Below are 142,920 nucleotides of genomic sequence, written 5' to 3'. Positions count from 1 at the left end.
GGAACTACTTTGGTAAGAATAGGAGTGCGGTATATTACTTTATAATGCACACCCAGCAGCCAATCAGAATCGAGAATTCACCCGGACCATGGTATAACAATAAGTTCACAACATCCTTCTAGTGGTTTGTTTCCATAGCAACATCAATGACTTCCTGTATTGTTTTTTTCTCTATTCTTACCAATCAGAGGTCCTTGGTCTTTATGACTGAATCAAAATTAACTGCCCTCATCTCACTGCTAGTGTCTCTGTCTCCCCAATTTTTGCCAACTATCCCAATTTTTATATTCTCAAATTTTAAGGATGGTGAATTTTACTTTCAATTTACCTAATGAGTCTGTAAACAGGAAGTGACCCTTCAAATCCTTTATCCTGCAGACAGCTTCATTTCCGTGTTGATGTACTGAAATGAGTTCTTTCGAGGTTTTAGCATGCCACACATACTGTTAAACCATGTGGCTTTAGGGTATTTTTCGTAGACCACTTTAGGGCGCTATGTGCGCAGGTGAAAAATGACCACAAAATGCATACAGGCAAAGTGCTTTAATACCTTCTTAGAAGGCCCAAAGTGCTTTACAGTCACAGTCCTACGGGACACACATTCACACACTCTGCTGCCGACCTCTGGCACTAATCTGCAACCACCAGGAGCTCTGTGGAGGTCAGTGTCTTGCCCAAGAGGACTTCGATGTAACGTAAGTTTAAAAATCTGGCATTCACTAAAACCTGACTAAAACATGCTTGTACTTTATCAGTTGCATTCACATAATTAGAAATACTTTTACAATATCACAAAAGGCTTTATTTCTTTTTAGAAATACATGCCTCTCCCCTGATGGATACAATATTGTTATCTTTAAGTTTAAGCCGGCACTTTTGAAAGACAAAACAAGGACAGAAAAACTGTTAAATATATATATCCTTCTGAGTCACAAAAGCTGCAATTCACATTTGGTGAAGGGGTGGGGGTGGGGTGGGGGGTATCAACAGGGAACACTGAAAAGCCTCAAATGTTCCCTGTTGATACCAAAAGGGCTTAGTTCACTGTGCAGTGGTTGTGAGACACAGGCTTAAAAATGTCCTAAAAGACAAATTTGCATTGGTGGTAGTTCAGACGATATCATATGATAAATATATAAAATGTGTAAAATGAAATATGATAAAATTATATCAAGAACCGTTAAAACCTTAAGAGTTACAAGCACACAGTAGTACTTTTTTTAAAGCCTTTGTGAAAAAGGAAATGCATGCTCTTCCAGTTTTAAAAACTTAAGACAAAATGTATATTAACAATTTGTTTTGCATGAATAATGAACATGATACATTTTTCAACAAAAGTTTCGCAGTGCATACTTACAGTAAAACAGCCTGCAGAGGGCAGCACCCCCCCCCCCCCCCCAGGCAGAAAGCAGAATGAAGGGAAATGGTAATATTTGTCTACAATTAAAAAATGTGTTAACATTGACAGATTCTTCTTTTAGAAAGATCAATATTTTTTCTTAAAGAGGCTGCAGTTACCAATGTGACTTTAGACTGGGTCATATGTAAAGTTTTTAAGAAGCAGATAAGAACTCTACTTTTAGGAAAGAAACAACACAAATGCTTCTTAAAAAAGAGAAGGCAACAAAAACAAAGGAGGCCACAGCATATTGTTATAAATTTTATTTAAAAGTGATAAATATTGGCAAAAAATAAAACATTAAAGCGACAGACAAACTCATTCTGCTGAAAAAGCTCATTATGAAATAAATAAGTCATTGTGAAAAATATCAATGTGAAATAAAAACAAAGCTACTTTGGAAAATATTGATTTTGAAATCAGAGTTTCTGAAAAAAGCCATAGAATTATAATAAGATTCAACGTGATTAAAAATAAACATTTTAAAATGCTGTTTTAAAATAATGAATAGGATTTTAAAGCAAAATATATATAATAATATTATGGCAGATTTAAAACCTGAAGGTTTTTCACGATTTCCCGATCTTTTCATTTTTTTATGAGGGATTTACTGGTTAATTGTGTGATTGCAAAAGGTCTTTTTTTTATTATGAACATATTGGGGCTCAGGAGAACTTGATATCTGAATCAGAAGTCCTGGCTTTGTGGACGTCATTTTGAGAGGGAAAAAGTGTTCAAATCACAAGCTGCTGTTGTTTATTGCAGCTCATTAAACTTTTTAAAGTTTAATACTTTAAAAATATGAAAATAACAAGAAATGGATTGGAATACATTTTTTAACCTGTAAATTACTATTTGAAAATCCTCCAATTAAAAATAAAAATTATCGTGTAAAAGTCGAACACCCTGTCCCCCCTCCTTTTCACTTTTTGATTGACATTGTTCAGAATAAAAATGTGTAACAAATAACAACATCCTGCTTCAATATGTTGCATCTTTGCAAGGGATAGTAGTAGTTCCCAGATACGTCTCTAGAGGGCAGCATTTCCCCGTCTACATCGTCTTGTCTGAAGTGGCGCTAGGAATCATGGTACTTGAAGTCACTACGGCAGCCAGCCTACGTTGCCTTTTCTATGAATGTATTTCAAATAAACTACATCACCCGTCGTAGCCTTGCAGATTTGAATGCTCTGGGCTCAGATCTTTTTCCAAACGATGATCTCAACTAAAGTTTCCTCCGTCAGCCGCAGGAAGGAGAAGCAGAGAAATGTCTTCGACAATAATCAAACTATTGATTTCTTTGGTTTTTAAGTCGTAATCTGCGGCGGGAAGAAACCGGAAAAACAAACGGTGACTATGCGGTTCAAACAAAGGCGGCCGTGATTTCTTCTTGCTGGTTTTCTGTGGAGCTGCTGCTGCTGCTGCTGCTGCTGCTAGCCAACCAGGGCGGGCTGGGTCCCGTTACAGTCCGGACCGGCGGCTCGCCAACATGTCGGCGGAGGAGCAGGAGTACCCCGAGGCGGTGCTGGTCACCGAAGCTGGGCCGCAGTGGCTCCGAGCTGAGGTGGAGCGTCTGACGCGGGAGCTCCGGGAGACCAGCCAGGAGAAGATCCAGGCGGCGGAGTACGGACTGGCGGTGCTGGAGGAGAAACAGCAGCTCAAGCAGAGGTTCGAGGAGCTGGAGTCCGAATACGAGACGGTCAAGCAGGAGCTGGACCAGCTGAAGGAGGTACTGACAGTGACAGAAAAAGATACACCAACACATGTGGTAGTAACACGACCACAGGGCCCAAGTCACTATTTAAAGCCACAATCAATGATTTAAACACGTTTCGGTTTCTACATGAAGGACTGCACACTTATGAATAACTCATTTTATGACTGGCGTTCTTTTAGTGTCAAAAGACAAATCCAATAGTGTCTCATTCTGAATTTTCCATTGTGTTTATGTTGCTAACAACTAAAAGAAGGAATTTCAGTATGTGATGATAATGCAACCCCCCAGGCTGGATCCAGGTTCTTTATTAACATTTGCAGACGTTTTATTGCAAAAATTCAGCCAAATCAGTTGAGCAGTTTTAACAGTTAACTTGCAGCTGCAAATTTGTTTAAGTAATCAGTATTAAGCATTCAGATTTATAAAGAAAAAAAAATACTCAGCTCTACAAATGCATGTTTTTTTGTTTTGTTTTTGTAAATCTTTTTATGGTCATTCAAAATCTTATAAATAGCTAAGTAGTGTTTTAGCATTTGCTACCAAGTCATGTTTATTAGATGAACTAGAATAATTTCACTGCTGAATTTGAATCCTAAGGGTAAAATTTGGTGGAAAATCCCACAAACTGTGAGTCATGTTTCCACTCAGTCCCTCTGAGAACTGCCTGATTAAAAAAAAAAAAAAGTTTATCTTCTATGTTGAGTTCCTCCAAGATGACCGACAAAAAGGCTTTACAGTCCCACGCAGATCATCTTTTGATTTATTCTGAAAGCGTTCCCAGTGCTTTTCATTATGATCATGCTGTCGTTTTCTAGGACGTAGCTTCTGCAGAGCGGCAGGATTTCTTTTAAAGGTCACCTCTGAGTTGTGGGTCCGACTGTTGCCACAGAGTAAGCCTGCACTGATCTCCCATCATGCCTCTGTTTACACGCTCTCCCGCTAGTCTACAGCCCCTCACACCCCCAACCTAGCATAAAAATGGAGATCCAGATCAGAGCGTACGTAGGAAAACAAAGACGTCCGTGGATCTTGTCATCTGCATGCGGCGCCGTCAGAATGGAGCAGAGCAGGAAGCTCACCGAAGCAGCTTCTGCATCACATCACATTTCTAATCTGTTCACCATTTGAATAAAGAATTTCAGTTTTAATCTTAATTTTCATTATATATGTCTCCCATCATCAGAAAAATACTACAAGAATGTTTTCAAAACACCAAAAACACCATTTTCATCGGAATGGACCTTTAACTAAACTACTGTTATACCATGGTCCGGTTGAATACTCAATTCTGATTGGCTGCTGGGTGTGCATTAAAACCTGATAACCGCATGTTGAAAAAAGAAGTTCCGGTCACCTAGCTTAAATGTTCTGTATCACTGCGCCGGCTTCTTTAAAACAACCTTTAGCTACATCATTTGGACAAAAACAAGCGGTAAGAGGTGAACTTTCTCTCGCTTTATACAACCCAGCGGAAGATCGGCATATATATATATATCGCTGAATCTTGACTGCAGCGGGGGTGCTGCGTGATGCGGACGCCGTGAGAAAAGCGATCCAAATCGGGAAAAAAAACAAGAATTGAGGACCAAAAACTGGTTAATATGTATTGCTTTTGTAAGTGATCATGGTATAAGCGGGTTAATAGCCTTCGAAGTGTGCGTTTATTACTTTTGAACGCACGCCGTGAAAGCCTGAACCGTCCTCCGCTTCGCGTCAGGCGGTTAGTAATCAGGGTTTATGATTGCTAACCGACTCTAAAATCCACTAAATGCAACCACAGGCCTTTCCAACATGCAGGCTGTCGCCTCTGAAGCATTTGCAATAATCAGAGATCTTAAAATGACATCTCAGTGGATTTTTGATCACCAAGAATCAATCCACCGTGGCATTAAACCTTGATTTAGCTGGGGGTGTTTCTTAACCCCCCCCCCCACCCCCCCACCCCCCGGCTTTTGACTGAACAAAATAAACTTGGGATAAGAGTTAGCAAAAATAGATGTAGAATTCTGAAAATATTAATGAGCTGCATTTTTCAAAGGTAAGATGCAAATGCTATTAAAAGCTATGATGGACGTTCTTCGGGAAATGTGTCTGCTTGTGAAAACTGCAGAGAAGGGAAAACCCAAACTTCTGTCTTCAAGCGCTTCCTATTTTTAACCAAAGCAAGGATGCTACTGTTAGCTCCATGACTGAATATGCATTTCTTACACAGTATATCCTGTCATATTTGACCTAAATTAATTACAGATGGATGTAAAATATTTGCATTGGAAGCCAAATTGATTATCAATGTGAGACAAAGTGGAACCAAAAGCATCTGCATTTCCAGAAGAAAATGCAGGGTTGATGCTATATTACTAATGAAAAGGAAGCTTAAAGGGGAATAATTGGCAAAATAAATAAGGAAATGATCAAAGTTGACCATAAATAAAGTGAAAACAGCACAATAACTAAAAAGATATGTTTGTGAAAAATGCCAGAGCCGGGTATCGAACCAGCGAGCTTCTGCACCAAGGATTCTCATGTATTTCAATGGAGGCAAAAATCCTGGTATATCTAGAAAAGTTCAAGGATTTGAAGGACCAAAAGTCATAGCTAGAAAAAGCTGAAAGAGCTGAACATTTGAATAGTTAAATGGTTAAAATAGTTGAACAATTGTAGAAGGAGTTAAGTGGCAAAAAATGGAGGAAGATACAAGAATAAAGAAAGAAAAACAGGAAAACAATATGTTGAATGATTTATACTCAATGAGTCATATCGCTAGAGGAGACATCTAGTGATTCCTCATGGGAGGAGAGCACCGCCATCTTGGTGAGGTCAAGTCACTGCTGCAGTGCATGTATGTGAACACATTTTTGCAAAATGCTGGTTCATTGTGCGGGTGTCAACTGCCAAAATCGGATAAATGAGTCCACGAAGGAGAGAGGGATAACATTTCACAGGTATGTACTATGATTTTCTTTTATTGCTGTAGGGGCTTCATTCAATAGTACACACATTGACATGCATGATGCTGCAAGGCTATTATCAGCTTGCTGCATGATGTACGTATAATTTGCTGCTGACATAAATGTAAACTTTATTTTGTTAAGCCTATGGACAGCATACTAGGACTAGGCTATTATAATAATATAGATTTATACGTTTATGACTCAGAGACTGAACTTTTCTTGCAGGTTTCCATGGATTCAGACTTACGGAAAAAGTGGACCTTAGCTATCAAAAGAGCTAACCCAGATGGATCACGGTGGTTACCAACTAGCAATACACTCTGGACATGTTCAAAACATTTGTGCAACCAGATTTTGATAAGACTGGCCAGACTGTTCGCTTGAAACCCGACACCGTACCATCTGTGTAACAAAAAATTCTTTGTAATTTTTCATTTGTAAGAAGTCCTGCAACTATGCATTTTTCATTAAAGTTTGAGCTTTTAAGGCTGACTGTTTCTCTTATTTAACAACAACAAATGATGTATCTATATATATATTATATACAGTATATATATATATATATATATTATGTAAATGCTACTTAGATGCCACCAAAGGCTATACAAAGCGTTGTCATGTGGGCGCAGACGACCTCACCAAGATGGCGTCGCGCTCTGCCACCGGTGGCCAGACTTTCCAAGCGGCCGTGTCTCCTCTAGCGATATGACTCATTGTTTATAGCAGGGATGTCAAACTCATTTTCACTGAGGGCCACATCAGCATAGCGTCTGTCCTCAAAGAGCCAGATATAACTTATATATATAAAACTAAATGTAATGAAAAATAAATGTAACTAGTCCTTAATGTTAAATAACTCCTTATTTATGTACTATAACTTTTTAAAGTGACAATTACAGTTGCATAGAAACATATGTTTGCTTGTTATTTTAGTATAAATCCTTTTACATTTGATTCTGTCAGGTTAGGTTATATGGACAGTGTTTAAGTCCTAATGTATAGTTGCCCAATCTGATATTTTAAGTCAGATTCCCCCTAGATATGAATAAATATACACCAATTTTTTATTTTATTTTAAGAAATTAAAAACTTTGATGCTCTCGCGGGCCACATAAAATGATATGGAGGGCCACATTTGGCCCGTGGGCCTTGAGTTTGACACATGTGGTTTACAGTATTCAAGCCATTAGAGGAACTCATTAGCCAGAATGGTGGCATTATATGAGTACTTTGCTCTACATGTTAGCATAAAAACATCTACAGTGTAAATTAACCTACTACTGATTCACCATAGTTTTTACAGCTCACATCCAACCGGAGTACATTGAAACAGTGAAACAGCACCCAGTTTAAGTGGAAAAGAGAATTCTGTCTTTATTTATAAGCTGTTTAATAAGTTTTAAATTTGAGTCAGAGAAGTTCATATCTGCTTGTTTTGAATGTAAGAGACAGGAATTTCATTTGCACTAGTTTTTAGTTGCTCAATTTATCTCCCCAGTCATAAAAAAACTCATTTTATAACTTAGAAAATGTGTTTTCTGGTTATAAAAGGAGTAAATCTCGTTGAACTGATTCAAATCTGGGTGTAAATTGAACATAACCTTTATTGTTTTTTTTATTTGATTTGAAATAGTTTATTACAAGCAATCAAAGCAAGAATAATGCACAAAACAATAAAATTCATGCAAAGACGTATCAACTTAGGATGATTAGACATTAGATTGTTTGAAAAGGAGTGGAAGGAAGGGAATTTATATAATCCCACCCGTGTTCTACCGTAACTATTTTCATTACAGGATTTATCATTATCCCGTTCATAACTTTGATCAGAATCCTTTAGTATCAATAAATCCTTGTTCCCTGTTTAGAGTTCATGTCTGTCTTCTGCTTGTCTTTAGGCCTTTGGGCAAGCTCACACCACGCACAGGAAGGTGGCGGCAGATGGGGAAAGCAGAGAAGAATCGCTGATTCTGGAGTCTGCCAGTAAAGAGGCTCTCTACCAGCAGAAGGTTCTGGAGCTGCAGAATGAGCTCCGACAAGCCAAAGCCTCCCTCTCCAGTGCGCAGGCGGAAAACGATCGCTTGGCATCCATCGCTCTCGAGATGAGAGAGGTCAGAGTTAGGAACTGTCAGTCTCTTATTCCCACAGGAGACGGACATTTCTCTTAGATTTAAACATCAAATTCAAAATACATGTGTACAACGTACCAATTTAATACTAAAAAACCCCACAGAATTTATTCTCTCCAAGTTCCTGTGAGTTACAATAAAGTTCTGTTTTGTAAAAGTCTCTTGCTTTTCCGCGTCCACACCTGACACTAAAGAAAGACGCGTCGCTGGTGTTCTTGGATGCTGTGTGCAGAGTTCCGAGCTGGCCGAGCTGCAGCGCTGCCAGCTGCGAGATGACATCAGGGAGTTCAAGGTGCGAGAGGGCAGACTGCTGCAGGACTACAGCGAGCTGGAGGAGGAGAACATCTCCCTCCAGAAGCAGGTGTTAGCGCTGCGGCAGAACCAGGTGAGAAGAACCACGCTGAACCTGAAACGGGTTATCCCTGCGTTGTGTTGTTTGTGTGTGTGTTTGGAGTGGGTAGTGTGTGGGCTTTGGTGTACCCTTCTTAGACGTTCACATCAGTCTCTGGGCTGGTAGATGTTCATGTTGAGGGCTAGGGTGAACCTGCTTTTGGCATTGTCTGCTTAAGCAGGAAAAGTGTGTTTGTTTTTCATGATGATGGGTTCTTCTCATCTCCTCAGTAAAGAAAAAAAATCAAGATTCGGTCATTCAAAGTAAGAATAATTTGTTACAATCTAAAAATATTTGTGCCAAAATTTGATGACATTTCCATGTTTTTTGCTATAATATCATGAATTGTACTTCCAGGTCCAAACCCTAAATCTCTGTATTTAAGACGTTAAAACCACATCGATTACTTCCTGCACCAGTCAATGTTTGGTTTGTTCCATCAGGTGGAATTTGAAGGCCTGAAGCACGAGATCCGGCGTTTGGAGGAAGACTCTCAGTACCTTCACAGTCAGCTGGAAGAAGCCGTGAGACTGAGAGAGATCGCTGAGCGGCAGCTGTCCGAGTCGTTGGAGACCATAAAGACGGAGCGCGAGCAGAAGGCCACGCTGCGCAAAGAGCTCTCGCACTACATGACCATCGGCGGCTCTTTCGGTTCCTCCTTCGATAACTCCAAACTTCACGAGGACTCGGCCGTCATCGAACCCGACAACGACGATCTGATCAGAGGCTTTGAGAACGGTTTAGTCAAAATGAGTGATGGCGATGAAGACAACAGGACTGCCGTGAACAAGCGAGGAGACGCCTACAAGCCAGCTCCAAGCCTGGTGGACGACCTCCTGAGCGAGCTCAACATCTCAGAGATACAGAAACTGAAGCAACAGCTTTCACAGGTATGAAAGCCCACACAGTTACTCACATAAAGGACTTCAGCTCATTAGTGCTAGCCCTTCAGAACTCCTTAGTGAATGACTGCATTGCGTCAGAGAGAAAGCCACAATGACATCCACTCTACAGTTGGTTAAGAAACCTTTAAATCGCCAACGATGACCCAAACCCCAAACAGGCTGGACACAGCTGACGGCTGGCTAATATTCCCCCAGTCAAGTCACAGTCATGCTACTGACTCAACAGTTAACTGTCAATCAAAAGAGCACATCTCCAAAGATAAGTTCAATTCCCTCCCAGCCAGTACTAGCTTCTGGCCCGGTTTTTTCCCTGTCAAATTTAAATCAAGTGGACTTTTCTGTTCTGAAAGTGGCCTTAATTAAGCTACTGTAGTTTAATTCCTGTGGTCTGCCATACAACTATGGCATTTTATATGGTTGAGTGTCACACACACTGTTATTGTTAGAAACACAAATGATTGATGGAGGCTGCTAGAAAGTTCATTTCTACATTAAAAGGCTCACGCCGATCATTTGATCCCAGACGTCTTTCAGTTACGATTGTGCTATTTGTGACCAAAATCGAAAAACTTGTGCCGTTTTCAAGGACGTAGTTTCTGCAGAGCAGAAGGAGTTCCTTTGAAATTCACCTCTGACTTGTGGGCGGGTTCGTTGGTGTGGAGCAACCCCCCCAGCCCGCGCTCCATTTACTTGCTCTCCCACTAGCTTACAGCCCCCTCACACCCCCAGTCTATCGTTACCGGTTCAACATTTATGGCGAGGGATATCGGAGCTTTCCCTCCGTCCGGTTAAGATCCAGATTCCAGTTCAGGCGAGACAAAATGAAGATCTAGTCGTCTACAAGTGGATGCATCAGGATGGGGCGGAGCAAGGAGCTTGTGGCCCTGCCCATTTTCTACGTCACAAATTTGATCCTTTTCCAAAAGGCCATTTTTTTCATCTTATCCTGATTTATAATGATTTGAATGAAGAAATACTCAGAAATGCCCTTTTAAGTTATATTTTCTTTATTCTTGTCCTCCATCAATAGAAAAATGCCACAAGAATGTGTTAAACCCATTTTAATCTGAGTCTTTATGCTCATTAAATAACCTTTAACAGAAATTCATGCTGACGTGTTGGGTGGGAGGGTTAGCTGAATCTCTGTCATGAGTGTTGCACGGCTGGAAAGTCTTAGCTTCCTCAAAAAATGTATTTTTGCTATCATTACATTGAAGGGCGAGGAAGGATGATCTTTGAAAAACAATGATTTGTGGTCCATGTTCTCTTCGTTGTTCACATTTCTTCAAATGTCCTCACTTTCGTGACAGGTTGAGCGTGAGAAAGCGGCCCTGATGAACTCTCTGCAGGAGAGCCAGAAGCAGCTGGACCAGGCTTACGGCACGGTGTCGGAGCAAAAGGAGGCGGTCAACAGGCTGACGGAAAACCTCAGCGCCATGCGGAAGCTGCAAGCCACCAAAGAACGCCAGTCTGCCCTGGACAGCGAGAAAGACCGGGACAGCCACGATGACGGGGATTACTACGAGCTCGACATCAACGGGCCGGAGATTCTGCAGTGCAAATACACCGTGGCCGTGTCCGAAGCTGGAGAGCTGAGGCAGGAGCTGAAGACGTTGAGGGCGCAGTACCAAGAATGCCGAACGCGATATGAGGAGGAGCGAGCACGGCTGGACAGTGATGTCCAAGATTTGAGGTCGAGGCTGTTGTCCTTGGAGAAGATCAGTCAAGCCGACAAGCTGGAGGTGTCTCGACTGGAGAAGGAGCTCCGGATAGCCAGCGAGGCGGCCGGAGAATCCCTCGGCAGCCTCAACGTCGCCCAAGACGAGCTCATCGCTTTTAGCGAGGAGCTGGCCAATCTCTACAACCATGTGTGCATGTGCAACAACGAGACCCCAAACCGAGTCATGCTGGACTACTACAAGGAAGGCAAGGCCATGGTCAGGAAAGGCGAGGAAGCGAACAGCACAGTCACCACGTCTCCGGGCCCCGAGCACCGCCCGGAACCCATGAACGTCTACAACCTGGTAGCCATCATCAGGGATCAGATTCGCCACCTGCAGCAGGCGGTGGACCGCACCACAGAGCTGTCCCGCCAGAGACTGGCCAACCTGGAACTGAGCTCAGTGGCAGACAAGGACAAAGAGGCCTGCATGGAGGAGATCCTCAAACTGAAGTCCCTGCTCAGCACCAAAAGGGAACAGATCGCCACTCTCAGAGCCGTCCTCAAGGCCAACAAACAGGTCAGTATGCGAACGGGAGGCGCACATGCAGGCGGGGTCCTTCACATGAAGTGATCACCTTTTAAGTTTAGCATTTTAAGACATAAATACATTTTCACATACCTGACATGTTTGGACGGACGTCTCAAGACGTCCGTCCAAACATGTCAGGTATGTGAAAAAAACACAACCCCTATCTGATAACAGAAGAACCTAAGAAGCAAGTTATCAACACTTTATTGAACTAATCAATACATTTTTCTCCATTCAGACAGCCGAGGTCGCTCTGGCTAACCTCAAGAGCAAGTATGACAGCGAGAAGGCAATGGTGACGGAGACGATGATGAAGCTCCGGAACGAACTGAAGGCTCTGAAGGAGGACGCAGCTACGTTCTCCTCCCTGCGAGCCATGTTTGCTACGAGGTGAGTTCCGTGTAGGCCTGCACAAGAAAAGCTGTGCAATACGCATATCGCAAAAGACGGCAAAAATCGCAATAAATGGTTACAATAAATATGCTAAAACAATCTTGTGGCAGCTTGAAGTATTGAACGAGTCAAATAAATCTATTTATGCAATTGACCAATTGGACGAAGCCCTTTTATGTTGAATGTTCTATGTAGATGATGGTCCTTTAAGTATAATTTTTAAACTGAAATGGAAATGTTTTTGATTTTTTTGCAGGTACCACAAGTTATATCGACATCGCAATATCCATCACTAATATTGCAGGTCGCGAGTATTCCTCATATCGTGCTGCTCACGTCCCGTGAATAAAGAAAAATAAAAATATAAAATACAGCAAGTTCATGTTTGCAGAACATTGGTCTTAAATTTTAGTTATTTTCTGTAACGTTTTTTATAGGTTGTTCGCCTTCTGATGTACCCGTTAACATCTGTACGTCTCAGTGGGCGCGGATCTGGCATTTTTCAACATTTTTGGTTAATGGGGTCTGGGGGTAACCGCATCACCGCGGTGATGACCATATCACCTGATGACCTTTTATTGCTGTTTTCCTACACTCCCTCTTGCGCTGCACGCGCTCTGTCTTCTTACACACACGGGTGCGGTTTCAGCAGCACATAAACATCCTCATGAAACAGATTCATGATGAAATCACACCAAACTGTAAAAAAAACAAAAAGATTTTTTTGCAGAACAATTTTGGCTAAAATATAAATCCATGTTATTGATAACGAGTGTAACTTTGTGACAAAATACCAAAACCTATTCCAAGAATGTTTCCTTCATGGTTGTTTTTGTTTGTTTCATTCTGTAAAACTGCTTTATTTTTTTAAATTTAAACAAAAATGATGAAAACAAAGAAGAAATGCCGTTCAAAAATAGTAAAAAGGACATCCAGCAGCTGAAGCATTTATGTGAACCAGGCAGTTAGCAGGAACTTCATCCTCCCGTCTGGGGAGGGACGGGAAACTCCACCTGCTGCCATCATTGCTCATCTCTGTTTTTTCTCCTTTTGGTTCGTCTCTCTCAGGTGTGACGAGTACGTGACCCAGTTGGATGACATGCAGAGGCAGCTGGCTGCTGCCGAAGATGAGAAGAAGACTCTGAATTCCCTGCTGCGGATGGCCATCCAACAAAAGCTGGCTTTGACTCAGCGGCTGGAGGATTTGGAGTTCGACCACGAGCAGGCACGTCGCAACACAGCCACCGCCGGGGGAGGCAAGGGCAAGTCGAAGGGCAGGGGAGCGTCCTCCAGCCACCATGTAAGTGAAGATGCTTTGCCAAAGGCACATTTTCCCCTCAAGTTGATTTTTAAGATTGGTAGCTGGATTTTTCACAATCCTTGTAGTTGTTGCTCAGTGTGGAAATTCACTTTTCAGAGTCTTTTTTATTTTTATTTTGCTTTTAGCTGAATAAGGAACAGAATTGAGTTTGGTAAGAAATTTGGTGAATAAAATAAACCTTTTTTTCCCCAAAAAAACACTTGAAAACATAATAGCTTTATTCAAAATTGCTTTTGTACATCTTTTAATGGATTTATAATTGAAAAAGAGTATATTTTATCAAAGAAAACAACAAAATATCCATTATTACAGTGGATTATTAGCCAAGGCTGAGTTGATTGTCTTTTCCTTGCTAAATGTTATCATAATAAACTAAAAATGCAGCTGAAATGGAAATAATTTAGGGTTTTTTTTGTTCTATCCTCATTTTTCCAGTGAACCTATCAAGCCAAGTGTCCTTATGGAAGTCCATCCATCCGCTGCAGCTCCAGGATCAAAATCAAGTCATTACTGAGAACATTTTTGAACAGCTGTTGCCAAGCACTTCTTTAAAATAAAATAAAAATGCAGTGCCAAACAAGTATGTAAAATGTCATCAAGTCGACAGTCTTCCAACACAACGCACCACTAGAGCCGAGACGGAAGGAAGATGCGCCGACTGCTCGTTGCCTGTTAACCTGACTGAGCACTTTTTCTTGTTCTTTTTACTTCTTTGCTTCTCTCTCTTTCATATTTAGTCTAAAAAATGTCTGTTTCAAAGTATTCTTCCGCATCTGGATAAGATGTATTTGCCAGATACTCCATCAGTGTTCCAAGAAAGACAAATGCATTTCAAACCTATTTATACGTTCACCGCAGATGTTAATGTAATGTATGCAGAAACTTTACCCATGACGGTTTTTAACATTTTATACAGTTTTTGAAAACATATATAGTAGTCCTATGTTATCTGTGCCATTTGTGTGTTTTATTTGTGCAAGTGCAATTGAAGCCATGGGTTAAAAAGGTCATGCTGAATGAAACGCCTGCGTGGTGACAGAACATTCAGCAGGTTGTTGGTCTGAATTGATGTTACATGTTGGTTCGTAACGGTCACCACAGTTGTATTTATTTGCCTCAGGGCTGACGGTAGGATTTCTCATCCTTTTTGCTTTATAAGGGAGTTTGGTTACAGTTTCATAGAGGCTCCGGGATGTGACGAACCTGATCGACTCTTGTAAAACGCCTCTGCTAGATTCTGTGTCTACCTGCAGGAATGCCTAACAAGGAGAATAAATCCGTCTAACTGTCACCGTTTGGTGTAGTTTTTAATTTATCTTTTGTTGTTTAGTTTTTCAAAGAACCCTTCGCCAAAACTGGTACACTTTAAATTAATTGTTTTAGTATGCCTGAGTAGAAGTATAGCGAGTATACTACACACCATGTGCGTGTAGTGTAGGAATTATACCAACTGAATACTTCTCCAGACTAAAGTGGTCATAAGGGTTCAATGCAGGCTGAAGGGTCGGCCCTCATAGATTTTCACATCACCACGTCTGGTCCTCTCTGCAAAGGTTTGGATACCTCTGCTCTAAAAGAACTTATTAAAACTTTCAAAATCCAAGTAATTTGACATAAAAATGGGTGTTGGCATTTCAGTGGATGTAAAGGTGAGGTTATGAATAATGTGTTTGGAAAAGTGTTATTTTTTTATAACTTTCATTTAGCCAAAATTAGTCTATTTAAGTGTACTACTAGTACAAATACAAAAAAGTGAGACAGTGTACTTTTTAAATGCTATCTAAATACTTAAAAGGTAACTGCACGGCTGCACGGTGGCGCAGTGGTTAGCACTCTTGCCTCACAGCAAGTCCTGGCTGGGGGACCTGAAAAACACATCAATGGGGACCTTTCTGTGTGAAGTTTGCATGTTCTCCCCGTGCATGCGTGGGTTTTCTCCGGGATCTCTGGCTTCCTCCCACCGTCCAAAAACATGCTACATAGGTTGATTGGCAACTCTAAATTGTCCCTAGGTGTGAGAGTGAATGGATGTGTGATTGAGGATATTCTACCCTGCGACAGACTGGCGACCAGTCCAGGGTATCCCTTGCCTACGCCAAAGTGGCCGGGAGAGGCTCCGGCAACCCCGTGACCCTGAAAGGGACTAAACGGTTAAGAAGATGGATGAATGAATGTAACTATGTAGTCTAAAGAAGTGTTCAGTTACTTGGTCTGTAGTACACTTGCCATCCTTCTACTTAAGTATTGTACACTTAATATAATAAACTTCATGAGTACTACTTTTTAAACCTTTTCAGATAAAAAAATATCGTTTTAATCTTGGCCAAAACATAACAGCTAAGATCTCATGGATCAAGGCGCTACATCATCAGACCATACGTTTATTAACAAGAAGTGCAATGAAGAATGCATCAAAAACGAATTTGAATTCAGTGTAAATGGCAACAACTATTCAATTATATTCTATATTTAACCCCACAGTCAAATATTTTTGTACTATAGAGTAAAGAAAATATTTTTTGCTTTAAGCTACGAAGAAAATCATTATTAGAAACCGCTTTAAAAAGACATTTTCTACTCGGAGGGCAGTCAAGCTAACCGACGTGACTCTGTGCGTGATTACGTCAGAGGGCGGGACCAAACAAAGGACAGAGGGGACTCCGCAATGGGAGGTTTGTGTCTTTCGTTTACTAAAATACAAATTAAAACCTGCTTTCCTGACATTAACCCTACTGTTTAGGTTTCAAACATTCGTTGAAATCTAGATCCGGTTTGTACTGAAGTCTAAATGACTTGAAAGGAGTTTTCGCTCCGCCGCAAACACCTGAACCGGCCAAGTCTTGATGTTTCCCAAAAGTTCTCCAACACGTTTGACAGACAGGCGGATGAAACAAACTTGGCGACGAGAATGATGACGTAGTGTAGTTTCTCCGTCTTGCTTTACGTCCACAATAGATAAGAATATGTAGACAACCCACCCGGCTGTTAGTTCCACGGACCGACGAAGGCTCGAACCCGCAGATCTGCTGCTTTATTCTGCTCCCTTCTTCTCCAGACAGTTTTTGCGAGCAGCTGATGGAGGACGGCGCCTTCCTGAAAGCTGACCGGCGGCTGGACACTGAGCTGGTGGACAAACTCATCCTGCAGCTCAACAGAATCTACCCGCAGATCCTCACCGACAAGGAGGCCACCAGAGTGAGGACATCTAATACGATGCATTCACAACATAATATCAGAAATAGAAAGATTGAAAAAAAAAAAACCCCAGGAAGTTCAAATTTTGAAAAAAATATTTGCAGTAAAGTTACAAAAGTTAACCTGAGACAGAATGGAAACAGCACCTCATCATGTGCAAACACCTTCATCTGAGACTTAAGTTTATTCAAACTAGAAGGAGCTGCATTTCCAGAAATAAATGAAGGGTTGATGCCTGATAGCTGAATGAAAATTAAACTTAAAGGGGAATCATTGGCACAATAAATAAAGAAATGATCAAAGTTGACCATAAATAAAGTGAAAACAGCACAATAACTGAAAAGATGTTTGTGAAAAATGCCAGAGCTGGGTCTCGAACCCGCGAGCTTCTGCACCAAGGATTCTCATGTTTTTCAATGGAGGCAAAAATCCTGGTAAATCTAGAAAAGTTCAAGGATTTGAAGGACCAAAAGTCATAGCTGGAAAAAGCTGAAAGAGCTGAACATTTGAATAGTTAAATGGTTAAAATAGCTGAACAATTGTTGAAGGAGTTAAGTGGCAAAAAGTGGTGGAAGATGCTAGAATAAAGAAAGAAAAACAGGAAAAAATGGGTTGGATGATTTATAGTATTCAACCAATAAAAGTGCACAAATGTCTTCCTAGTTCAGAAACTTGGACGTGCCGACAAATGTTCGTCTAGGTGAGCTCCTGACGCACCTGCAGGGGAAAGGTGAGGAGGCCTGCAGAGAGTTTTACAGAGGCCTGCACCTGCATGTGGAGGAGGTTTACTACAGTTTACCCACACGGCTTCGCCTCAGAGGTCAGCGCCTCGCCGCCAAGAATATCACCTTTCATCGCTTTTACACAGTGTTTCTGTGGATTCTCTCTCCATGCTTGTAATTGTGGATTTCAGTGTTTTTTTACTCTACATTTCAGATTCTTTGGATCCACTAACGTCTCCACCTGTTATCCAGCAGCGTCATGTTCTGAACGACAGAGGTATTAGGAATTTATATATGCCACTCTGTACCTAAAACAGCACGCTTATAACATTTGAAAGTCTGAACTAAATCAATACTGAAACTGTCAACATTTGCAAATATCATAAAGGTTTATATTGTCCCCACATCTACAGAAGGTACAAACATTTTTGGAACTTTTTATTTTCATTCTTTCTTCTAGGTCCCCTCTTCTTTCTGGGAAGTTTCAGCTTTGTTGTGGGAATTGCTTTACTCTACTACTACAGCGGTAAATGGTTTTTGTATTTATCTAAAAAAAAATCTATTAAGACTATAATCCGGGATTAAAACAACTGGCTTGTTTTCTTTTAGAAGCTAAATTGTCTGGGGGAAGTCGAGCCCTTGGGATGGCTGCTCTGGGTTTGAAAAGAAAAGCTCAAGAAGTCCTTGTATGGTACACAGAAGATAGTTTCATATAGTAATTTTTTTCATGTTCTTTCGAGTACCAGTTTGTTTGATGTGAATCACTGTTTTGATATATCCATGAAGTGCCAACCTGCAACCTCCAAGTCACGCCGCAATCGCCTTTTTTATGGACCGTTGCCACCATCTTGTGGACAAAAGGGGAAGTGCATTAGAACAATTGTTTTATGTAAAAGAACGTCCTAGTTTGTTTGTTTTGTTACGTTTTCCCGTTTATCAGAAAAAATCAACAAGAATCTGACATTTTATGTGGATAAGGAGAACTTAACACGCGTTTTATTAGTGATAAAATTGTTTGCGATACTTTTCACCAATGAAAACCTGCTGATCAAACGCAAGGCATTGTGGGTATGGACGTTCCCAAAGAAAATAGTTTAAGAAATGGTTTTATGAGTTGTTAATATGAACTATTAACCACACCAAACGAGTGTCAAGTTGTTTGTGGTTGCAAACGTGTGTCTAAATAAATATTAAAAACATAACCATAAGTTAAATAGATTTACGTGGCGCCCACTATATATACTGCTGTCGCCAGATTGCAAAGTTGTGTTGTATGAAAGGAGAGAAGGTTAGCACTCCCCTTGACAAGGATGGAAATGGCCATTTGGCCTGCAACACACATATGGTTAAGGCATTGCCACCTACTTCGTGGCATCTCTAACCAAGTTTTTCATGGAATAAGCAAAGTTTGTGTATTTTTGTCGATAATGTCACGTCATCGACCTGCTCGAGTCCACAATCCGCTACCAAAAGTGTCTTCACTTTATAACCGCGTTTGCCTTTTTCCAGTGTGTAACCAAGGACCGGAAGTGAGTGGATTTTCCCGTCTGCTCCTCGTTTCCGGTCGGGTGAAGTCATGCAGGAAGAGAAATGATACATTTGTTCTGTTGAATTGCGGACGCTGACGTTAAATCCCCAAACTCTGCGGGATAATAAATGGTTGTTTTAGTGTGAAAATAAAGATTATGTTCGCCTTATTTTAGGTTCAACAGGAATATTTTGTCAACCCAACAAGCTGTATTTGTTGACAAAGCTGTCTAATAAATTTGCATTCGATTTGTACTTAATCAGATAAAATATGAGTGCTTTTTTTAGTGATAAATATGTGAAAAATTAACAACACAATTAAGATACTGTGTGGTTCAACAAACCTATTCTTACAAAGGGAAATACTTTATAGTGGGGAAATGTTGAACAATAAATTACTCTAGGGCAAAATATCTTGGATTTTTTAGTGCTGACATTTTAAAGACCAGAGCAGAGCAGCTCATTCACCATTTAATTGGCGACAGTTAAAGTGTGCTGATTAAAATTTTATTTCAACAATTTTCCATTTCCGTTTACAAACTGTAGAATAGAAAAAAACAATCACCAAAATAGTTATTATAGACTAACTTTTACTTATAAATGAAGTTAATGTGCTGCTCCTAAAAAAAAACCCCACAGAAAACCTGTTTGTAGAAGTTTTCCTTTTCTTTCTTCAGTTTAAAAGTCTCTCTGTCTCCATGGAGATCTCTGCCAGAGACGCGTCTAAATAAATTCCTGGGAATCGTAGTGGTCTATTTAGAAAATGACGCTTAACCGTATTAAAGGAGGCTGCACTTGACGCGCTACCATTAATTCTATTCATTCTTTAGCTGCGGTGTCACATTCTCTGGGTTCACCAGCGCCCCCTTCCCGGAGGCTCTGGTACTGCAGACCCCACCTACTGTATGTCTATTTTTACCGGATAAAAAAGACTAAGTGACTCACCGACTGGCACTAATGTAATTAGACAGTTGACAAGAAATTAAAAAAAGTAATTAATGAGGTAATTAGACCGAATTAATAAAGCGCATGCATCAGCTGCAGCTCCAGTCAGTGTGGGCGGCACCGCTTTCTTGTGTATTTGAACAGGAAACTAGCAAAAACCCACACAGAAAAAAGTAATGATTGAATGACATGTCTAAAAATTTATATTTTATTTTTAATTTAAAAAAGCATATTCATTTTAGTTTACTTATGTCTTTTTTAAGTTATATACAGGGGAAGCCTCACCCGACTGCATGTCACTGCTACACGTACATGGTCTATGGTACACTTGCTATCCCAATACTTATACTCATGTGTACCACTGTGTAATAATTTTTGCTAAGACTTTGTGTAACTGCAAAAAATGTTTTAGAAATAAAGTCAAATAAATGGGATCCATCGCTGGAGTTTGTCTGGATTTATTTATAAACAGCAGCAACAATGCTTCATAAAGTTCTACAAAAAAGATTAAATGATTCCTTTAATATTTTTCATGATAAACACACACAAACAAAAACCATGCTATAAATCACTGTTTAAAGGAAGGAAGACAGCTGATGGCATAAAAGGACATCTAAGGCACTGTAAACGTTTGTGTCCATGGTAACGCTGTGGTTCGTCACCATACTTTGTTCAGAGAAACACAAATCTGAATGTCTTCTGAAAGTTTCCTTTGGTTGTCTCCATATAAAAAAATAGAAATTAAACATGTAACAGCAGACAGTTATAAATGCATATGACTTACACAAAGTTTATTACTTTTAATAAATAAAAATTCTTTATTATTTGCATGAATAATCCATGCTACGTGACAGGTGTCAAACTGGCGAGCAGGGGCTCTTGGTGAAAAAGGCATAATCAAGAACTAGTGCTGGGCCGCTGCACCCCGAAGGCCGTGATGAAGACGTTGACTACCACTATGATGAAGACGAAGGCAGTGGCGGCGTTCTCCATGACGTTCAGCTTGTAGTGTGTACTTTGGTCGTTCAGGTTCCATTTCACTGTCAAAGACAAAGACGGCGTCAGTTGGAGGGACTGCAGCCAGGGGGCGACAAAGAGCCAAGACAGAAGGCTTGTGGCAATCATTAAGCAGCTAACAGCCTCTGAGAGGATTGCCTTTAGGTAAATGATTATCTTCATCAAGGTGTCACACTTCTACATGCAGTTTCTCTTTTAAGTAGAGCAGAAAACAAATCTTTCAAACTAGGTCAAAGTAGAGGCGACTCTGGCTTTTCTTCCTGCAGAGGCTCAACGAGTGACACTGTCTCTGCCAGCACGAGATAAGGATACAGCCAAAGGGGAGGAGACTCCTCCAGCATATGAGGAAAAAACACTTCACACTTCAGCTCCAAACTTCCCCCTTTTTTAAGGAAATGAGCAATTCTGGCAACACACTGAAAACGGTATATGATGACATTTCATATGGGCTGCTGCTGTCCAGCGCAGACAGAGGGGCGATAGACTATTGTCTGAGGCACATGGTTGGGTCAGAACATACCAAGATTCCAGGGAAAAGCACCATAGCTGGCCCATGACTTCCCACTTCTGCATGGAGGACGTGGCCAAGCAACAAGGGTCTACAAACCCTGATTACCCCCCTGCATGTGTGAAGGTGCTTTTTTTCGTTTATAGATACCCGAATATCAGAATCTGAAAGTTAAACATAAACAGATTTTTTTTTCTGACAAAAAAAGAAAACTGATGGTAGACCTACAGCAGATCAGTGGTAAAGCGATTCATCCTTTTTGGTTGTTGTTTTTTTACAATTGTTAATGTTTTGGCGCATTTGCTCGTCACGTCACCTGGACCCCCACAAGATACCACAAGGGTTAACTGCACGTTTCATGCTTCAGCTTTCAAAACACTCCTATTCACGCGTCGCCACGTACATTTTTACGACCGTTTTCAGGCTCTACGTGATAAAGGCGCAGCCATTGAACGCGCGCTGGAAGCTAAGCCGAGTTCAACTTTGACCAGTCGGGGACTCGGACTTGCCGGTGACCTATTGATGGCGTCAATAGTTCACCGAACGTTTGAAAATCCATCATGGAGGTTTGTGTCTGGCCAGAATGATATGACACCAAGTTTTTCATAAATCAGGATGGAGCCGTGAGAGAAAAAATCCTGGAAAAAGACGTGGGAGATTAGCAAGAAAAAGAAGAGGCCCCTCCCTCCTAGTCTAGTGTGAACACTGTGGGCTACACGCATGTTCAAGGACGGCGTTCAGCATGTTCCTGAATGCATCACATCCCCGCTGTGTCGTTGGTTCTTGTATTTGGCCCTCCTCTTCTCGATCTTTCATTTTAATCAATCATTACTGATTCATTATGCGGTCAAATAGAAGTCAGAGATAAATGCGTTTGACCCAAAACCCACACTTCCGGAACACCCTCTCTGCAGTTTTTAGGGAAGCTGACACCGCCAATGACCTCCAGAAGTTCAGAAACAGGAAGTAAAGTTGGCTTTTAATGCATGAGACACTTTGACTCAGAAAATCCACAGAGCTGCAATCATTAACAACTGTTCTGGTCACTGGTTGACGTCCAATGCCGTCAGAAAAGATAGGAATTCATCAGGGTAACGTGTTTTCCCCACTTCTTACTTAATGTGCACTGACATGAATGTTTCATAGCGTAGGCTCCAAAGGTCTTTTCTGTGGCGCTGAACACTTCTGTTTGCACAAATTCCTGGATTCCCTTAACCCTTGTGCTATCCTAGGCACTTTAACATTGGGAGTTGGGTCATTTAGACCCACTAGACAGAGCTCTGAACCTTTTTTCTTCAATGATTTGTGATCTTCACTGGTGTCCATGGATTAAATGAAATCTTTCCACCTTTATCCACCTTTGTCATGGTAGGGAGAACACGTCAGTGTAAGGGTGGGGTCATCTAAGAGCACAAGGGTTACGCTGTGGTCTCTGACCTTCTTCAGGTCACAGCCCGGTTTAATGTCATGAATGAAGTGGACATCTGATCAGTTTATTTGATCTTTTTATTTTTTTCCCTTTAAAATTAAATAAAAATTAAAGCCACAAGCGGCGTTGAATGGCCCGCAGGCGCTACCCGCCCTCGATGCCCACCTCTGCACGCCAACCCCCCTCCCTGCCTGCCTGTACGCACCACTGCCCGGTGGTGTGAAGAGGCAGCACCTTGCTGCCCGGGTCTAGGCCCCAGCGCAACTCTTAACACCCACCTTTGACCCAAACCCACATGCTGAGCAGCCAGTTCTCACGTCTAACTCCTCTTTCTCTTTCTGTACGGCTAACTGAGCTCCGTGTTGCTAAAAGTGCTAGCATTGCGATCAGCACCGTCAACTGACTCGGAAAACACTTTGCTTAAGATAATCATATTGGTAACAGGTGCATGTGATGAGTTGATAGAAAATCCACAAGCTAGTGCGGTTCGGATGGTCGATGTCTTTCAGTGCAGCTTTTCTTTTACCATCATGTTTTTTGGGCTTATACCTGTCCTTTGATGACTTTTTGAACCTTTTTGTGATTTCATTCGTCATTTGTACGATAACAATTTGGACGTTTTCACGGTGGCGTTGTGTGATTTTTGTTGTGTTACAAACGGGTTATGTCATGTTGTGCTTTTGACGACTTTCAACCTCCTCTTTGGGCATTTTGACGTGTTTTTTTTTGACGTTTTGAACCTTTATTTTGAGTGTTTGACCGTCGTTGCAAAAACAATCTGGTCCTTGCAGTCAGTGACTGCTGCTGTAGGCCACAATGACATTAATGACAGGCCGGAGTAGGACGTGTCACCCAAAGCTTTGTTTCTGGTGGGAAGACCTTCAACCATACCTATGAAAATGAGCATAACTCCCACCAGGATCTGCAGGATGAGGGAGATGCTGATGAGCGTGATGAGCGGCACGTAGAAGGTGAAGCCGGGTCCTTGTTCCATCACCGCCTTCAGCTGTGAGGCGTTCGCCATGAGCAGAGCCACGTCCAGCATGCTCTCCGCCGCGCTCTTCTTATTGGCGTAATGGTTCATGTTCAGGGGCCGGGACCGGCCCCTCTGGTTCTCCCGCAGCGGGACCTGAAGTCAAACAGAAACCCTGACTTAGGTAGAAGAACGATGGAGAAAAAAAAAATTGAAAAAAAAGAACAATTTCCACACCCTGACATTGACACAACTCTTTCAAGTGCTTTTAGAGGAACTTCCAAGAAGGGGAACTTCACCAAACCCCTAGAAGCTGACCCAAACAATATTCTGTGTGTGTGCGGGGGGGGGGGTTATGTAATACGGGTAATTCTGTGGGGAAAACTTAACAGAAGTGAAACTGAAAAACAAAACACTAAGCAGGTCACAGAGTTCATGTTTCTCTGACCGAGTCACAAAATGTCACGATGGCTCCAGATCAACGAAAAGCCTCATTTACTGTGACGCAAACACACCAAGACAACAACTAAGCACCAGGTCCTGCTTGGTAAACACACTTTCCCTCCTTCAGATAAACCCCAAAACCCCTTTTCTGGTAAAAACAAAAGCTCAAAGTCGCCGCGGATCAGCGTGCTTTCATGAGCTGAAGGCTGGAGGTCTGAGCAGAGCTAAGCTGTGCAACAATAGAGACCCTGTGCGGTGCACAGGTGTGCACAGGTGTGCAGCAGACGGGAAGCGGTGTAAGTTTACCAAGGTCAAAAGGATCCGTTACACTCCCAGATCGGATCCACCTCAGCCTCCAATTAGGTTCCTCCTCAAAGCGTTTGTGGTGCTTTGTAAAAACACAGAACAGGAGCCGACATGCATTCACATTTCCATCCATCCATCCATCCATCCATCCATCCATCCATCCATCCACATCCATCCATCCATCCATGTATCCATCCATCCATCCATCCATCCATCCATCCATCCATCCATCCATCCATCCATCCATCCATCCATCCATCCATCCATCCATGCATCCATCCATCCATGTATCCATCCATCCATCCATCCATCCATCCATCCATCCATCCATCCATCCATCCATCCATCCATCCATCCACATCCATCCATGCATCCATCCATCCATCCATCCATCCATCCATCCATCACAGCCCTTCAGCCCAAGACCTTGAATGGCATCTCTAAATAATTGACACATTTAAACAATCTTCACATTGAAATAATGAAGGGCTTATTCATCAAATCCATGGATTCATTTAGCCATAAAACTGTAGTTTTTGGTGAAAAACGTGTTAGGATGATACCATCACTGTCAGCAAAGGTTCCAACCTGTCTTCCTTTCATTTTCCAAACAACGTTATTTCTGAGCCACAAGAAGAAATAAACAGCGGATATTTAATATAGTTAAATGAAGTGTGTGGATGTGGGATTCTCTATTCTGACTGAATTCTACCATGTTTCATGTTTTCAAAGTGCTGCCATTTCTGCATGGAGACAGTGGGATGGTGGTAAAAGCAAAGCTGGCTTTAGAAATCCTAAGAATTGAATTAACTTTTGTCCAAACCATCCATTGTTTTATTCGTTCTTGTATTTTCTCAACTCTTCTATTAGCCTTTATTGCAAAAATCCCAGGTTTTAACTTTAATGTTGAGCTTAAATCCCTGGTTTAATATAAACATTTTTTTTGTAAAGAAATCAATATTTATTGATGATAATAAAAAAAACTTAAAAACCTGAGCTTGAAAGTGATCGTTTTTCTTCATTTTAGTTAGTTAGTTAGTTGTAACACATTGATTGCTGGTTCCCCTGAAATGTATGAAAACATCTTTTTGTCTTTGTCGTACAGCTGTAAGGCTGTGGATCATAAAGTGTCTGTGGGTCACCTGAGCGCTTTCTAGTTGTCTTTTACTATATAGCCGGTTGAAATCTGAGCCTCTGGATCAGCGGTCTGCAACCTGAGGTTCCAGAGCCACATGTGGCTCTTTTGTCCCTCCATTGAAAAAAATAAATAAATAAATAAATAACTTCATTCACAAACAGTTGAAGGGAGTCTAACTAACGTAATTTGACAGATTTTTGGCACCGTTTACCACAGAAAATGAACAGGAGGTCACTTAACACAAACAGAATTCAAACTGAAGGCACACCGGAGGCCGATTTTCTCTTTTTAAACAATTTCAAGGATTTAAAATGTGCTTTATGGTTCAAGAAATACAGTGAAGGTTTATGAAATGTGTGATTTTCTGGTTGAGATTCACCACAAACGGGAAAATACATGTTTACACTACATTTGCTGCTTTGACATGATCCCATATGACACGGGGGGGGGGGGGGGGGGGGCGTTCTTTATTTTGAAAGAAGTCATGTAAACCTATGCCAAATAAGTATTTCATACTTTGGAGGGCGGGGGGGGGGTCTCTTTTCTCTTTACGTTTTATATTTCATTTATAATTAATAATTTTTATTAATCATAGCAACAATAAATACAAATCAGTGTCTTGTTTCTCTAAAGGATGAATTCAGATTGTTTGCCTTCTCCAGCGTTGTGGTCAGTGAGAATCGAGCTGGATGGCTGGTTGGCTCTTTGAGCGCTGAAGCTCTGGATCATTAACGCAGAAGGAAACCCGCGATTCCAAACAAACAATAGTAAATAAGATCTGTAGATCCAACGCTAATCCAACTGAGGCATGTGGAGGATGGAAACATGTTCCTCTGCCGCCGGGCGCTTTCTCCGTGGAAATTACGCATGACTTGGCGATGGGGCAAAAACAACCTCGCCGCTTTTCCAGCAGACTCGAACCCCCAGATTCTCTTACCTCCGTCTCTCCAGCATCGCCGTTCATTTCCATGTCCACGGACGCCGCGTCCTGTCTGCGCGTGGACTGAAACGGGACTTCCAACAGGGCGCTGCCCGCGCCAACACAGGCACCGAGGGGACCGAGGCTGTATTATGAGTCCCGGTGATCCGAGCCGAGGTGGGGAGGGGGGGTCCGCTGCCAACACCGACCGGGACTTTAAACAACCACAAGCTGATGGAGGAAGTATTACAAGAGCGGAGCACTCTCAATCGATGCTTCTCACTCCACCACAGCTCACAAAAAGCGCAGATCTACTCCAGCGGGTCGTTAAAACAGGATTTTTCTCTGAACTTCCGTCACACGACGAGCGGCGTGGTTTTGCTGCCATCTAGCGGACAAGCGGCGTTACTGCACGCAGCACAATTCAGCTTTTGTTCCAGCAGGAATTCAGAATCAGAATCAGCTTTATTGGCCGAGTACAGCGCATGTACAGGGAATTTGTCTACAGTTACTTGTGCTCTCGTGCAAACTAGCAAGGTATAGAAAGTGTGAGGTGTAAGACAAACCAAAGGATAAATAATACAAAGAAGGTAGACATAAGGTAGCTGTATAAATAAATAAACATAACTAAATAAAGAAATGAAATGAAATAAAAAATTCATAAATGCAGCAGCAGTAGTTCCAGTTTGACAGTTTCTGTGATTTTTCAGTGTTCTTGAGTGGACCGGAGTCAGGAGTTCATCAGAGCCCTTGTGGGCCCTCTTTTTTCCCCGGGGTTCCCCCCTCCTGGGCGGGGGCGGCGGGCCCCTGCCTCGCTCCTCCCTGGACCGACCGTGGGCCGGGCGGATGGCTGCCTGGAGTGCGGAGCGGGTCTCCCTTGGGGGGTCCTGGCTCGTATCTGGGGTTGGGGCGGGGGGATGCCCGGAACTCCTGGGTGGTGGTGGGGTGCTCGTTTGGGGCTGTGGGCGTCCTTCTCCGGTGGGGCCCTGCATTGGGTTCTCCCGGCGCGGCGGGGGGGCTGCTCTCCTGGTTGGGCTGGGGCGGCGCTCTCTTTCCCTCTGCGCCTCCCTGCTCTCTGGCTCTGGGGGCCTCGCGGCGGCCCTGCTGGCCCTGGCCTGGGTGGCGGTCTTGGTCGCCCAGGCGGCGGTTGTATCCTGCCGGTTCCCGTGTGGCGTTGGGGGGATTCCGGCTGCCGCTGCTGCTGCGGTGGGGGTCTTGGGGTGGGGATGGCTGGGCACTCTCCCTCCTTCTTTTCACGTTCCACCATCCATTTTAGAAGAACATAAACACTCACCTGAGCACTGGTGTTAGCTCACCTTTGCACTAATAGCTTGCATGATTGAATGACTGAAATATTTCACACTAGTTGGTTTTAAGGCATAGGTATGCGTGTGTGAACACTATCTGTATTGTGTACATGTTGACATGTGGACATTTTTGCAGCTAGCAGGTGTGTTTATAACATTTGAGTGTGTGTGTGGACAGGCTCCGCCCCCTTTTTATTTTATTTTATTTTTTTACTACATTTGAACCTTACCATAATGATTAACAACCAGTAAACTTGTTGCTTTATGCTGCTTCATGGTCTTATCCCCCTTCCCCTCCTATTATCACCCCCTACCCCCCCTCTCTCTCACGTCCCTCTCTCTTCTTCCCCTCTTTCCTTTTCCGTCCGGTCCAACACCAAAGATTTTCAGACATGATTGAAATTAATAAAGTTTGGCCTCAATTACAAAAGGGGTTTATTCAGACATACCTTTGGTTTGTCTGAAGATTAATAACCCCTGTTGTTAAGGTAAAATATGTCCAACACAAGAGGCCCTCAGCTCTCATCTGTCTGCCCAGCTGTTGGACAGGACAAGTAAAAAAAAGAAAAAGAAAAAAAGAAAAAAAAGAAAAAAGGAGTTCATCAGAGTGACAGCTTGGGGGAAGAAGCTGTCTTTGTGGTGAGTGGTTTTGGTGCGCATTCAGGTAGAAGTCACAGAAATGACAACAGCCTGAGCTGATGCTCTGTGTGAAGTGATAACTACACAGTTTTCCTGAAAAATCATTATAGAATCAAACTCTAAAATAATACAAACTTTATGACGCACAGAAACTGCAGTTTAAGAGTTTATAACAGTTGTTCACAGATACTCAGACTTTACAGATGGCAACATTTGATCAGACAGTGTGAACATTGCAGTGGAACTTGAAACATGAAATGTTTTTATTGGTTCATCTTTAGGTTAAAAATGTTTTTAAAAAGATTTGTCACTTATTGAGGCCATCACAGAGGAACCAGGGAGCATTTTTCAGAACTCGAAGTGTTTTTCCACCTCTTCTCCGCCATCTTTTGCCAAGTGAAAATCACATTTCTTCTGATTGAAATGTTCTTGCTATGTTAAATTCATCAGGTGTAGTGGTTAGCATCCTTGCCTCATAGCCAGAAGATCCTGATTCAAATCCCAGCTTTCTGTGTGGAGCTTGCATGTTCTTATTATTCATGAGTGGATTTTCTCCGGCTTCCTCCCACAGTCCAAAAACATGCTTCCTTGGTTAACTGATGACTGCCCTCGATGTGCATGTGAGTGTGCGGCTCTGCAACAGTCTGGGGACCTGTTCAGGGTGTAACCTGTCTTCACCCAACAGCTGGGTGGGCTCCAACAACTCCATGACCTTGAAAAGGGATTAAGTGAGTTCTGAAGATGGATAAAATTCATCAGCGCTTTGGACTTTTCCTCTAAAACATCTGTTTTTTCAGGGCATACGGACCCAGGAATTATTAGTATATTTTATGTTCTATGACCTGACAGGACAGAGGGGTTTTTCTTCTTTTTTTTCTGAAACCAAATTCTTACCTGCAAAATAGTTGCATTGGTAATAAGTATGAAAGTAATAAGTACTAAACAACACAGCTTCTCAACTTAATGTAAAATATTTCAAAGTATTTTTCCCTCCCTTTGTTTAACTTCTCCTGAAAGTAGCCTAAAAACACAATATGCATTACAATTCTCAGACAGTACAGTAAAGAATTGCTTAAAAACCAGATTAATTCTACAATTTATAACACTTGAAATTAAGTTGCACATTTTTGGTAATGAACTGTAACTATTAATATTAAAGGAATACAGTCAAGTAAAATCTTACTGAAGATGTACACATTACAAAATGTTTAACAATGTATTTTAAATTGCAACATCACAAACTGGACAATTATTATTGTTGTACTTAATTTTCAACTGTATTTTTAGTGTTATTTATAATCTATTTGCTATTTTTTATATAGCTATGGTAACAAGGTAATTTCCCCTTAGTAGAATAAATAAAGTTCTATCCTATTCTATTGCACTTTTCTATTGTTACAACTGTATCTATTAGAAAAATCATTTGGAAAAGCAACCATTTCATTTAAAAGAAGGACGGAAGCTGAAGTTACTTTTTAGTATCACGTTTTGCCATGTTTTATAGCTTTTAAATTAAATGTGAATTATTAAATCCATTTGGTTTGTATTTGAGTTTCTTTCTGACAATAATGTTTGTACAGTAAATATATCTACACGTGGGTCTCGTGTTGTTTTTATCTCAATCCCCAAATATGTCAATCAATCAATGTCAGTCAGTTTCTCAATCAATCAATCAAGCAAGCAAAATAAAAAACGTGCTTGCGTTTTAAATTGTATAAACCTTCTTGTCAAGCTTCTTGCTCAGATGAAACTTTTTGTGACACATTTTCACCTCAACTTATTTTTTATTTGGTAAAACTTGAATTTTCAGATGTTAGGACACATTTTCTGCAAAAACTACTGGATGAAATTTTGAATATCTGTTTTAAAAGTAAAAACATTAAAGTTTGTGAACTTACCTAAAAAAATCTAATTGGACACATTTTTCATGACTGAAGGCGCTTTGTTTCTTCTTGACCTCTGACCTCCCATCAGATCCTCCAACAATAAGAAAGAAGGATCAAACAGGGTCTATATTTGCGTTTGTCAGCCAACCCCCCCGGGAAGGAAAGAGGATCTCAGGTGGGATTTCGTGCGTCCCCGTGCGGCTGCGCGTCTCCGCGCGTCATGATGACAGCAGCGCGCTCGCGCAGCCTCTGTCAGAGGAGGCAGCCAGAAGCGTACCGAGTTATTGGATGCGTGGTGTTGCTATGGGCGTGGGTTGTGCCACGAGACCGCTTCCAGATTCCCCAAACCTCCTGCAAAGGGATGCAATCTAAGAAGACAGCGGGCGGGTCGGCTGGAGGACGAGCTGCGCGATCGTGAGGGCGCAGTGTGCCGCATTAATCTGATAAGCGTAGCTCTGCGTGCGCGGGAAGGCGCACCGGAGAAGGGAACGTGTGTCATAGAAACGGACGGTTTGGGGAAATCATGCTGAGCTCACACTTCAGGGAGAACTCCTCCGGTGGATTTCGCGAGTCCTGATCGATGAGAAGTGTTCTCTGGGATTGGCTGCAGCGCAGTGCGTCCTGACCGTGGACGATTTTTCAAGAGGAGCTACGCGCTGCGCTGCAGTCAGGTGGGCCGGGGCGCGAGGCGGCAGCAGTGATGACCAGCGCGAGCGCCCTCCGAGATGAGCGCTTTGATTGGACGAGCTCTGACCTAAACAATCTGGGGGTGTTAGGCCATACATCCTGAGCTGGAGAACTGCGTCACTGCGAGTGTTGCAGGTAACTCTCCCCGCGCAATGTCACCGGGAAGGGTTTGACTTTTCTCCAGAGATGAATACAGCGGATATCTGTAGCAAAGACCCGCCTCTGGGATCCACGTTCTCCTCCGCTCCTAATTTAGAGTCTGACATCAACGCGAACGCCTGCAGGCCCGTGTATGAGAACGGGAAAGACCACAATGTCAACCTCCAGAGCGCAGCGCTGCGGGGGGCCAGCGACCCCAGCTCGTACCCCTCCACCGAGTACCAGGGGCTGGCCCGCCGCAGGTTCATCCGCCGGAGTTTGTGGGTGTCGGAGCCAGACGAGCCCGCCGTGGACACCGCCGAGTTCATCAGCAGCAGCCCGGCGCTCAGCATCGACCTGCGCTCCATCGTCGACAGGAGAAGCCGCACCCGCGCGCTGCACGGAACCTGCCTCCTCCTGGAGACCTCCCGCACCGGGAGCCCGGCGGATCCGAAGGGGAGCGCGGAGACCGCGAGCGCAGAGGAAAGGAAATCCGACCGCCAGAGCGAGTCCGAGCAGGAGGCGGCGCCCGCAGATGTTACAGGTAAAGCTGGCAGCGACGAGAACGAAGAGGAGCCAGGGATGAAGGCGGTGTCCACCTCACCCGGAGGGCGCTTCCTCAAGTTCGACATCGAGCTGGGAAGAGGGTCTTTCAAGACGGTCTACAAAGGTCTGGACACCGACACCTGGGTGGAGGTAGCGTGGTGCGAGCTGCAGGTTGGTTGTGGTTCCGGTGTTTGTCTTTTGGAAAAAAGTTTAAGCCTTTATTTTTTCTGTTGATGGTAACAAAAACCTAAAACCAGTCGGCTCCAAAAAGGAGTGATCCGCTTGACCAATCAATAAGGATGTTTTCATCACAAATGTTAGCCATGTGCCACGATGTTGCTGGAGCCTATCCCCGCTTGATGGGGTGGCAGGCAGGGCGACGTGCACAAACGTTCTGGTTAGCGTCCACCTGCCTTCAGCTGGTCCATAAACATCAGATCAGCTAAAGGAGCCTTTTTACCATTCAAACTGAGTCAGCAGGTCATTTTCAAAACACGGTCATGAGCTACAAACTAACTGATCAGCTGTGATGTGTTTTCATTTCCCTTTAGTGTTATTATTATGGCTGACGGCCTGGAATGGACGGAGTAACTCGTGAGTCAAACATTTTCAGACTCCAGCAGCTGAACTGCTTTAGTGCCAGCGTCAGCCTGCTGCATCTGCACCGCTAATCTGTGCGCGTGATAATCTAACGATTAGCGTGGATGCTATTCCATGTGATTCACAGATTAGTCTGCAGACAGCCCGGTAGACACCGGATGCCCTTTCAGAATGTGACGAGCTGCGCCGCACAAATGTGATGAAGCTCCACGGAGATGTAAAGTCCTCAATGAAACTTCAGCAAGTCAATTCAGAAAAAAACACGCGGGCTAAAACACAGAGTCCACAATTTAAAGGATTCCTGTTTGGAGTTTTGTAAATGAGTAAAAAAACGAGGGAAAGTCAAATGTTTGTTAAGCTTGAAGCATTACTTGATGGCACAGCTCCAGACAGGTTGTCTTTGCAGAATCCAGGCTTGCTGCGTCAGGCTCAAGGGAACAACGGACAAAAATGGAAGCCCCTACTAAATCACTTTCCGACTCTGCAGGGTTTAATCAGCATTACGTTTTGTTTGTCTTACGCCTTCAATCAGCAATAGCACAGATTTCCAAACGACAGGAGAATTTCTGGAAAACATCAACCCTTCAAAATAAATCCCACAAAGACTTTATGAGAAACAAAAAAACAACATTTTGACATGTATTTATTTCCTGATTATTGCTCAAAAACTGTTATCTCTAAATTGTAGTAAATTATAGTGTTTTGTCAATTAAAACATCTGGGATTCAGATTTTAAGGTGGAGCATTGCATGAGCTGCCTTTCTGTGGAGTGCAGACTGCTTCTTAAGGCAGATCTAGTCATGATTCAACCGTTCTGTCCCTGAAGATAAGGCCATGCCCTTCACTGTGTCTGTGCGTCTGGCTCACCAAAAAAAAAGCCGCTGTAATGCAAAGGCGGCGACTCTGCTGTCAGCGTGGCCGACTGAGCGCGCCCCTGTGAGGAGGATGAGACAGCAGAAAACATGCTCATCCAGGAATGCAATGTGAAGAGCTTTGGATCATCGGGAAAATTCCTTCCACGTCTGGTTAGCTATTCAGCTGTTGATGATGAGTGAAATTAGTTAAATGAAATTAAGAAGCCATCCATGCAGAATCTCATTTCTGACTGCTGCTTCATCCTTATTTGTCTTGTCTGGTGACTCACTAATTAATATGTAACACAGGCTTTTACCCCTGTGGTAACACCACAGGGGTAAAAGCCTGGAATCTTGCTGATGCGGTCCTCTGCCGCAGGACACAGACCAGAGCGGGAAAGACAGAGTTCAGCTGAGGACAGTGCAAGATGAGCCACTCTTTTTACGAAGAAACAACAAAGCCTTTCTCTTATGACATTGCATATTATGTGAGGCTTATATGTTATGTCAGTACTCTAAATCAGGTTATGCATTGCAAAATGATATCTCAGTGTGGCAGTTTTGAGCTGCACGATATGAGAAAAACTTGCAATATTAGTGATCAATATTGTGATGACGATGTAACTTGGGATACATGAACAAATAGCTAAACACCTAAAAACATAATTTCCATTTTACTGCAACAGTTTAATATCATTAAGAGTCAACGTACCTTAAATTACACTCCAAATGACCCTCATCTACATAGGAGGCAAACATCTAACATCAAAGGAGTCCAACCGATTGGTCAAATGCATACATGGATTTATTTGATTTGTTAAATACTTCAAGCTGCAATACGATGGTTTTAGCACATTTAAGGTAACCATTTATTGCGATTTTCGCCAACTTTTGCGATATGGATATTGCACAGCTTGATATCGCGACAACGATAAATACAATGATAAATAAAGACAGTAGAAATCCTTTTCTTTTGAGTAGAAACAGTAAAACAGAGTGCACATGAAGGTAAGCTGCACCGTTCCAGACTATTATGAAGGTTGCTTAACAGAGACAGGATGTCATCAAATATGTATTAGCCTGTGTCTGAAGTATCTCATGTTAGTCAACAATCAATGCCTTAGTCATACATACGCTTTACTGTAGCTCACAGTAAAAAAGAAAATAAAAGAACTGACCTGCTGTGTTCTTTGACACACAGCAGAAAAGAAAAAAACCCTGGTTGTGACAGTTTTGCTGGATCCTTTTGGTTGTATCTTCTTTGCTGACTGCAGAGAAACAGCAATGTGGCGGTTGTTTGCCGTCACCTTTATTACGTCTTTTTTTACAACAGTCCTTCAGGGAAGCCACAGCCAAAACATTGAACTTGTATGTGCACATTTGCATGATTGTTCTCATGTTAGCTGGTTAATGCTGCTGAGCACGTGTGCGGTAATAAACAAATACCTGTTTTAGTGTGACTCTGGAAAGCAGAGAGTAAAGGGTCCAGAACCCCATGCTTTTCCCTCCTAAAATGCCAAAGCTGTGTTGACTCCAAACATGAGCCTCCAGCAAACTATCAGAACCCAGAAGGCCTGCTGTAGCTTTACTGATACACTTTTAAAAAGGAAAAACTTAAAAAATCACGATCAGCCTGTCACAACCTTTTCAAATATTGATGCTGTCTACTGGAAAAGCTAAAAAATGATCTGTTTTCTTTTTCTTAGGAACGAAAGCTGTCCAAAGTTGAGAGGCAGAGATTCAAGGAGGAGGCCGAAATGCTGAAGGCTCTGCAACACCCCAACATTGTTCGCTTTTATGACTTCTGGGAATCTCCTGTGAAAGGAAAGAAGTGCATTGTTCTGGTGACGGAGTTAATGACCTCAGGGACACTGAAAACGTGAGCATCAGCATTGACTTTTTCACAAAAATATCTATTATTATTGCATTTTATGAACCTAATCCACTTCTTTACTCATTCAAATGTAGAAACAATAGTAAGTTATCTTTTAATATTTATCCTATATGTATAATGCATATTTAGCGAATTGTACTTGGTTCTTCATGACAAAATATAACAAAAACAGTCAAAAAAATGTAGGGACAATGTAATGCTGCTTTTTATTTTAGAGTAAAAAGTAACTATACTTAAAGTCATTGCCAAGGAAGACATGCCTGAATGAACTGGAAGTATCATATTGGTTTTTATTTACTCTGTCCTTAAAGATTTACTCCAAAGAAAAGGAATATTTAGTGTTTTAGATTTTTTCTTGTGCCATTTTTCTGAGGATGATGGACATATGTAAAGAAAATTAAGCTCAGATTTGCATTTCTGAGTATTTCTTTATTCAATTGTGGCGAATCAGGATCAGATGAGACAATGCAAAGGATATAGTGGTTATGGGCAAACTACAATCGACGGGCCACAAGCTCCGTGCTCTGCTCCATTCTGATGCATCCACTTCCAGATTCATGTAAACTTTGTTTTCCTCCTCTAGATAGCTACATTATCTCACCATTTTATGTACACTGGTAGTGTTAAAGAAACTATATCATCCAAAATAAACTCTTTGATCTTTTCAGTGGATTATAATGTTAATTCCTTACAAAACACAACCCCAAAGGGATATTTTGATCCGTTAACACATTTCAGAGTATTCTCTAAAAACCTGCTCTCTGAGCACCAGCCCCTCCCAATCTACAAAACTGAGCGGGTTCTTACAAGCTGACATAGATAAATGAGGGACCGCCCCTTCCAGGAAGAGTCTGCGCTGTCAGCCCCGCCCACAGGCTAACACACACGCCCACTTTCTCCACAGAGCTAGCTGTGATCAGAAAAAACGCTTTCCTTTTATATCCACAACACGCACATCCATCTTTGCAAAAAGTTGGATGTTGTTTATTTTCTTGGGGGAAACCCAGACACGCTGCCGAGGCCGGCTATAGGCTGACGTCATGAAATGGGCGGCACCCAAAAGGAGAGAAAGGTGGAGCCTCAGAGATCGAGTCGTCTTACTTCTTGGCAGGAAAATGAGCTGCAAAAATAACTAAAATTTCATTAAAAAAAGTTCTCTAGTATGCCAAAGGTAATATATGATCACATATACTTAGGAAAAGCAGAATATAGACCTTTTTAGTTTAGTGGGAGGGGTTGTAAGCCAGCAGGAGAGCGCGTAACACAGATAGCTCAGTTATGGGTGACAGGAAGAGGGGACGGGCTTGCTCAGTGCCAACAGTCCTGCCTACAACTCAGAGGAGAATTTCTAACGCTCTGCAGAAACTACATCCTAGAAAATGATGAAGGTTTTGGATTTAGCCTAAAAACGGCATCATCCTAAAGTCCACTGCTTTGAAAAATGAACAAAGATGATCACAGTGGGACTTTAAAGAAACCTCTGCCGGATTGAGGACATTTCAAAAGGATTTTTTCTTTCTTCCTGCAGGTATCTGAAGCGGTTTAAGGTCATGAAGCCCAAAGTTCTCAGGAGCTGGTGCCGGCAGATTCTCAAAGGCCTCCACTTCCTCCACACCAGGACCCCTCCCATCATTCACCGAGACCTGAAGTGTGACAACATCTTCATCACTGGTCCTACGGGTTCTGTCAAAATTGGAGACCTGGGCCTGGCGACACTGAAGAGGGCCTCTTTTGCCAAAAGTGTCATTGGTTAGTGATCAGTTATACATTTGGAGTCTGGTGTGTGTTTCTTCCAAGTCAGAAACCACCAGGTGTGTGCACTGTCATGAATAATGTTGCTTGAATATTGATATGAGCAAAAAAAAAAACAACAACATTTTGGTCTCTTCGTGGATGTTACCATGCAAATCAAAAGCAGGCTCCAGGATGAAATATCTGGCCATTTCCTCTGGGAAAATGTGTTCCTTCTCTTCCAACACAGTGTTTTGCTAGATCCTGCAAAAATCTATTAAGGAGAATAAGACAATAGTTAATTGCTGTCTATGGGGCTGATGAGGGAAGCTGTTCCAGCAAACACATGAATGGGCCCCACACAGTTCATCAGTGGGCTAATGGGTTAACATTGGGGATGGGCTGAAAATAAGACTAAATTTGAGTCCTATGTGAATTCAGTAACATGTTATGAAAGAAGATGGGAGCCATAAGAGATATGATTGAGTAAATTAGCCACATGGCTTCATGGAATTATCCCAGCTGAGCTCCACTTCAGTCACAGAGTCAGACCCACTTTAAAGTCTCAGGTGGGGCTGCCAAGAAACCTGCAGATAAACCATTCCTGAAGCCCAATAGTCAGACTGGATAGAGCTCATATTGACATGCTGGCTGAGATTGAGGTTTTTCTTCATTTGAAATCTTACATTGTTTTGCATTGTTTTCTAAATTTAATTTTGTGCTTTTAACATGGGTTATGAATTTTCTTTAAACATGAGTCTAAAAACCTTTAATAATAATATAATAAAAACCTCAACTACCGGTAGTCTTTGTAAGGAGACTTCAACAATTGGGGAACAGACTTCCACACTCTGGACAGGTGACTGTAAAGTTCATTATTGCTTTCTGTTGCAATTTCTCAGGAACCCCAGAGTTCATGGCCCCAGAGATGTATGAGGAGCACTACGACGAGTCTGTGGATGTCTACGCCTTTGGGATGTGCATGTTAGAAATGGCCACCTCAGAATACCCCTACTCTGAGTGTCAAAACGCTGCTCAAATCTACCGCAAAGTTACCAGCGTAAGTTTGTTTTCGAAGCTGCTGAGAGCTTTTTTTTGATCGGATGTATTTAAAATTACCATTAGAAACTAAAATGAAAAACTTATGATAATTTTTGTTATTGCTTTATTATGCTAGCTAAATTTCTGTTTTTGGTCATTTACACATCATTTACACAGTGCCAAAACACAATAGGTAGGTAAAAATACAAAAAAATTACACAAATTAAGGTAAGATTGTGAATTTCACTGCTACATACTTAGTTACATTTATCTGTAATGCGAAGCACCACTGAGCTCTGTTTCTTAAGAACAAGGTGTTTTTCTGGTTGGTGTCTGCATGTCCTGCATGTACCAGTATGTATGTTTTGTCTAAAACATGTATGTTGGTGTTTTACCAGCCAGTGTGTACATGTGCTCAGTGATGCATTGTCTGGAGAACACTGGATTAATCTCAGTTTGCAGAATAGATTGAGGTTAGAGAACATGGATTTGATGCTAAATGCAACAGTAAAAACAGAAAAAAAAGAAAAATTGCAACATCAAAACACAAACCTCTTTGCACAAACTTCTCCATAACTCTCATTTTTAACATCATATTTAGGGGAAAATAGCTTTAAAAAATGATTGTTTCTTATTAGACTGCATACTTTTTTTTAACCTTTTTGGGGGGGCTTTTGTTGTTGACATGCTGTTGAGCTGAAAAAAAACCCGGCCTTGCGTTTCAGGGGGTGAAACCTGCCAGCTACAGTAAAGTCAGTGACCCAGAAATTAAGGAAATAATTGGGGAGTGCATCTGTCACAGGTGGGAGGAAAGGTAAGTGGAGCACGATCACTTTTGAGGCATTATTTATGCTGACCCTCATATCAGCCAGTTTTTTGTTTGGTTTCACTCCATCCGTGTTAAGCCAACGCCAGCAGTGACCTGTCATCCTTCTGTGTGTCGTACATCAGACGTGTTCACTGCAGTGTAGCTGCTCTTTATGTGTTTCCTGCAGATACTCCATCAAGGACCTCCTAAATCATGCCTACTTTGCAGAGGACACTGGTGTCAGAGTGGAGCTAAACGAAGAAGATGATGGAAAAAAATCCACTATTGCTCTAAAGCTGTGGGTGGAAGATCCTAAAAAGCTGAAGGGGAAATACAAAGAAACCGGAGCCATTGAGTTTACCTTTGACTTGGTGAATGAAGTGCCAGAAGTAGTTGCACAAGAAATGGTAAAAACAAAGCTTTATAGTTTATAATTCTGTTTTTTTTTACACTTTAATGAGTCTGGATGGGTAAAGGTATGAGATTGGGTCAGCAAACTCTTGACCATTGGTATTTTATAAGCCTTCTGCATGTGCTATCCCTGTATTTGCTGTGGGCAGGTTGGATGTCACGGCTCTTTTTGTCCACTGAGCTGTAACCACTGAATACACATTTGTTCTGCGAGTAGCTGTTGAAATGAGTGACTGTCGTGAGTCATCAATATTACTTAACCAGCTCATTTATTAGATCAAATCAGTCAAAAGTACTGTATTAATGATCTACTTCAATCTTAGGATTTTTACTTTCATGCCTTTTAAGAAAATTAAAATGGCTTCATAAGCATTCATATGAAATAAGGTTAAAAATGGGATGATCTTTAAAATGACAAGTATAATTTGACATGTAGAGCCTCTCATCATTCTCCACCATCACCTCTAACCTTCTTGAGTCTGAGCTCACGGCCTTGAACAACCGTGGAGTTATCCTTCCTTTAAAGACCGATTTGAGTGTTTCTGTTTGGTCAAATGTTTGTGAAAGTTAGTCAAGCGTTTGCAACAAACTGCCTATAATGACAAGCTTAAGACATTAACTGTGTTGATTGTATTGAAACCAGAGCATCCAGTTAGTTGATCTTTGCTCTACTGCACAGTCTGATCCAAAAGGGAAAAAAAACAGTTCTTAGTCGTGCAGGAAGACTTTTGACTTGAACGAGGTATTGACTTCCTTCCTGGATTTATTTGAACTGCAGCAACACAATGTTTGTCTGTCTTGTAGATTGAATCGGGATTTTTCCTTGAGTGTGACGTGAAGATTGTTGGGAAGTCCATCAAAGACAGAGTAGCTCTAATCAAATGGAGGAGGGCACGAACCGCTTCAACAAATGGCAACAGCGAGGCAGCTGCAAAGAAGAAGATTCAACCAAGTCTACTGCAGGTGCCCGGCACCATCTTACCCCCGGGGGTCACGTCAACCAATGCAGAGTATGAGGACCAAGAGAGTTTGACCTGCACTGTGCCTGTCGTCGTATCTGCCTCATGTAAGGAAGTTAAAAAAATAACTGAGAGATGTTTTACAATGGTCACATTTTGAGCCTTAGGTTTCTCTTTCACTATAGTTCCAATGACTTGGTACAGAGAGTGAGAAATGCTGATAAATTTCCCACTTTCGTGTGAACGGGTTTCCTTTCTGGCCCTCCTAGGAGCAAATCAAAGACTCGGGTGAAGCAACTGTCCATAAAAACCCTGCTGTTCCAACGGCCGTTCACTGAGGGGCGCTATTGTCAAAAGCAAACTCTGCTTTGAAAGACAAGAGAAGAAATTACAGAAGCGATTCCTCTGACCGTTTTTTATGAAGCAATGGCATTATTAAGGGCTTGCACCTTTAAGCACCTTTGCACTTACGCCTAAAACATTCAGTAATTTGTAATTTGTTTTACTCATAATACATGGCATCCTTTTCCACCTTTGGTCATCTGGATAGTAGGTGGTGTAGTCACATTGATGTTAAAAGCACCAGAGTTCATCTGCAAGTGAGCAGAGACTCACACTTGCGAAAGCCTTTGTCACAGTCTGCAGGCGAAAAATGAGCACAAAATGCCAAAGTTGTAGAACGCTCGGTGAGCCTGTTGAGTGAAAATGTTCATGCACATCTATAGGCATGATGCGGGCGACAGGTCATAGCGAACAGTTATACAACATGTAAGGGTAATAAAGGGTGAAGTTTGTGAGATTGCACGTCGTATAGATTTTTCCTTTTTTGTAACCACCATCAAATCCTGTGCACTGCACAGGAAGCCCATGAGTGGCGTAAAAGTTGTAAGTGCTCGCCCCTTCGGTGCAGCCTGACTGTTAGAATTTAGGTGATTGGATAATCAGAGCCTCGTTCGTGTAGGCATCCTACGGGCATCACATGGGCACTTACGTATGACATGCACACCCTGTGTGCGCAGCATTTGCTCACAGTCAGTAAGGCGCCATTGCTCGCACCTTACTAATGACTAGGATGTTGTATAAAGACACTCTACAATAGCATCCCTCAAACTTGACAAGTGCGAGGAACCTAGATTTGCTTTACGCACGCTGCACAATAAACTTTCTACACGCAAGACAATCATACGTTCCGTTTCCATGACGTCCTTTTAAGGTGTTCGCACAGGAACTGCCACCTACACACACCTCCAATTAAGATGCTGTGACCCTCCACGGGCCTGGACAACCCAAAAACCTGCAGCACCCCTTCGGGTCAACCCTCTGCACTGGTGTGTGTGACTATCACCTAAATGAACAGGACATTTCCTGAAACCGTAAATTGGTGCGCATCAAACCTTTTTGCGTGGTGTAAATATCCGCTAACTGAAAGCATATTCAAACTGCTGACCACTCCATGGTCTTCAGAATGAATGGTCAGCTGACTAAAGGGGAAGTAAACAAAAGATACAGTGCCAGTAGTAAAAAAACAGTCTACTACTAAATTTCCAAGAAATGTAAGTTGAAACCAAATAGGAAAATGTGTCAATGGTCAACAAGACTTGTTTGCTTATTGTTGCTGGTTGTTTTGGGTAATGCACCCTAAAGCAGGCAGGCTTTTTGACTGTGAGTTGTCTCAAGGTGTGCTAGTCCATTCTCAAAAGTGCAGTGTGAAAATATTATACGATTCATTGTTTGAAAGCGCTCTGAAACTGTCAAAAGAGGCATGCGGTCTTAGTGACACCAGTTTTAAAAAATAATTTTGTTTTATCATTTCTGTTAGAGAAACTTGTCTCTAGCTGTCCTTTTTTTCCTCAGAAGATTTATTTGTGAATGACAGTGTTTGTTCCCCAATTGTTCAAGCTGAAAGCGGGATGACCTCTACCATGCAATTGGAGGATCCCAACAATCATCAGAATGGGTCCTACCAGTCGCCTCCAGAACCTCTTTGTGGGGCTCAGATGGTCTGCAGTCCTGCACAGACTGACCCTCTGCAACACCAGGGGCCCTACCAGCAGCTCACAGCACAGGCAACACAGGACAGCTACACGCAACCATCAACCCAGTTGCACCCAGGAGCTTACCAGCAGACCATGGGTCAGCTGCCTCCTGGTGCCTTTTTACAACCATCAACACAACTTCAGCAGGGGCCTTATCAGTGTCAGTCAGTGAGTACATGCTTCCCTTTAGCTTCCAGAACGTCATTTCTCTTCAAGGCATGTCTTTGAACTGTTATGCAGGGTTTTTGTGCCACTAATTTCTTTCTTTGTGCTTTTTTTTTGGATTGACATTCAACCAGCGTCACTATAGCACCCCCTTTATAAGCTACGAGAACCTCCTCATCACAAAGTGTCATAGGCGTGGCAGCACCTCCTTGGTTGAGACGTTACAGTGTAGGACGTGTTCCCTCACTAAGACAGTAAATCAGACTCCTTGCCTCCGCCCTTTACAGGATCTCACTTCTTCAGGCAGCACAGAGAGTAGAGGGCATGCGACAAATTACCTAAACTCCAATGATGCCCAAAATCCTTCATTATCTCCTTTCGTCCCCCTGCATCAACAATCCCCTGATGACTCAGCAAGTCATTCTGATTCACTCCACCCTCCCCTGAATTTTCAATCGCCCTCAATGCAGCGTCTGCATGTCCAGCACAGTCCACAGCCCCACCGCCACCACTGCAAAGCTTGCATGTCTCTCCTTCTCAAGGACAGGAGAAAGGGAGGAGGGTCACTGGGACACACTTTCCCCACTTCCACCCAAATTTCTCCAAGCTCTCCGACATCGCCTCGTCTTTCAAGGTCTCCTTCTGCCAATCTAACGCCCCTTTTACTCTCACATTCTGCCCAAAAACCAGGCAGTCAGGCCACTGCGGTGACTTCACCTCCACGTCTTTCGCCCCCCTCCCAAGTTGCCTTTCCTCCAAATCTGTTTGAAGACGGAGATCTCGGCCTCCTCAACTACTGCCTCCGTCACATTGTCAGTCGCAGAACCAGTTCTCCTACCCTCTCTGACAGAGGGAGTCTTAATCCTCAAATGCACAGTCATGGAGGGAGAACTAAATGCTCAGTGGCTGAGCATACTGATGAGGGCCTGAGCCTGGAAACTCCCTTCAGCTGCACCCCAAATCTGAACAGGAAGCTCCTGTTATCTCCTCTTTACAGCCAAGACAGGCCAGATCCACTGGTATGTTAGACAAGGAAGCTTCCTGTTGGCTAATTGCAGCATAACACCAGTCATCCCTAATGACAACCAGTGCCTGCTTCTGCATTGTCCTTAGTACTAGACAACCTTGTGGTGCAATGTACATTTTAAAAAGCAATAAAGCAAATAGGTGAAACTAGATTTAGTTTTGCAACTGTACCTCATGAATCCCACCCTGCAAATCCTGTTTATGAACAAGATATCTTGATTTGTGGGCTGCACGGTGGCGCAGTGGTTAGCGCTCTTGCCTCACAGCAAGAAGGCCTCCGGTTCAAGTCCCGGCTGGGGGATGTGAAAAACTACATCGACAGGGGGCCTTTCTGTGTGGAGTTTGCATGTTCTCCCCGTGCATGCGTGGGTTCTCTCCAGGGTCTCCGGCTTCCTCCCACCGTCCAAAAACATGCTTCATAGGTTAATTGGCAACTCTAAATTGTCCCTAGGTGTGAGTGTGAGAGTGAATGGATGTGTGATTGAGGATATTCTACCCTGCGACAGACTGGCAACCTGTCCAGGTTGTCCCCTGCCTTCGCCCACAAGTGGCCGGGATAGGCTCCAGCAGCCCTGTGACCCCAAAAGGGAAAAAGCGGTTAAGAAAATGAATGAATGAATATCTTGATTTGTTGGAACACAATCACAGTAAATCCAAGAAGTTGCATTTAATGAACTGGTGTTGCCCTTGTGCTTTTTTCCAGATGGTTTCAGCCCCAGCCCCTCCCGCTCACCAGAGCAGACCGACAGCACAGAGCTTCCCAGCTGCCGCGCCCGCTACGCAGATGCAGCTCGCCGTCCAGCCCGGCCAGGAGCAGGTGCTGCAAGCCGGAGATGCTTACAACATTCACAGAAAAATGAAGAATTAGAAAAAGAAAATTCGCTTTTTTTTTGTTTGACAGTGTTAGAGAAACGGCTAAAAAACAAAATGCAACTGCAACTATATATCTGCCTACATAAGTGCATGAGAATGTTCATTCTGGCATTTGTTTCCCATATCTCTTTACCTGTTTTAGTCCCATCTCCAGCCAGCTCCTGCTTCATCACAGGTAGATTCTTACTCTACAGTCACATAACAACGATCTTATGCCTTAGTCACAACTGCCCCTACAGGTGCGACAGGAAAGGTGTGGACAAAAAGTGGGCAATTCTGTATGGGGCACCTAGGTGACTCACATGAAATTGAACTCAGAAACTACACTTAACACGTAAGGATCAAATAGGTGAAATGCAGGCATGTTGTACAGATTTTTCATCTTTTCAGACAACCATAAACCCTGCGCAGTGTGCAAGGAGTCCCTTAGTGCTGTTAAAGTGGTGTCTGCTTGTTGCGTGGGCCTTGTGCCCGGTCTAATTGTTAGTGGAGCTCGTTATTAAAATAATCCTGCATTTTGTGGTAAAAGTGTCAGATTTGGCGAATATATTAGAATGTAGTGTGTATTGGCATCCTACAGACGTCCTTTGGGCATTTACGCATCAGAGGTACACTCCGTGTCTGTGGCACTTCCTCGTGGTCAGTAAGGAGCCAGGGCACGCATCTCACAAATGGCTTATTCCTTGTGCTATCTTGTGGGGTCCAGATGACCCCACCCTTACATTGACGTGTTCTCCCTACCATGACAAAGGTGGATAAAGGTGGAAAGATTTCATGTAATCCATGGACACCAGTGAAGATCACAAATCATTGAAGAGAAAAGGTTCAGCACACTGTCTAGTGGGGTCCAGATGACCCCACTCCCAACATTAACGTTGCCTTGGAGGCCTTGGAGGCATGTTAATGTTGGGAGTGGGTCATCTGGACCCCACAAGATAGCACAAGGGTTAAAGAGCACCTTAGGACGGCATCATCCTTATATCAAAATTGCATGTTACATACATTATCCTTAAATACTTAGCACACACAATTATGACACGTTCCGTTTTCATGACGTCCCTTAAGGTAGCCACCTGAGCATCAGAAGAACTGCAGAATATACTGTGCTCACCTTAAGATGCAGCCACTGCTCTCCTCTGCGGCACCTCCACGGGCCCGGATAATCCAAAAACCCCCGTACGGGTACATGTGACTAAGGCATAAACTGCATCTGTTTATCGTCAAAGACGTTTAGCTCTTACCATGTTAAAATCTGCTTTTAAATTATTGTTTTTTTCAAAGTGGAACATCCTTACTAACAAAAAAAAGAAAATACAAACGTTCAATTTCCCTCCATAGCTGTTATCTGCTGAGGAGCCAGTATCAACTCTGAGTCCTCCTGATACATCCACCAGTTTTCCACAGTCTGTCTCCAGTGGTCCTCGCCCACTCCTGCCTCTGCAGATCAACACACAGGTGTGTTGTTGTAGCAGTGAAACAAAAATACATCTAAAAAAAGAGTGGTTTTTGAAAACGATGAGGTGACAGCCTCCCCTAACATGTTGATGAGCGTCACATTGCAGGGTTTGGTACAACGGGCCTGTGTGAATGTCATCTCTATCGACTGGCTGACTTTGTTCGTTTTATTTCATTTTTCCCCTTTTCCTTCCCAGTTTACTTCACCATATCCTCTTTTTCAAACTGAGGCTCACATGGCCTCTCCCTTCTCCCCAGCCTCTTTGCCATCTGCCTATAGAACCACCAACCATCCTGTGTGTAGCTCCTACTACACACCTTCACACCAACTTCCATCCCTTCCCCTGACCCCTTACGCTGCCCTCCCATCTGTGCCTTCTTCTCTTGGCACTCCTCAGACTCCTCTGTCTACTCCACAATACATGGCATTCCCTGGTCCACTTCATGCCATGGCCAGGTCCTCTGCTGTGCCTCATCAGCAGCGTGACCTTCCTACACCTCAACAAAACCTCGGTAGCTTCTATACCCCCCATTCCACCTTACCTCTCTCTCAGGTGCAAACCACCCCATTCCCTGCCCCCATCCCTGAGCAGGAACTGGCTGACCAGCCTGTCCAGGTGAATATTTGACTCAGATTTCCCTGTATTGGTTCGGTCTTGAGAGATCTATAAAACTAAGGTGGCAATGTCTCCGTAAAGTCGATGTGCTGCATGCAGAGCATGCAACTAGAAATTTAGACGTAAACAAATTTTCCCCCCAGATTTCTTCATGTGTTGTTTTCTTTCACAGGTTCCTGCCTCGCAGGGGACTCTTAGAGATGATCAGCTTTCAGCTACAGTGGGCCCAGTCTTGCCTGCTGGTCAGTCTCCGGTCAGGGGAGGTGCAGATGAAGAAACGCTGTCCATCAACCTGTCTGTAGCTCCGGCCTCATTTTCCTCCGCAGTCCCTGCACCAGCTACAGTCTCGGCTTCAGCTGCAGCCCAGGTGGGACATCAGGCTCCATCACAACCTCCAACTCTGACACAAGCACAAAACCAACCCCTGAGTCCAGTGTCAGCTCAAGCTGCCACCTGCTCTCAAACTCCAACTTCGACGGCAGTACAAGCTTCGGCAACAGCTCAGGCACGAGTGTCTGAACCCAGTCTTACTATTGAATTAACAATGGTTTCCTCCACAAACTCAGACGCACCATCCACCAGTGGTAAACCTCAAATCCCCGCCCCACCTGCAGTCCCCACCCCTGCCACTCACCCGGTGTCAGTCCAGTCTGCAGCTCCCGTTACAGCTTCAGTCGCACCCAAACCGCAGCCTGCTGGCATCCAGACAGCAATGTCAGCTCCTCAGTCTGCCTCCTTGGCTAACACTCAGCAAAACACAGAGCCAGCTGCTTCAGCCACCTTTCAACAAGACTCTTGTGTCGAGGTATGGATGTCGTCCAAGTGTTTCCATCAGGACTGTTTAAAAAGAAAAATCTCTGGAGAAGGGCCATACTTAAAATTTTAGTTTGGGACAATTGCTTTTATTACCATAATATAAAATAATGTGAATAGGACCCCAGACAAACTGAGCATCTATCATTTTAAAGCGTCACAAAAATTTGTCAAAAACACAAGTCAAAAAGAAAAGATCTAACCCAGTTAGTTTCTGGCATTATCACTGCTTTAAGCTCTTGTGGGTCAACTTTGGCCATTTTCTAACAGTATAATATTAACTGTTGTAGATATCTTTAGTACAGTTTTACTTTATTTTCACCAGATTTAGTATTATTATAGTTTGTGTCTTGCACGGTCATGGTGCCGTGGCTCTAAAGGCTTCAGGAAACAGGAGTTTGGGGTTCATTAACTGTTTAGGGGTATGCTGCTATTGTATTGCAGCAGGTATGCAGCAGATTTAAAATATTTACACAAGAGATTTCATTTTTTTCTCTTTTACCACAAAGTTTGGGATAAATCACAAGTTTATTTTAAGACAGTAATGCATTTTGTTGTCCAAAAAGTAGTTTGTAGGTACGATAATTATTAATTTAAAGAAAAGAATGAAAAAAATGTTAAAATATAAAGTTCAAACTTTGACAAAGTTGAAATAAGTGTTTTACATTTCACATGTTTTCAGGATCTACCTCGTGACAAATCTGTATCACTGTCCAGTTATACCTATGACAGGTGTGCGGACATTTTAAAAATTAAAAATTAATTTTTAAAATGTAAAGCCATTCGGAGGTTAACGATGTATTTAAATGCTTTAGTGTCAACTCTGATGTGGCTTCTGGGAAGGAAACAAGTGATGGGTATGAAAGCTTGGCAGGCGGGAACAAGGGGGATGGAAAGCCAAGAAAACACCATCGCAAGTCTGCACGCACACGTTCAAGGCAGGAAAAGACCAGCAAGCCCAAACTGAGCATGCTCAATGTGAGTCATGTCGTCGTGTTCGAAAAACACAACACAATTTAAATTCAGACTGTTCTACAGAGTGTCTTAATGTTGAGTATAAAAGCTGCCTCCCTTCAAACTCAGGTCTGCAACACAGGCGACAAAATGGTGGAATGCCAGCTGGAGACTCACAATCACAAAATGGTGACGTTTAAATTCGATCTGGATGGAGATGCTCCTGAGGAAATTGCAACTTACATGGTTTGTTTGGACATTCAGACATACTTCCTGAGGTTTTTTTTTTGCCGCGCCCTAAAACCTGACGTTTGCAGGTAGAAAATGGCTTCATCCTGTTGTTAGAGAAGGAGCTTTTTATTGATCAGCTAAAGGACATCGTGGACAAAGCTGAAGACGTGCTGAATGAAGACACTGAGGGGGAAAAAGCCACAGCTTTGAGTTGTAGCCCTCTCCAAAGCCAAATGTCTGAGGGACTCGCCGGCGAGGTACAGGAATCTCTGAAAAACCTTTGAACAATGAGTGCAAATCCGGACAAATTCTAACATTTGTGAATGTCTCCATAGAATTATCAGCCTGGAGCACCTCAGCCGGTTTATCAGCAAAATGGTAAGCCATCAAAAATATCCATATGCTTGGTTATTAAATACTTACATCACTCTTTTGTGGGCGTTTGTGATTCTTCTTGTATTTCTTCATACAGGAAAGAGGTGGTTTATAATTTGTCCAGTGGAGGAGACACCCACGCCCAATTTGGACACACCTTCTGATGGGACAGCGACACAGTCACCTGGGAGCTCTGCCACCACCCAGCCTGGTGACAGCGTCACTGCAAAGCCCTCCACCTCCAGAGGTGAGCTGGTCCTTACATGTATCAGTCAACGTCGGAATGAAGTGTTTAGCCTTGAAGATGAAACTCTCACAAACTGAAGAAGCCGCAGGATTTAATTTGTTCTTTTTGTCTTTGCCTTTGTGCAGAGGACGGATCTTCGTCCACCATGTCTGGGGGAAGTGGAGGATGTTCCTTTGATATTTATGCTTTCTGTAGTCCCCCAATAACATCCAACATGGACCCACTTCTCCTAGCCACTCTGTCTCCTCCCGTGTCTGCACCCCCAACCCTCCTGTCAATGTCGGCAGTGGACTCTGCAGGGAGCTCAGGACATCCCAGCTTCCATCAAGCCCAGCCGTCCAGAGCTCAAACGTTACCTCCATCCCCCCCAAATACATCCCTACCTGGAGAGCATTCCCAGAGATCCCCTCCGGACTCCATCTCGCCTGTTCGTGCGCCTCAGCACATGCCAGATTTGACACTTCCCGTTTCCCTGGCTGACGAGGTGCCCTGCTGCCCGCTCGTCATGCCCCTGTCTTTGGATGTAGGTTCTTCACAGGCAGGTTCTCCTGTCACTCCTCTTCCTTTGCAGGAGCCGAGCTCAGCCAAAGAACCAGCTCCCGTCTGCTATACTCCAGTGGCCCGCGGCGAGCGGGTCGTCCTTCATCAGCCTTTTTCTGCTGTGGGGGGGGCAAAAGTGTCATCACTGCCTCAGAGCCCCGCGCCGTCCCAACACGGCGCAGGGCCCAGCGAGTCGGACAACGAAGGGAGGCTTGGCCGCGGGGGCTTTGTGGACAGCACCATCAAAACTCTGGATGAAAAACTGAGGAATCTGCTCTACCAGGAATACGCCCCCATGTATCCTTCCGGAAGTGCCGCAGAGACTCCGGGGTCTGGGACAGAGTACATCCAGTCTCCTCCTGGTCCGGACAGCGCTGCCGGAGGGTCCGGAAACAGCACCCCCGGGCCCATAGGGGAGGGGCGCTACAGGGCGGGAGAACAGCTGGTAATTGCTTCACACAACTGTGTAAATGTTGAAAAGGATTTCCACTTCTACCGCTAAAAGAACTATTTGGTCCAGTTGCTTACAGACCAGAACCCAGCCAGAGCCACAGTGTTCCACTAACAGTTCAAAAGATATATGTTTTTGTGGCTAACAGAGTTATTATATGTTTCTATGTACCGGTATTGCAATTTTCGTTTAGTTTTGACAGCAGCACCCACGAGTTCCTTTCAAAATCATATGATTTACTTGCAATAATAATTATCATGCAATGCCCATTCACTCTGACTTTTGATCTGGGGTTTTTATACAATAGTCTGAACCAATTCTACAAACTTCTCCCCTAAGCCCATTTCCACTATTGTGCATTCCAGGTATTTCCAATCCACCTGGTCAAAACCTTTTCAGCATCTAAACTGAGAAGCATAGATGGTTGGGATCTTTTTGCCATTAGTGATTGTAGATTGAGAACTGTCCTAACATTGTTTGTTCCTTGACAACCTAGATTAATACCAGTCTGATCTGGATCTCTAAGTTTCTTAATGTATTTCTGTATCCGGGTGGCTGGGATGGATGTTAGTATTTTATAATACCCACACAGAAGACTGATCGGGCGGTAACACTGTGGTGGATCTTTTCCCTCCTTGTGTGAAACCGTAATCATAGCTTCAGACCATGACCCTTGGCGGGCTCGCGGAATCTAAAGCATAGTTATAAAGTTTACATAGTATGGGAGTCAGTTCGTTTATATATATTTTATAGAATTCGCCTGCAAACCCATCTGTTCCAGGTGACTTGTTTTGTTTTAATTTGCCTATTGTTACTCTAATTTCTTCTTCTCCAATTGGTTCTGTCAATCTAGAGGCCTCTTCAAGTGTTAATTTGGTCATTGATATTTTGTCCAAAAACTCCTAGATTTTCTTTTTTTTTTTACCTCTTAAGACTTGGTTTTTATATAGTTGTTCATAATATTTTGCAAACGTTCCCGTGGTCATTTTTTTAAGTATGTAATTTTTAATACTCTATTTTTCCTTTTGCTTTTATAGTCGTCATAATTTCTGAAACAATAAACTTGCCTTAGCTAATTTTGCATGAGAGGTTCTTCCCGCAAGTTTTAACATTGATTCCAGCAGCTTCCACAGGTATTCAGATTATTTAAATCTTTTGGAGGTGCTGGTCTCTCTTTTTAAGCAAACTACCTTGAGGTTTTAAAAAGGATTTCAACCTGGTACAATTTCCTGCTGAAACGCATGTAAATATTTCTGGGTTATTTTGAAATAAATGTAATTTCTAGATACAGGCAATTTTGACAAATCTGCATTTATTCAAAGCTGTGATATGATTTCTATGCAATTGGTAAAACATTTCTTGGATAATTCTTGATCTGAAAAGGATGTTTTGTTTTTTTCTATTTGGTGGATTCATCTCCTTTAGCCTCAAATTCCAGAGAGAATGGATAGTTTGAGCACACTTAGCGACTCAGCTGTGTGTGGTATGTACTGCATGGGCTACTAAGTAATCCACATAAATTCTTTGGAATAATAATAATTAGGTTAAAACATGTTAGTATATCAACACGTTTGTATTTATCCCTGCAGCTTCTCTGTCAAGAAGATACTTTCCTCACTCTGCTTCGTGTTCTGGAGCAAGAGATCGATTTAAGGTACGAAAGATATTTGTGTTTTATCATGAAAGAATATTTCTTTATTTTAAATGTTGAAGTGAGGGGTTAGTTAATCAAAAACAGAGCTGTCTCATGCCATGTGACAACAGTGCCGTTTAATTGTAGTGGTGCTTCTTTGTATTCATACCTTCTGGTAAAACCTCCATCATTTCAGTCAAATCATTTTAAAAGGGTTCATGGTTAAGTAGATAATAAATTAACTTTTTTTTAATTTCCTTTATTTTTTTAATAAACGTTTTATTATTTTGAATATTCGCTTCTAGGTGAATTGTTAAAGTGAAGGGTTTTCTTGTCTGTTTTACTTTGTTCAAGCTTCAGAATTACCATTATGCATTTTTCACAACTACATTTTTTATTTTGGAAGGGTTTAATTTCAAATAGGCAAATAATATGATGCTTATTTTAAAACAGGTTACGTTTAAATCCTAATTAAAAGACCCACTCCTATGAAAAAAATTTTGTTTGTTTGTTTTAACATGTTCTTGTAGCATTTTTCTGATGACGAAGGAAATGTATAAAAAACTGAGCTTAAAATAGCATTTGGGAAGTATTTTTTCATTCAAATTGTTGGAAATAAAGAAATTCTCAACAATTTTTGGTCATTTTCAAACGGCTGAAAATGGCATAACCATAATTAAAAGAGCACTGGAAACGCCTTTGAAATGGATCAAAAGATGATTGGAGTGGGACCTTAAAAAGGACGCAGTTTGTTTTTTTATGGAACTTTAAATCTGTCATGATCTGCTTGGCGGAACAGACCCAGACGCTGGAAACCGTAAAGAAACACAGGAGAGTTAGATGGCGAATAAAGGAATTTATTTTCCTGGACGAGGATCCGAGGGTGAGTATATTGGAGATTGTCCGACAGCGACAATCTCCAATATACTTATGGCTTGGAGTTGTGGCGTGGCTTGAGGATCTTGACTTGGCTGGAGTTGTGGCTGGAGGCTAGGATAGCAGGTGAGGATCAGACTTCTATTGAGGAGGAAAGACCTAGCACTCGTGGTAATTAGTCCTGTAGATGAGGCAGAGAAGCAAGGTTAACATAAAACTTGAGTACGAGAGCATAGACTCAAAACAAATGACCAGGCTAAGCACCATAAGGGGCAACGAACTGGCGATGAATGCTGGAGCTGGATCTCCTTGATAAGGCTGGCAGGTGATGAGATGAGTGCCCACAGCTGGGTCCTATCAGGAAAGCATAGCAGAGAGGGGAGGGGGAGGACAGACTGCCAGAGGCATAATAACAGTACCCCCCCTCAACGACCGCCGCTGGGTGGTCCAGGGCAGCGATTGGGATGAGGCTGGTAGAAGTCCTCGATGAGGGCAGGATCCAGGATGAGGGAACGGGAGCCAAGACCGTTCCTCAGGACTGTAACCCTCCCAGTCCACCAAGAAATGGAAACCCCGACCCCAGCGCCGAACATCCAACACCCGGCTGACAGTGAAGGCCGGGGCAGGGTCGATGATACAGGCGAGAGGAGAGGAAGCGGACGATGGGCAAAGAGGACTTTCCTGAACAGGTTTGATCTGGGAAATGTGGAATGACGGGTATATCTTGAGGGCAGCCGGTAGCCGTAGGCGGACACAGGAGGGATTGATTATCCTCTCGATGACGTACGGTCCGATGAATCAAGGAGCGAGTTTACGGAAGGCAGCCTGGACAGGGATGTTCCGTGACGAGAGCCAAACCCTCTGACCAAGCTGGTAAGCGGGCCCCACCACACTGTGACGATTTGCAATGCGGCCGTTGCTCTCCTTGGTGCGCAGGAGACATGCCCTGAGGACCGTGGTCAGATACAATATCCGCAGGAATGCCATGGTGGTGGAAAACGTGATGGATCAGAATATCAGCTTTTCCCGTGGCTGTGGGTAACTGAGGAAGTGGTATGAAACGAGCTGATTTAGAAAACCGGTCGATGACTGTGAGTATAACTGTGTTGCCTTGAGAGGGAGGTAGCCCAGCGAAGAAATCTATGGCAATGTGGGACCAAGGTCGACTAGGTATGGGCAGTGGGTATAGTAGTCCAGAAGGTAGAGAGTTTGAAGATTTGGAACGGGCGCAGATGGTGCAGGCAGAGACATACTTCCTGACATCCTTTCCCATAGATGGCCAAAAGAAATGTCGCCGCAGGAGACTTAAGGTTCTGTGAACTCCGGCGTGACAGAAGATGCGTGAAGTGCGTCCCCAAGTGAGTACGTCAGATCTGAGGGACTATGGTACAAACAGAGTTCCATTAAGGCAAGGAGGATGATTAGGTTCCTCACCTTGAGCTTGCTGAACTCTGGTCTCGATGTCCCACGTGAGATTACCCACAATGCAGGTGGGTGAAATGATGGTGGAAGTGGTAGGAGTTTAACTGGAACTGAATTTGCAAGAGAAAGTACCTGGTTTAATGTTACGGCTACCAGGTCTATAGGTGATGGTGAAATTGAATCGATCAAAAAAGAGACACCAGCGTGCTTGACGGGAGTTGAGTTGTTTGTCAGTGTGGAGATAGGCCAGGTCTTTATGGTCAGTCCAAACAATGAATGGTTGTTCCGTCCCCTCCAGCCAGTGGCGCCACTCCTCCAAGACAAGCTTGATAGCCAGTAACTCCCGGTTACCCAAGTCGTAGTTACATTCTGCAGGAGAGAGTTTACTGGAGAAAAAGGCACAAGGCGAGAGGACCGCTCCCACTCCAGAATCGGAGGCGTCCACTTCCACAATGAACTGGCATGTAGGGTCCGACTGGGTAAATATGGGGGCAGTGACAAGGAGTTTTTTTTAGCTATTCAAAGGCAGATTGAGGTTCAGAACTTCATTTGAAGGGTCTGATGCTAGAAGTGAGTTGAGTTAGAGGTGATGCAATGCTGCTGTAATTTCTAATAAAGCGTTGGTAAAAGTTGGCAAAACCCTCTATCTTGGCGGAATCAGATCGAATGCTACCAACCTCAAAAATGGAACCCAGGAAGGGGATCGTGGTTACATGGAATTCACATTTTTCGGCTTTAAAATATAGTGGATTTTCTAGCAATCTTTCAAGTACAAGGCGGACGTGGTTCATGTGTTGAACAGGAGTTTGGGAATAAACGAGAATGTCGCCCAAGTAAACGAACACGAATCGGTTGAGAAAATCTCTAAGGACGTTGTTGACTAGTCGTTGAAAGACAGCGGGAGCGTTAGTAAGGCCAAAGGGCATCACTAAATATTCAAAATTGCCCAAAGGTGTATTGAAGGCAGTCATCCATTCAAGACCCTCCTTAATACTGACAAGATGATAGGCATTACGGAGGTCTAATTTTGAGAAAGTTTGAGCTTCCAGGACGGAATCGAAAATAGAGCTAATCAGAAGGAATGAATATTTGTCCTTGACAGTTATCTGATTTAGTTTGCGATAATCAATACATGGGCGGAGGGTTTTGTCATTCTTCTCATCAAAAAACCCCCCCGCATCAACAGGAGAAGAGGATCGATGGATGTGTCTAGAGGAAAGTGCCATGTAACTCTCCATAGCTGCTTTCTCGGGACCTGACAAATTAAATAGTCTGCCTTTGGGCAGAGTAGCACAGTTTAGCAGTTCTATGAAGCAGTCATATGGTCTATGAGGTGGTAACACCCCAGCCTTAATTTTACTGAAAACAGTCTTTAAATCATGGTAGCTGGAGGGAACTCTAGAAAGGTCAATTTCTTCAGAAGTATTATTAACAGGAAGAGTGACTGATGGAATGGCCGACTGGAGGCAATTAGCCACACAAAAGGAAATCCAGTTAGTGATGCGTTGGTTAATCCAGTCAAACTGTGCATTATGAGCACAGAGCCAAGGTAATCCCAAAATTATGGGTGTCTGACGAGTCTGAGTGATGAAAAATTGTAGGTGCTCTCTGTGGTTACCAGAGGTAATAAGAATAACGGGTTTGGTGCGGTGTGTGATCCGTGAGAGCGGATGACTACCTAATCCAGCAGCCTCGACAGGGGGGTCCAGAGGTTCTGTGGACAGATGCAGTTTAGTAACAAGGTGATGGTCAATAAAACTTTGTTCTGCACCGGAATCAAAGCTTGGAAATTGAAAACCTCAGTTTGAGGACAAAGCTTGACAGGAATATATAAAAAGTTCTTTTCAGTAGATAGTACTGAACTACCCGCCCGCGGCCTGTCTTCTAACGGGGGGTTCTGCCGTTTAAACACAGCTGGCATTGTGAAACTAGGTGAACATGGTTACCACAATAAAAGCAAGTCCCTTCTTCCTTGCGTCTTTTACGTTCTTCTGGAGTTAACATAGAGTGACCAATCTGCATGGGTTCTTCCATAAATTTACCTGTGGAGTCTTGTAATAATTGAGGGGGCGGTTTCAGAGTAGAGATATGTTGAGTTGTGTTAGATAGTTGCTTGTGATTTTGGTGGTTCCGTTCCACCTGCCGTTCCCTGAGGTGAACATCTAAGCACAGAGCTGCGGAGACAAGGTCTTCAAAGATATGAGTTTCAGGTTGGGAGCATAAGTTATCCTTGATGGTTTAATTCAGGGACTGATAGAAAACGTCCTATATCAGGCCAACTGGCTTCTACCACCAAAATACGGAAGTCGATCACATGGTCACTAACGGAATGATTGCGTTGCTTGAGGCTCAGCAAACGACGTGTGGCTTCTTCCTCCTTGCGAGGTTGGTTGAAAACTAACCTGAATTCTCTAATGAAATGATCAAAAGGCAGATGGGAGATGGGGTTGGAAGAGAGAAATGCTTGGGCCCATTGCAAAGCCTTATTTCTGAGAGAATTTACGATTAAAGTGAGTTTACTCTGATCTGTCTGATAGTAACTGGGTGCCTGTTGGAAAATTATTTGACACTGAAGGAGGAAATCTCTGCAAGCATCTACATCACCGTTAAAGGGTTCTGGCTGAAGCCGGAGGTTTTCCTGTGAAGTAGCGGAAGTGGGAGTGGTCATGTTGCTGGAGGTGGAAAGTGAAGCCGTAGCTGTGGAATAAGCAGAGAATTGTCCGGTTATTTCCATCAGGGTTTGTGAAATCCCATCAAGACGTCGAAACAGGTTCTGATGAGCAGAAGCCATCTGAGATAAAGCATTGGGTCTGGAGTTTGGCCAGTTCGTTCTGTCATGATCTTCTTGGCGGAACAGACCCAGACACTGGAACCCGGAAAAAAACACAGGAGAGTTAGATGGCAAATAAAGGAATTTATTTTCCTGGATGAGGATCCGAGGGTGAGTATATGGGAGATTGTCCGATGACGAGATGATACTGGGGTGGCGACCGGGAGTTATGGCTTGGAGTTTTGGCGTGGCTTGAGATCTTGGCGTGGCATGGCTTGAGATCATGGTGTGGCTTGAGGATCTTGACTTGGCTGGAGTCGTGGCGTGGCTGGAGGCTAGGATAGCAGGTGAGTATCAGACTGCTCTTGAGGAGGAAGAACCCAGGTGGACACTCTGGGTAATTAGTCCTGTAGATGAGCAGATGAGTACGAGAGCATAGACTCAAAACAAATGACCAGGCTAAGCACCATAAGGGGCATCGAACTGGTGATGAATGCTGGAGCTGGATCTCCTTAAGGCTGGCAGGTGATGAGATGAGTGTCCACAGCTGGGTCCAATCAGGAAAGCAGAGCAGAGAGGGTAGGGGGAGGAGAGACTGCCAGAGGCACCATGACAAAATATATGCATTTCGAGTTTCTGTGTCTTAGTGTATTTTTGAATGTGTAAAAATTCTGATAAAAAATAATAATGCTTATCAGTTTTTACTGATATTTGAAAGCTTCTTTCGTGCTAAAAACGAGTCCAATGTGCCAAACTGACAACATTATTGAAGACAAACATCTCCCTGTAGAGAAAACAGAAAAGTTGTTTAAACTAAAGCATGGGCTGTGTTTCTGTGAAAACAGTTTTTGTTAGGGGCGATGGTAAATCTGGTTGCAAACTGAGATTTTCTTCCCCCCAAGATAGTAACACTATTTTAAAATTTTCATCATATGGATTTACTTCACTTTTCTGATTTTGTTGAGTTGACATTTTCTTATGTGATTTTTTCTTCTTAAGTAGGGGTTGCTGGTTCACATCTTTCATTATACTACAGGAGATCTCAGTCTCTTGCTCCCTTGTTTGACAGATGATCTCTGTTCCTCCGGAAGTCGCCAACAAACGAGACGTGAAGCAAAGGAGCTGGAGCAGTGTCGCCTCACCCGCTCACCCCCTTGGTTACAGCAGGGAGCACTTCCAGGCAGAGGCCATGGCCACGCACACCACCATCGGCCGCTTCTCTGTGGTGAGCACAGAAGATGATGTCACACAGAGGACACGTTGCAGCCGCTATTCTGCCCCTCCTGACTTTTACCTGGACACGCCACCCTCCTTGACCAAGGGGGAATTCCTTCCTCGTGCTGTGACATCAAACTCGGTTCCTGTGGATGTCACTGTCCACGCTCGCTTCCTGTCCTCGGACTCGGGGGCAGAGAGCAGCCCCGCCAAGCTGGCTCCTTCTACGCAGTCTCAGCAGCCTCGTTCTGAGCGCAGAGGAAGCGACTTGATGAGGAGGGCCATGGCCTTCCTCCGCCGCACCGGTCGCAGCAGCAGCGTGCAGAGTTCCGACTCACCCAGCAGGCATGGAGGCATCCCAGGCTCGGCCTATGCCAGCAGCGATAATGACTCAGAGATGGAGGATTCTGACATCAAGAGGGAATTACAGAGACTAAGGGAAAAGTGAGAATATTCCACTGACTCAAAAAGTTTGTTTTAAATGTAACAACATTTATGTTGTCTTGTATACATTTTCATTGATCCTTTCAGACACCTGAGAGAGATCTCAGAGCTGCAGGCACATCAGAGAGGGGAAGTGGAGCTGCTGTATCGCAGACTTGGCAAAGCTCCTCCTTCGGGTCTTGGTCTCTCACATGTGGCACCGCCTGCAAACCGTAGAAAGAGGTCCAGCAGGCACAGACTAAAGCCTGGAAAACTTCTCAGCCCTCTAGTTCAACAGTTTCGCAATGTCACAACAAAAACCAGCGACTCCAGCAAGTCCAGTGAGCTTCCTAACACCAATTTGACTTTTTAAAAACCAACTATTGCCCACGTCATTCTGATATATGTTGATGTGATCAGGTGTGGTTCCAGCTGCAGGTGAGCCCACGGTGACTTCGAACGGCTCTCCGGCCAAAACAGCTTTCTTCAGTCAAAGCAGGCCGCGGTCATGCACCAGCCACCTCCCCAGCTCGAGCTCGGAGCCCGTGCAGACCCAACAGCCCTGTTCCCTCAAAGGCTCGCTGTCCTCTGACAATATTTACGCTGGACAGCATGGAGATGGCACGGGCACACAACATCCAGCTGGACAAGGTGCAACACACAGCAGCGCTCCTTCCATTAGTCTTTTGATTTTGATGTTCGTGCCTGCTCTCCTTACACTGGCATCTCCTTTCCTTGATTATGCTCTTCTGCAGGATGGTCTAATTATCCTCAACCATCAGAGAGAACGACCTATAAATCCAGTAGCAAGCCACGCGCTAGATTTCTCAGTGGGCCTGTGTCTTTGTCTATCTGTTTGTATCTCCTCTTCCCGCTTACCTTCACTATTTGTTTTTTTATTTTATTCTTAGATTTTTTTCTGTTTCTATTCGCATAATTTTTTTTAATATTGTGTTAAATAGCAAGTTTCTGCTTTGCGTCATCTGCATTACCTCACTTCTAACAAAGTTCTACTTTGCTAGACCCGAGTAGCTTTTTTCTCTGGAAGATGCATTGGGTTAAACATGTTGATAAAAACACAGCCTGACAAAGTCGGTCTAGAAGCTACGCCTAAAACAAGCAGAGCGTTGCCTCATAGTGGCACAGAACCTGAAAATACAAACACATCAAGTGAAATGCTATCATCTTTTACCTAATTTGTCTTTCATGAAGAAAAAGTACTTAAAAGTAAGCAACAAAAATACATTTTTACAGACTAATACTCCTTTAATCAAACCTGCAAGTGGATTTTTTTCTGAAACTATTTTTTGAAAATGTTTGGATTGTTATTAGATTTTGAGGTTTGAATAACCTGATGTGAATATAATCACCGAGCAAAACTTTTGTGCTTTGCCCACTTTGTAACATGAACATGCATGGCAAATACAGCGGAGGAAATATGTTTTTGATTGAGCTGAATTTGTAGGTTTGCCCACTGTAATGAGGGGTGATGGACTTAGGCCCTTAACAACAGAGATGAGTTGAACAGTTTATTGAAAAGGAATTGCAGATCTTAGAGTTGAGCAGGGCTGGATCCGAGAACAGGGTCAAAGCTGTTACCAGAGAGCTGGGGCAGAGCAGAAGCAGAAGATCATCTGGCAGAGGAGTCAACGTTCACTCGTAGGCTGAAACGACCCAATTCTGATTTTTTTCCCCCAATACAACCTGTATCTGATCTTTTCATGACAGTCTGAACGACACAGATCCGAACTTTTTCAAACGCGACCTCCGTCTGAACGGCCAGGCCACATGTATCCTACCCGTACGTCATTGAAACGCTACAAACGTCATTATTCTGCGTTGAAGTAGGCGGAAAAGAGAACATCAACCAATGCAGACGATGCTGCTGAGACCAGTCAGTGGAAGGGAAGCAAGGTCACTGATTTGATTAATATTTGGGGTGACAGCTCTATTCAGGCCAAACCGGGGGGCTCTTATCGCAACTGGGCGGTTTTTGAAAACATTTCCAGCAAAATGGCTGATCTTGGTGTTGAACCTTTCCCGCGATTTTTTTTTTCTTCCACTCCTGTGGTCAGAAGCGCGGGGGACGGAAAGCGGATCCTCCTTCGGGGTTCACTTCCCCGTTCGAACCCTCAGATTCTCCAGAGTGGGACAATAAAGAGTCAGTAGCACTTCTTCTGGGGGAAGCTTTCTTTTATTATCGTTCTCCTTCCTCCCTAACACACAACATGACTGCCCCCGTCTCACTCCCTCCTGCGCTGCACGCGCTCTCTCCTCTCTCTTACACACACACTCGCGCGGCCCCAGCACATACACATCCCCATTCCACAACAGCGGGTGCAGAGGATCCCGGGTCCGATGCCTTCTTAAAATGAGAAGATTGTAATTGTCCTGGCTCCTTTGTGAAAATAAATGTAATAATGCAAAAAGAGCTCTGCTGTTGACATCACTGTTGTTGACATCCATAGTTAACGTTAGCTACTTCCGCAAACAACGCGTGACGTTTTTCGCCGTTGAGTACTCTTCTGCACATGCGGGTCACTTCTGGGTCATTTCACGGTCACACGGGAGATGACAAAAGTTCGCATTTAATTGGAAATGTGAACAGCCTTGCAAAAAAATCGAATTTTTTCAAAAAATCAGAATTGAGCATTAACCCCTGCAGTGTGAACGCAGCCTTGTGGATCTTGGCTGCTTTTATGCTGGACTGAATATGATGAGCTGCAGGTGTGAGGACTGAAATGGAGAAGGGAGGAAAACCTGGGCTGGAATCCGGACGTGACACTCACTTAAAAATAAATTGGCAGTCTGTCATCCTAATAGACCTAGGTCCTGAAGGCAAAACCCTTATTAGCAGCACAGAGGTTAGACATGTTCTATAGTTCATGAGCAGCTTTCTGTACATATTAAGAGGCATTTTGGTCCACTATTCTTCGCAAATAACTTCTAAACCATTAAGATTTAGCAACGGAGCTTCAGCTCTCTCCATAGGTTTTCTATAGGACTGAGGTCCAGAGACTGGCTGGACCACTCCGTGACCTGATATGCGTGTACCTCGTCTCTGCTCCTGCTCCTACACTTGGTTGTGGACTATGCCTCTGACTCGTCTTGGGCCCCCAGCCGTCCCCCAACTCATCTGGATGAAGTCCAACTGCTGGACTATTTAAACATGTAGTTGTAGGGTTAGATGAGCTAATTCTTCTCTAAGATTTCTGATACCCCTGTGACAGACTAGCAAACTGTCCAGGGTGTACCCTGCCTTTTCCCACAAGTGGCCGGGATAGGCTCCGGCAGCCCTGTGACCCCGAAAGGGATAAAACGGCAGAAGATGAATGAATGAATGAATGAATGAATGAATGAATGAATGAATGAATGAATGAATGAGTCAATGAGTCAATGAGTCAATGAGTGAGTTCTGATACATCGCCTGTCAGTCCTGGGGGAGGATCATGTGGACACCCCTGAGGTTTCTTTTTTTTTCCAGAATCTGTTTTTTAGGAGGTTTTCTTTGTTGTTTTAGGCTGATTTCTCTCTGTTCTCATGATCATGGAAACCCCTCCAGGTCAGATCTGGTTAGGAGCTCCACACCTACAGCTGGATCGATGGTCATGTTGTATTTTGGCACAATTGCACCAACAGTTGTCCCCTTAACCTCCAACTTCTTGCTGATGGTTTTATAGTCCATCCTGGTCTTGTGCAGGTCTACAATCTTCTCCCTTAAATCCACTTTAGTCTTTCCATGTTGGAGAGTTTGGAGTCTGACTGATGGAGTGATTCTGTGGTCCGGTGTCTTTTCTACAGATGATTAGGTCAAACAGGTGTCTTCAGTTCAGGTGACAGGTTGATTAGGAGAGTCTAACTGGTCTGTGTGAACCAGAACTCTTAATGGCTACTAGGGGATCAAATACTTATCTCCCTCGATGAAATGCAAATGAATTTAAATTAATTCTTTAAAAGTCGATTTCTTGATTTTGTTTGTGATTCTTTCTGGGTGGGTGGAGTGTTCCTGCCCCAGGTGGAGGAGTTTAAATATCTTGGGATCTTGTTCTCAAGTGAGGGAAGATTGGAGCGCTAGATCCACAGGCAGATTGAAGCAGCGTCCGTGGTTATGCGGTTGCTGTACCGGTTTGTTGTGGTGAAGAGAGAGCTGAGTCAGAAAGCAAAGCTCTCAATTTGGTCTTTGGATCTTTGTTCCAATATTCATCTATGGTCATGAGCTCTGGGTCATGACCCAAAGAACGAGGTCCTGGATACAATCGGCTGAAATGAGATACCTCCGTAGGGTGGCTGAGCGCTCCCTGATAGGGAGAGGAGCTCGGTCACCCGGAGGGAGCTCGGAGTAAAGCCCCATCTTCTCCACGTCCAGAGGAACCTGTTGAGGTGGCTCGGGCATCTAGTCCAGATACCTCCTGGACCGGGAAAGAGCCAGAACACGCTGGAGAGACTACATCTCTCGGCTGGCCTGGGAACACCTCTGGGCCCCCCCCAGAGGAGCTGGAGGAAGTGACCGGGGCGAGGGAAGTCTGGGCATCTTTTCTTAGACTGCTGCCCCCTTGACCCGGCCTCGGATAAACTGGATGGATGGATTTTCTATGTCTCACTATTCAAATAAATCTACCATTAGGGTGACAGACTGTCTATGTTGGCAAATATACAAAGTCAGCAAGATATCAAATACTTTTTCCCTCCACTGTAGATCACCACAAACTTTTTTTGTTTTCATTGTCGCTGCTATTTATTACATTATTTTAGAGTAACCCTAAAATAACTTTCCTTCCATAAATCTTGTGTTGTGCTCAAGTAGTGCAATTGTTCTTGACATTTTTTTTGCTTCATTTTCATTTATCAGCAGTAATCAATTGTATTATTTTGCATCGCATCTCACTCTTTATATTAATGCAAATGAATGAAGAAGTAGGAAAGCGGTTAGCATTCAATCTTCTTTTGTCTAACAGGGTCGACACTGAAGCGCCTGTGTCTTGGGAAAGAGCGAGGCAGCAGTACGTAGAACTGTTTAAAAACAAAATCACGTGGCTCTTATCAATGAAGTGGCATAATAAAAAACTGTGTTTGTTTAGGATATGGAGCTTCAGCATCAGGAGCTTTTAATCAACCACAACAAACGACCAGTGGTGTCACTCCTCCTCCCCATCAGCCTGTGATGGGCCTCGCCCAGGCTCAGGCCAACAACAGCAACAACAAAACAGGGACATACGGAGGCACAACCACAAGTTCCAAAGAACACAACCTGCCTGAAGACTTGCAACGGCTGATGGACGACTGGGCCAAGGAGGTTCTGATTGTTACTCACCGGCCACGTACCAGCTCTCTGAGTGTTGGTGGACCGCAATTCAGGGACCCTGTTGTGCCTCAAGCCCTTCATCAGCCTGCTGGTACTTTGGATGTAAGTTTCATGCTGTTTGGTTGGTTAGAATTTCAAACCTTGTTTTCAGCAAGTTCGCCTTTGTGACAATAGGTTACAATTGGATTAACCTCAATTAAAATGATTTAATTTTAGAAAAATCAGCAACATAGAATAAACATTCATCTTCTTAACCCGTTTTGTCCCTTTCGGGGTCACGGGGCTGCTGGAGTCCATCCCGGCTAATCATGGGTAAGGGCAGGGGACATCTTGGGCAGGTTGCCAATCTATCACAATCACACACCCATGCACACTCACATTCTTTTTTTTTTTTTTTTTTTTTTTTTTAACTTGTCCTGTCCAACAGCTAGGCAAACAGATGAGAGCTGAGGGCCTCTTGTGTTGGACATATTTTATTTTAACAAGAGGGGTTATTCATCTTCAGACAAACCAAAGGTATGTCTGAATAAACCCCTTTTGCAATTGAGGCCAAACTTTATTAATTTCAATCATGTTTGAAAACCTTTGGTGTTGGACCGGACGGAAAAGGAAAGAGGGGAAGAAGAGAGAGGGACGTTAGAGAGAGGGGGGGGGGTAGGAGGGTGATAATAGGAGGGGAAGGGGGGTAAGACCATGAAGCAGCATAGAGCAGACAGGTTTACTGGTTGTTTATCATTACGGTACGGTTCAAATGTAGTACAAAAAGGGCGGGGCCTGTTCACACACACTCAAATATTATCAACACACCTGCTAGCTGCAAAAATGTCCACATGTCAACATGTACACAAAACAGATAGTGTTCACGAACGCATACCTATGCCTTTAAACCAACTAGTGTGAAATCTTTCATTCATTCAATCATGCAAACTATTGGTGCAAAGGTGAGCTAACACCTGTGCTCAAGTGAGTGTTTATGTTCTTCTAAAATGGAGGGTGGAATGTGAAAAGAAGGAGGAGGAGCGCCCAGCCTCCCCCATACGCAGACCCCTGCCGCAGCAGCAGCGGCAGCCGGAATTCCCCCAACGCCACATGGGAACAGGCAGGGAACAACCGCCCCCCGGGCGACACAGACCGCCACCCAGGCCAGGGCCAGCAGGACCGCCGCGAGGCCCCCAGAGCCAGAGAGCAGGGAGGCGCGGAGGGAAAGAGAGCGCCGCCCCAGCCCAGCCAGGAAAGCAGCCCCCCCGCCGCGCCGGAAGAGCCCAACGCAGGGCCCCACCGGAGAGGGACGCCCACAGCCCCAGACGAGCACCCCACCACCACCCAGGAGTTCCGGGCATCCCCCCGCCCCGACCCCAGGTACGAGCCAGGACCCCCCAAGGGAGACCCGCTCCGCACTCCAGGCAGCCACCCACCCGGCCCACGGTTGGTCCAGGTAGGAGCAAGGCAGGGGCCCGCCGCCCCCGCCCAGGAGGGGGGAACCCCGGGGAAAAAAGGGCGGCCCACAATGGGTGTTATAAATATGGCCCGACCAGGCTCGGCCATGTTGGAAGTTTGGCGGGGCACAGCGCCCAGGGGCAAGGACCAGGACCCACCCCCCAGGGACACGAACACCCCCGGCTCAGGTGTAATATGAACCCCCCCACCGCGCGGAGAGAGCACCGCCGGGCCCAGGGAGCCGGCACCCAAGGGACACGGCCGCCATCGCCAAGGGGCCCGCACCCCCCACCAGGGAAGGGGTAGGGGACAGATGGACCCAGGTCCCACCTTCCTTGTAAAATGTGTGTGCGTGTATGGGTGTTTGTGTGCATGTGTGTGTGTGTTTATGTTTGAATGTATATATTGAAGGGGGAGGGGTGTGTGTACTAAGGGGGGTGCAGTTAAAATTGGCGAGTAGGGCACTAAGGGGACATCTCCTGATTACTCACAGTGATGTCCCCTCACCCTCCACACCAAGGGGCCCTAAATGTCTAAGGTGCGGTTAAAATTGGCGGGTAGGGTGCCAGGAGGACATCTGCTGCTTGCTTGCAGTGATGTCCAAGCACCCCCCCTACCAAGGACCCTACATGTCTAAGGTGCAAATAAAACCGAAAGAGGGGGGGCCCACTCCATACGGCAACCATAGGAGGGGGGCCACTCCCAAGTAGCCCCCCCCCAAGGCGCATCGCAGGCTAGACCCCCCACCCCCTCACCCTAATATGAGGTTATATGAGGAAGGGGGTAAGTTGGGGACAGCTGGTAGACTGTCCCCCGGTGGTCAAACAGCTGTCCCCCAGCCCACCCCCAGCAAAGGGGCCAGGGCCACCCAGCCCAGGGGCCCCACCCCCGGAGGCGCCGACACCCCAGGCCCGGCACCACCCACCCCACACAGAGAGAGAGGAGCCAGAAAGCGTCGCCCCCCCCGGAGCCCAGGCCCCCACCCCCAGCCCCCAGACGCCGGCCCTAGAGGAGCTCTGGTCAGGCCTCGAAGGGACCGAGGAGGCCAACTGGCCGAGGCAACCACTGATTGCCTCAGCGGAGACCCCGACCCGTTAGCCCCCCCGACCCGTACCAATAATGGGCCCCCCCTCCCCCCCTGAACGCCCCCCCACAGGACAGGGCCGACAAGCCCCCCACCCCACCCCACCCCAGACCCCGCAGCCAAAGCGGGTGACACCCAGAGCGACCGGGGGCCCCGAGAGGGCTGTCCCGTCCCGTCCCAGAGCCAGGGAAGGGCCGATCCCAGCCCCAGGTGCAGATGGGCAGTCCATCCGGCGCCGCTACCCCCCCCCCGAGCAGGGCCCCCCGCCAACCCCCCCCCAGCACAGGCAAAGGGACCACCCCCCCAGCCAGCCAAGCCAGACCACCACCCCACCCCCCCACCACGCACCCCCACACCCAAGCCCAGAGGACTTGCACACTCACATTCACAATTTAAAGTAACCAATGAACCTGTGAAGCATGTTTTTGGACGGTGGTAGGAAGTTAAGGAAACCCACGCATGAACACGCATGATAAGAACATGCAAACTCCAAATAGAGAGGCCCCCATTGGCCCATTGGTACCCCAGGCGGTTCTTGCTGTGAGGCAAGAGCGCTAACCACTGCGCAACCGTGCAGCTTAGATTAAAAATAGATTTTTTTTTAATCTATGTTAAAAAAAATGGATTGAACATAGATTAAAAAAACAATCAATTTTGAACAATACACAAAGTGATCTTTTAGTTAAATAACTGCAATCTACAAATGTCAAATTTAGAGTCTGTGCGGGTCACCGATAGTGTGAGAGCTTTTAATTCAAATACAATTTTGCTTTTGCCCAAATATATGGAAGCTTTAAATCACAAGAAACCATATTTAATTAACATAGATCCTAATGTGCTTATTTCACATTTGATCTAAATAGTTAGGAAAATTGTTTTTTTTACGTTGTAACCATGCTGTGGTGATAGTGCAGCAGGTGCTTTTTATTGCCCTACTAAAAAATAAGATTTACCATCAAAAAAATGACATTTTAGGGGAATTTCCACATTCATACTTCCTCCAGAACAGAAGAGCAGCCCACACAGAATAAAGTTATGCACCCCAGAAATAATGGTTATTCAGCTGAAAGCTGACAATATGCTGGTTTCCCTTTTGTTTGTTTTTTCCTCGAAGACCACAAGTATTTTGTTACCAACAAGAACAGAGTCCCTTTCCACACTGATACACTGTGACTCAATCTCTTTTAAAGTTCTTTATTTTGGTTACTGTAGGCTGTAACCAACGCCATACAGCTTGCCCAAAAACTGTCCCCAACTTTAATTCGGGCACCAAGCCCTCCCATTTTTTTTATTCGGCCAATAGCTGAACTCTGTTAGCCCAAACCCCCGAAGACAAGCTGAGCGACAGAACTGAGGGCCAACCAGCATTTCTGTCTGATGTGTTCAATGAAGCGCTTCCAGGGCTGAGGTAAATGAAGAGCTGTGGACCAGGACGTCATCTAGATACACTACACACTCTGGGGAATGTTTATCAAAACCTTTTCTATCAGTCTTTCAAATGTGGCTAAGGTGTTGCAGAGGCCAAAAGCGAAAGCCTTGAACAGCCAGGGGTCCCCACCAGTAACAAAGGCGGTTTTTGGTTTTGCTTTGGAGAGGACAACCAAGATGATGCTGCTACTGCATCCAGAATCTCATCGATGCGTTGGAGAGGGTACAGGTCTTTCCTGGTCCCTTTGATAAGAGCTCTAGAGTCCACACAGAAACACCATTAATTTTTGTTTTTCTTTGGCACCACAACGACTGCTGAAGCCCATGGACTCATGGAGGGCTCAATAAGGCCCGTCTGTTGCATCTCCAGCAGGGCTTTTCCTGCAGCAGACTGTAGCTTAAGGAAGCCTCTAGCAGAAGACTCCATGGCAGCTCTTGCAGGTGACAGACCTTCACAGTTCCTCTTCCATACATCCCTCACCGCTTTTCTGTGTCTGCAGGTGTTCTATTCGCAAATGGCTCAGATGACTCACCTGTATATATAATAGGGACAGAGCTCTTTCCTTCCCCTGAATCAGACTTGGTTTTGTCGTTGTGGTCAGGATGTGAATCACATGGAACCCCGATCTAGTGGAAATCCGGATCATCTGGATAACATGTTCATCAGAAAATTCAAGGGTTCCTCTTCTGGTATCAATAACACAGCTTTGGACCCGCAAAAACTCAAGGCCTAGTATGCATTCTACCAAGTCAGCAACCCACACAGGCCAATTCAATCCACTATTCCCCACCTCCAGAGTCACTACAGCCTCCCCCTTCATAGAAATCCGTTCTCCAGTAACAGTCTGTGGCTTAACATTGGTAGGAAGGGTGGCTTTATTATTCCTCACCACAGCAGGGGTAACCAATGTTGCAGATGATCCCGTGTCCACTAAGGGCTAAGCATGATGCTCCATTTAAACTCATCGTTATGAACGAGTAGTCACAGACCCAGGTTCGGCCCAAAGTCACAAGTCTCTCAGATTGGTCATCTTTGCCCCAGACATGGTCAGCATTCCTTTTCTGCAGCCCCAATCGGGATGTTGTACCGCATTGTCCCGCTTATGCGGGCCTCTTGTTCCCGTTTTCCTGGTTGTGAAGGCAGTCACGAATTTCTGAGGTTTCCCACAACCCCAGCAGGTTCCAGATTAGCTCCAGTCACTTTGGCGGTGGGTCGTGGAGGCCTGTTCTTCCTCAGGCTCACAGCTCTCACTAGTTGAAGTCAGCTCCTCTGCCCATGCAGGCCCCCTGGTGTTAGCCTCTGATACACTTGCAGCTCTAACCTCCAGAGGGGCCTCAGAATCTACTCTGGAGGAGGGCGTCCGTAGCATCTCTCTCTCTCTGGCCAGCTCCAGGGCCTCCTGCAGTGACTTAGGTTGTGTTAGTTGGGTTTGAACACAAAGGTTCTTAGCTCTTTCTGAATGGCTGGGGGCATGTAAGCATAGGTCTGGTAAACTAATATAAGATTTTGAAACCAACTCCAATGGATATCTAAAAACTGCTTTTTATAGAATAATTTAATAATTTCAAGACTCTATGATTACCCCTTTTAATTGCAGGTCATCCCAGAGACCTGATAACAATTGAGTAAATCAGGGGTCTTGATTGCTTACCGACCACAACCCAGCAGCAGCAGTTACAAAATTTTGTTTCACTCATTAGAAAAAAAAGACATAGACTTGTATTCATGCTATTTTAACTAATATGATAAATATAAATTAATTTTTTTTGCTTGAATAAAGCAAGAGTATAAAGAAAAAATAGCCATTTTTAAAAAAAGAAATTGTTTATAACTTTTGACAGTGCTTTACATTACTTCTTACCGTATCGAACCATCTCAATGCAGAAATTATAGTAGTAGTGTGATTTTAACAGTGATAAAAATAACTATACAGTTTATTTTACCGGAAGTGTTGCATCTCAGCCAGAAATTCATAAATGTAACTGAAATTGATTTAAAGCTAATCAAGTGACCATAGTCGTTTTTTTTGAGCACAAGTCACACTTAAAAACCTTGAATTTCTTTAAAAAAAATAGTTGATCTGCTTTATAATCTATTCTAGTGTGCCTTAAATGTGGATTAATGTTTTAACTACTGACCTACAATTGATTTTTAATGTTACATGACGCTTAAAATCTGTCAAAATGTTTTAGGACGACTTTGGTAAACGATGAGGCATTATGGGTACCATATTCGGGAGCCTTGCAGATTTCCCTCAATTGTTTGTGAATACGTTGAATAAGGTTTGTCTTATCTGACTGTTTAGTTCAAAATATGGGACTTTTTAAATGTAAAAACGTTTTGTTTTTCTTAAACCAGAGAGCCACAATAGAGGGGTAAAAGAACCACATGTGGCTCCAAAGCTCCAGGTTGCAGACCCCTGAACTCAATTATTAGTTATTACTACCAGGTGAATTTTTTTTTTTAATTATTTGCTCTTTTTAGCCCCTTGTTGTCCCAGTACCAACTTTTTTAAGATCTACATGAGAGGTGAAATTAAGCCTCTCACGAGCCTACTTAATACATTATTTAAATATGTTTACATTAAGAATATAAAATAGGTTTTTAAAATGAAATATGGACTTTTTGGTGAAGTAATCTGCAACACATTGGCATTGTTTTTCATGATAGTTCCCTGACTGTGGAGTCTTGAAGTGTGATCAAAAGAGCAGAGCATTGTGTCAACAAGAAAACTAGCAAAAGAGCAGACACAGCTGCACCAATATTTCTCTGACGAACTTTACACTACAAAGTTCTGTTTTCCCATTGGTCGATGTGAATAAACATGTTACAGCAGATGTTTGCACAAGCCAGAAAAATTAGACATCCTGCTGACAAAATTTGGATTGAAATAGTTTTTCATGAACTGTTGACTTTAAATGTTGTGTAAAACTCTGTTTTTACATGAAATCTTTGCCTTTTAGATGTCACCATGGACCTCTCTGCAAGCAGGAACCTACAGTGTGCCACAGCCATGGTCCGACAGCCCAGGGTCTGCAGTGATGACCATCCCCTCCCCAGGACCGCACCACATTTTTCATCCACAGTCTCCTGCTCCATTCATGGCCTCTCCTTTGTCTTTCAACCAGTGGTCTGGCTTCAACTTTCCTAATCCTTCCGAGGTCTTTACCTTTCCTGCAATGCCCTTAGGTCACGATGCCTGCTGCCCTAATCCAGCTTCCCTGCAGTCTCTAACTGACCCCAAGGCGAGGACTCTCTAGTCTGAACAGTGCCGTGTCTTCCACTCTGTTTCCAAAAATGTACTTAAAGCTTTGGTCAGAACCATGTGGATATAGTGTATATATGTAGCCAGCATGTAAGTTACCATGTGTACATAATTCATACATATTGCATTATTAATATGATCATTTTCATCATTTTTTTGATTTTAGTCAACATACCTCATCCTCATAATATAGGAAATACTCTGGTGAAATCTAATGCTATTAACAGTTATAGTTAGCTCATTCAGACTTGAAAATCTACAGTTCTGTTCTTTGGGCTTATACATTACCAGTTAATGAATGTACATAGTGTATCATTGATTACTATGTTTAGTTTGTTCCTCTTTTCCTTCACTGATAATGCCCTTTGTACATAGAAATGGATATTAGTTTGTAAATAGCCTTGTGTATTTGTAACACTAGTTAATTCATAGACCGGTGCTGCAGCTATGTGTCTTAAAGCAACACCTTATGAATCATGCCATCACTGTGAAGACTTGACCTCATGGTCATTAGGACCCGTTGCGTTCGTCTGCTCTCTCATGTCAATCAAGGATAGGTTTGGTTCTTCTCTGATGAAATGCTTCCAGCACAAATGCTTGAATTATCTTTTGAGGAATTTGAATGAACTTGAATTTTATCTTCCGGTGCAAAAATGCCTTTGTGAGTGCCTTGATCTGCAATTTTGGTTATTTGAAGAAAAGCATTTAGACCTAAAGCAGACACTGGATGTTCTACATACGGAGCGATGAGTCCACAATAAGGACCATTGTTTCATGCAAAAACAAAACATGATTTAAACCTAATACTAAAAAACTAAATCAAAGATTGTAAAGGACCTCATGCGCTTGGTCTAAGGTTTTTCCTTTGCTCACTAAAGTCATTGGGAGTTGCACTGCCACCTGCATCACAGCCTGCATAACACAACACGAATAATCTGAATGTTCACAGGTGGATGTGATTTTCATGTAAGGACTAAAGACCCACAACACCAATCGAAATTCTAAAACTCTCACACGAGTAATCTGTAGCTTTATTTATGGTTGCCTTTATGTGATTTTGAGAGATTGTTGGATGGCTGACTGTGAAGGTTGTGGAGTAATTTAAAGCTGTAAATAACATCATTGTACTTTCTTTAAGTATGCTATACACTTTTAAATCAGGAATATTTATTTCTTATCACAAGAATCTGGCCCTTGAACAGTTTGCATTCCCCATCAAGAATTTGATATCTCAATATATTTAGAGAAGCAACAATTTTTAATTGTTTTAAATTTGGCAGTTTGGTAATTTAGTTTTAGAAGCTAAAACAATTAGAAACATGTTTCAAATTGTTTCACCATGAAAAGAAAAATAAGCCATAATATCCACATTTTGAATTTATGTTCTAAGGTAGACCAGCTTAACTGACCATTAGGTTTTAGAATTGATAAAGTTTGTTATCAAGCTACAAAATAACCTTTTTTTTTAAATAGGTCAAATTGAAATAACAATGTTCCATGAGTGCAGTGAGAAAATGTTCTTTTGTTATTGTGATATGGATAGAGTTTATTTTAGGATAAAGGATTTTTAGTTTGCACATCTCCTATGCAGTTATTTTTTAGCGTTACAGCACAGCTTTTGTCTTAATCTCTTTTGCATTTGCAATAAAAGCTAAATGTATTATTGTTTTGGCCTGCTGCATCATCTGTTCTATGGGCCCTCGCCTGACCTTTAAAAGATCAGATAAAGCTGTACATACCTGAAGATATAAAAATAAATTTTTGCTTGACAACAAAAATATGGCTGTGCTGGTTTTTCTTGAGATTTTTACACTTCTGCTGTTTTTGTTTGAGGGAAAGTTGTGGGTGCCAAAGTTCTGGTACATTATTCAAGTTACACAATCAATGTCATGTCAACAGTTCGGCACAGAGAGAGCTGATTTACGGGAAAGTGTTCAGTTTGTTTGTGGACTTTATTTTAATACTTCTTAGGAGCATAATCGGTTTAAAAGATAATCTCTACAGAACCTATTTCCCTCAATTGTGACACTTAATTCGTCACTATGCAGAGGAATGCATTTTCCCAAATCTGGTTTTAGCTGCAGACATTTTTGTGTGTGAAGGGGTGGGTAATGCGGGGGTGGGATGTTTAAAGAGAGAGAGAGGTTTGACTTTGGTCCTCGAAGATACTGGTCAGGTGTTTAAAGTCCAGCTGCAGCTGCCTGGGTCTCACTAGGCTCTGAAGCATCATGGGGAGAGCGGTGGTGGGACTCACCGTCTTTGGGCTGCTGCTGGCTTCTGCTGTCACACAACCGAACCAGGTATGACCAGGCTTTAGATAGGATACATAGAAACATACATGTTTTATAATGATCTGTTAAAAAATTAGATTTCTCGATGGTTAACTCTGTGTTTGAAATGAAAAATACAAAGGCAAAAATGAAAACGCAAATTGCTCACGTCACAGGATTACTCAAATTAAACTTGTACATAGACTCCATTGGTCTAAAGCAAAACTTACAAAATTCATTCCAGATATTAATCCAGTTTGTGATCGATGTTAACAATCAACGGCCACCACCTCACATATGTTTTGGTCGTTTGTAAAATTAAGTTGCTTCTGGCAGTCAATATTTAAAGTATTTTCAGATGTTTTACAAAGGCCTATAAAACCTTCTCTAATTTCTGCAATATTTGGTGTAATCCCACTGGATCTTAATCTCAACCACAAAGCACAAATCATAATTAAAGCTACAAGTAGCATTTAGCGGGCCCGAGCATGTGCGACCGCATGGCACGAGCGACCGCCCCGTGAGCAACGCCCTGCTCGAGCCATTCTCGTCGTTTTTTCTTGTCCATTCTGGAGCTCCAAGCAATTGTTATTACGACAGCAGCCTGGGGGGGGGCTGTAATTTTTTATAAATCATCTGTTACACTTTTAAGTCTGAAAAAAATATGGAAGGCAGCAAACACAGATCCCTACCGTTTTTAATTTTTTTGTGTTGATATTTCAAAGATAAGTTATGCAAAAAAATAGGTGTTTGCAGTTTTGCCTAAAAAGACGTTTTCGGACCTTTTTGGATGAAATGCTGTCTAAAAGTTCACCTGTAACTTCAATCATTCTGAATTTTTTTAGGAAGCAGTAGCACATAAATGCCTATGAAAGTTGAATTCTTGGTGCTGATAACCTAAACAGAATTTATGCTAAAAATCTTTGTTCAGTCCAAAATTGCATAGGAAAAACACCGGTATGAAGTTTCTCGTAGACCCTATAGTGCTATCTATCAAAGTTGGAGATTTGTAAGAGGCATCTAACTCTGAAATCTCAGCTTCCTGAGACAAACGGCTGATTTGCTATGAAGCTTTGTTTTATGAGTAAGTGCAATTGACCACTTCCTGTTTGGGGGGGCCTTATGAAGGCACAGTCAGATGTACACCCATGAAATTTTAGATGATGAGAGAGGACCTTTCTGAGTATCTCCAGTTTTAATTTCATGCACGTCGGACGAAGCGCAGAGAAAAGATAGGTCAGAATGTGACATAAAATGTATTTGTCAATATCTAGGTGGCGCTGTGGAGTTCGTCCAAGATTGTCATATCCATTGGTTCAGAATGGAAGCCTCATTACCTCCATTGAATTTCAGTGAGATTGGACAAGGAATGTGCACGTGAGAGCAACTTTTGTGTGCACAGCGAGACGCCCAACTTCGCCGCTCTGTCACGACCACACCCCTGCGTTCAAAGTTATGGCTTTTTATCAGAGTAAACTTCAATGGCTTTTCAACAGATGGACATCATTTTGAGGTGTGTCGGCTCATCCTACTTGGAGCAGTGATGCTCCAAGTCAAACATGTCATTTCCTGCTGCCAGCAGGTGGCGCTACACTTGTTCCAGATTCTTCCACTGCAGATGTGTTCAGAGTCAGACTACAATCATGCATATCAACTTTGGATCAGATTGGATTTTGCATGGCTGAGTAATGGCCATTTTTCTTTTCATGGCGTGTTTTCAAAATGACCTCCAAGTTCGACGCGCCGCCACGGTCACAAACATCCGTAATACCTTTAAAGCTTCGCAATTTAACATCGGACATGGGTCTAGTTTACAAAACCAAAGTTTGGAGTCATTATTCATAAATCTCTAGGAGGAGTTCGTTCTAGAAGGAGGCCTACAAATGTCCAAAATAGAGCAAAAATGACATATTGACACCAATATAGCAGACTTCCTGTGCGACTGACAGCTTGGTACCAAGAGACTTTTTTGTAGGTTTCCATCTGATGAACATGTCCTGAAAAAATCAAGCTTGTATGTCAAAGCATATGCGGGGGCTCGGGACAAATGTCACTGTAGGTGGCGCTGTCGAGCCGTTTTTGTGCGCCCATGCCAATCTCCTGTAAAATACGAAATTTTTCGCGACTCCTGATGTGTGTGCCAAATTTGGTGAGTTTTGGGGTATGTTAAAGGCCTCAAAAAGGCGACTCTTCCGTCGGAAGAAAAAGAATAATAATTAAAGCTACAAGTAGCATTTAGCGGGCCCGAGCACGTGCGACCGCATGGCACGAGCGACCGCCCCGTGAGCAACGCCCTGCTCGAGCCATTCTCGTCGTTTTTTCTTGTCCATTCTGGAGCTCCAAGCTATTGTTAATACGACAGCAGCCTGGGGGGGGGCTGTAATCTGTTGCTTTAAGGGACAAAGACTTTTGCATATAGCATGAAAAAAATTCAAGCAATGATGATAATTGCTATCACTGTCCCTAAGGATGAGAACAATAGAACTCATTCAATTTCCACTACAATGTCTAGATGAGTGTCAGCTATGTCTGATAACTTGGCCAATTAGCTGGACCGGGATCTTGCAAAGTGCAGGTGGTTAACGTCCAGTGTGATGAGTCTGTGGACGGCAACAGTACAGCATAGCTTTTGGTTTCCACAAGAGAAGAACTCCTGACACATCTGCCCTAACAGACAACTACAAGAGGAGTTGAAATGTATAACACGGTGAAGGAGTTTTTGTGCAGAAAAAGGTACAATTCGAAAAGCTGGTAGCAGTGACTGCAGATGGGACTCCTGCTATGATCAATAGACAAACAGGTTTCATCACTCACTGTAAAGCTGACCCAGACTTTCCAAAATGTCTGCATTACTGCTGCTTCATTCACCAGCACGCCTTATGTGCAGAAGTGATTGGCTCTGGACATATAATGACTCTTATTCTGAAAATCGTAGACAACCTCAGCTGCAAAGCAAAACAGCACAGGATTTTTAAGGTGCTATTGGAGGAGATGTCTGTTGAATATGGTGAATATGAACATTGTGAATCTGAACTTGCATTCTTGACTGACATTACTGGAAAACTAAACCACTTGATCTGCGAGCTGCAAGACAATGGCAAAACTATTTTTTTTTGACCAGCCTGCCTGAGCCAGTGTTTTTCTTGTGGGGATCTTTTCTGCCAGGGCTTGTCAGCTTGGTCAGTGGATGTTGCTGCAGTTGTCTCCCTTGCTGGGACAGCTGGAGTTAAACACAGCAGCTCACGGCTCTGAAGTGGACCCCGTTGCTGTCCCAGTCTGGATGGGCACTGTGGCGATGTTCCAATGGCCAGGCTGGCTCCTGGTATAAAGAGATTCCCAAATACCATTTCCTAACCGCAGAGCCAAGGATGTGTTTACATGTTTAGGTCAAAAATGTGATGGACAGCTTCATGTTGTCTATTGATGTAAGTTTAAACCTAAACATGCCACCCTGTTATTAATCCAGTTGATATGGTTCTCCATCTGTGTCTAGGTGATAGAAAAGCATTTTTTTTTATATTTAGAGCTCTAAGCAAACAAACAGTTGTCTATATAAAAGAGCTTTTACAATTGTGCACTTTTAGCAGGTCTCTGAGTTCATGTGACCAATGTATGGTGGATTTTCACAGACCTTGTTTAAAACTGAAGGTGAGAGAGACTTAGAGAAATGGCTTCATTGTTCTGGAGTTCTTTGTTTCATCCACAGAAGAGTAGAATTGGTGATTGATTTTGAAAAGCTGCTGAAAAAAGTATCTTTTTCAAATTGCAATTTCTAACTTGGGTTTTACATTTTGTGTTCCATTTTTTGTGCTTTATTTGGGAAGCATTTGTTATTTGTTTGGTGTTTTTAAGGTTCTGCAAATATACACATCATTTTTTAGAGACATTTGTTATCAGTTGTGTTTGTTGATTTGTAGTTTAATTTCATTGGATGTATAGATGTCGTGTGGGGGGGAGGCTCGAGAGCAGGTAGGACCCAGGCGCAGAGACGGGAGGCAAACGGGTTCAGGGCAAGTGGGTTTATTTAACTAACAAAAAGCGCTGCAGAGCAGGATGACAAAACTAAAAACAAAAACTTACTGTGGCATGGCAAGGGACATGGACGCCAGACAAGAAGACGTGATCAACATGAGCAGAAGTTAATGGACCAGCACAGGAGGAAGGCAGAGACAAGACTTATATACAGACAGGGCAGACAAGACACAGGTGAACACGATTAGGGCAGATGGGGACCAAAGGAAGTAAAACTCAAGAAACATGACAAGACAGGAAACCTTTCAAAATAAAACAGGAAACAGAACCAAACAAGACAGAACAAGAACTAAAGCGAAAAACAAGACAACAAACTGAAACCATGACAATAGAAAGGAAAAGAAGTTCAAACATTGATTATAAAAAAGGATATAAGAGATAAAAAAAAAGAAAAAGGAAAAGAAAAAAGATAAAATATTGATTTAATTGCATTTTGAATGAATAAAAAACAATGATTAATAGAATCAGAAATCAGAAAAAGTTTTATTGCCAGGTTCAGTAGAGCGCACTTTACAAAACGAGGAATTTGACTTGGTGTATAGTGCAATTAAGAATAAGTTAAAAATTAAGTTAACAACAACAACACACTATATACAGTAGAGTAAGGTGAATTAAAGTGGGAGCACAGATGGGCTGGGATGGTGGGGCCTGTAAGTGGCACCGACAGTCCTTTGGTGGGCGGGGGGGGGGGGTCACCTGGGGGAGTTGGGGTTCTGTTCAGCAGGCTGGCTGCAGTGGGGAAGAAGCTGTTCTTGTGGCGCGAGGTCCTGGTCCTGATGGACCGGAGCCTCTTGCCAGAAGGGAGGGGCCGAAAGAGATTATATCCTGGATGAGAGGGGTTGGCTACAATCCTGGCTGCCCGCCTCCAGGTCCTGGAGATGTGCAGCTGTTTCCAAAAATGTACTTAAAGCTTTGGTCAGAACCATGTGGATATAGTGTATATATGTAGCCAGCATGTAAGTTACCATGTGTACATAATTCATACATATTGCATTATTAATATGATCATTTTCATCATTTTTTTGATTTTAGTCAACATACCTCATCCTCATAATATAGGAAATACTCTGGTGAAATCTAATGCTATTAACAGTTATAGTTAGCTCATTCAGACTTGAAAATCTACAGTTCTGTTCTTTGGGCTTATACATTACCAGTTAATGAATGTACATAGTGTATCATTGATTACTATGTTTAGTTTGTTCCTCTTTTCCTTCACTGATAATGCCCTTTGTACATAGAAATGGATATTAGTTTGTAAATAGCCTTGTGTATTTGTAACACTAGTTAATTCATAGACCGGTGCTGCAGCTATGTGTCTTAAAGCAACACCTTATGAATCATGCCATCACTGTGAAGACTTGACCTCATGGTCATTAGGACCCGTTGCGTTCGTCTGCTCTCTCATGTCAATCAAGGATAGGTTTGGTTCTTCTCTGATGAAATGCTTCCAGCACAAATGCTTGAATTATCTTTTGAGGAATTTGAATGAACTTGAATTTTATCTTCCGGTGCAAAAATGCCTTTGTGAGTGCCTTGATCTGCAATTTTGGTTATTTGAAGAAAAGCATTTAGACCTAAAGCAGACACTGGATGTTCTACATACGGAGCGATGAGTCCACAATAAGGACCATTGTTTCATGCAAAAACAAAACATGATTTAAACCTAATACTAAAAAACTAAATCAAAGATTGTAAAGGACCTCATGCGCTTGGTCTAAGGTTTTTCCTTTGCTCACTAAAGTCATTGGGAGTTGCACTGCCACCTGCATCACAGCCTGCATAACACAACACGAATAATCTGAATGTTCACAGGTGGATGTGATTTTCATGTAAGGACTAAAGACCCACAACACCAATCGAAATTCTAAAACTCTCACACGAGTAATCTGTAGCTTTATTTATGGTTGCCTTTATGTGATTTTGAGAGATTGTTGGATGGCTGACTGTGAAGGTTGTGGAGTAATTTAAAGCTGTAAATAACATCATTGTACTTTCTTTAAGTATGCTATACACTTTTAAATCAGGAATATTTATTTCTTATCACAAGAATCTGGCCCTTGAACAGTTTGCATTCCCCATCAAGAATTTGATATCTCAATATATTTAGAGAAGCAACAATTTTTAATTGTTTTAAATTTGGCAGTTTGGTAATTTAGTTTTAGAAGCTAAAACAATTAGAAACATGTTTCAAATTGTTTCACCATGAAAAGAAAAATAAGCCATAATATCCACATTTTGAATTTATGTTCTAAGGTAGACCAGCTTAACTGACCATTAGGTTTTAGAATTGATAAAGTTTGTTATCAAGCTACAAAATAACCTTTTTTTTTAAATAGGTCAAATTGAAATAACAATGTTCCATGAGTGCAGTGAGAAAATGTTCTTTTGTTATTGTGATATGGATAGAGTTTATTTTAGGATAAAGGATTTTTAGTTTGCACATCTCCTATGCAGTTATTTTTTAGCGTTACAGCGCAGCTTTTGTCTTAATCTCTTTTGCATTTGCAATAAAAGCTAAATGTATTATTGTTTTGGCCTGCTGCATCATCTGTTCTATGGGCCCTCGCCTGACCTTTAAAAGATCAGATAAAGCTGTACATACCTGAAGATATAAAAATAAATTTTTGCTTGACAACAAAAATATGGCTGTGCTGGTTTTTCTTGAGATTTTTACACTTCTGCTGTTTTTGTTTGAGGGAAAGTTGTGGGTGCCAAAGTTCTGGTACATTATTCAAGTTACACAATCAATGTCATGTCAACAGTTCGGCACAGAGAGAGCTGATTTACGGGAAAGTGTTCAGTTTGTTTGTGGACTTTATTTTAATACTTCTTAGGAGCATAATCGGTTTAAAAGATAATCTCTACAGAACCTATTTCCCTCAATTGTGACACTTAATTCGTCACTATGCAGAGGAATGCATTTTCCCAAATCTGGTTTTAGCTGCAGACATTTTTGTGTGTGAAGGGGTGGGTAATGCGGGGGTGGGATGTTTAAAGAGAGAGAGAGGTTTGACTTTGGTCCTCGAAGATACTGGTCAGGTGTTTAAAGTCCAGCTGCAGCTGCCTGGGTCTCACTAGGCTCTGAAGCATCATGGGGAGAGCGGTGGTGGGACTCACCGTCTTTGGGCTGCTGCTGGCTTCTGCTGTCACACAACCGAACCAGGTATGACCAGGCTTTAGATAGGATACATAGAAACATACATGTTTTATAATGATCTGTTAAAAAATTAGATTTCTCGATGGTTAACTCTGTGTTTGAAATGAAAAATACAAAGGCAAAAATGAAAACGCAAATTGCTCACGTCACAGGATTACTCAAATTAAACTTGTACATAGACTCCATTGGTCTAAAGCAAAACTTACAAAATTCATTCCAGATATTAATCCAGTTTGTGATCGATGTTAACAATCAACGGCCACCACCTCACATATGTTTTGGTCGTTTGTAAAATTAAGTTGCTTCTGGCAGTCAATATTTAAAGTATTTTCAGATGTTTTACAAAGGCCTATAAAACCTTCTCTAATTTCTGCAATATTTGGTGTAATCCCACTGGATCTTAATCTCAACCACAAAGCACAAATCATAATTAAAGCTACAAGTAGCATTTAGCGGGCCCGAGCATGTGCGACCGCATGGCACGAGCGACCGCCCCGTGAGCAACGCCCTGCTCGAGCCATTCTCGTCGTTTTTTCTTGTCCATTCTGGAGCTCCAAGCAATTGTTATTACGACAGCAGCCTGGGGGGGGGGCTGTAATTTTTTATAAATCATCTGTTACACTTTTAAGTCTGAAAAAAATATGGAAGGCAGCAAACACAGATCCCTACCGTTTTTAATTTTTTTGTGTTGATATTTCAAAGATAAGTTATGCAAAAAAATAGGTGTTTGCAGTTTTGCCTAAAAAGACGTTTTCGGACCTTTTTGGATGAAATGCTGTCTAAAAGTTCACCTGTAACTTCAATCATTCTGAATTTTTTTAGGAAGCAGTAGCACATAAATGCCTATGAAAGTTGAATTCTTGGTGCTGATAACCTAAACAGAATTTATGCTAAAAATCTTTGTTCAGTCCAAAATTGCATAGGAAAAACACCGGTATGAAGTTTCTCGTAGACCCTATAGTGCTATCTATCAAAGTTGGAGATTTGTAAGAGGCATCTAACTCTGAAATCTCAGCTTCCTGAGACAAACGGCTGATTTGCTATGAAGCTTTGTTTTATGAGTAAGTGCAATTGACCACTTCCTGTTTGGGGGGGCCTTATGAAGGCACAGTCAGATGTACACCCATGAAATTTTAGATGATGAGAGAGGACCTTTCTGAGTATCTCCAGTTTTAATTTCATGCACGTCGGACGAAGCGCAGAGAAAAGATAGGTCAGAATGTGACATAAAATGTATTTGTCAATATCTAGGTGGCGCTGTGGAGTTCGTCCAAGATTGTCATATCCATTGGTTCAGAATGGAAGCCTCATTACCTCCATTGAATTTCAGTGAGATTGGACAAGGAATGTGCACGTGAGAGCAACTTTTGTGTGCACAGCGAGACGCCCAACTTCGCCGCTCTGTCACGACCACACCCCTGCGTTCAAAGTTATGGCTTTTTATCAGAGTAAACTTCAATGGCTTTTCAACAGATGGACATCATTTTGAGGTGTGTCGGCTCATCCTACTTGGAGCAGTGATGCTCCAAGTCAAACATGTCATTTCCTGCTGCCAGCAGGTGGCGCTACACTTGTTCCAGATTCTTCCACTGCAGATGTGTTCAGAGTCAGACTACAATCATGCATATCAACTTTGGATCAGATTGGATTTTGCATGGCTGAGTAATGGCCATTTTTCTTTTCATGGCGTGTTTTCAAAATGACCTCCAAGTTCGACGCGCCGCCACGGTCACAAACATCCGTAATACCTTTAAAGCTTCGCAATTTAACATCGGACATGGGTCTAGTTTACAAAACCAAAGTTTGGAGTCATTATTCATAAATCTCTAGGAGGAGTTCGTTCTAGAAGGAGGCCTACAAATGTCCAAAATAGAGCAAAAATGACATATTGACACCAATATAGCAGACTTCCTGTGCGACTGACAGCTTGGTACCAAGAGACTTTTTTGTAGGTTTCCATCTGATGAACATGTCCTGAAAAAATCAAGCTTGTATGTCAAAGCATATGCGGGGGCTCGGGACAAATGTCACTGTAGGTGGCGCTGTCGAGCCGTTTTTGTGCGCCCATGCCAATCTCCTGTAAAATACGAAATTTTTCGCGACTCCTGATGTGTGTGCCAAATTTGGTGAGTTTTGGGGTATGTTAAAGGCCTCAAAAAGGCGACTCTTCCGTCGGAAGAAAAAGAATAATAATTAAAGCTACAAGTAGCATTTAGCGGGCCCGAGCACGTGCGACCGCATGGCACGAGCGACCGCCCCGTGAGCAACGCCCTGCTCGAGCCATTCTCGTCGTTTTTTCTTGTCCATTCTGGAGCTCCAAGCTATTGTTAATACGACAGCAGCCTGGGGGGGGGCTGTAATCTGTTGCTTTAAGGGACAAAGACTTTTGCATATAGCATGAAAAAAATTCAAGCAATGATGATAATTGCTATCACTGTCCCTAAGGATGAGAACAATAGAACTCATTCAATTTCCACTACAATGTCTAGATGAGTGTCAGCTATGTCTGATAACTTGGCCAATTAGCTGGACCGGGATCTTGCAAAGTGCAGGTGGTTAACGTCCAGTGTGATGAGTCTGTGGACGGCAACAGTACAGCATAGCTTTTGGTTTCCACAAGAGAAGAACTCCTGACACATCTGCCCTAACAGACAACTACAAGAGGAGTTGAAATGTATAACACGGTGAAGGAGTTTTTGTGCAGAAAAAGGTACAATTCGAAAAGCTGGTAGCAGTGACTGCAGATGGGACTCCTGCTATGATCAATAGACAAACAGGTTTCATCACTCACTGTAAAGCTGACCCAGACTTTCCAAAATGTCTGCATTACTGCTGCTTCATTCACCAGCACGCCTTATGTGCAGAAGTGATTGGCTCTGGACATATAATGACTCTTATTCTGAAAATCGTAGACAACCTCAGCTGCAAAGCAAAACAGCACAGGATTTTTAAGGTGCTATTGGAGGAGATGTCTGTTGAATATGGTGAATATGAACATTGTGAATCTGAACTTGCATTCTTGACTGACATTACTGGAAAACTAAACCACTTGATCTGCGAGCTGCAAGACAATGGCAAAACTATTTTTTTTTGACCAGCCTGCCTGAGCCAGTGTTTTTCTTGTGGGGATCTTTTCTGCCAGGGCTTGTCAGCTTGGTCAGTGGATGTTGCTGCAGTTGTCTCCCTTGCTGGGACAGCTGGAGTTAAACACAGCAGCTCACGGCTCTGAAGTGGACCCCGTTGCTGTCCCAGTCTGGATGGGCACTGTGGCGATGTTCCAATGGCCAGGCTGGCTCCTGGTATAAAGAGATTCCCAAATACCATTTCCTAACCGCAGAGCCAAGGATGTGTTTACATGTTTAGGTCAAAAATGTGATGGACAGCTTCATGTTGTCTATTGATGTAAGTTTAAACCTAAACATGCCACCCTGTTATTAATCCAGTTGATATGGTTCTCCATCTGTGTCTAGGTGATAGAAAAGCATTTTTTTTTTATATTTAGAGCTCTAAGCAAACAAACAGTTGTCTATATAAAAGAGCTTTTACAATTGTGCACTTTTAGCAGGTCTCTGAGTTCATGTGACCAATGTATGGTGGATTTTCACAGACCTTGTTTAAAACTGAAGGTGAGAGAGACTTAGAGAAATGGCTTCATTGTTCTGGAGTTCTTTGTTTCATCCACAGAAGAGTAGAATTGGTGATTGATTTTGAAAAGCTGCTGAAAAAAGTATCTTTTTCAAATTGCAATTTCTAACTTGGGTTTTACATTTTGTGTTCCATTTTTTGTGCTTTATTTGGGAAGCATTTGTTATTTGTTTGGTGTTTTTAAGGTTCTGCAAATATACACATCATTTTTTAGAGACATTTGTTATCAGTTGTGTTTGTTGATTTGTAGTTTAATTTCATTGGATGTATAGATGTCGTGTGGGGGGGAGGCTCGAGAGCAGGTAGGACCCAGGCGCAGAGACGGGAGGCAAACGGGTTCAGGGCAAGTGGGTTTATTTAACTAACAAAAAGCGCTGCAGAGCAGGATGACAAAACTAAAAACAAAAACTTACTGTGGCATGGCAAGGGACATGGACGCCAGACAAGAAGACGTGATCAACATGAGCAGAAGTTAATGGACCAGCACAGGAGGAAGGCAGAGACAAGACTTATATACAGACAGGGCAGACAAGACACAGGTGAACACGATTAGGGCAGATGGGGACCAAAGGAAGTAAAACTCAAGAAACATGACAAGACAGGAAACCTTTCAAAATAAAACAGGAAACAGAACCAAACAAGACAGAACAAGAACTAAAGCGAAAAACAAGACAACAAACTGAAACCATGACAATAGAAAGGAAAAGAAGTTCAAACATTGATTATAAAAAAGGATATAAGAGATAAAAAAAAAGAAAAAGGAAAAGAAAAAAGATAAAATATTGATTTAATTGCATTTTGAATGAATAAAAAACAATGATTAATAGAATCAGAAATCAGAAAAAGTTTTATTGCCAGGTTCAGTAGAGCGCACTTTACAAAACGAGGAATTTGACTTGGTGTATAGTGCAATTAAGAATAAGTTAAAAATTAAGTTAACAACAACAACACACTATATACAGTAGAGTAAGGTGAATTAAAGTGGGAGCACAGATGGGCTGGGATGGTGGGGCCTGTAAGTGGCACCGACAGTCCTTTGGTGGGCGGGGGGGGGGGGGTCACCTGGGGGAGTTGGGGTTCTGTTCAGCAGGCTGGCTGCAGTGGGGAAGAAGCTGTTCTTGTGGCGCGAGGTCCTGGTCCTGATGGACCGGAGCCTCTTGCCAGAAGGGAGGGGCCGAAAGAGATTATATCCTGGATGAGAGGGGTTGGCTACAATCCTGGCTGCCCGCCTCCAGGTCCTGGAGATGTGCAGCTCCTGGAGAGACGGGAGGTGGCAGCCGATCACCTTCTCTGCTGAGTGGATGACGCGTTGCAGCTTGGCCTTGTCTCTGGCCGTGGCCGCAGCGAACCAGACTGTGATGGAGGACGTGAGGGTGGATTCGATGATGGCGGTGTAAAAGTCTACCAGCATCTTTTCAGGGAGGTGAAACTTCTTCAGCTGCCTCAGGAAGTACATCCTCTGCTGGACCTTCTTAGTGATGGAGCTGATGTTCTGCTCCCACTTGAGGTCCTGGCTGATGATGGTTCCCAGGAAGCAGAAGGACTCCACAGAGGTCACCGGGGAGTCACAGAGGATGACAGGGGGGAGGGGGGCTGGGGCCTTCCTGAAGTCCACTGTCATCTCCACTGTCTTCAGAGCATTAAGCTCCAGGTTGTTAGCGCTGCACTATGACACCAGCCTGGCTATTTCACTCCTGTAGGCCGACTCATCTCCGTCAGAGATGAGGCCGATGAGTGTGGTGTCGTCAGCAAACTTCAGGAGTTTGACAGACAGGTGACCAGCTGTGCAGCTGTTTGTGTACAGGGAGAGTAACAGGGGTGAAAGGACACAGCCCTGGGGGGATCCGGTGCTTGTGGTCCGAGTATCTGAGACGAGCTTCCCCAGCCTCACATACTGCTGTCTGTCCGTCAGGAAGTCTGTGATCCACCTGCAGGTGGAGTCAGGCACATTCATCTTGGAGAGTTTTTAATACTAAAGATGTATGAAAGACATACCGAAAAAATATGTCTTTCAGTGTTTAACTGGCTGTCTTTGGATTATGCATGCCTGAGTAATGGCCATTCTTACTCCTCATCTCTCTGTTCACTGCTTGCTAATTTACATAGCAGGGGTCCCAGCAGGAGGGGGCGGGGTTGTAACACGACTCCTTCAGCAGAGCCAGGCTGAGAGAGGCTTTGACATGTAAGATGTTAGATGTTAGAATGCTACATGTTAGAATGACCAGTTCATTTTATATCTATGAAAATATTCAGGGAGCTATGGGACATGTTCAGCTATAGGTGTGTGAAAATTGGTGTCGATTGTTGAAACATAAGTTACCATAAAAAAATGTTTGTTTGGAGTCTAGACAGATTTAACACAGGTTTTTGGATGAAAAAGGATTTTTTATAAATCATCTGTTACACTTTTAAGTCTGAAAAAAATATGGAAGGCAGCAAACACAGATCCCTACCGTTTTTAATTTTTTTGTGCTGATATTTGAAAGATAAGTTATGCAAAAAAATAGGTGTTTGCAGTTTTGCCTAAAAAGACGTTTTCGGACCATTTTGGATCAAATGTTGTCTAAAAGTTCACCTGTAACTTCAATCATTCTGAATTTTTTTAGGAAAACTAAACCACTTCAACTGTGATCTGCAAGGCAATGGTAAAACTATATTTTTTATGGAACAGCCTGCAGTGTTTCTTGTGGGGATCTTTTCTGCCAGGGCTTGCCGGCTTGGTCGGTGGTTGTTGCTGTTACCAATCCAGTTGATATGGTTCTCCATCTGTGTCTAAGTGATATAATCAGAATCAGAATCGTTTATTGTCATTGTACATGGGGATACAATGAAATTGCAGCAGCCTTGGAGTGAAGGAGTTACATAAAATAAAAATAAAAATAGAATAGAAAAAGAAATACTGTATTTACAACTCTTAACAAAAAATGAACAATATGGACAGAAACTGTTAAATATTAAATATTTGTGAATAAAATAGAATGGAATTACATGAGTTGCTGTGAGCACAGCTTAATAAATATCAAGTTATTGCACAGTGACCCGGTTAGACAGCCAGGATATTGCACGCATTGTAGTAAAATTAGAGTGAGGTGTGGTTGGTGGACGTATGTGCATTCCGTATGATAATTGCCTATGGAATAAAGCTGTTTCTTAGTCTGTTTGTCCTGGTTCTGATGGACCTGTACCTCCTTCCAGAGGGCAGCAGTTCAAACAGAGGGAAAGCAGAATGGGTGGAGTTAGTGGTGATGCTAGTCACTCTGCTGATGCAGCGAGACTGGTAAATGTCCTTCAGTGAGGGGAGGGGGCAGCCGATGATCCTCTGCGCTGTCTTTACCACTCTCTGGAGACTCTGCCGTTCTGCTTCAGTGCAGTGGGAAAACCACACTGTGATGCCATAGGACAGAATGCTCTCAATGGTTGAGCGGTAGAACGTTACCAGCAGCTCCTGGCTGACGTCGTTCCTCCTAAGTTTTCTCAGGAAGTGCAGGCGTTGCTGGGCCTTCCTGATGACAGTCATGGTGTTGTTAGACCACGTGAGGTCAGCAGAGATGGTGGTGCCCAGGAGGGTGAAGCTGTGGACCCTCTCCACACAGTTTCCATCGATGTAGAGTGGGGGTGGATCTGTTCTGTTTTTTCTGAAGTCCAGGATGATCTCCTTGGTCTTGGTGGTGTTCAGGATGAGGTTATTAGCCTGACACCACCTTGAGAGTTTCAGGACTTCGTCTCTGTAGGCCGTCTCGTCGTCCCCAGAGATCAGCCCCACCACAGTAGTGTCGTCTGCAAACTTCACCACGGTGTTGCTGAAGTGGGCTGGTCTGCAGTCTGCTGTGTACAGTGTGTACAGCAGAGGACTCAGCACACATCCCTGTGTGGAGCCTGTGCTCAGCGTCCGGGTGGAGGAGAGGTGGGGGTCAAGTTTGACTGTCTGTGGTCTGTTTGTCAGGAAGTCCTTGATCCATGTGCAGGTGAGTGGGTGGAGTCCTAGTTCAGACAGTTTGTTGACCAGAATGTCAGGAATGATTGTGTTAAAGGCTGAGCTATAGTCCACAAAGAGCATCCTGGCGTAGGTGTCTCTGTGTTCCAGGTGGCTCAGCGCAGTGTGGAGGGTGATGGAAATGGCATCATCCGTTGATCTGTTTGCTTTATAAGCAAACTGGTGGGGGACGAAGATTGGAGGGAGGGAGTCTTTGATGTGTCCCAGGAGCAGCCGCTCCAGACACTTTGTGATGACAGCAGTGAGTGCAACTGGGCGGAAGTCCGTGAGGAAGGCTGTGGATGAGGACTTTTTGGGTATCGGGATGATAGTGGATGACTTCAGGCAAGCAGGGATGAAAGCCTGAGCTAGCGACAGGTTGAAGATTTTTGTGAAGACCTGGGAGAGTTGATCGGCGCAGGCCCGCAGAACCTTTCCGGGAACTCCATCAGGTCCCGCCGCTTTCCTGGGGTTTACCCTGCTGAACATCCGTGCCATCCGTGCCACGTCCATAAAGGCATTGTTTTTATATTTAGAGCTCTAAGCAACCAAACAGTTGTCTATATAAAAGAGCTTTTACAATTGTGCACTTTTAGCAGGCTGAAAAAATTATCTTTTTAAAATTTCCATTTCAAATTTGGGTTTTAAATTTTGTGTTCCATTTTTCTGTGCTTGTATTGGAAGGATTTGTTATTATTTTGTTTAAAAGTGCTACATATTGTATATACACATAATTTATTTAGAGAAATTTGCTATAGGTTGTGTTTTTTGGTTTTGTAGTTTAATTTCATTGCATTTATATTAAGGAAAAGAAGTTGCAGCATTGATTAAAAAAGGATAAAAGAGACATTTACTGTCTAAGTCTTATGTTACATCTGTAGAACTGTACTGAGAGTTGGGTTTTGTTTTGGAGCACATTCATATGTTTTGTTTGTAAAAAAAAAAGATAAAATATTAAGTTAATTGCATTTTACATGACTAGAAAAGCAATGATTATTCATAAAAATCTATGAAAGACATACAAAACAAATGAAAAAGCAGTCTGCCCTCCCTCTTGTGTCTAAACTATTGTCACCTCACTTCTGGGTTAGTTAGCATATGAACAGGCAGCTGGTGTGTGTGTGTGGGGGGGGGGGGGGTGAAATTTGACTCCAGCAACAGGGCAGATTGAGGAGCAGGCTGCAGCATGAGGAAAAGACTGAAGCATGTAAGAGGAAATGACATCCTACAGTTGACCAGTTCATTTTATATCTGTAAAGAATATTCAAGAAGCATTTAAACATGTTCAGCTATATGCGTGTGAAACTTGGTGTGGATATTTGAAGCATAAGTAATTTTAAAACGCACTTGTTTGGAGTCCAGACGGAAAAAGCACAGGTTTTGGGATGAATCAGGATTTTTTTAAAATCATCTGTTTCACCTGGACTTCTGAAAAAAATATGGAAGGCAGCAAACACAGATCCCTACATTTAAAAAAATAAATGGTGTTGATATATGATGATTAAGTTATGAAAAAAAATAGGTGTTTGTAGTTTTGCCTAAAAAGACGTTTTCGGACCTTTTTGGATGAAATGTTGTCTAAAAGTTCACCTGTAACTTCAATCATTCTGAATTTTTTTAGGAAGCAGTAGCACATAAATGCCTATGAAAGTTGAATTCTTGGTGCTGATAACCTAAACAGAATTTATGCTAAAAATCTTTGTTCAGTCCAAAATTGCATAGGAAAAAAAGAGGTATGAAGTTTCTCATAGACCCTATTGTGTTACATATCAAAGCTGGAGGTTATTAAAGGCATCTAATTCTGAAATCTCAGCTTCCTGAGACAAACGGCTGATTTATAATAAATTTCTATTATTTGGGTGCACATAATCGACCACTTCCTGTTACGCAGGCACCGTCAGGTGTACACCCATGAAACTTCAGATTATGAGAGAGGACCCTTCAGAGTATCTCCAGTTTTAATTTCATGCACATCGGACAAAGCAAAGAGAAAATACAGGGCAGAATGTGCCCAATGCAATAACTAGGTGGCGCTATAGAGCTCGTCCAAGATTGTCATATCCATGGGTTCAGAATAGAAGCTTCATCATATCCATTGAATTTCAGTGAGATTGGACAAGGAATGTGCACGTGAGAGCAACTTTTGTGTGCATGGCGAGATGCCCAACTTTGCCGCTCTGTCACGACCACACCCCCGCATTGAAAGTTATGGTTTTTTGTCAGAGTAAACTTCAATGGCTTTTCAACAGGTGGATGTCATTTTCAGGTGTGTCGGCTCATCCTACTTGGAGCAGTGATGCTCCAAGTAAAACATGTCATTTCATCTTGCCAGCAGGTGGCGCTACACTTTTTCCGGATTCTTTCACTGCAGATGTGTTCAGAGTCAGACTACAATCATGCATATCAATTTTGGATCAGATTGGATTATGCATGGCTGAGTTATGGCCATTTTTTTTTTTTTTTTTTTTTTTTTTTTTTTTTTTTTTTTTTTTTTTTTTTTTTTTTTTTTTTACCTTGTCCTGTCCAACAGCTGGGCAAACAGATGAGAGCTGAGGGCCTCTTGTGTTGGACATATTTTACTTTAACAAGAGGGGTTATTAATCTTCAGACAAACCAAAGGTATGTCTGAATAAACCCCTTTTGTAATTGAGGCCAAACTTTATTAATTTCAAACATGTTTGAAGATCTTTGGTGTTGGACCGGACGGAAAAGGAAAGAGGGGAAGAAGAGAGAGGGACGTTAGAAAGAGGGGGGGAAGGAGGGTGACAGTAGGAGGGGAAGGGGGATAAGACCATGAAGCAGCATAGAGCAACAAGCTTACTGGTTGTCAATCACCACGGTAAGGCTCAAATGCAGTACAAAAAGGGCGGAGCCTGTCCACACACACACCCAAGTGTCAAACACACCTGCTAGTTGCAAAAATGTACACCTGTCGACATGTGCACAAAACAGATAGTGCTCACACGCATACCTATGCCTTAAAACCAACTAGTGTGAAACATTTCAGTCATTCAGTCACGCAAACCGCCAGTGCAAAGGTGAGCCAACACCCGCGCCCAGGCGAGTGCTCATGTTCCATTTTGGCCATTTTTCTTTTCATGGCGTGTTTTCGAAACAACGTCGAATTTCTACGCGCCGCCACGGTCACAAACAACCGTAAAAACTTAAAAGCTTCGCAATTTAACATTGGAAATGTGTTTAGTTTACAAAACCAAAGTTTGGAGTCATTACTCACAAATCTCTAGGAGGAGTTCGTTCTAGAAGGAGGCCTGCAAATGTCCAAAATAGAGCAAAAATGACATATTGACCTCAATATAGCAGACTTCCTGTGCGACTGACAGGTGGGTCCTTTCAGACTTTTTTGTAGGTCTCCATCTGAAGAACATGCCCTGAAAAAATCAAGCTTGTAAATTAAAGCATATGCGGGGCGTCGGGACAAAAGTCAGTGTAGGTGGCGCTGTGGAGCCTTTTTTGCGCACCCATGCCAATTTCCAATAAAATACGAAATTTTTCGCGACTCCTGATGTGTGTGCCAAATTTGGTGAGTTTTGGGGTATGTTAAAGGCCTCAAAAATGCGATTCTTCCGGCGGAAGAAAAATAATAATAATTAAAGCTACAAGTAGCATTTAGCGGGCCCGAGCACGTGCGACCGCCTGGCATGAGCGACCGCCCCGTGAGCAAAGCCCTGCTCGAGCCATTCTCGTCGTTCTTTCTTGTCCATTCTGGAGCTCCAAGCTAATGTTAATATGAAAGCAGCCTGTGGGGGGTGGGGGGGGACTGTAATCTGTTGCCTTAAGGGACAAAGACTTTTGCATATAGCATGAACGAATGAGTGAATCAGCAACGCCCTGCTCGAGCCGTTTTGTGTCGTTCTTCCTTCTGCATTCTGGAGCTGCAAGCTACATTTAACATGACAGCAGCCTGTCGGCGGAAGGTGGGGGTGGGGGGGGACTGTAATCTGTTTCGTTTAAGGACTGATATTTTTTCATATATTGTGAAAAAAAATTTCAAACAAAGCTTTGTTTAGTCCTGCTCATTTTCTCATCCAGAAGGCCTTTTCAGATTAAAAAGTTGTCAATCAAGCAATGATGATAATCACTAACACTGTACCTAAAGATGTGAAAAATAGAAGTGATCTAATTTCCACTACAATGTCTATACAAGTGTCAGCTATGTTTGATAACTTGGCCGATCAGGTGGACCGGGATCTTGCAAAGCGCATGTGTTTTTGCATCCAGTTTGAAGATTCTCTAGACAGCAACAGTGCAGCGCAGCTGTGTGTTTGTTTGTTTTTTTGTTTTTCTTTACATCAAGAGAAGAACTCTTGACAGAACTGCCCTTACAAACAAATATAGGAGGAGTTGAAATGTATAACACGGTAAAGAAGTTTTTGTGCAGAAAAAGATACCATTAGAAAAGCTGGTAGCAGTGACTGCAGACGGGACTCCTGCTATGATCAATAGACAAACAGGTTTCATCACTCACTGTAAAGCTGACCCAGACTTTCCAAAATGTCTGCATTACTGCTGCTTCATTCACCAGTAGGCCTTAAGTGTAAAAGTGATTGGCTCTGGACACTAAGTTGGAGATATGTAGGAGGCATCTCATTCTGAAATCTCAGCCTCGTGATACAAACGGCTGATTTTTTATGAATTTTTAATTATCCAACTGCAACGCAATCAACCACTTCCTGTTTGGCGGTGGCTTGCGCAGGCACCGTCAGGTGTACACCCATGAAACTTTAAACGATGAGAGAACACCCTTGTTAGTATCTTCTGTTGTAATTTTATGAACATCGGACAAAGCACAGAAAAAATACAGGAATGTGCCCCATGCAATATTTAGGTGGCGCTATAGAGCTCGTCCAAAGTTGGCATATCCATGGGTTCAGAATGGAAGCTTTATCATATCCATTGAATTTCAGTGTGCACGTGAGAGCAACTTTTGTACATGGCAAGACGCCCAACTTCGCCGCTCTGTCACGACCACACCCCCGCTTTGAAAGTTATGGTTTTTTATCAGAGTAAACTTCAATGGTTTTTCAACAGGTGGACGTCATTTTGAGGTGTGTTTGCTCATCCTACTTGGAGCAGTGATGCTCCAAGTAAAACATGTAATTTCCTGTTGACAGCAGGTGGCGCTACACTTTTCCTGGATTCTTTCACTGAAGATGTGTTCAGAGTCAGACTGCAATCATGAACATCAATTTTAGATCAGATTAGATTATGTATGGCTGAGTAATGGCCATTTTTCTTTTCATGGCGTGTTTTCGAAACGACCTCCAATTTTGACGTGCCGCCACGGTCACAAACAACCGTAAAAACTTAAAAGCTTCGCAATTTAACATCGAACATGTGTTTAGTTTACAAAACCAAAGTTTGGAGTCATTATTCATAAATCTCTAGGAGGAGTTCGTTCTAGAAGGAGGCCTGCAAATGACCAAAATGAAGCAAAAATGACATATTGACACCAATATAGCAGACTTCCTGTGCAACTGACAGCTTGGTCCCAAGGGACTTTTTTGTAGGTTTTCATCTGATGAACATATCCTGTAAATATCAAGCTTGTATGTTAAAGAACATGGCGGGGCTCGCTAAAACAAACATGGTAGGTGGTGCTATTGAGCCGTTTTTGTGCACTTATGCAAGTGCTGTATATATAAGTTGGAGATATGTAAGAGGCCTCTCATTCTGAAATCTCAGCCTAAAGAGACAAACGGCTGATTTTTTATGAATTTCTAATTATCTGACTGACATGCCATCAACGACTTCATGTTTGGCGGTGGCTTGCGCAGGCACCGTCAGGTGTACACCCATGAAACTTTAAACGATGAGAGAAAACCCTTCTGAGTATCTCCTGTTGTAATTTTATGAACATCGGACAAAGCACAGAGAAAATACAGGGCAGAATGTGCCCCATGCAATAACTAGGTGGCGCTATAGAGCTCGTCCAAAGTTTTCATATCCATGGGTTCAGAATGGAAGCTTTATCATATCCATTGAATTTCAGTGAGATCGGACAAGGAATGTGCACGTGAGAGCAACTTTTGTACATGGCGAGACGCCCAACTTTGCCGCTCTGTCACGACCACACCCCCGCATTGAAAGTTATGGTTTTTTGTCAGAGTAAACTTCAATGGTTTTTCAACAGGTGGACGTCATTTTGAGGTGTGTTTGCTCATCCTACTTGGAGCAGTGATGCTCCAAGTCAAACATGTCATTTCCTTTTGCCAGCAGGTGGCGCTACACTTTTTCCGGATTCTTTCACTGCAGACGTGTTCAGAGTCAGACTACAATTATGAACATCAATTTTGGATCAGATTGGATTATGCATGGCTGAGTAATGGCCATTTTTCTTTTCATGGCGTGTTTTCGAAATGACATCCATTTTCGACCCGCCGCCACGGTTACAAACAACCGTAAAAACTTAAAAGCTTCGCAATTTAACATCGGACATGTGTTTAGTTTACAAAACCAAAGTTTGGAGTAATTATTCACAAAGCTCTAGGAGGAGTTCGTTCTAGAACGAGGCCTGCGAATGACCAAAATACACCAAAAATGACATATTGACACCAATATAGCAGACTTCCTGTGCAACTGACAGCTTGGTCCCAAGGGACTTTTTTGTAGGTTTTCATCTGATGAACATGTCCTGTAAAAATCAAGCTTGTATGTTAAAGAACATGGCGGGGCTCTCAAAAACAAACATGGTAGGTGGCGCTATTGAGCCGTTTTTGTTCACCCATACAAGTGCTGTATATCTAAGTTGGAGATATGTAAGAGGCATCTCATTCTGAAATCTCAGCCTTGTGATACAAACGGCTGATTTTTTATGAATTTTTAATTATCTGACTGCAACGCAATCAACCACTTCCTGTTTGGTGGTGGCTTGCGCAGGCACCGTCAGGTGTACACCCATGAAACTTTAGACGATGAGAGAAGACCCTTATGAGTATCTCCTGTTGTAATTTTATGAACATCGGACAAAACACAGAGAAAACATAGGTCAGAATGTGACATAAAATGTATTTGTCAATATCTAGGTGGCGCTATGGAGCTCGTCCAAGATTGTCATATCCATTGGTTCAGAATGGAAGCCTCATCACCTCCATTGAATTTCAGTGAGATTGGACAAGGAATGTGCACGTGAGAGCAACTTTTGTGTGCATGGCGAGACGCCCAACTTCGCCGCTCTGTCACGACCACACCCCCGCATTGAAAGTTATGGCTTTTTATCAGAGCAAACTTCAATGGCTTTTCAACAGGTGGACATCATTTTGAGGTGTGTCGGCTCATCCTACTTGGAGCAGTGATGCTCCAAGTAAAACATGTCATTTCATGTTGCCAGCAGGTGGCGCTACACATGTTCTGGATTTTTCCACCTCTGATGTGTTCAGAGTCAGACTACAATCATGCATATCAATTTTGGATCAGATTGGATTTTGCATGGCTGAGTAATGGCCATTTTTCTTTTCATGGCGTGTTTTCAAAATGACCTCCATTTTCGACGCGCCGCCACGGTCACAAACAACCGTAAAAACTTAAAAGCTTCGCAATTTAACATCGGACATGTGTTTAGTTTACAAAACCAAAGTTTGGAGTCATTACTCCAAAATCTCTAGGAGGAGTTCGTTCTAGAGCGAGGCCTGCAAATGTCCAAAATGAAGCAAAAATGACATATTGACCTCAATATATCAGACTTCCTGTGCGAGTGACGGGTGGGTCCTTTCAGACTTTTTTGTAGGTCTCCATCTGAAGAACATGCCCTGTAAAAATCAAGCTTGTACGTTAAAGCGTATGCGGGGCGTCGGGACAAAAGTCACTGTAGGTGGCGCTATCGAGCCGTTTTTCTGCGCCCATGCCAATCTCCTATAAAATACAAAATTTTTCGCGACTCCTGATGTGTGTGCCAAATTTGGTGAGTTTTGGGGTATGTTAAAGGCCTCAAAAAGGCGACTCTTCCGGTAGAATAATAATAATAATAATAATTAAAGCTACAAGTAGCATTTAGCGGGCCCGAGCACGTGCGACCGCATGGCACGAGCGACCGCCCCGTGAGCAACGCCCTGCTCGAGCCATTCTCGTCGTTTTTTCTTGTCCATTCTGGAGCTCCAAGCTATTGTTAATACGACAGCAGCCTGGGGGGGGGGGGGGGGGGCTGTAATCTGTTGCCTTAAGGGACAAAGACTTTTGCATATAGCATGAAAAAAATTCAAGCAATGATGATAATTGCTATCACTGTCCCTAAGGATGAGAACAATAGAACTCATTCAATTTCCACTACAATGTCTAGATGAGTGTCAGCTATGTCTGATAACTTGGCCAATTAGCTGGACCGGGATCTTGCAAAGTGCAGGTGGTTAACGTCCAGTGTGATGAGTCTGTGGACGGCAACAGTACAGCATAGCTTTTGGTTTCCACAAGAGAAGAACTCCTGACACATCTGCCCTAACAGACAACTACAAGAGGAGTTGAAATGTATAACACAGTGAAGGAGTTTTTGTGCAGAAAAAGGTACAATTAGAAAAGCTGGTAACAGTGACTGCAGATGGGACTCCTGCTATGATCAATAGACAAACAGGTTTCATCACTCACTGTAAAGCTGACCCAGACTTTCCAAAATGTCTGCATTACTGCTGCGTCATTCACCAGCAGGCCTTATGTGCAGAAGTGATTGGCTCTTGACATATAATGACTCTTATTCTGAAAATCGTAAACAACCTCAGCTGCAAAGCAAAACAGCACAGGATTTTTAAGGTGCTATTGGAGGAGATGTCTGTTGAATATGGTGAATATGAACATTGTGAATCTGAACTTGCATTCTTGACTGACATTACTGGAAAACTAAACCACTTGATCTGCGAGCTGCAAGACAATGGCAAAACTTTTTTTTTTTTTTGACCAGCCTGCCTGAGCCAGTGTTTTTCTTGTGGGGATCTTTTCTGCCAGGGCTTGTCAGCTTGGTCAGTGGATGTTGCTGCAGTTGTCTCCCTTGCTGGGACAGCTGGAGTTAAACACAGCAGCTCACGGCTCTGAAGTGGACCCCGTTGCTGTCCCAGTCTGGATGGGCACTGTGGCGATGTTCCAATGGCCAGGCTGGCTCCTGGTATAAATAGATTCCCAAATACCATTTCCTAACCGCAGAGCCAAGGATGTGTTTACATGTTTAGGTCAAAAATGTGATGGACAGCTTCATGTTGTCTAAACATGCCACCCTGTTATTAATCCAGTTGATATGGTTCTCCATCTGTGTCTAGGTGATAGAAAAGCATTTTTTTTATATTTAGAGCTCTAAGCAAACAAACAGTTGTCTATATAAAAGAGCTTTTACAATTGTGCACTTTTAGCAGGTCTCTGAGTTCATGTGACCAATGTATGGTGGATTTTCACAGACCTTGTTTAAAACTGAAGGTGAGAGAGACTTAGAGAAATGGCTTCATTGTTCTGGAGTTCTTTGTTTCATCCACAGAAGAGTAGAATTGGTGATTGATTTTGAAAAGCTGCTGAAAAAAGTATCTTTTTCAAATTGCAATTTCTAACTTGGGTTTTACATTTTGTGTTCCATTTTTTGTGCTTTAATTGGGAAGCATTTGTTATTTGTTTGGTGTTTTTAAGGTTCTGCAAATATACACATCATTTTTTAGAGACATTTGTTATCAGTTGTGTTTGTTGATTTGTAGTTTAATTTCATTGGATGTATAGATGTCGTGTGGGGGGGAGGCTCGAGAGCAGGTAGGACCCAGGCGCAGAGACGGGAGGCAAACGGGTTCAGGGCAAGTGGGTTTATTTAACTAACAAAAAGCGCTGCAGAGCAGGATGACAAAACTAAAAACAAAAACTTACTGTGGCTTGGCAAGGGACATGGACGCCAGACAAGAAGACGTGATCAACATGAGCAGAAGTTAATGGACCAGCACAGGAGGAAGGCAGAGACAAGACTTATATACAGACAGGGCAGACAAGACACAGGTGAACACGATTAGGGCAGATGGGGACCAAAGGAAGTAAAACTCAAGAAACATGACAAGACAGGAAACCTTTCAAAATAAAACAGAACCAAACAAGACAGAACAAGAACTAAAGCGAAAAAAAAGACAACAAACTGAAACCATGACAATAGAAAGGAAAAGAAGTTCAAACATTGATTATAAAAAAGGATATAAGAGATAAAAAAAAAAGAAAAAGGAAAAGAAAAAAGATAAAATATTGATTTAATTGCATTTTGAATGAATAAAAAACAATGATTAATAGAATCAGAATCAGAATCAGAAATCAGAAAAAGTTTTATTGCCAGGTTCAGTAGAGCGCACTTTACAAAACGAGGAATTTGACTTGGTGTATAGTGCAATTAAGAATAAGTTAAAAATTAAGTTAACAACAACAACACACTATATACAGTAGAGTAAGGTGAATTAAAGTGGGAGCACAGATGGGCTGGGATGGTGGGGCCTGTAAGTGGCACCGACAGTCCTTTGGTGGGCGGGGGGGGAGGGGGGGTCACCTGGGGGAGTTGGGGTACTGTTCAGCAGGCTGACTGCAGTGGGGAAGAAGCTGTTCTTGTGGCGCGAGGTCCTGATGGACCGGAGCCTCTTGCCAGAAGGGAGGGGCCGAAAGAGATTATGTCCTGGATGAGAGGGGTTGGCTACAATCCTGGCTGCCCGCCTCCAGGTCCTGGAGATGTGCAGCTCCTGGAGAGACGGGAGGTGGCAGCCGATCACCTTCTCTGCTGAGTGGATGACGCGTTGCAGCTTGGCCTTGTCTCTGGCCGTGGCCGCAGCGAACCAGACTGTGATGGAGGACGTGAGGGTGGATTCGATGATGGCGGTGTAAAAGTCTACCAGCATCTTTTCAGGGAGGTGAAACTTCTTCAGCTGCCTCAGGAAGTACATCCTCTGCTGGACCTTCTTAGTGATGGAGCTGATGTTCTGCTCCCACTTGAGGTCCTGGCTGATGATGGTTCCCAGGAAGCAGAAGGACTCCACAGAGGTCACCGGGGAGTCACAGAGGATGACAGGGGGGAGGGGGGCTGGGGCCTTCCTGAAGTCCACTGTCATCTCCACTGTCTTCAGAGCATTAAGCTCCAGGTTGTTAGCGCTGCACTATGACACCAGCCTGGCTATTTCACTCCTGTAGGCCGACTCATCTCCGTCAGAGATGAGGCCGATGAGTGTGGTGTCGTCAGCAAACTTCAGGAGTTTGACAGACAGGTGACCAGCTGTGCAGCTGTTTGTGTACAGGGAGAGTAACAGGGGTGAAAGGACACAGCCCTGGGGGGATCCGGTGCTTGTGGTCCGAGTATCTGAGACGAGCTTCCCCAGCCTCACATACTGCTGTCTGTCCGTCAGGAAGTCTGTGATCCACCTGCAGGTGGAGTCAGGCACATTCATCTTGGAGAGTTTTTAATACTAAAGATGTATGAAAGACATACCGAAAAAATATGTCTTTCAGTGTTTAACTGGCTGTCTTTGGATTATGCATGCCTGAATAATGGTCATTCTTACTCCTCATCTCTCTGTTCACTGCTTGCTAATTTACATAGCAGGGGTCCCAGCAGGAGGGGGCGGGGTTGTAACACGACTCCTTCAGCAGAGCCAGGCTGAGAGAGGCTTTGACATGTAAGATGTTAGATGTTAGAATGCCAGATGTTAGAATGACCAGTTCATTTTATATCTATGAAAATATTCAGGTAGCTATGGGACATGTTTAGCTATAGGTCTGTGAAAATTGGTGTCGATTGTTGAAACATAAGTTACCATAAAAAAATGTTTGTTTGGAGTCTAGACAGATTTAACACAGGTTTTTGGATGAAAAAGGATTTTTTATAAATCATCTGTTACACTTTTAAGTCTGAAAAAAATATGGAAGGCAGCAAACACAGATCCCTACCGTTTTTAATTTTTTTGTGCTGATATTTGAAAGATAAGTTATGCAAAAAAATAGGTGTTTGCAGTTTTGCCTAAAAAGACGTTTTCGGACCTTTTTGGATCAAATGTTGTCTAAAAGTTCACCTGTAACTTCAATCATTCTGAATTTTTTTAGGAAAACTAAACCACTTCAACTGTGATCTGCAAGGCAATGGTAAAACTATATTTTTTATGGAACAGCCTGCAGTGTTTCTTGTGGGGATCTTTTCTGCCAGGGCTTGCCGGCTTGGTCGGTGGTTGTTGCTGTTACCAATCCAGTTGATATGGTTCTCCATCTGTGTCTAAGTGATAAAATCAGAATCAGAATCGTTTATTGTCATTGTACATGGGGATACAATGAAATTGCAGCAGCCTTGGAGTGAAGGAGTTACATAAAATAAAAATAAAAATAGAATAGAAAAAGAAATACTGTATTTACAACTCTTAACAAAAAATGAACAATATGGACAGAAACTGTTAAATATTAAATATTTGTGAATAAAATAGAATGGAATTACATGAGTTGCTGTGAGCACAGCTTAATAAATATCAAGTTATTGCACAGTGACCCGGTTAGACAGTCAGGATATTGCACGCATTGTAGTAAAATTAGAGTGAGGTGTGGTTGGTGGACGTATGTGCATTCCGTATGATAATTGCCTGTGGAAAAAAGCTGTTTCTTAGTCTGTTTGTCCTGGTTCAGATGGACCTGTACCTCCTTCCAGAGGGCAGCAGTTCAAACAGAGGGAAAGCAGAATGGGTGGAGTTAGTGGTGATGCTAGTCACTCTGCTGAGGCAGCGAGACTGGTAAATGTCCTTCAGTGAGGGGAGGGGGCAGCCGATGATCCTCTGCGCTGTCTTTACCATTCTCTGGAGACTCTGCCGTTCTGCTTCAGTGCAGTGGGAAAACCACACTGTGATGCCATAGGACAGAATGCTCTCAATGGTTGAGCGGTAGAACGTTACCAGCAGCTCCTGGCTGACGTCGTTCCTCCTAAGTTTTCTCAGGAAGTGCAGGCGTTGCTGGGCCTTCCTGATGACAGTCATGGTGTTGTTAGACCATGTGAGGTCAGCAGAGATGGTGGTGCCCAGGAGGGTGAAGCTGTGGACCCTCTCCACACAGTTTCCATCGATGTAGAGTGGGGGTGGATCTGTTCTGTTTTTTCTGAAGTCCAGGATGATCTCCTTGGTCTTGGTGGTGTTCAGGATGAGGTTATTAGCCTGACACCACCTTGAGAGTTTCAGGACTTCGTCTCTGTAGGCCGTCTCGTCGTCCCCAGAGATCAGCCCCACCACAGTAGTGTCGTCTGCAAACTTCACCACGGTGTTGCTGGTGTGGGCTGGTCTGCAGTCTGCTGTGTACAGTGTGTACAGCAGAGGACTCAGCACACATCCCTGTGTGGAGCCTGTGCTCAGCGTCCGGGTGGAGGAGAGGTGGGGGTCAAGTTTGACTGTCTGTGGTCTGTTTGTCAGGAAGTCCTTGATCCACGAGCAGGTGAGTGGGTGGAGTCCTAGTTCAGACAGTTTGTTGACCAGAATGTCAGGAATGATTGTGTTAAAGGCTGAGCTATAGTCCACAAAGAGCATCCTGGCGTAGGTGTCTCTGTGTTCCAGGTGGCTCAGCGCAGTGTGGAGGGTGATGGAAATGGCATCATCCGTTGATCTGTTTGGTTTGTAAGCAAACTGGTGGGGGACGAAGATTGGAGGGAGGGAGTCTTTGATGTGTCCCAGGAGCAGCCGCTCCAGACACTTTGTGATGACAGCAGTGAGTGCAACTGGGCGGAAGTCCGTGAGGAAGGCTGTGGATGAGGACTTTTTGGGTATCGGGATGATAGTGGATGACTTCAGGCAAGCAGGGATGAAAGCCTGAGCTAGCGACAGGTTGAAGATTTTTGTGAAGACCTGGGAGAGTTGATCGGCGCAGGCCCGCAGAACCTTTCCGGGAACTCCATCAGGTCCCGCCGCTTTCCTGGGGTTTACCCTGCTGAACATCCGTGCCATCCGTGCCACGTCCATAAAGGCATTGTTTTTATATTTAGAGCTCTAAGCAACCAAACAGTTGTCTATATAAAAGAGCTTTTACAATTGTGCACTTTTAGCAGGCTGAAAAAATTATCTTTTTAAAATTGCCATTTCAAATTTGGGTTTTAAATTTTGTGTTCCATTTTTCTGTGCTTGTATTGGAAGGATTTGTTATTATTTTGTTTAAAAGTGCTACATATTGTATATACACATAATTTATTTAGAGAAATTTGCTATACGTTGTGTTTTTTGGTTTTGTAGTTTAATTTCATTGGATTTATATTAAGGAAAAGAAGTTGCAGCATTGATTAAAAAAGGATAAAAGAGACATTTACTGTCTAAGTCTTATGTTACATCTGTAGAACTGTACTGAGAGTTGGGTTTTGTTTTGGAGCACATTCATATGTTTTGTTTGTAAAAAAAAAAAGATAAAATATTAAGTTAATTGCATTTTACATGACTAGAAAAGCAATGATTATTCATAAAAATCTATGAAAGACATACAAAACAAATGAAAAAGCAGTCTGCCCTCCCTCTTGTGTCTAAACTATTGTCACCTCACTTCTGGGTTAGTTAGCATATAAACAGGCAGCTGGTGTGTGTGTGTGTGTGTGTGTGTGTGGGGGGGGGTGAAATTTGACTCCAGCAACAGAGCAGGCTGAGGAACAAGCTGCAGCATGAGGAAAAGACTGAAGCATGTAAGAGGAAATGACATCCTACAGTTGACCAGTTCATTTTATATCTGTAAAGAATATTCAATAAGCATTTAGACATGTTCAGCTATATGCGTGTGAAACTTGGTGTGGATATTTGAAGCATAAGTAATTTTAAAACACACTTGTTTGGAGTCCAGACGGAAAAAGCACAGGTTTTGGGATGAATCAGGATTTTTTTAAAATCATCTGTTTCACCTGGACTTCTGAAAAAAATATGGAAGGCAGCAAACACAGATCCCTACATTTAAAAAAATAAATGGTGTTGATATATGATGATTAAGTTATGAAAAAAAATAGGTGTTTGTAGTTTTGCCTAAAAAGACGTTTTTGGACCTTTTTGGATGAAATGTTGAATAAAAGTTCACCTGTAACTTCAATCATTCTGAATTTTTTTAGGAAGCAGTAGCACATAAATGCCTATGAAAGTTGAATTCTTGGTGCTGATAACCTAAACAGAATTTATGCTAAAAATCTTTGTTCAGTCCAAAATTTCATTAAAAAAATCAAGTGATGAAGTTTCTCGTAGACCCTATAGTGTTACATATCAAAGCTGGAGGTTATTAAAGGCATCTAATTCTGAAATCTCAGCTTCCTGAGACAAACGGCTGATTTATAATAAATTTCTATTATTTGGGTGCACATAATCGACCACTTCCTGTTACGCAGGCACCGTCAGGTGTACACCCATGAAACTTTACATGATGAGAGAGGACCCTTCTGAGTATCTCCAGTTTTAATTTCATGCACATCGGACAAAGCAAAGAGAAAATACAGGGCAGAATGTGCCCAATGCAATAACTAGGTGGCGCTATAGAGCTCGTCCAAGATTGTCATATCCATGGGTTCAGAATAGAAGCTTCATCATATCCATTGAATTTCAGTGAGATTGGACAAGGAATGTGCACGTGAGAGCAACTTTTGTGTGCATAGCGAGATGCCCAACTTTGCCGCTCTGTCACGACCACACCCCCGCATTGAAAGTTATGGTTTTTTGTCAGAGTAAACTTCAATGGCTTTTCAACAGGTGGACGTCATTTTCAGGTGTGTCGGCTCATCCTACTCGGAGTAGTGATGCTCCAAGTAAAACATGTCATTTCCTCTTGCCAGCAGGTGGCGCTACACTTTTTCCAGATTTTTTCACTGCAGATGTGTTCAGAGTCAGACTACAATCATGCACATCAATTTTGGATCAGATTGGATTATGCATGGCTGAGTAATGGCCATTTTTCTTTTCATGGCGTGTTTTCGAAACGACCTCCAATTTTGACGCGCCGCCATGGTCACAAACATCCATAAAAACTTAAAAGCTTTGCAATTTAACATCGGACATGTGTCTAGTTTACAAAACCAAAGTTTGGAGTCATTACTCTCAAATCTCTAGGAGGAGTTCGTTCTAGAGCGAGGCGTGCGAATGACCAAAATACAGCAAAAATGACATATTGTCATCAAAATATCAGACTTCCTGTGCGACTGACAGCTTGGTCCCAAGAGACTTTTTTGTAGGTTTCTATCCGATGAACATGCCCTGTTAAAATCAGGTTTGTACTATAAAGCATATGGAGGTGCTCGCGAAAACAAATTTTGCAGGTGGCGCTATCGAGCCATTTTTGTTTACCTATGCCGTTCTCCTATAAAATATGAAATTTTTCGCGACTCCTGATGTGTATACAAAATTTGGTGAGTTTTGGGGTATGTTAAAGGCCTCAAAAAGGCGACTCTTCCGTCGGAAGAAAAAGAATAATAATAATTAAAGCTACAAGTAGCATTTAGCGGGCCCGAGCACGTGCGACCGCATGGCACGAGCGACCGCCCCGTGAGCAACGCCCTGCTCGAGCCATTCTCGTCGTTTTTTCTTGTCCATTCTGGAGCTCCAAGCTATTGTTAATACGACAGCAGCCTGGGGGGGGGGGGGGGGGCTGTAATCTGTTGCCTTAAGGGACAAAGACTTTTGCATATAGCATGAAAAAAATTCAAGCAATGATGATAATTGCTATCACTGTCCCTAAGGATGAGAACAATAGAACTCATTCAATTTCCACTACAATGTCTAGATGAGTGTCAGCTATGTCTGATAACTTGGCCAATTAGCTGGACCGGGATCTTGCAAAGTGCAGGTGGTTAACGTCCAGTGTGATGAGTCTGTGGACGGCAACAGTACAGCATAGCTTTTGGTTTCCACAAGAGAAGAACTCCTGACACATCTGCCCTAACAGACAACTACAAGAGGAGTTGAAATGTATAACACGATGAAGGAGTTTTTGTGCAGAAAAAGGTACAATTAGAAAAGCTGGTAGCAGTGACTGCAGATGGGACTCCTGCTATGATCAATAGACAAACAGGTTTCATCACTCACTGTAAAGCTGACCCAGACTTTCCAAAATGTCTGCATTACTGCTGCGTCATTCACCAGCAGGCCTTATGTGCAGAAGTGATTGGCTCTGGACATATAATGACTCTTATTCTGAAAATCGTAAACAACCTCAGCTGCAAAGCAAAACAGCACAGGATTTTTAAGGTGCTATTGGAGGAGATGTCTGTTGAATATGGTGAATATGAATATGGTGAATCTGAACTTGCATTCTTGACTGACATTACTGGAAAACTAAACCACTTGATCTGCGAGCTGCAAGACAATGGCAAAACTATTTTTTTTTGACCAGCCTGCCTGAGCCAGTGTTTTTCTTGTGGGGATCTTTTCTGCCAGGGCTTGTCAGCTTGGTCAGTGGATGTTGCTGCAGTTGTCTCCCTTGCTGGGACAGCTGGAGTTAAACACAGCAGCTCACGGCTCTGAAGTGGACCCCGTTGCTGTCCCAGTCTGGATGGGCACTGTGGCGATGTTCCAATGGCCAGGCTGGCTCCTGGTATAAAGAGATTCCCAAATACCATTTCCTAACCGCAGAGCCAAGGATGTGTTTACATGTTTAGGTCAAAAATGTGATGGACAGCTTCATGTTGTCTATTGATGTAAGTTTAAACCTAAACATGCCACCCTGTTATTAATCCAGTTGATATGGTTCTCCATCTGTGTCTAGGTGATAGAAAAGCATTTTTTTTTTATATTTAGAGCTCTAAGCAAACAAACAGTTGTCTATATAAAAGAGCTTTTACAATTGTGCACTTTTAGCAGGTCTCTGAGTTCATGTGACCAATGTATGGTGGATTTTCACAGACCTTGTTTAAAACTGAAGGTGAGAGAGACTTAGAGAAATGGCTTCATTGTTCTGGAGTTCTTTGTTTCATCCACAGAAGAGTAGAATTGGTGATTGATTTTGAAAAGCTGCTGAAAAAAGTATCTTTTTCAAATTGCAATTTCTAACTTGGGTTTTACATTTTGTGTTCCATTTTTTGTGCTTTAATTGGGAAGCATTTGTTATTTGTTTGGTGTTTTTAAGGTTCTGCAAATATACACATCATTTTTTAGAGACATTTGTTATCAGTTGTGTTTGTTGATTTGTAGTTTAATTTCATTGGATGTATAGATGTCGTGTGGGGGGGAGGCTCGAGAGCAGGTAGGACCCAGGCGCAGAGACGGGAGGCAAACGGGTTCAGGGCAAGTGGGTTTATTTAACTAACAAAAAGCGCTGCAGAGCAGGATGACAAAACTAAAAACAAAAACCTACTGTGGCATGGCAAGGGACATGGACGCCAGACAAGAAGACGTGATCAACATGAGCAGAAGTTAATGGACCAGCACAGGAGGAAGGCAGAGACAAGACTTATATACAGACAGGGCAGACAAGACACAGGTGAACACGATTAGGGCAGATGGGGACCAAAGGAAGTAAAACTCAAGAAACATGACAAGACAGGAAACCTTTCAAAATAAAACAGGAAACAGAACCAAACAAGACAGAACAAGAACTAAAGCGAAAAAAAAGACAACAAACTGAAACCATGACAATAGAAAGGAAAAGAAGTTCAAACATTGATTATAAAAAAGGATATAAGAGATAAGAAAAAAGAAAAAGGAAAAGAAAAAAGATAAAATATTGATTTAATTGCATTTTGAATGAATAAAAAACAATGATTAATAGAATCAGAATCAGAAATCAGAAAAAGTTTTATTGCCAGGTTCAGTAGAGCGCACTTTACAAAACGAGGAATTTGACTTGGTGTATAGTGCAATTAAGAATAAGTTAAAAATTAAGTTAACAACAACAACACACTATATACAGTAGAGTAAGGTGAATTAAAGTGGGAGCACAGATGGGCTGGGATGGTGGGGCCTGTAAGTGGCACCGACAGTCCTTTGGTGGGCGGGGCGGGGGGGGGGGGTCACCTGGGGGAGTTGGGGTACTGTTCAGCAGGCTGACTGCAGTGGGGAAGAAGCTGTTCTTGTGGCGCGAGGTCCTGGTCCTGATGGACCGGAGCCTCTTGCCAGAAGGGAGGGGCCAAAAGAGATTATGTCCTGGATGAGAGGGGTTGGCTACAATCCTGGCTGCCCACCTCCAGGTCCTGGAGATGTGCAGCTCCTGGAGAGACGGGAGGTGGCAGCCGATCACCTTATCTGCTGAGTGGATGACGCGTTGCAGCTTGGCCTTGTCTCTGGCCGTAGCCGCAGCGAACCAGACTGTGATGGAGAACGTGAGGGTGGATTCGATGATGGCGGTGTAAAAGTCTACCAGCATCTTTTCAGGGAGGTGAAACTTCTTCAGCTGCCTCAGGAAGTACATCCTCTGCTGGACCTTCTTAGTGATGGAGCTGATGTTCTGCTCCCACTTGAGGTCCTGGCTGATGATGGTTCCCAGGAAGCAGAAGGACTCCACAGAGGTCACCGGGGAGTCACAGAGGATGACAGGGGGGAGGGGGGCTGGGGCCTTCCTGAAGTCCACTGTCATCTCCACTGTCTTCAGAGCATTAAGCTCCAGGTTGTTAGCGCTGCACTATGACACCAGCCTGGCTATTTCACTCCTGTAGGCCGACTCATCTCCGTCAGAGATGAGGCCGATGAGTGTGGTGTCGTCAGCAAACTTCAGGAGTTTGACAGACAGGTGACCAGCTGTGCAGCTGTTTGTGTACAGGGAGAGTAACAGGGGTGAAAGGACACAGCCCTGGGGGGATCCGGTGCTTGTGGTCCGAGTATCTGAGACGAGCTTCCCCAGCCTCACATACTGCTGTCTGTCCGTCAGGAAGTCTGTGATCCACCTGCAGGTGGAGTAAAATTAGAGTGAGGTGTGGTTGGTGGACGTATGTGCATTCCGTATGATAATTGCCTGTGGAAAAAAGCTGTTTCTTAGTCTGTTTGTCCTGGTTCTGATGGACCTGTACCTCCTTCCAGAGGGCAGCAGTTCAAACAGATGGAAAGCAGAATGGGTGGAGTTAGTGGTGATGCTAGTCACTCTGCTGAGGCAGCGAGACTGGTAAATGTCCTTCAGTGAGGGGAGGGGGCAGCCGATGATCCTCTGCGCTGTCTTTACCACTCTCTGGAGACTCTGCCGTTCTGCTTCAGTGCAGTGGGAAAACCACACTGTGATGCCATAGGACAGAATGCTCTCAATGGTTGAGCGGTAGAACGTTACCAGCAGCTCCTGGCTGACGTCGTTCCTCCTAAGTTTTCTCAGGAAGTGCAGGCGTTGCTGGGCCTTCCTGATGACAGTCATGGTGTTGTTAGACCATGTGAGGTCAGCAGAGATGGTGGTGCCCAGGAGGGTGAAGCTGTGGACCCTCTCCACACAGTTTCCATCGATGTAGAGTGGGGGTGGATCTGTTCTGTTTTTTCTGAAGTCCAGGATGATCTCCTTGGTCTTGGTGGTGTTCAGGATAAGGTTATTAGCCTGACACCACCTTGAGAGTTTCAGGACTTCGTCTCTGTAGGCCGTCTCGTCGTCCCCAGAGATCAGCCCCACCACAGTAGTGTCGTCTGCAAACTTCACCACGGTGTTGCTGGTGTGGGCTGGTCTGCAGTCTGCTGTGTACAGTGTGTACAGCAGAGGACTCAGCACACATCCCTGTGTGGAGCCTGTGCTCAGCGTCCGGGTGGAGGAGAGGTGGGGGTCAAGTTTGACTGTCTGTGGTCTGTTTGTCAGGAAGTCCTTGATCCACGAGCAGGTGAGTGGGTGGAGTCCTAGTTCAGACAGTTTGTTGACCAGAATGTCAGGAATGATTGTGTTAAAGGCTGAGCTATAGTCCACAAAGAGCATCCTGGCGTAGGTGTCTCTGTGTTCCAGGTGGCTCAGCGCAGTGTGGAGGGTGATGGAAATGGCATCATCCGTTGATCTGTTTGGTTTGTAAGCAAACTGGTGGGGGACGAAGATTGGAGGGAGGGAGTCTTTGATGTGTCCCAGGAGCAGCCGCTCCAGACACTTTGTGATGACAGCAGTGAGTGCAACTGGGCGGAAGTCCGTGAGGAAGGCTGTGGATGAGGACTTTTTGGGTATCGGGATGATAGTGGATGACTTCAGGCAAGCAGGGATGAAAGCCTGAGCTAGCGACAGGTTGAAGATTTTTGTGAAGACCTGGGAGAGTTGATCGGCGCAGGCCCGCAGAACCTTTCCGGGAACTCCATCAGGTCCCGCCGCTTTCCTGGGGTTTACCCTGCTGAACATCCGTGCCATCCGTGCCACGTCCATAAAGGCATTGTTTTTATATTTAGAGCTCTAAGCAACCAAACAGTTGTCTATATAAAAGAGCTTTTACAATTGTGCACTTTTAGCAGGCTGAAAAAATTATCTTTTTAAAATTGCCATTTCAAATTTGGGTTTTAAATTTTGTGTTCCATTTTTCTGTGCTTGTATTGGAAGGATTTGTTATTATTTTGTTTAAAAGTGCTACATATTGTATATACACATAATTTATTTAGAGAAATTTGCTATAGGTTGTGTTTTTTGGTTTTGTAGTTTAATTTCATTGGATTTATATTAAGGAAAAGAAGTTGCAGCATTGATTAAAAAAGGATAAAAGAGACATTTACTGTCTAAGTCTTATGTTACATCTGTAGAACTGTACTGAGAGTTGGGTTTTGTTTTGGAGCACATTCATATGTTTTGTTTGTAAAAAAAAAAGATAAAATATTAAGTTAATTGCATTTTACATGACTAGAAAAGCAATGATTATTCATAAAAATCTATGAAAGACATACAAAACAAATGAAAAAGCAGTCTGCCCTCCCTCTTGTGTCTAAACTATTGTCACCTCACTTCTGGGTTAGTTAGCATATGAATAGGCAGCTGGTGTGTGTGTGTGTTGGGGGGGGGGGGGGGGGGGGGTGAAATTTGACTCCAGCAACAGAGCAGATTGAGGAGCAGGCTGCAGCATGAGGAAAAGACTGAACCATGTAAGAGGAAATGACATCCTACAGTTGACCAGTTCATTTTATATCTGTAAAGAATATTCAAGAAGCATTTAGACATGTTCAGCTATATGCGTGTGAAACTTGGTGTGGATATTTGAAGCATAAGTAATTTTAAAACACACTTGTTTGGAGTCCAGACGGAAAAAGCACAGGTTTTGGGATGAATCAGGATTTTTTAAAAATCATCTGTTTCACCTGGACTTCTGAAAAAAATATCAAAAGGCAGCAAACACAGATCCCTACATTTAAAAAAATAAATGGTGTTGATATATGATGATTAAGTTATGAAAAATGATAGGTGTTTGTAGTTTTGCCTAAAAAGACGTTTTCGGACCTTTTTGGATGAAATGTTGAATAAAAGTTCACCTGTAACTTCAATCATTCTGAATTTTTTTAGGAAGCAGTAGCACATAAATGCCTATTAAAGTGTAGTCGTTGGTGCTGATAACCTAAACAGAATTTATGCTAAAAATCTTTGTTCAGTCCAAAATTGCATAGGAAAAAAAGAGGTATGAAGTTTCTCATAGACCCTATTGTGTTACATATCAAAGCTGGAGGTTATTAAAGGCATCTAATTCTGAAATCTCAGCTTCCTGAGACAAACGGCTGATTTATAATAAATTTCTATTATTTGGGTGCACATAATCGACCACTTCCTGTTACGCAGGCACCGTCAGGTGTACACCCATGAAACTTCAGATTATGAGAGAGGACCCTTCTGAGTATCTCCAGTTTTAATTTCATGCACATCGGACAAAGCAAAGAGAAAATACAGGGCAGAATGTGCCCAATGCAATAACTAGGTGGCGCTATAGAGCTCGTCCAAGATTGTCATATCCATGGGTTCAGAATAGAAGCTTCATCATATCCATTGAATTTCAGTGAGATTGGACAAGGAATGTGCACGTGAGAGCAACTTTTGTGTGCATGGCGAGATGCCCAACTTTGCCGCTCTGTTACGACCACACCCCCGCATTGAAAGTTATGGTTTTTTGTCAGAGTAAACTTCAATGGCTTTTCAACAGGTGGATGTCATTTTCAGGTGTGTCGGCTCATCCTACTCAGAGCAGTGATGCTCCAAGTAAAACATGTCATTTCATCTTGCCAGCAGGTGGCGCTACACTTTTTCCGGATTCTTTCACTGCAGATGTGTTCAGAGTCAGACTACAATCATGCATATCAATTTTGGATCAGATTGGATTATTTATGGCTGAGTAATGGCCATTTTTCTTTTCATGGCGTGTTTTCGAAACGACCTCCAATTTTGACGCGCCGCCATGGTCACAAACATCCATAAAAACTTAAAAGCTTTGCAATTTAAGATCGGACATGTGTCTAGTTTACAAAACCAAAGTTTGGAGTCATTACTCTCAAATCTCTAGGAGGAGTTCGTTCTAGAGCGAGGCCTGCAAATGTCCAAAATAGAGCAAAAATGACATATTGACCTCAATATATCAGACTTCCTGTGCGAGTGACAGGTGGGTCCTCACAGACTTTTTTGTAGGTCTCCATCTGAAGAACATGCCCTGTAAAAATCAAGCTTGTACGTTAAAGCGTATGCGGGGCGTCGGGACAAAAGTCACTGTAGGTGGCGCTGTCGAGCCATTTTTGCGCACCCATGCCAATTTCCCATAAAATACGAAATTTTTCGCGACTCCTGATGTGTGTGCCAAATTTGGTGAGTTTTGGGGTATGTTAAAGGCCTCAAAAATGCGATTCTTCCGGCGGAAGAAAAATAATAATAATAAACCTAACAGATACAATAGGGTCCTTGCACTCCGTGCTCGGGCCCTAATAATAATAATAACTCTAACAGATACAATAGGGTCCTTGCACTCCGTGCTCGGGCCCTAATAATAATAAACATTCGAATTACAATAGGGTCCTTGCACTCCGTGCTCGGGCCCTAATAAACCTAACAGATACAATAGGGTCCTTGCACTCCGTGCTCGGGCCCTAATAATAACTCTTACAGATACAATAGGGTCCTTGCACTCCGTGCTCGGGCCCTAATAAACATTCGAATTACAATAGGGTCCTTGCACTCCGTGCTCGGGCCCTAATAATAATAAACCTAACAGATACAATAGGGTCCTTGCACTCCGTGCTCGGGCCCTAATAATAACTCTTACAGATACAATAGGGTCCTTGCACTCCGTGCTCGGGCCCTAATTATCTTTGGGACCTTAATTGCTCGGAGACTTATTCTTCTCAAATGGAAGGATCATTTTCCTCCAACATTAAAGATGTGGATAAATGATCTCTAACATAATTTGGCTTTGGAGAAAATTCGCCTCTCTGCTAGAAGTTGTACACAAGATTTTGATACTACTTGGTATCCCTTCTTAAATTATATGAAGAATTTAGATGTCACTGCTGTTAGAATATTTAATGATTGACTCTGTATTTTGGAAATGTGCAATTGGGAGGTTTATTTTCTTTTGAAAATTTATATTTTACAAAATATTTGTAGTTTGAAAGAATGTTGCAGTAAGGGGAGGGAGGGGAGGGTGTGTGGGGGATATGTAATCAGTTTTGTATACTTTGTCAAACTTGAATCCTTGTACCCTCTGTTTAAATTTGAAATACCAATAAAAAATACTTGATGTAAAATAAATTAAATAAATAAATAAAAAGGCATTAAATAATAACCAAGAAGTTTTTTTCTAGGATTTCTTTCTCTCAGCCACTACTCACTGGACGAGTGCAGACACATGAATATCAGTAACATGTAAGGCCACTGGGTGGATGGATGTAATTTTCATTGTAAACTGCAAAATTCCCTTTTTATATTGAGAGGACAACATTGTGTAATTTGCTGACCCATCAGGTTAAATAAACAGAGTGGGTGTATCTCATTCTACTTGGTCTAAGGACAAGGTTACAACCTTATTTTCTAAGTTTTACTGTCAAGTTTAGTTGAAAACAAAAATTATTATTCACAGTGTAAACATTTGCACCTTTGTTAAGGTCAGAAAATCCATGCACAGAAATCAATATTGATTTAAAAAAATCCTGCATAAGGACCACAGTTTGCATTGTTATTGAGTTTTTAATCGTCTCAACTAACGCTTGCTGAATTCCTGAACTGACCTTGATTTCAATTCAAATACAAAGACTGCCCCCCAGTGTTCTCTCGAAAGAAGTGTACTAAAATAATCAGTGATACCAATGTAGGAAACAAGACATTTTTAACTTTTCTCAAACCTTCTATCTGTTAGCATTTCATTGTGATGGTCCAAAGATCCCTGGTTTCGGTTGGCATGTTTTGGTGGAGATGGCAAAGCTTGTTGCTGTGGAGGATGCAGAGTAGGGCTGTGCGGAGAAAACGATATATTGTGCTTTTTTATTTGGCAATACTTGTATCAATTCAAAATGCTGTCAGGAAGATATTTATCCATCCATCCATCCATCCATATTCCTCTGCTTATGTGGAACCAGGTCATGGGGCAGCAGTCGAAGCAAAGATGCCAAGACTTCCTTCGCCCCGGCCACTTCCTCCAGCTCCTCTGGGGGGACCCCGAGGCGTTCCCAGGCCAGCCGAGAGATGTTCTCCCCCCAGCGTGTTCTCGGGTCTTCCCCGAGCCTCCGCCCAGTGGGACATGCCCGGAACCCCTCCCCAGGGAGGCGTCAGGACTAGATACCCAAGCCACCTCAACTGGCTCTCTCGTGGAGAAGAAGTGGTTCAACTCCGAGCTCTCAGCAGATGACCGAGCTTCTCCCCCTATCTCTAACCCTTGTGCTATCTTAGATGACCCCACCCTTACATTGACGTGTTCTCCCTACCATGACAAAGGTGGATAAAGGTGGAAAGATTTCATGTAATCCATGGACACCAGTGAAGATCACAAATCATTGAAGAAAAAAGGTTTAGTGCACTGTCTAGTGGGTCTAGATGACCCAACTCCCAATGGTAAAGTGCATAGGACAGCACAAGGGTTACGGGAGCTCTCAGCCACCCCACGGAGGAAGCTCATTTCAGCCGCTTGTATTCGGGACCTCATTCTTTGGGTCATGACCCAGAGCTCATGACCATAGGTGAATATTGGAAAAAAGATCTACCGGTAAATTGAGAGCTTTGCTTTTTGGCTCAGCTCGCTCTTCACCACAACGGACCGATACAGCGACCGCATAACTACGGACGATCCTCCTGTCAATCTCACGCTCTGGTCTTCCGTCACTCGTGAACAAGACCCCAAGATACTTAAACTCCTCCACCTGGGGCAGGAACACTCCACCCACAGAGATGGCAAACTACCTTTCTCCGGTGGGGAACCATGGCCTCAGATTTAGCGGTGCTGACCCTCATCCCAGTCGCTTCACACTTGGCCGTAAACTGCCCCAATGCACGCAGGAGGTCCTGGCTTGATGAACCCAACAGGACAACATCATCTCCAAAGAACAGAGAGGAAATCCTGTGGTCTTCAAACCAGACCTCCTTTGGCCCCTGGCTGTGCCTAGAAATTCTGTCTAAAAAAACTGTGACCAGAACCAAGATAAAAGGCAACCCTGCCAGAGTCCAACATGCACCAGGAACAGGTCTGACTTACTGCCGGCTATGCGAACAGAGACCGGACAGCCTTCAGTAAGGCATCTTCCAGAGCCCCCTCCACAGGATACCACAGGGGACGCAGTCGAATGCCTTCTCCAAATCCACAAAGACTTCCCTGATGAAGAGCTCAGCCAGACGTTCCCAGCAGACCCTCTGTACCTGTTTGAAGCTGGTCCACCAGGTCAGCTCTAAACATGGGGACAGGACCCTGTCGCCCTGCAGGAGACGACGATGATGATGATGATGATGATGACCCCACCAGCGACTGCACCTTTGACCATTTTGACTGCATTAAGAGAAATCTTGCAAACAAAAAGTCAAGCCCAGTTAAAATGTGTGTCATTACAGATACAGCAGCAGAAACAGCACTCATTTGATGAGGCCAATCAGACATAAAGAGTTTTTTTCCGTGTCTGTTGTGAAATATCTCCCCTGTTTTCACAGAATGACTGGGACATTTACAGCTTTCACATCAACTCAACTGTGAGCAACCGTTATGCCACTACTGTCATCACAAGCCGCGTGGCCAATCGCATGGGGGAGTCGAAGGAAATCGAGTTTCACGTCCAGATTCCCAAGAATGCCTTCATCAGTAAATTCATAATGTGTGTTAATGAAACCTTTTCTATTGAACTGCTTAAAAATGTAGAAAAGAGTATTTTACAATCATAGCTATTGGTTTTATTCATTAGAATTGGCTTATTCGAGAAATCAAAACAAGCAAACGACAACAACAACAAAAGCTAAAGAAGTCAAACAAAAGAAATATATCTAAACATAGATTTATCAAACACTGTCAGGTTAATTAGTCATCAACTGATTGGAAAAAATAAAAATAATTTCAATTCTTCAACACAATTCTAATTCATGTTGGGAAATATTTCTGGGTTACTTCTTGGAGCAATACTAATATTTTAGGTTACATTGGTTTTGTTTTAACCAAAATTATATATTTTTTCCTGATTTGAAATAACCCAGCAAAACGTTGGTCCCTTTTTAATTGACATTATAAAGTATTCAACCCATTGTTTTCCTGCTTTTCTTTCCTTATTATAGTATCTTCCTCTATTTTTTCCCGCTTAACTCCTTCTTCAATTTTTCAGCTATTTTAACTTTTTCAACTTTTCAAATGTTCAGCTCTTTCATCTTTTTCCAGCTATGACTTTTGGTCCTTCAAATCCTTGAACTTTTAAAGATAATCCTGGATTTCCAGGATTTTTGGCTCCATTGAAACCCATGGGGAATCCTTGGAGCAGAAGCTCGCTGGTTCAATAACCGGCTCTGGTATTTTTCACAAAAACATTTTTTTTGTAATTGTGCTGTTTTCACTTTATTTATGGTCAACTTTGATCATTTCTTTCTTTCTTGTTTTTTTTTTCTTTTTTTTTTGCCAATCATTACCCTTCAAGTTTTATTTTCATTCAGTAATATAGCATCAACCCTGCATTTTCTTTTGGAAATGCAGCTCCTTCTGGTTTTAATTGCTCTCAATGATAAATTTACATATTTGCACTTATACATACAGTATGTAACACATTAAATGTATTTAATATTAATTTTTCAAGCCTAGTTTTATTAATTACATGAAAGGAATTAAAGTTACTATTGTTTAACTGTCTTCTTTAGGTATATAGATGGACAAGCATATGATGGTGTTGTGAAAACAAAGGAAAAAGCTCAGCAGCAGTACACACAAGCTGTGTCTCGGGGTCAAAGTGCTGGAATTGTCAGGTATGTAAAATACTGACATCTGATGCTGAGGATTTCGTTTTTTTCTTCTCTCATAACTTTATCATCAGAATTCACAATCCATGCCCAGTCTGAAGTGGTCTAAGTCAAAACATGTTTTGCTGCAGTTCTGTTGGCAGGACCCTGGAGGAGTTTAGGACATCGGTCACTGTTGCTGCTAACAAAAAGGTCACCTTTGAGCTCACCTATGAGGAACTCATGAGACGCAAGCATGGCAAGTATGAGCTGAAAATCCACGCTCGACCCATGCAGCCAGTCAGAGATTTTAAGGTATTTTGTGCATCTAGAGAAACAAAAATGGGATAAAAACTGCTCTGTTAGTTTTTTTTTCCAGTTGATGTTTTTTCGTGTTCCCATCAGGTTGACGTGTACATGCACGAAAAAGCAGGGATCACTTTTGTTGACATAAAAGGGGGACTGAGCGTCAAAGAACTGGCTAATGCCATTACTAAGACACAAGAAGACAAACAGGTGATATTTCACTTCATATATACGTTCTGTATCAACTCTGCCAAAGATTTCCTTTTAACCGTGAATGTGTGCATGCTTGGGTGAATAGATCTCTGGCTGTAAACCCCTATGGGCCAACAAGTAAGGTAGAAAATGCAAACCATTTTAAAACAGCTTGAATCTGCTCCTAATCTACGAGCCTTACTCCCTTTCTCTCTGGTCTCTTGAACACAGAATATTTTCCTTTCTTATTTCCATCATGTTGGCCATTCTTCTAGTTTCCTTGTCAAAGTCCCTACACTGCAAAATAGTCCCGTTAGAAATAAGTCAGAAATTCTTACCACATTGATATGTCTTTATTTAAATACACAAAAAATATCTTCCAAGAACAATGGTCTCACCAAGAATGTTTTAGGAAAACACGTGTTCTCAAACTAAGACAATTTTGCTTTTAAAAACCTTGACTAGATTTTTTTTTTGCAAGACAGATTAAAAGACATTTTTTCTTCACACTATAGTTTTTTAAACATTCTTAAGATTCAGTTTTTGAGGCACATTCAATACTGTAAGACTTACTCTCCTGTCTTTCCTTTCTGTTTGCGTATACACATACACCTTCGTCTTCTCCCTCTTTTACAACAGCTGACCCTTTCAGGCGACCCAATGTGGGTTGTTGCTGCTCGTTTTGAACAGATTTGGTATGAAAGTTCTGTTAATGATTCACACGATTGATTTGGTTTTTGGATTACATTACACATTTCTACATCCTGTATTGGGCCTGGTTGTGGCTGCCTTTACCCACCTTTATTCTAGTATATTGGCGATTGTTTTATGTACAAAGGTAAAAATTAAATAATGTCTTACATAGTGGAATTAACATAATTACATCCTATTATTGTGGTTTCCAGGCTTGGGTGCATTTCTATCCCACTGTGAAACAACAACAGACGTGTGATGGCTGTGGAGAGCAAGGTCTGAATGGAGATTTAATTATTAGTTATGACGTCCAAAGAGAGAACGAATTTGGTGACATCCAGGTAAAACCTTACTTTTTACAGGATGTTGTTTAACACTGGAGATGTTAAGGCATAATAAAACACTTTAATGCATTTCAAACAAAAAACTTGATTTTTTTTCCTGCCCCTCAGAAAGGAGATGGCTACTTTGTGCATCACTTTGCTCCGTCCAGACTTCCCCTAATCCCAAAGAATGTGGTCTTTGTTATTGACCGAAGTGGCTCAATGAGTGGCACAAAAATAGAACAGGTAAAGTGGTAAAACTGTTCTTTTTCTCAGTGCTTAACAGTTGATTGCAACATAATTCAATTTGATAACGAATTAATCCATTTTTTTTGTGCCATTGGTTTTTAGACTCGAACAGCTCTGCTGCAGATATTGAGTGACCTTGCTGAGCAGGATTTTTTTAGTTTGATCACCTTTGACAGTGAAATTTTTTACTGGAAAAAAGAGCTTGTTCCGGCAACCAGTGATAATGTGGAAAAAGCCAAGGTTTTTACCCGAAATATTCGTGACAGAGGAGGTAGGGGTTTAAGGGAATTTTTTTTTTTGCATTTGGATACCAATTTCTTTGGCGTAAGGATGTCTCTGTAATATTTTATAAAAACTGATTCTCAGCCACAGATATTAATGCAGCATTGTTAGAAGGAGCCAAAATGCTGACAAAATATCCACGAGAAGGTTCAGCATCTATTCTGATACTGCTAACGGATGGAGACCCAACATCAGGTAATGCCTCCAGACACACAGACCACATGAATGATGAAACCACTTGGATGAGTGGCTCAATGTCTTCAAAGAGAAAAGACAATGACCAAAGCCCTGAGAATGATTACAATTATGCCCAGAAAAAATTATTTTTTTTTTATTAATTACAGTCTTGAAATTAGCATTTGGGCGACCAGTTAGAGAAGAAGTATAAAAGTATTCAAAGAAATTATTACTTCATTCAAAAATTGGATTAAACAAACAAAATAAGTATATTATACTGCTTTACTCTTTAGACTGTTATGTACTCTCATAAACAATAAAATAATAAATCGAGGATGCAAAAAATTAGCTTCTGTTCTTTTAAAATAATGACGGTCTTTGTTAAATCACTTTTTTTTAATATCTTGATAGTGTATTGCATCATTTTTTGTGTTTACTTAAACTTTTTTTCCCCCTCAATATTAAATTGATATATTTTTTGATTCATGTAATTCTCATCCCTTCAAACTCCTCAGGAGGATAATGCTAATACAGGCAGCACAGCATCTGTGATGAAAATGTTTGCCCCCTTGTTGATGAAGATGCTGCCATCAAAACATGTTTGAAAAAAGTTGTTGTGTTTTGATAATGGTACAATAAACTCTGATGCTGCTGATACAGCTGAAGGTTATTGAAGTTTGCTGAATACTTTAATTTTTTGTGGTTTTAACAGTCTAATTAGACAAAGAATTTAAGAAACAAATTAAATTGTTTCATGGGTTCTGCATTACACGTTTTGGTGCAAATTCTGAGATAAATCAATAAGGTTCATATTGGGGGTGCTGTAAAAGTCATCTCTTGGTGGCATCCAGGCTAACAACAGTAGCAGCTCTTGGGCAATAAGGATGGAGATTTTTGCTAAGACAAACCAAGAGAATAAGAATGAAGGGGTTCAAACTCAGTCTCGGAAGATCTGTTGTACTTATTACTTCAGTATTAGCTACATATACAGAATGCCAAGGAGAAAAACATTTAACTTTACCAAGTTTCTGCTGTAAGAAAAATCTGATGTACTTAGCTCAGGTAGGAATGTTTCCTCTTTTTCCAGGTGTTACAAATAGAGAAACAATACAAGCAAATGTGAGACGAGCCATCGCAGGCAAGTTCCCACTGTACTGTCTTGGCTTTGGTTTTGATGTCAGTTTCGAGTTCCTTCAAAAATTGTCGCTAACGAACAACGGTGTGGCAAGACGCATTTATGAAGATGCTGATGCAGATTTACAGTTGAAGGTATTTCCTACAAAACTTTCCATTCTATTGTTTTAAAATCGACCCTCTGGAGAAGATGGTTCACTATGAAAAAGATGCATACTGTGTCATTTTCTTTACTTTACCAGGGATTCTATGAAGAGGTTGCTACTCCACTGCTGACAGATGTTACAATGATCTATGAAGGTGGCACCAACTTGACTCAAACTAATTTCAGTCAATACTATAACGGCTCTGAGATTGTGGTGGCCGGACAGATTCTTGACAATGAAGTTGACAACTTTATTCCTCAAGTTGTGGCCATTTCAGTAAGTATTTACAACACAAAATCAGCTGTTATTTTCACAGATACATCTTTTTACATTTCCTTTTTTTCCTCTTATGACAGCTCAGGAATAATGTAACCTTTTCAAAAGCCAGCACCCATCCAGACCCCATTGAAAACGTTCCTGACAGCGTTCTAGAGAGAGTTTGGGCCTACCTGACAGTCAAACAGCTGCTGGAAAAAGAGTGAGTGCAAAACCTGTACTGCCTGTTTCATCTTTTTGCAAATCAGTGAGTTATTCTAGGGAAGCTACACTGAACAAAAATATAATTGCAACCCTTATGTTTTTGCTTCCATTTGTGATGAGTTGAACTCAAAGATCTGAAACCTTTTTCTACAAAATAAAATAAAAATTTCTCTTAAAGATTGTTCACAAATCTGTCTACATTTGTGACAGTGAGCACTTCTCCTTTGCAGAGATGATCCATCCCATTTCACAGGTGCGCCATATCAAGATGCTGATTAGACAGCATCATTATTGCACAGGCAACAATAAAAGGCCACTTGGAAATGTTCAGTTGTTCTCCTAGTTGAGTTGTTGGAGGTTCTTTGGTAGCCATAACTTTATGTCTAAAATGTAGGGATGGGAATAGAAGCCCCATGAAGTTTTCCTAGGGGTTCATGTAATTGTGCCGGAAAAATGGGCTTCAGGGCTTTGAAACCACACAGAACAGCGGCATCTGGTGGCGGACTGGACGTATATCATATGCTTTAACTAAACTCCTTGTAGCACTTCAATGTGGAAATGACACATTAATTTTATGATCATTAACAATGTTGTTAACAACTTCAAAGTAGCACACTTGTGATTTGCGCCAGCTGATTTGAGCACACGCAGAAGCACATTTGAGCAGTTGTAATCACAGATCTGAAGTTGTAACTCTAAATGAACACATGCAAATGGAAATTTGTCAGTTCCCAGCAGAAGATTTTTACACACAGATGCAGATTTTTGATGCACAAGTTCTCACATTCTATATTACAAGTTCTAAATTCAAATCTACAAGTGCGTTCTTTTTGGAGCATTTTTACCTTCATACATTTGGCGCTTCATACGTCATCAACCACGTGATCTGCGCTAGTTGACACACGCCCAAAACATTGTGCCGAACCACTCTGTTTCATCAAGGTGACACATGCGCCGGAATGTCCGTGTCAAACGGGCCATCCCTACTAAAATGCAGTTTAAAAGTATGTCGACTGAATCTTTGCCATCAGAAAAAAAGCAATGTAAAGTTGTGTGTCATCAGCATATAAAAGGACACACCACGCTTCTTAATGACTTCCCCAAGTCGCAGCACATATACAGTACAATAAAAAGTAGTGGGCCTAAAATGGATCCTTGGGGAACCCCCCACAATTGATTTCATGGATTCTTAAAGTGAATATACTTATACTTACAATATTGCCCCATCCAGATCCAGTGATTGTTTTAAGATTAATTATATCAGAAGACTCCATAGCAAGCTAAAGTGACATTCCTAAACACACTTATTGTGCGTTTTGTGCACTGCTTTGATTGGTATTTCAGGGGGAAATACTTTTATACTAAATTGAATTGTATTTTTTTCAGTTTTGAAATGTTCTCCGTTTCATAAAGTGCAGTTTGCCCAGCAGAGTCTGTGCAAATTATCAACATGCAAAACTGCATTAAAAATATACATTTTCTAACTCTTGAATTGCAATGCAGGCTGCTGGTGTCTGGGAGTGAAAAAGAAAATGTGAAGAAAAGGGCTTTGGAGCTGTCACTGAAGTACAGCTTTGTGACCCCCCTGACATCCATGGTGGTCACTAAACCACAAGAGGAGGACATAGAAGTTCTTCACAAACCTCAGGAGGGAAATCCAAAACAAGACCACCTGCGATATGGATTACAAAGTGAGCAAACACAAATCCACGACAAAGGACAAAATTAGTTTTACATTTCTCTTAGTACTTTAACTTTTTTATTTAATAAAAAAAACAACAACAACAGAACACTAAAAATGTTAGGTTTTGCGGTTTATCTCTATAAAATGTGGTTAATGTTTGTTTTTGTCATAACAACAGGCAGACTACTGGTTCCTAATGCAGCAGGCTTATTAGCACAGCTAAAACTCCACAAAGGTAAATCAGGGTCAGGCAGGCTGGGGTCAATAACAACCATGGGAGCATCAGAGAAACAGAGTAATCAGGATCCAGGCGAGATTCGGGGCAGGCAGCAGGCAAACGGAGTCAAATACAACACAGGGTCAGGAACTCAGGTCAGGTTATAATGCTTCATAATGTAGTCAGAGTGGCACAAACAACACTTCATACTGACTGAGGCTCAGTGCAGAGCTTAAGTGTTTAGTGAGTGATTGCAAAATGAGTGTCAGGTATGTGGCATCCAGGCGCTGTGAGCTGGGGTTGCTGGGAGATGAAGTGCATTCAGAACTCTGGAGACGCCTTGCGCCGGTGACCAGAGGGGGAGACAGAGTTCTGACTTCTGACAGTTTTGATGACAAAATAAATGAATGAATTAATGGTGAAAATAATAAATAATAGAGTTCTATAACATACATAACTTTTTATTTAAACAGATTTAAAACTATTACAGTCATTGACCTTAGAAAGTGCAATTAAAGTGCAAAAATGTACTCTTTTTTTCAGTAAAATTAATCCCCTACTGGATGAAGTTAGAGGAAAAATTCAATAAATGTTTTTTTTTTTTTTTTTTTACTATGGGTTTAGTTTTATTGAATAAAAACAAGTTTCCGTCAAACAAAACAAACAATAAAAGGCAGGGTCACAAAATCGATACTCAAACAAGATGCTGCAAAAACATCAGGCAGAAATAATAATAATACCCATTTTGCAAAATAGGAAAATGAAGAGGACTTTAATCTAATGTCCAATGTGCCAACTAATATTTTTGGCACAACCTCTTTTGATTCTTAATTTTCTTTAACGTGTTTACAAGACAAAATCCTGTTGCTTTATGTAAAAAAATATACTTCAAATCGGCGCTTGTATCCCCCACTTTCTCCACCTCTCTTCCTTTTATTCTGTTCTACCCCCCCCCCCCCCCACACACACACACACACTTTTCCCCTCTCCCTCTCCACACCAGCAAATGTAACAAATAAATAATAAATAATAAATACAAAAACAAAAATACAACTTTACACTCTGGTTTTCCAAAGATATATAACCTCTTTTTGTGATAGTAAAACATGTCCAACACAAAAGGCCTTCAGCCCTCATCTTTTTGCTCAGTTGTTGGACAGAACAAGTTAGAAGAAAGATAAAATAAAATGATAAAACAGTCTCACGCTGAAAGTGTTTGTTTTCACAGTGATGTTTGTTTTAACTTCAAAGCTGAAGTTTTAACTTTCTTTCTAAATTTGACTGAAATTACATGTTCCATCTCTTTAAAAAGTCAGACTTTGTCATCAATAATTTAGTTTCTTCTCAAATCCTGTGATTTTAGTTCTTCAAAAGTATTTTTTTTAGGTCGAACAAGTTATGATACTCATTTTTGTGTCAAAAAAATCAAATTAATTTATTTGAAACCTGTCTCCCTTAGGCACAGAAACATCTTTCAGACTCATTCTTTTTATGTTTCTTTATACTAAAACTAAAGCAAATTTCCCAACATTTCTGAATCCCTTTTCTCGTCTTGTAACAGTTAATTGTAGTAATTATTTGGTGATTCCAATTTAGGAACAAAACTGTATATAGTTAAATAATGGGGAGATTAAATTTCAATTCATTTTTATTTTTATAGCCCAATATTTACAACAATAGTCATCTCAATGGGCCTCAAACTGGTAATTGTGTAATAAACATGAATCATAAAGAACATAAAGTCATAGTTAAGCAGGTAATGACTAAACAGACTAAAATACACTGGGCATCCCTGTTTAGGCTGGGCATTCCATCTCCATCTTCGCTGGAGATGGGAGAGTTAAAGACAGATATGCAGAAAGACTCTTCTGTTTGTCTGATCATAAATGTTCCTTCATCCTAAAGGTGCGTCGTCATTTAGTGTATCGGGACACCCAGTATCCTCAGGTAAATTTCCAGACATTTCTGGATCACTTTTCTCGTCATAACAGTTCATTGTAGTATTTATTTGGTGATTGAATTTTAGGAACAAAGCTGTATCTTGTTAAAAAATGGGGAGATGAGAAAGCTAAAGAGAGATGTGCAGAAAGTCTCCTCTGTTTGAGTCTTGGTTTGATTATTAACAACAGCTGCAAAATTAGGTTGTGTTTGGATATGGACAGTAAGAGAGAGAAGCAACAGCAAATAAAAGAACAGAGGGGCAATCCATATTTATTTTGTTCCTATTTTTTATTGTGTATGTTATTCAGCTCTGAATAGCCTCGCTCCTTCAAACCTGAATGAAGCCAGTCAGATCATAAAATTTTAAACTGTATTTTGCAGTTATGAAAAAAAAAAGTAAAAAGTAAAAATTTCTCATTATAAATGTTCTTTTATCCTACAGGTGGGTCATCATCTAGACTAATGGGACAGCGAGGACTCCCAGGTAAATATGTTAACATCTCTGGGTCATTTTTCTCTTTATTTAAAGTTAATTATATTCTGTCAGATTGTTCACTTTTTCTGCATTTTTCAATAATGGCATTATTGATTAATGCTTCATTTTGATCAGTTGAAATGCTAAAGTGTCTATGTAGCACTGAAGTAACTAATGGGTCGGATTTGTTTTGTTTTGTTAGAATATTGTTTTTATATATAAATCTTTGTTTGCAAAATGATTTGTATGAGATTTAACCGTAGTTTATATCTTTTTGCTTTTAACCCTTGTGCTATCCTTGGCATTTTATCATTGGGAGTTGTGTAATCTTAACCCTCAAGACAGTGCTCTGAACCTTTTTTCTTCAATGATTTGTGATCTTAACTGGTGTCCATGGATTACATGAAATCTTTCCACCTTTATCCACCTTTGTCATGTTAGGGAGAACACGTCAATGGTCATCTTGACCCCATAGGATAGCACAAGGGTTAATCAAGGCTAGGAGTCGTGTCAGATCCCCTTTCTTTTTTGTTTTTATTTCTAGAATATTGTTTTTTTTTCTAAAATGTAATGCTGTTTTTGTTTATATCTGCTTTCCCTTTTGAAATTGTCGTGATCGTTAAAACATTTTTGTGTCCAGTGATTTGTTGATGGGATTTACACTTCAGGGCCGCCGTAGAAATCACACTTTTGTTCAAACTGTGTCTATTAGTCTGCAGTGACCCCTTTATTCTTTCCAACAACATTCCTAAATATTTTTTACTTATAAATGCATATTTAAAACCTCTAAAGTATCTTTATTTATTATATTTCTTCATCCTAAAACTAAAGGTGTTCTGCATTCCTAAAGCACATTTCTTATCATTTCTGGATCACTTTTCTCGTCATGTAACAGTTCATTGTAGTAATTATTTGGTGATTGTATCTTAGGAACAAAGCTGTCTCTTGTTAAAAAATGGGGAGATGACACAGTTAAAGAGAAATGTGCAGAAAGTCTCCTCTGTTTGTGTCTTGCTTTGATTTTTAACAACAGCTGCAAAATTAGGCATTACCCAACTGATTAGTCACATCACCTAGTAGGGGTGGGATGGGATATTTTTTTATTTTCTTTCTTTCTTGTCTTCTTGTTTTTTCTGGGGGGGTTGACTGGGAGGGGGGCGTACTGCTAGTCCCTCAGGTCAGGGGCATGAGTTGTGGGGCTGGACCTCCTGCCGGGCCCCTTCCTAGCTGACTGTCTCTCTGCGCTGGCTCTACCTCTGTCTGCGGCCGGCTGGCCGCCCTCTGGTTTCCCGGTCGCCCTGGGAGGTGGGGCGCCTACTCCGGCTGGCTGGGGCGCCAGTCTCTCGTGGGGAGCCTTCTTCCGTCGGTTGTGCCCATCCGCCTGCTCCTTCCCACTCCCACCCAAACAAATTTTGCTCACATGCAAAAAGGGCTCAGGGAGTTGGACGGGTGGGATATGCTGGCGGGGCTGACCGCGGGTGAATCTCGGGGGCTTCGTCACCACCCGCCCTCCGTTACACTTTTACTCGCATATTAAATACCTTGATTCATCTAGGGTCTTGTGGGGATGGTCTGGTGGAGGGGGGCATAGTGAAAAATCCGGGCTCATCTCTCACCGGTCCGTCCCCCAATTTTAACTCTCACTTTAGACACCAGACACTGCATGTTGGCACCACACACACGACGCATACACACAAAACACAGAGAGACCCCGGGGTGGGGGGGGCTCTGCTGCTCGGCAGCAGCTGGGCCCGCCACCCCACTGAAGACCTTCCATTTTACCTGCAGCACACTCATCGCACACCCACACCACAATACACAGATGGGATTGGGGAGGGGCGGCCGGTCTTCACCCGCCTGGTCCTCTCAGGGCGGCCTGGCATGTGGGGACCCTGTTAGCTGAGGCGGTGGCTGGGCGTGTGATGCCAGGGGGTCGGTGGGCTGGAGGGGGTTACTGTGTAGCGACGGGGGCAACCAGAAAAAAATCTCCACGTGTGTGAGAGTGCATGGGTGGGGACAGGCCTGGGGGCTACCTCACCAGTAGCCGCTGGGGGTAACAATCCCTTTTCCAGAGTGGTAAGGGCAGGGGAATAAGGGAGGAGGGGTTGAGGGAGGTATTGGGTGAGGGGGCCTGTAGCGGGCAGTGTAGTGTGGGGGAAAGTAGGGGTGGAGTTGTGGTTGGGTCGTATATTTTGGGTTGCTTGGGTCGGGCACCGGGGCTGGCCTGCAGTGACGAGGCTCCGGCTGGGTGGTGGGGGCTCCTCTGGGCCCTGGCCTCCTCCTTGGCCCGCGTCTCTGTGTTCAGCGTCTGGTAGCCCCCATGGCTGCCGCCCCGGTACGGCTGAGCGCGCCTGCCCTGTGGCTTGGGGTCCTGACGCCGGGCTCGCCTATGCCTCCTGGTGTCGGAGGGGCCCCTGTAGGGGGGCCTCCTCTGCACCTGGCTGCGTGGGTCCCGTCGCTGGGGACGCTCCTGGTCCGGGGGTCTCCCCCTCTCTCCCTCCTATTCGGGCTGGGGAGGATCTTGTTCCTCCCATGATCACATGATTTACTTTGGCAGCATACATGTATCTGCACCCCCACGTGCACACTGCCACACTGCTCCCTGTCTGCTTTATCCCTCCTCCTTACCCACAGTGCATCGATGGACAGATGTCTTCCGCTTTTCTTAGTGTCAGAATTTCCATTTTGGATGTAATATTTGTCTTTCTGCAGATCTAGCATAATTGTTTCAAAGCTTAAAATCATAACATATCCAAATTGGCAACTCTGCACTTGTATCCCTTCACTTTCTCCCCTTACTTCTTTATTTTCCCCATTTTTCTTCACCCCGCACTCACACACACACACCCCCACACTCACACACACACACCCTCACACGCACACACACACACTTTCCCCCTCTCCTATGAAGTCCCAAACTGTTCATAATTAAATAAATATATACATGACCTTGTGCAAATACACAATCAACCAAAAAATATCTCATAGATATGTAAAAAGATCATGAAATTGTGAAAAACCTGCACACTGATTTTAAATTAGCCATTATATTATTAAAAAATATATCAGTTTGCTTTAAAAACCTATTTATTATTTTAAAACAGGATTTTAAAATATTCATTTTTAATCATGTTGAATGTTATTAGAATTCTTTTTTTTCAGAACCTCAGATTTCAAAATCAATATTTTCCAAAGTAGCTTTGTTTTTATTTCATGTTGCTGTTTTTCAGAATGACTTATTTATTTCATAATGAGCTTTTTCAGCAGAATGAGTCTGTCTGTCAATCAGTGAAAGTGGGTGGGACCTGCATGCATTTTGGCTGATCCCTTGAAATTGACTCGTATTCCTAGATACCCGCTCTGTGGTGTACCAGTCAGAGAGATATTTCTGCAACATCCACACGGCTTTGCTGACCTAAGAGGATCAAATAGAGACAGAGGAATTATTTTTTAAGCGCTGGTCGTCCACGTCTTGAAGTACCCGTTGAAATACTCCAGACTCTCGTTCTCTGTGCAGGATTGCCAGATAGTGTCCCGGTTTTCCAGCCCAAAAGTCATCTTAAAACCGTCAGACCCAACAAAAAACTGCCCGATCCTTCTATGACCGCGGACCATGGTGGGTCATAAATGAAAATGCAAAATGTTTTTTTGCATTGGAACTTGCATGGGTTTTATCCTAAAATCCTCACGCAATTCTCCAGGATCTTTTGTCAGCTCTGTAGCTGACAAAATAAAGAGAAAAGAGAGGGGGAAAAAAATTATAATACTCAACATGATTAAAAAGCTGTTTTCAAATAATGAACAGGTTTTTAAGGATAAATGAAATATATTCAATAATATAATGGCTCATTTAAAATCACTGTGCAGGTTTTTCACAATTTTATGATGTTTTTATTTATTTATAAGAGATTTATTGGTTGATTGTTTGATTGCACAAGGCCATATTTATTTATTTAACTATGAACAGTTTGGGAGTCCATACCCTCCATCCCCTTTAATAAAAAGAATATGTATATATACTTAAAACACAAAATGTCCAAATAAATAAGAAATAATAAAAAACAGAAAGAGGTTTATACAAATTTAAAACCTGTTTATCCGAACATTCATAACCTCTTTTTGTAATACCTGTAAACCTGTCCAACACAAAAGGCCTTCATCTGTTTGCTCAATTGTTGGACAGAACGGTTTAAAAATACAAAAAAAAAATGGTCCGCTGCCACATAACAGTTGGGGACTGCTGCTTTAGATGACTCAGCTCATGCTAATAATGTCATTCTTTATTAACTATTGTAGACATTTTTATGACGTGTCTTTATTTATTTTCCATAATAATGTATTTTTTACGTCTGCCTGACGTTTAGTTGGTGTTATAAATTATTTGACATAAAGACATCAGGTAATACAGGAAAACAGCAGCGCTTTAAGAGATCATAAATAAACAATCCATCATTTGTTTACAAAGTCTTGAGATTTTTTGGAGGATTTCTACTGCTGGTGTTGCACAAAATTAGGAAAAGCCAAATATATTTGGAGTAATGTGATGAGTTCTATGGTTTACTGTTTAATGTTTATAAGACCTAAACATGATATTCACAATAACAGGGTTTTAAAAATCAAACCCAGCTGATCCATTTCACAAAGACACAAAGACACACACACAGGACGTCACACACCAAGCAGAAATGAACTTATAGCTAAAAAAAATGATGCCAGAAGTCCAGCTCTAAAAAAAGTAAAGAAGAGCAAAAAAGAAAAGGAATTTATTTGATTTGTTATTTCTTATTATTATTTCCAGGCTCATGCATGCTCATATTTGTATAATTTATGGAAAAAATATTTTATTTATTTGAGGTTTAATTTGAATTATTCTGGATTAATATTGCTGTTTTTGTTCATATCTATGTTATGTAAGTTTTAAAAGTTTAAAAGTTTAGCTGTGTTAGTTTAGTGTGTTTTGGATTTAGGGCCCCTGTGCGACTGACTTTGACCCCCTTGTAGTACGAGTTTATAAAATCTGTGCATTTTTTTTGTCTAAAGTGGGCAAATATAAACAGGGAACATAAAAGGATGTCGCGGAATTGTGTGTGTTTTGAGGCAGAGGTCGCTGGGGGGGGGGGGGGGGGGGGGGGGGGGGGGGGGGTTACTCGCCCAGGGAATAGGTTAGTGTAGAACCGCTACTGTGTTTGGATATGGACAGTAAGAGAGAGAAGCAACAGCAAATAAAATAAGAGAGGGGCAATCCATATTTATTTTGTTCCTATTTTTTATTGTGTATGTTATTCAGCACTGAATAGCCTCGCTCCTTCAAACCTGAATGAAGCCAGTCAGATCGTAAACATTTTTTCAATTATGTAAAAAAAAAAGCAAAAGTAAAAATTTCTCATTATAAATGTTCTTTTATCCTTCAGGTGTGTCAAATTCTCGACAAATGGGACAGCAAGGATTCCCAGGTAAATATGTTAACATCTCTGAGTCATTTTTCTCTTTATTTAAAGTTAATTATATTCTGTCAGATTGTTCACTTTTTCTGCATTTTTCAATAATGGCATTACTGATTAATGCTTCATTTTGATCAGTTGAACTGCTCAAGTGTCTATGTAGCACTGAAGTAACTAATGTGTCAGATTTGTTTTGTGTCTTTAAAATATTGTTGTCTTATTTATATCTTTGTTTGCAAAATTATTTGTATGAAATTTAACCGTAGTTTATATCTTTTTGCTTTTAAGCAAGGCTAGGAGTCGTGTCAGATCCCCTTTCGTTTCAGTTTTTATGTTTTAATTTCTGGAATATTGTTTTGTTTCCCAAAATGTAATACTGTTTTTGTAAATATCTGGTGTCCTTTTTTGATCGTCGTGATCGTTAAAATGTTTTTGTGTCCAGTGATTTGTTGATGTGATTTACACTTCAGGGCCACCGTAGAAATCACAGTTTTGTTCCAACTGTGTCAATTAGTCTGCAATGATCCTTTATACTTTGTATACAACAACATTCCTAACATAATTTTTAATTTATAAATGCATATTTAGAAACTCTGAAGTATCTTTATTTATTATATATATTTCTTTATCCTAAAACTAAAGGTGTTCTGCATTCGTTAAGCACATTTCTTATCATTTCTGGATCACTTTTCTCATCATGTAACAGTTCATTGTAGTAATTATTTGGTGATTATATTTGAGGAACAAAGCTGTATCTTGTTAAAAAATGGGGAGATGAGAAAGTTAAAGAGAAATGTGCTGAAAGTCTCCTCTGTTTGTGTCTTGTGACTTTTTTTGCATTTTTGAGGACCCCCTTGAAAACCAGATGACACATCTCAAGGGGCTTATCCTTCAAACAAATAAATTGAAATTTTTCAATAATGGCATTACTGATTTATGCTTAATTTTGATCAGTTGAACTGCTAAAATGTCTCTGTAGCTCTAAAAAAACTGATGTGTCTTAGATTTGTTTTGTGTTGTTAGAATATTGTTGTTATATATAAATCTTTGTTTGCAAAATGATTTGTTTGAGATTTAACCGTGGTTTATATCTTTTTGCTTTCAAGCAAGGAGCGTTTCCGATGATGTCTCGTATTACGGTAAGTACTGGTATCTGAGCTGCTTTGTTCACTATAGTAAGGATGTGTTGTAATTCTGAGGCGTAACGGCCCAAACAGAGTATTCTGGCCCCAAACCGTTGAGTGGTTTACACGTATTCTCTGCAGAAACGGAGGTCTTATGGAACCCACACTTTTTGCTCTTTGGCATACAGGTGATGCTGGATCAGCCGCTGTAACACATGCTGAACACGTGCTGAACACGTGCAACGTGCTCCTCAAGCGTGTCAGAGTAGACCAGGATGTCGTAGATTATAATGACAACAAAGCGTTGCAATATGTCACAGAAGTCACTGACGAAAGCCTGGAACACAGAGTGGTGTTACAAAGACCACTATGTTATTCAGCTCTGATGGTGCCTCGCTCCTTCAAACCTGAATGAAGACTTGCAGATTGTAACATTTTGAGCTGTATTTTTTATTATGTAAAAAAAAAGAAGAAAAAAAGGTAAAAATGCCTCATTATAAATGGTCTTTTATCCTAAAGGTTTGTTGTTTTCTGGACGACAGAGACACCCAGGATACCTAGATAAATATTTGAACATTCCTCAGCCACTTTTCTCATTATTTAAAGTTAATTAACCTTCAAATCGTTCACTTTTTTGCATTTTTGAGGACCCCCTTGAAAACCAGATGACACATCTCAAGGGGCTTATCCTTCAAACAAATAAATTGAAATTTTTCAATAATGGCATTACTGATTTATGCTTAATTTTGATCAGTTGAACTGCTAAAATGTCTCTGTAGCACTAAAAAACTGATGTGTCTTAGATTTGTTTTGGGTTGTTAGAATATTGTTGTTATATATAAATCTTTGTTTGCAAAATGATTTGTTTGAGATTTAACCGTGGTTAATATCTTTTTGCTTTCAAGCAAGGAGCGTTTCCGATGATGTCTCGTATTACGGTAAGTACTGGTATCTGAGCTGCTTTGTTCACTGTAGTAAGGATGTGTTGTAATTCTGAGGCGTAACGACCGTACACGGCCCAAACAGAGGATTCTGGCCCCAAACCGTTGAGTGGTTTACACGTATTCTCTGCAGCACTTGAAAACTAATTCTAAGCAGATGTCTTGAGTATAAATAGTGGAAAACCACAAAATGTGTACTAGAAATTTATACTATGTTGTAGTTATTCCTAACCACAGAGCTTTTGGCTTAAGCTAAAATTAATAACTCCTTGCAAGATCATGATTGTTCTCACTAAATTGTGCGTTTTCTAATTTGTTTGTTCGTGCTTTTAAAATATATTTGGTCTGAAGATTATTTTAATATGGAATTTTTTTCTGTTTTTCAGATTTGGTAGAGGACTACGGTAAATATCTGAGCTTTTGTTTTTTTAATGATCTGTTATGATTACGGTTTCTTTTAATTTGAAAATTTTTATAATTGGGAAAACGTTTATGTTGAAGCTTGAAAACGACTTTTACAAAAACAACAGCAAACAAGCAGAAATCAGAACCCAGCAAAGTTATTGTAGAGAAGAAATTGTTACAACCTCCATCAGGTAAATGTGTAGCACTGACAGTCTTTTTATCTAAAAAGGTCAGATGTGTGCTTTCCTTTAATACATAGTACAACAAAAATGTGTCCATAACACAATAAAATCCACTTTGCATTTCATTTGATTATAATGCTCAGATTGGCTGCAGGGTGGCGCAGTGGTTAGCACTCTTGCCTCACAGCAAGAAAGCCCCTGGTTCAAGTCCTGGCTGGGGGACATGAAACAGAGCAACCATGGGGGACCTTTCTGTGTGGAGTTTGCATGTTCTCTCCGTACATTCGTGGGTTTTCTCCGGGGACTCCGGCTTCCTCCCACCGTCCAAAATATCCTCCATAGGTTAATCGGTCACTCCAAATTGTCCATATATGTGCATAGGTGTGTGATATAGGTGACCCTGCGACAGACTTATGACTTGTCCAGGGTGTCCCCTGCCTTTGCCCATTAGTGGTCGGGATAGGCTCCAGCAGCCCTGTGACTCCGAAAGAGATAAACGCAAGAAGATGAAGGAAATAATTTTTAGAAGTTTTTAACCTAATCATAGTCCTAATTTAGGAGGTTTTCGTTTGCCCATTGAGGTGAGTGATAGTCAATGGAGCCTGATGTCATAGGTTAATAACAAAACTGGTTCTACAATCAGTTGCATTTCACTCCTTACACCCTTTTGCCTCTTACATAAATGGGACAAAAATGTGTTGAAGTTTGAAACCAAGATTGATTTGTCACAGATGAGGATTTTCAACAGCTAAAAGACAGGAAAAAAATCAAATGTAGACCATCTTCACAGAACTGCTGCTGACAGTCTGCTTGTGTTTGTAATATTGGGAAGAAAGAAATCAAGTAAAAATGTTTTTATTCCAACCCCTTAGTCATGTGCATAAAAAAAAATATTTTGCAGTCATAAAGATTAATGTATGTGTTGTGTATAACAGTCATTACCATAAAAGCGTAATTTCTAATTATATATGTCACCTTAAGCCCCGCTCTGATTAAATATTGTGTTTTTGACATGTTTTTGTGGCTTTCTTTGATGTAAAACATAATATTTATTCAATTTGTTGTGAAGCAGGAGCAGACAGAAAAATGCGACTGGAAAAAAAGCTTATTTGTGACGTAGAAAATAGGCTAGGTAGGCTACGAGCTTCCTGCTCCTAACTCTCAGCAACGGGGAGAGTGGGACTTTATGCAGTGATTTAAGATTTTATTATTGGAAAATAATTGAAAACATATTGTTGAATAATTTTATTTATGTGCAAAAAATACAGAACATTTTGTTTCTTGAAATGTTTGTCTTTACAGATTTCACAGAGCCAGGTATTATTCTGCTTCTTTGCTTTTCGTCTGTCCCTTTTGCACACACAGCTACTCAGTCTTGGCTTTCCCACAATGGTGCAATAAATGCTTCAGTATTATTAGTTTTAAATCTGGATAAAGTTTAGAATATTAGCTCAAATTTAATTTGTTTGCTAGTTCTCTGTTGATATGTATAGAAGAGAGACTGAACAGTCAGAAAATTCTGTCACTGTCTCAAAAAGAATTATGTTAAAGTAAAACATATTTTTAAATGCTTTATTTTGTGAAACATCTTTGATTTTGGTTTTCTTTTTTTAGTTGGAGGTTTTACAGAACAACTTCCAACAACAGCTTCAGATTTAACCACCATGGGTAAGTACTTCAAAGTTACATTCATAGTTTGTACTTGTTCATTTAACCTTTTTTTTCTCTTTCTCTATATCCTCCAGACATAATAGATGGCAAAAAAAGACATCTGCAGAAAAGTGTGCAGTTAAATATTTACATATGGAATCACATTTACTCAGAAACTATAGCAGCCGGATTTGCTGGAATCTTTTTTTTTTTTTGAATTGTGAGATATTCTTTTATATAAGAACCCAGATTGGTCTGTCAGTTCATGAGTGAGTTCATTTTCAGGGTTGGCAGCACAGACTCTTCCTGGAAGGGGCTGTTCCTCACTTTGTGATGTCACAATGTGAGACCCTGCTCGTTTTTGTGGATTGGGAGTGGCTGGTACTCAGAGAGCAGGTTTTAAGAGGAAAGCTTATAAATTAATGGAGCAAAATACCACTTTGGGATTTTTTTGTGTGGGTAATTAACCTTATAATACACCAGTCTGCAAAATGCTTGTAAAAAGAAAAATAACCTCCATGAAAAACTCTTAAAAGAAAGGTCAAAAGAAACTGAAGAAAGATATAAGTCATACAAGAATAAACTAACTGAAATAACATGGCACAGTAAAAAGTGTACTTCAGTAATCAACTGAATGAAAATAAAAAACAATGTAAAGCAAGTTTGTGAAATATTAAATAGAATCATTAAAAATGGGACAAAAAAGCGAAAATACCCAGATTACTCTACAGATGAAAAGGGTCAAAGCTATAACATTAATAAAGCAGCAAACAGCCTCAATAACTATTTTGTTAACGGGGGTCCAGAGTTGGCAGCAGAAATTGCAAAATGCAAAACCAGCAAAGACAATAATCCACCATGGAAAGAATCCCACACTCAATCCTTATCTCTGATGTGGACGAATATGAGCTGATATCTATTGTAAATAAATTCAAGAGTAAAAACTGAAAAGATTGTAGGATATAGATATGACAGTGGTGAAATCAAATTCTCAGGGGTTGTTATTGATAAACTAAGTTGGTGGCCACACAACAGACACACACTAAAGTCTCAAAAAGTGTCTCAATCATCAATAAATCTAAAAACATATTAGAATATAACAGTAAATATTTATTGTACTGCTCCTTAATATTACCATATTTCAACTACTGTACAACAATTTGGTGGAATACTTATAAGAGCACACTACATTCTCTCTTTTTACTTCAAAAATTAGCCATCATAATTGTACATCTTGATCATACAAACAATTTATTTAATCAACCCAGACTTTTCAAACTTTATGACCTTGTTGATTTTTACTCCGCACAACTTCTATACAGAGTCAGTGGGAAATCGTTACCATTTAATATCCAGAAACAGTTCTTAGAAAATAGGCTACAAAGTGTGGGGATGTAGGAATTTCAACATCCAACTGATAAGAAACACAAAGAAAAGTTTCTGTGTGTGGCACTAAACTTTGGAACAAGTTCAGTAAAGAAATCAAAAAATGTTCTGATATCCAAATGTTCAAGAAAAGGTATAAAGATACTCTGATTTCACAAGATAAGAGGAGTTAAGGATCAACAGCTGTTTGAATAATTCTAAATCCATGTTTGAACTTGATTGGGGTGAAATAATCAAAGCTCTTTTAATTACAACCAATAAGGATTTCACTGTAATGTGTTATAATGATTACTGAAATGTTTGAATTACAATCAATAAGCTATTTATTTTCTTTACTTGATCTGCAATGTGTAGCAATAATTACTGGTTTAATGTGATAATGTGTTCTAATAATAATTAATGTTTATGACATAACGGTTACCATTACTGTTTACTGAAATCATGAATGAATGTTTTCTGAAGATCATCTATCATTTCTAGGCACTGGATTTTGTTAATTGAAAAAATCTGCACTTGATCTTATCAGAACCAGATTATGAAAACTATGCAAAACTATGAAATGAATTAACTCAGAAAGATTCACCTCTTCCCCCTCCTTTTCAAGTAAAAAATCAAGCTCTGCTTGACTTCAGTTTTATTTAATTAATCAAATGTGACTTAAGTATGTCCTTTTTTATTTATGCATTTCATCATTTCAGTCATGAGTTTTTCTCGTATTGTCTACAATTAACGCTTGAAACTAACCAATTTTAAAAAGTTGATTTTGCATGATGTAGGCCAATTAACACTCTCTCTTTGTTGTTTACCATTTTTTAGGCTCCTGTTGTATCTCCTGTATCTTACTTTCACAACGTCTGTCCGTCATGCACAGCAAGAATAAAGCAAAGACAATGAAGAAAACAAACAGTTTATATACTGACATAAACAGAGCAGCACTTGTTTAAAAAATGTTGATTTATTTCACTTTATTGAGTTTAGGTTAGAAGGTTTTATGCATACTTAGCCAGTGTTGTTAGGATTCCAGCTGTAGCATTGCGTACGTAACCCTTGTGCTATCTTAGATGACCCCACCCTTACATTGATGTGTTCTCCCTACCATGACAAAGATGGATAAAGGTGGAAAGATTTCATGTAATCCATTGACACCAGTGAAGATCACAAATCATTGAAGAAAAAAGGTTTAGTGCACTGTCTAGTGGGTCTAGACCAGGGGTCGGGAACCTATGGCTCGCGAGCCATATATGGCTCTTTTGATGGTCACATGTGGCTCGCAGACAAATCTTTAATTATAGTTTTTTTTTTCCATTAGACCAGTCCTTCTCGGGCGCGATGCGATGCCAGAGGCGCGCAGTAGTAGCAGTGCTTAGAGAGAGAAATCTGCGCCAGCGCTATCAGTTACTATTATCTATTATTTCACAGAGTTTGTACCAGCTGGAAACCTGTGAATTGCCGTGCCTAAAACTGCGCGCTCCCGTCTCTGAGAAAGAGCGCGCAGATGCGGGGACGGGATGTGTGAGGGAGAAAGCAGAGGGTGGGGCTGAGGTGTTGTGGGGACAGGCAGCAGGTGAATCGCGCAGGGATTGTAAAAACGTAAAACCCGCTTCAGGTCACTCACTGCAGCGTGTGAGTGTGTGTTTGTCTCTGCGTCTGCATGTGAGCAGTCAGTCTCACATTTACAGAACATTCAGACCTAAGATCACGTTTAAAGTCTCAACGCCTGCATGAAGCAGAGACTCACCACGTATCAACCAGACTAGACCATCAGCAAAACTACCACGAGAAATACTCATCATTTATTAGCAACAGAATAACAATGTTATTAAAAATAATCCACAGACTTATTTTACTTTAAAAATGTTGAAATTAAATCAAATGCACACATTCATTTGTATATTTAGTTTTAAACATATTGTCGCGGACTGAGTTGGATGGCTGTTGGGCCGCGTTAAAAGTTCTGGAGTTCATTGAACGCGTCAAGCAGAGATCTGATTGGCCCTCAGTTCTGTCGCTCAGCCTGTTGTTAGGTAGTTTGGACCAATGGGGTTCAGCTATGGGCCGAATAAGGGAAATGGGAGGGCTGACGCGGGAGCAGGGGAATATAAAGTTGGGAGAAGCGCTCTCGTCTCGGCGGGAGAGATTCAGGAGTTGCTGAATTAATTGAAGGGCGTTTGTTGCGGTCTGCAGTAATCGGAATAAAGAACTTTAAAAGAGGTTAAGTCTCCGTGCCTCAGTGTGGGGAAGGGACACTACATTATTGTATGGCTCTTTCGAAATTACATTTCAAAATATGTAGCATTTATGGCTCTCTTGGCCAAAAAGGTTCCCGACCCCTGGTCTAGATGACCCCACTCCCAATGTTAAAGTGCCTCCTTCCAACTGTGGCCGAGCCTGGTCGGGCCATATCTACAACACCCCTTGTGGGCCCCCTTTTTTCCCCGGGGTTCCCCCCTCCTGTGTGGGGGCGGTGGGCCCCTGCCTTGCTCCTCCCTGGACCAACCGTGGGCCGGGTGGGTGGCTGCCTGGAGTGTGGAGCGGGTCTCCCTTGGGGGGTCCTGGCTCGTACCTGGGGTTGGGGCGGGGGGATGCCCGGAACTCCTGGGTAGTGATGGGGTGCTCGTTTGGGGCTGTGGGCGTCCTTTTCCGGTGGGGCCCTGCGTTGGGCTCTCCCGGCGTGGCGGGGGGGCTGCTCTCCTGGCTGGGCTGGGGCGGCGCTCTCTTTCCTTCCGTGCTTCCCTGCTCTCTGGCCCTGGGGGCCTCGCGGTAGTCCTGCTGGTCCTGGCCTGGGTGGCGGTCTTGGTCGTCCGGGGGGCGCTGGTTCCCTGCCTGTTCCCATGTGGCGTTGGGGACATTTTTGCAGCTAACTGATGTGTTGATAACATTTGAGTGTGTGTAAGGACAGGCCCCGCCCTTTCTGTACTACATTTGAACCTTACCGTAATGATAAACAACCAGTTAAGTTGTTGCTTTATGCTGCTGCATGGTCTTATCCCCCCTCCCCTCCTATTATCACCCTCCTACCCCTGTCTCTCTCTAACATCCTCCCTTTTCTTCCCTTCTTTCCTTTTCCATCCGGTCCAACACCCAAGATTTTCAAACATGGTTGAAATTAATAAAGTTTGGCCTCAATTACAAAAGGGGTTTATTCAGACATATATGTCTGAATAAACAAACAAACCAAAGGTATACCTTTGGTTTGTCTGAAGATTAATAACCCCTCTTGTTAAAGTAAAATATGTCCAACACAAGAGGCCCTCAGCTCTCATCTGCCTGCCTAGCTGTTGGACAGGACAAGTTAAAAAAAAAGTGCCTAGGATGGCACAAGGGTTTAAAACATTCATCATCAAACTTGTTTTGATGCAGCCTTACTGTGCTGTTAAAGTGATATTAGTTGATTTGTGTTATAGATTTTTTTTCAGTTGTGCATGACAGCGGGTCTCTTTGTCTCCAGCTCTGGTTACCCACAGATTTTGGCTCAAATCAGATTTCCCATCTCGACCACTGTGCTTTGATATATCTGGAACTGTCCTCCTTAAACTTCTTCATCATCCCAGCAGGGGTCAGTAGTGAGACTTCCTCAGTCAAAAACAAACACTGTGATATATGACATATCATCATTATGCCTACATAACTTTTGTTGCTTTTTTGTTTGTTTCTATCAGAGCTTTATATAAACGGAGAACTGGATTCAGTAACGAATGGAGGCTTCAGTAAGATTGTCATCCGTGTGGGGAGTGATCAGCGGCTTGAGGTTGACGCTGAAGGGATCACTGTCCAGCAGGGACAGAATGTGTCCCGCCATGTGGGACTGGATCCTATCAGATCTGGAAGGTGGCTTTGCTTGGTTAAATAATCTACCACCATGTTTGAAACTAATGCAAAGTTGTGCGTATTTGTCTAGTTCAACGATTATCAGGACGGAAAAAGAAATAGACATTGAAGCTGAGGACATCCGTCTGATCATCTACATTCATCAGAAGGACAGAGAGCATCTTCTGTGGCCAGCTTTAAGACAGATTCCATCGGAGAGTAACATGGACGGACTTTTAGGTGACTGGCTGGAGTGATTGTGTTCATTTGGAACTTAAACCTGGGTTTTAAAAAAGTGCTGCATAACCTGCTATTACTGAGATACTCTACTCAAATCTAAATGCAGCAACTTTGAAAAAGGTTTTCCAAAAACTTGGCATTGTTGACTGTTATTGTTTCTCAATGGCAAAGAGATTATGAGAGACGCTGTAGTATGATCATTGTAATGTACTGGTTATTCTAATGCAATAGCTGCTAAATTGCAGATTTGTAAGGACTATTATTATTTGTGTTTTTAATATGCTATTCTTTTTATTGTTATTTTACCAATGATACGTAGGTTATGTTTTAATCAGTTTACGTATTTTATTTTTTAATTACTAAAATTGTTAAATCTCATTTTATTTTTCATCTTTTATCTATTTTTATTGTTGTTATTTTATGATAATTTTTATTTTGATGTTTTTAACTCCAGCGGTTCCTCTTGGGGATCCATTTTTCTGGGGCACCACCAGCTTAACCTGTAGGGGGTGCTGTTGCTGCAGTGCCCGTTCTCGTTGGGCGGGCTGGGGTCCCGCTCTGTGGTCTAATAGTTGTAGAGTGGGCCCTGGGCTGCTCTGTGCTGCGCGGGCACTGTGGTAGTGATCCCTGTGGTCGGGCTGGGCCTTGGAATAAAGGGATCCCCATCATATCAGACCTTCTTTAAGCTGCAGTTCTTTGTTTCTGTTCAGGGTTCTACTGGGGGAACTGGGTAGGTGGGGTGTGGGTGGGTGGAGGGGTGAGGGAGGGGTCCAATCTTTGTGTGATTGTCCTTTGTTTGCTGTTTTTAACAAATTTCGGTTTTTATGACTGTTTTATCTGCTTTTATGTGAAGCGCTTTGTGTTTTTAACTGAAATGAAAGGCGCTATATAAAAAAATAAAGTTTGAGTTTGAGTTTAAATAAAATCTAGTTACTTCAGCCCTATAGTTGAATGTGAATCAAATGAATGTTGCATCAAAATGACAGTGAAAAACACATCAACACAATTTTTTAAGCAGTTATAACTCAGTGTTGTTATATTTGTTCTGACGCTCTATATTGTTTTTTTTTCTGTAGCTTTGAAGTCTGTAGTCTATGAGATATCCCAGCAAAGCCCTCTCATCAAAGTGAAGATCAATGAATCAGAAGTTGAAGTCACAAGGTAAATGTTTTTATAAGCAATTATTTGCTCTTTTTTTTTTTTTTGGTTTAACGAGACAAAAGTTTCTCCTTTCTCTTTTCTGTTGTAGTGCCACTACAACTGACTACGGTCTTGGCTCTCCAAGGTTCATGGAGTGCTTTCACGCCTCAGCTGATCACATCCTTCCAAGGCCTCTCAGCAATTTTCTCGTGAAGCAGCTTTAAACTGGAATAATTTTCAATTCAAGTCTTTTGATGCACACAAACTATGTTAAGGATTCAATTGACAATAAAGCTCATACTTTGTAGACATCCTCCTGATTAAACAGAGTAAAGGAGTTTGCAGCATTTCAGTTTTTTTCCACACAGATTCCTCATTAGATCAGGGATAGGCAAAGTACGGCCGGGGGGGGGCCACATATGGCCCGTCAAACTATTTAATCTGGCCCGCCACACTGTAATCAATTATATTGATGTGTCTTATTGACTAATTTTGCCTGTAATTCTGGTGTCTCCCCATAGATGACACTTTACAAATAAAGTGACTTTTGTTTAGGTGGAGAAACTCCTCATGCATTGGTGTTGTGTTAGAAGATTGGTTGTTTTTCTAATGTTTAGTTGTGTCTTCCATTTCTCTGATTATTCCACCAGCACATGAATGCAGCATTTTTTCTAAGTTTGCTTCTTTCCATGAAGGACATCAAGCCTTTAGTGCAACTGGCCTTAAGACTGAGATCAAAAGTCACAGTTTTGTGATGAGAACACCAGAATGTTCAGCTTTAAAATATGCATAATCATTTTCAATCAAAGATAAAACACGTTTTTATTCAGATTCTATAATATTTCTTTCTCTTTGGAGGCGGATTGCCAAATCACGGCGCACATCCGCTCCGGCCCTTCTGTCCAATTTTAGAACCCTTTGTGGCCCACGAGTCAGAACGTTTGCCCACCCATGCATTAGACTACATAGTTGCACAGAGGGAGATCTTGACTTCTCAGAGATTTTATGATCTTTTATACACTGTTTTAATTAAATACAACAGACAGTGTATGCTTACTTTGTTCTCATTACATTTCTGTAAAAAGAACAACAGTTGCTGAAGTCTCCAGTGACCTATGACCCTGAATGGAAAAAAGTGGGTTAAACCCTTAGATGACACCACCCTTACTTTGGAGTGTCATTCCTACCATGACAAAGGTGGATAAAGGTGGAAAGATTTCACGTAATCCATGGACACCAGTGAAGATCACAAATCATTGAAGAAAAAAGGTTCAGCGGAAAAATAAACCTTTGGAAAACAGCATTTTTAGGGATTGGTTTTATTTTGTACTTGTGCGTTTGTGTGGATTCAGCAATACTCTCACTTTGTTGGGTTCACACAGACTTAGCTCCAGTTGATGTGCCCGTCCTAATCACATTAGAGACTTTTAGCCAATGAGGAATTAGTTTATGAGCTATTATATTAGCTATTATTATTATTATTATTATTATTATTTATTAGTCTATGAGGCATCCTTTAATGACGGATGGGCTGGAGGCAAAGACATAAGACTGATAGATCTACAGTTACGTGTATTTGATCCACTTCTACAATTTCCAGTACTACCACTAATAATAACAATGTCAAAAGTAATACTAACAATACAAAATAAAAAAGGGCCTAAAGTTGCAGCTTCAAATAAACACAAAAAAGCACTGCCTTGTTTTTTTCTTCTCCTGAAGCAACCCATAGCTGTTTAGAGTCCCACTCCAATCGTCTTCTGATCTATTGTAAAAGCATTCCCAGTGTCTTTTAGTTATGATTATACCGTTTTTAGCCCAAATCCCATCACCAGTTTGTTTACTTGCTGTCGTGCTAGCTTACAGCCTCACACCCTCACACTAACATTACTGGTGCAACAACAATGATGAGTAATTTTGGAGCTAAATCCACCCGTACAGTTCTGAGTCAGATTCCAGCTAAGACGAGGAAAACCATGATGTCCATGGGTCTTTGTCTACAGGTGAATCCATCTGAATGGAGCAGAGCACAGACCCTGTGGCCCACCGAGAGTATTTTCAACATAACAAATGAGCTCTTTTTCAAACAACATTTTCTCATCTGCTCCTGATTGAATTTCAATAAAAAATACACAAATATGCCGTTTGAGCTTCATTTTCTTTACAAATATCCTCCATCATCAGAAAAATGCCATGAGAACATGTTAAAAACACCCAAAACACCATTTTCATCAGAGTGGGTCTTTAAGTGTGTAACTTATACCTGAAAAGGTGGCTCAGTCAGCAAAGTAAACAGAAGTAAGAAGACAGTTTTAG

The 142,920-nt window shown here is 42.2% G+C and overlaps 5 protein-coding genes and 1 non-coding gene across 27 annotated transcripts; 5 read left to right on the top strand and 1 right to left on the bottom strand.

The window, feature by feature from the left end:
* The first annotated feature begins 2,487 nt into the window (after nt 1-2,487).
* Nucleotides 2,488-14,749, top strand: bicd2b (BICD cargo adaptor 2b). The gene is made up of 8 exons (XM_004068521.5): nt 2,488-3,128; nt 7,966-8,178; nt 8,429-8,581; nt 9,031-9,477; nt 10,803-11,732; nt 11,983-12,134; nt 13,206-13,437; nt 13,894-14,749. The coding sequence occupies exons 1-8, from the start codon at nt 2,889-2,891 to the stop codon at nt 13,894-13,896; spliced, it is 2,370 nt and encodes a 789-aa protein (XP_004068569.1). The 5' UTR covers nt 2,488-2,888; the 3' UTR covers nt 13,897-14,749.
* A 1,244-nt stretch (nt 14,750-15,993) lies between these two features.
* On the top strand, nt 15,994-20,281 carry card19 (caspase recruitment domain family, member 19). 2 transcript variants are annotated; one of them, XM_004068520.5, is made up of 6 exons: nt 15,994-16,130; nt 16,514-16,653; nt 17,317-17,473; nt 17,590-17,652; nt 17,836-17,901; nt 17,985-20,281. In XM_004068520.5, exons 1-6 carry the CDS (start codon nt 16,124-16,126, stop codon nt 18,089-18,091), a joined length of 540 nt encoding a protein of 179 aa, XP_004068568.1. In that variant the 5' UTR covers nt 15,994-16,123; the 3' UTR covers nt 18,092-20,281. The 2 variants fall into 2 exon arrangements, with proteins under 2 accessions (XP_004068568.1, XP_020558734.1); XM_020703075.3 differs by having other exon boundaries at nt 16,059-16,130; nt 16,518-16,653.
* On the top strand, nt 18,642-18,768 carry LOC111947485 (U6atac minor spliceosomal RNA). Its single transcript, XR_002873340.1, has one exon. It is a non-coding gene; the product is annotated as a U6atac minor spliceosomal RNA (small nuclear RNA).
* An 8-nt stretch (nt 20,282-20,289) lies between the features above and the next one.
* On the bottom strand, nt 20,290-26,950 carry ninj1 (ninjurin 1). Its single transcript, XM_023954778.2, has 3 exons — nt 26,600-26,950; nt 23,693-23,930; nt 20,290-20,887 (listed from the first exon to the last, which is right to left on the bottom strand). The coding sequence occupies exons 1-3, from the start codon at nt 26,630-26,632 to the stop codon at nt 20,745-20,747; spliced, it is 414 nt and encodes a 137-aa protein (XP_023810546.1). The 5' UTR covers nt 26,633-26,950; the 3' UTR covers nt 20,290-20,744.
* Nucleotides 26,951-30,667: 3,717 nt separating this feature from the next.
* Nucleotides 30,668-72,499, top strand: wnk2 (WNK lysine deficient protein kinase 2). 14 transcript variants are annotated; one of them, XM_078946937.1, is made up of 31 exons: nt 30,668-31,955; nt 34,945-35,117; nt 36,661-36,881; nt 37,766-37,923; nt 38,630-38,718; nt 38,900-39,119; nt 39,928-40,189; nt 41,982-42,286; nt 42,418-43,302; nt 44,013-44,126; nt 44,325-44,357; nt 45,521-45,637; nt 45,835-46,254; nt 46,427-46,496; nt 46,581-47,059; nt 47,750-47,799; nt 47,883-48,045; nt 48,151-48,267; nt 48,339-48,509; nt 48,588-48,630; nt 48,725-48,874; nt 49,000-49,859; nt 51,291-51,348; nt 51,455-51,519; nt 57,636-58,225; nt 58,313-58,545; nt 58,625-58,855; nt 58,960-59,058; nt 63,160-63,204; nt 63,283-63,608; nt 70,420-72,499. In XM_078946937.1, exons 1-31 carry the CDS (start codon nt 31,287-31,289, stop codon nt 70,714-70,716), a joined length of 7,713 nt encoding a protein of 2,570 aa, XP_078803063.1. In that variant the 5' UTR covers nt 30,668-31,286; the 3' UTR covers nt 70,717-72,499. The 14 variants fall into 14 exon arrangements, with proteins under 14 accessions (XP_078803063.1, XP_078803064.1, XP_078803068.1 ...); XM_078946938.1 differs by having other exon boundaries at nt 46,427-47,059; nt 49,000-49,358; nt 49,446-49,859; XM_078946942.1 differs by lacking the exon at nt 45,835-46,254.
* A 7,531-nt stretch (nt 72,500-80,030) lies between these two features.
* Nucleotides 80,031-140,942, top strand: LOC144992115 (inter-alpha-trypsin inhibitor heavy chain H3-like). 8 transcript variants are annotated; one of them, XM_078946924.1, is made up of 26 exons: nt 80,031-80,189; nt 114,730-114,890; nt 115,912-116,016; nt 116,142-116,304; nt 116,395-116,505; nt 117,393-117,521; nt 117,633-117,749; nt 117,855-118,023; nt 118,119-118,229; nt 119,299-119,480; nt 119,588-119,767; nt 119,848-119,969; nt 121,475-121,662; nt 123,778-123,819; nt 124,256-124,297; nt 129,700-129,741; nt 130,836-130,868; nt 131,759-131,791; nt 132,181-132,198; nt 133,684-133,698; nt 133,996-134,049; nt 138,866-138,973; nt 139,077-139,245; nt 139,316-139,464; nt 140,541-140,625; nt 140,714-140,942. In XM_078946924.1, exons 1-26 carry the CDS (start codon nt 80,118-80,120, stop codon nt 140,826-140,828), a joined length of 2,715 nt encoding a protein of 904 aa, XP_078803050.1. In that variant the 5' UTR covers nt 80,031-80,117; the 3' UTR covers nt 140,829-140,942. The 8 variants fall into 8 exon arrangements, with proteins under 8 accessions (XP_078803050.1, XP_078803048.1, XP_078803053.1 ...); XM_078946922.1 differs by having other exon boundaries at nt 139,298-139,464; XM_078946927.1 differs by lacking the exon at nt 123,778-123,819 and having other exon boundaries at nt 139,298-139,464.
* The last annotated feature ends 1,978 nt before the right edge of the window (nt 140,943-142,920 follow it).

The sequence above is a fragment of the Oryzias latipes genome, chromosome 5, assembly GCF_053564925.1.
Source record: "Oryzias latipes strain Hd-rR chromosome 5, Olatipes_Hd-rR_3.1".
In the NCBI taxonomy this organism is placed as follows: Eukaryota; Metazoa; Chordata; class Actinopteri; order Beloniformes; family Adrianichthyidae; genus Oryzias; species Oryzias latipes.
This window is presented reverse-complemented; position numbering and strand designations above follow the sequence as displayed.

Coding starts and splice junctions, on each gene's coding strand:
- LOC144992115 (XM_078946922.1), top strand. CDS start 80,118: ATGGGGAGAGCGGTGGTGGGACTCACCGTCTTTGGGCTGCTGCTGGCT. Junction 80,190..114,729: donor CTGTCACACAACCGAACCAG/GTATGACCAGGC, acceptor CTGTTTTCACAG/AATGACTGGGACATTTACAG. Junction 123,820..124,255: donor GGGACACCCAGTATCCTCAG/GTAAATTTCCAG, acceptor TTTATCCTACAG/GTGGGTCATCATCTAGACTA.
- bicd2b (XM_004068521.5), top strand. CDS start 2,889: ATGTCGGCGGAGGAGCAGGAGTACCCCGAGGCGGTGCTGGTCACCGAA. Junction 3,129..7,965: donor AGCTGGACCAGCTGAAGGAG/GTACTGACAGTG, acceptor GCTTGTCTTTAG/GCCTTTGGGCAAGCTCACAC. Junction 9,478..10,802: donor TGAAGCAACAGCTTTCACAG/GTATGAAAGCCC, acceptor CTTTCGTGACAG/GTTGAGCGTGAGAAAGCGGC.
- card19 (XM_004068520.5), top strand. Junction 17,474..17,589: donor CACACGGCTTCGCCTCAGAG/GTCAGCGCCTCG, acceptor TCTACATTTCAG/ATTCTTTGGATCCACTAACG. Junction 17,653..17,835: donor TCATGTTCTGAACGACAGAG/GTATTAGGAATT, acceptor TCTTTCTTCTAG/GTCCCCTCTTCTTTCTGGGA.
- wnk2 (XM_078946935.1), top strand. CDS start 31,287: ATGAATACAGCGGATATCTGTAGCAAAGACCCGCCTCTGGGATCCACG. Junction 51,349..51,454: donor TAGCGACTCAGCTGTGTGTG/GTATGTACTGCA, acceptor TTATCCCTGCAG/CTTCTCTGTCAAGAAGATAC. Junction 58,856..58,959: donor ACAACATCCAGCTGGACAAG/GTGCAACACACA, acceptor GCTCTTCTGCAG/GATGGTCTAATTATCCTCAA.
- ninj1 (XM_023954778.2), bottom strand. CDS start 26,632: ATGGAAATGAACGGCGATGCTGGAGAGACGGAG. Junction 23,931..26,599: donor GCGATGCTGGAGAGACGGAG/GTAAGAGAATCT, acceptor GTTTGACTTCAG/GTCCCGCTGCGGGAGAACCA. Junction 20,888..23,692: donor AGTTATGCTCATTTTCATAG/GTATGGTTGAAG, acceptor TGTCTTTGACAG/TGAAATGGAACCTGAACGAC.